Source organism: Lytechinus variegatus, chromosome 3, assembly GCF_018143015.1.
Source record: "Lytechinus variegatus isolate NC3 chromosome 3, Lvar_3.0, whole genome shotgun sequence".
NCBI lineage: Eukaryota > Metazoa > Echinodermata > Echinoidea > Temnopleuroida > Toxopneustidae > Lytechinus > Lytechinus variegatus.
Window position 1 is genome coordinate 64,864,355 of NC_054742.1, and position 117,541 is coordinate 64,981,895.

The 117,541-nt window shown below is 35.4% G+C and overlaps 3 protein-coding genes across 3 annotated transcripts; all 3 read right to left on the reverse strand.

Annotated features, from left to right (window-relative positions):
• Positions 1–2,251: 2,251 nt before the first annotated feature.
• On the reverse strand, positions 2,252–59,885 carry LOC121412118 (plexin-B-like). Its single transcript, XM_041605024.1, is given in 37 exon segments — positions 2,252–6,009; positions 6,889–6,966; positions 8,569–8,709; positions 9,058–9,205; positions 9,812–9,975; positions 10,454–10,543; positions 10,807–10,895; positions 11,432–11,537; positions 12,031–12,140; positions 12,517–12,670; positions 13,074–13,220; positions 16,818–16,884; positions 17,852–17,929; positions 18,799–18,817; positions 18,820–18,863; positions 19,619–19,740; positions 20,246–20,388; positions 22,786–23,014; positions 34,111–34,299; positions 35,317–35,553; positions 36,082–36,181; positions 36,821–36,997; positions 37,791–37,924; positions 39,594–39,708; positions 40,167–40,321; positions 41,503–41,693; positions 42,619–42,712; positions 44,271–44,372; positions 45,677–45,814; positions 46,331–46,448; positions 47,369–47,468; positions 49,203–49,356; positions 50,668–50,797; positions 52,897–53,012; positions 56,880–57,029; positions 58,527–58,742; positions 59,841–59,885. Coding segments are annotated over 37 exon segments (4,617 nt in total). The 3' UTR covers positions 2,252–5,982.
• Positions 59,886–60,548: 663 nt separating this feature from the next.
• Positions 60,549–87,475, reverse strand: LOC121412119 (plexin-B2-like). Its single transcript, XM_041605025.1, has 3 exons — positions 87,000–87,475; positions 66,797–66,849; positions 60,549–61,667 (listed from the first exon to the last, which is right to left on the reverse strand). The coding sequence occupies exon 3, from the start codon at positions 61,635–61,637 to the stop codon at positions 60,549–60,551; it is 1,089 nt and encodes a 362-aa protein (XP_041460959.1). The 5' UTR covers positions 61,638–61,667; positions 66,797–66,849; positions 87,000–87,475.
• A 4,980-nt stretch (positions 87,476–92,455) lies between these two features.
• LOC121411673 (translocon-associated protein subunit delta-like) lies at positions 92,456–114,434 on the reverse strand. The gene is made up of 6 exons (XM_041604495.1): positions 114,281–114,434; positions 102,916–103,034; positions 101,563–101,634; positions 100,052–100,141; positions 97,664–97,726; positions 92,456–94,355 (listed from the first exon to the last, which is right to left on the reverse strand). Exons 1-6 carry the CDS (start codon positions 114,363–114,365, stop codon positions 94,251–94,253), a joined length of 534 nt encoding a protein of 177 aa, XP_041460429.1. The 5' UTR covers positions 114,366–114,434; the 3' UTR covers positions 92,456–94,250.
• Between the last annotated feature and the right edge of the window lie 3,107 nt (positions 114,435–117,541).

Sequence of the window (117,541 nt, forward strand, 5' to 3'; positions counted from 1 at the left end):
GCACATCTTGGCTGGTATGCAAATGAGGAGACTATGACGTCATCAATTCACTATTTCTTTTGTATTTTATATAAAATATGAAATATTCTAATTTTTTTCCCAATTGTCAAGTGATACAATGATTAATTCTTCCCTGAACATGTGGAATTAGCATTGTTTAATTAATACTATATGGTTCAGTCAAGTTGGTCCTTATTGTCAAATCTATAAAAAATGAAAAAATGTTTAATTCAAACAACAAAAAACAAAAGAAATAGTGAGTGATGGACATCATTGACTGACTCACCAAGTTGCGAATATCACTGTTTCGTGAAAAATAAGCGAAACTTTAAAATATCATAACTTTCTTATTTTACATCCGATTTTGATCAAATTTTCAGCAATATGCCAGTTTGATTTTTCGCCCTTTATTCAAGACAGCATTTTTCTGGGGTGAACTTGACCTTTAATTTTACATCCAATCATTTATATAATCATAGAATGCCTTTAAATAGAATACATTTGAATGGAATCAATCGAATGATGATCAATGGATTCAAACAAGGCAAAAGCGATTTTGTGTCTCGCCCACTTATGAAAATAACCAGAAATATCGTAATTTGCGAGGGCACGCAACATGACCTGAAAATGACGATTGAACTTACCATGTGACCTACGACTGCAGCATAACATGCATGTCGCCTAAGTACATCTACCATCCAAGTTTTGTTCAAAAGTGACTTACGGTTGCGGAGTTAGGTGTCATAAGAGAGTCTTGCATGTAAACTTTAACGTTGACCTGAAAATGACCTTTGACCTTACCATGTGACCTCCAACTGCAAGCATAACATGCAGGTCCCCCAGAGTCCATCTACCATCCAAGTTTGGTTGAAAAGTGACTAATGGTTGCGGAGTTAGGTGTCGTAAGAGAGTCTTGCATGTAAACTTTAATGTTGACCTGAAAATTACCTTTGACCTTACCATGTGACCTCTGACTGCAGCATAACATGCAGGTCCCCCGAGTCCATCTACCATCCAAGTTGGGTTGAAAAGTGACTTACGGTTGCGGAGTTAGGTGTCATAAGAGAGTCTTGCATGTAAACTTTAACGTTGACCTGAAAATGACCTTTGACCTTACCATGTGACCTCCGACTGCAGCCTAACATGCAGGTCCCCAAGTCCATCCACCATCCAGGTTTGGTTGAAAAGTGACTTACGGTTGCGGAGTTAGGTGTCATAAGAGAGTCTTGCATGTAAACTTTTACGTTGACCTGAAAACACATTTGACCTTACCATGTGACCTCCGACTGCAGCATAACATGCAGGTCCCCCCAAGTCCATCTACCATCCAAGTTTGGTTGAAAAGTGACTTACGGTTGCGGAGTTAGGTGTCATAAGAGAGTCTTGCATGTAAACTTTAACGTTGACCTGAAAATGACCTTTGACCTTACCATGTGACCTCCGACTGCAGCCTAACATGCAGGTCCCCAAGTCCATCCACCATCCAGGTTTGGTTGAAAAGTGACTTACGGTTGCGGAGTTAGGTGTCATAAGAGAGTCTTGCATGTAAACTTTAACGTTGACCTGAAAACACATTTGACCTTACCATGTGACCTCCGACTGCAGCATAACATGCAGGTCCCCCCAAGTCCATCTACCATCCAAGTTTGGATGAAAAGTGACTAATGGTTGCGGAGTTAGGTGTCGTAAGAGAGTCTTGCATGTAAACTTTAACGTTGACCTGAAAATGACCTTTGACCTTACCATGTGACCTCTGACTGCAGCATAACATGCAGGTCCCACAAGTCCATCTACCATCCAACTTTGGTTGAAAAGTGACCTACGGTCGTGGAGTTATGTGTCATTAGATTTATGACGGACGGACGACATTTGGAACCCTAAGTCTCGCCTTCACCCCTGGTGGGCGAGACAATAAAATCATTCAAAAAAAAAATCTATTGTTTGAATGAGATCTATGGAAAAGCGAGAATTGAATTCAATCATTTACATAAAATAATTTGTATGTAGAAAATTGAATGATGATCACTGGATTGAATTCAGTCATGCAATCATTCAGTTGATATTATTAGGAATGAATGGATGAGATTCATTCAGATGGAATTTCTTCTTAAAAAGTAAAGATTTGTATTTAATTAATTTAATTGTATCTAATATTTTTGTCACAAAATGGTTTAGTTTGTTCAAATCCACAGTGTGAACATCTCATTCTTACAAATACATAATACTTCACACACAAAGAATGGTATGCGTCTGCGATTAGGAATAGCATTTATTCAATTGTAAAGTTTAAAGAAGCAACCTTCTTAAAAAATGCGTCAATGATAAAAATTTCTCACAATAGAAAAACAGAATATATACATGTTATTTGCATGGAAGATTATTTAGCAAGTACAAATCTGAGTAATGCATTTTTTTGGATCAACCAAAATATTACATATTAATATATTATCATGTTTTGAAAAATTCTTTACATGTAATGATCAACATATCTGTCCCATATGCATTCAAACTATAAAGAAATTATCAAAATAATAGAAATGTATACATCAGGAAGAACACTCTGTAATTACATCCAGATGAGTAAAACAACCCGAGATTCAATGAATTTTAATCCTGGGCTATTACGCAATAATGATATCTGATTTAATTACACTGCTTAAAAGTATGAAAGATAGATAATGCTGTCATAAGAAAATCATGACACTCTTGGTGATAACAAATTTTATCATCACCAACCCATTCATGTTTCCATTAATATAATGTTCATTTGTCCACTTTGCAAAAAACACACTTTATTATTCTTTTTTTTACACATGATCTTATATTTACAAATGCATTGCAGTTTAAGTCAACAATGTGTTATATTAAATTGCATAATTTATTTGAGGTTGTAAATAAAACAACAGACAAAATATTTAATCAAAATATTTTTTAGATAATGAAAATCTATTCAAACTGGTGGATAGCCCAAAATCTATCATGTCGAAGTAGTGAAAAGCCAGCAAAATGAGCAAATCATATTTTACTGTTACTATATTGGAGCTTGCTGATGTGTTATTTTCATATATCTGGCATTTCATCCCAAGTGCTCACTCAAGAACACTTTGGAAAGATCCTTGCTTGAAATTCACTTCTGGAAGTAAATCAAAAATTGTTTCTGTTTTTGAAGCACATTACTAATAACTCCAGAGGACTTACACATGATAGGAATGGGTGCAGATGAGATCTTCAATGGTTGGCTCTACAACTGGCATCAAACTTTCTTATAACCCATAGCCTACAGGATAAAAACGGTTTGTGAACAAAGTCTATGGGAATCAGAGAACTCCATAATGAACAGATATTTTTTTTTTCCAGTTGTATCATTCAACAGACACTGAATTACTACATGTACATCTGCTTAATATACATAGCTATCACATTGCCCTAATTTTTAATGTCATTACTTTTTGTTATTTTATTTATTCATCAACCACTTGTTTGACAGAACAATCAATCAACAAAATGCTGTTAACTGTAGGAGACCATTAGGGACTGCTCATTACCAATCTGCATCTGTTTGAGTGGTGTGCAAATGAAAAACGTAATGACTTATTCAAACAAATGTGATAGATAAAAGGTACGAGTTTGAATAGGTAATAGATTTGAACAAACTATCATTCTCAAAAGAATTTCATAAGTTTGTGTATGATGTTTCGAATATGCATGTATCGACAACAATAATCAAATTGAAATCAAACGAGTTTATGACTTTGTAGGGGTAATTTGGCAACACTTGTAAAGAAATTAAAACTTAACATATCTAACAAGAATAAAGGACACAAATGCATGATATATAATATCCAGGTTAAACAAAGTCATTGTCAATCTCTGGTCTGACTACATGAAGCCTTCGAACTGGAGATGTCTTAATGTATACCAGGGTTGATGCAATAGATAAGGTGCTCCCATTTGTTTAAAATGTAAACCCATCCAACCCAAAACAAACATCTACAATCAATTCATAGATCTTAATATCTGTAACTTGTTAAGACATGAAAAACTGCATAAAAGCACTAAAAGAAAATACAATCAAGATTAATATCCCAATACACACACAATGACATGAAAAGTAAAAAAAAATTGAGTTGTTTAAGAGTGTGATTGTATGACAGTTCATGATACAATATAGAGTAAACTCCTTGATAGGTCAACATACCATTCATTGACAAGAGCCGCAAGGAACACATTTGTTATAATCAAGGTTTTAATGTCAGTGTCACAATTTAACATAATTTCAAAATATCCATTCGTTTTCACAAATATCCAATTAATCACAATTAAAAGTTAAATGATAATTTCATACTTCCTAGGAATATGCACATGTGAAAAAATGGACAATATATGCATTTATATTATACATTTATAGAAAAAATAAGCAGCTGTGGCCTTCTACATGTTCAGTATAGTATGTCATTACTACATTAAGTACAAAAAAGGATATGTTGGCAATGAACATTAATGAAATAAAGATGCTTACGACATTAACAACTTTATATTTAACATCATTAAAATTTAGTACTGGAAAATTGTAGTTTATCAAACAAAATCATCATTAAAGCTTCAAAATGTATGTTATTGAGCTTTGAAATAATGTATATCTCATAAAGCATAAAAGAACAATAGTACAAAGTACACAAATTAGAAAAAAATTGTATTACATTGGAACATAGTCTGAATGGAATGAAATATAAAAAAAATAATGGAAGAAAATACTTAAAAGTAAAAATGATATAAGAGAATCATATTACATCTAAATATAGTCCCTGTGGACTTTGATATAAAATAACCACACCAAGAATTATCGGACATTTCAGTATATATCATTTTATAGCATTGCATAAAGAGACAATTGCATTTTTAACAATAAATTCATGAATTCATTATTTCAATATATTTGCAAAATTTTCATATTCCATTAAATCCATAACATACATCATTCAAATGTGGTTAAAACTTCGACAAACCTGATTTTTTTAAACAAATGGCCATAATTAAAAAATTGCTTAAACTTGATCATCAGATATCTTGCGATGCCATTTTTTAGGAGTGAACATATATATGTTTCTCTCTTTATTCAAACATCAGATCATTAGGCCAACAGACTTTCTGTCCATGTCTCTTTAAGTTGTATCATTACAAAAACAGTCCAAATTAAACTTTTCTTTCATGCAAAACAGATGCAGTTGCTGTTAAGAGGATTAATCAAATTAAATACATCCCAGCCAATCACGGCCCTTCTTTGGATGGAATACTCCTCAGGGTGTGGAGGATGAGCTTGAATTGTGAATGGATTAATCTTATTCATAATACCCGGGAGGCCTTTCACAAGATTAAGTATGACTTAGAGTTGCACTTAAATTTCAGTTGCGTGCGGAATATATCACATCGCATCATTGGTCAGATAATGCGCACGAGACACCCTATATTGCGCATCCATCAATCGGATTATGCTTTTAATAGCATATGCCCGTTGGATATGAAGCAAAACCGTAGGTCACACTTTACTCTTAGTGAAACACCCCAAGGACAATACTGCCATACTTTGCAAAGAGGAAGCAAGTTACAAAAGAATAATTTGTTATAAATGAGCAATGTGTGTTCGTCATCTACATGGGCATCAATGCAATTTAACAGCATATTTTCTTCGATATCTTTCCATAGAATGATAATTTCTTCCCCAAATTTTGCCTGAATGTGCAACAGACAGATGGCAATCCAGAAACAACAATAACTCAAATTTGACTAATGTGTCACTTGCTTCCTTTTGCCAAAGTCGGGCATAATGAAATATACATGTCAACATTTAGGAGTCATCACTTCTGAATGGAAGAAAGAAGAAATATTTGCGATTAACAGCAGAGGTGTTACTTTTCTTTCTTTAATAAACAAACAACGACCAACGGCAGCTGATAACTGGAAGGAAGCTGCATTTGGTCCGGCTCACAAAAGTTCTGTAATTGAATCAAGCTGTGAAAGGAGATAGAAGAAAAATCTTAACAATGGCATCATAAACAGCATAATATGGTGGCTTTTTTCAAAGAAAAATTTGAACATCATAGAGAAATTTAACATGATAAAAGGAAACTTTCTTCAAATATATGGAATCTGTAGATACTGAATTGAATCAGAAAAAATAATATGAAGACATATCAAAAACAAAACAAACAACGACTAGGAAAACCTATCAAGAGACATCATTAAAAGATTTGCCTCAATGTATCTGGTTAACAGAAAAGTCCTTACATTCGTGGATAGAAACTAATTTTGAACTGGGTATATATTAGAAATATATAAACTCTTGCATACAAATCTACTTTTGAATAGCTGCAATTCTTTGACAATATTTTGGCAAATACATGTACATGTATAAACGTAAATTGAAACAAAATAACAAAATACATTTGAAAATAATCTACGGTAATCATTGAAATCCAAACAAAATAAGATATGATTTTTATTGAACAAAATATGAAGGATGAGAAAAAAATTAGAGGGAAAGCTTATTTTGTGCTGATTGTGAAATTAGAAGTCAGAGAAAGTACATGACAAAGAAAATCTGCCCTAAAAATTTCAGATCTATAAAGAGCAGAAAACATTTCAGATCTAGTCATATAAGGCATTGCAGAAATACGGTATATTTTCTTCCAGTCGCATAATACAAAGTCACAAAATTTGGCACGTTTTATTAGCAGAGCACTATGCTTTCTTCTTCCAACTAACAAACACAGATACCATAAAGAGACATAGTTAGAAATATCATAAATTGTAGATATCAGTATGGTTAAAGAATTGCTGATCAACAAAAAAATGTGATTACTACTCATTTAAAACAATTTCATCACTCACTAAACCACCAGCATCGTTATGTGTGAAGTCATAGAGCAACTTTAGGGTTCCAACACGGCTGAAAAGGCCAGCGAATTCCTGAAGATAAAATGATAAAACAATTTTAGATATCTCCTGAGCAAAATAACACCCATCCGCTCCCCTGATATTGGAAGTAAACAAAATGCTATTTTTGTTGTAAAGTAATACAAACTAAACAAAAACAGCCTTATACTGCTCTTGACTATACTGTGCGTATCAAAAAAAAGTTTACACTTTGAAAAAGTCCTGGGAATTAAAAAATACACAACACGTGGGTAATTTTTTCACATATAATCTTGGGTTTGGGTCTCATCTATCAAATGAAAGTAAAAGTTTTGTCAAAATGTTACACTTGAGTGAGCACTGTCCATTTCTGTAAAGCTCGCAGAAATCTGTTTGCGCAGAAATGCTCGTTTTCATGCTGTGTCAAGTCGAAAGGACGAAATCAAACTGACACTAAAAAAGATTTATCATACATTTCCCTTGCACTTTTAGTCAATTGGAATAGAACGAATGCATTCAAGCATTTTGTGACAATTTTGCCACCCAAATTGAAATTTCAACACTCAATAAGCACAACCTTTACCCTATTTGTGCCAGCTGGATCTAAGGACATAACTGAATCTGAACAAAAGTTTATATCAGACATCTCCAGCATTTTTTCACTAAGTTTTTATCATTGAAAGTTGGTTTACATTTCATTTTTCATTTAATACTTGTTTCTCCACACTTTTCCCAAGCTTAGCAATGACTAACAAAATGAAAATCAAGCTTAAGCCATTCCATGTAAATCACAGCTCAGTGGCCTCGGTCTGTGGGGGAGTGGGGTGGGGCAAAATGCACTCTTCAAAGTGTTTTGTGCAAGGAAACAAGTCAAACAATGTAGAAGATATCTTCAAATCACTTTTACTAGCTAAATTCCATGTGTTCTTCATGATTAAGGACAACTTTTATTCGCATAACTATTTCAAATTTCTGCGCAAATCATTTTTCACTAACTTTTCAAAAGTAAGTGGTGCTCACTCAAGCGGAAATATTTTTCGACAGTTATATCGTCATTTGCTTTAATGGACCTGTACCAATGTTAAAATGTGGAACAATCTTCAGGATATTACAAATGTATAATACTACAGGATCTTTTCAAAGTGTAAACTTTTTTTGATACGCACTGTATAAAGATCTAATTGGAAATTTACATATTTAAAATCTCCCAAATTTCGGCATTTGTAATTAGCAGTCGATATTAACGGTTTTTGCTCAGAGATGTATGGAGGATGCAAGAGGAGAGTCAATTTATTATCAAATGCCCATAAAAAAAAAAGAACAATTTAAAAAATCTTCGTGTAAAATTGGTGAAACAGCAGTTTCATCCTAGTTTCCGAGATGATAAAAAATTGTGAAAGGATCATTTGTCAAAAATCAAGGGTTAAACTGCCGTTTTGATTCACCTGTTTTCGACAAAGACTTCTTTGCTGTTCTTTGTCATGGTAGGCATTCAAAAATACATCTACTCTGTCTCTGTTCTTGAATCCCAAGTACATCGCTGAGCAAAAAGTACCTCCTGTCTTGGACCCAACCAAATATCTCACTCAAGTAAAATGTCAGACATGATCAAAGAATTGAACTGAATAAAGGCCCTAGAATGTCACAAAGACGTACCTCTCCAAGTCTTCTGTATTCACCCTGCATCTCGGATGATGTAGGTACAGGAAGGGCAGCTAGGCTCACATAGTAATCACTGATAGTTTTGATGTACTTTGGTAGATCCTTAACAAACAGTACTCGGTTTAGGGAGGAGTCCTGGATGAGAGATCATGACAAAAAGAAAGATAATGATTACGAAGTGAAAAAAAAATCACATCATGAACATGTTCTCTCCTTCATTCTTTTTCAATATAGAAATATGGTAAAGACACAACTGTCACTCTATATGTTTTATTGACAACAGATGATAGAAATAATCATTATCAGTAAACCAAGTCTAAATATACAAATATTTAAATATAAAAAGAAAATAAATATTCAAATATCAAAATAAAATAATTAAGAATTAAAAGGACTCATAATATCACAATGAGAAAGAAAGATTATTTTTTTTTTACTAATAGAGGACAAAAATTAATTAAAGAAATGTATAGGCTATCTTACCTGATTCTTTTCTGGTATGATCTTCTTACATGCATTGTCTAGCATGTTAGCTAAGACCGAAACACTTTGATCGGCAGATCTGGATTGACGCATGTCAAAGATGTATGCCGGATGAGTCAGAGTAGTCACCCAGTAATGCTGAGGAAGGCTATAATACAAGTAATTATTACTCATAACTGGTTTGTGGACAAATCAAATACATTCCATAAATGGCAAAATCAAAACTCACATTACTTGCATTGAAAATCAAGCACACTTGCATGTTTTGTGGGTTGTGAAGCGTTTACTGTTCAAGGGATGCAGGGAACAATTGGAAGAAACTGAATTCTAAATTTCAGATACCAGTAATTATAAGCAACTGTAAAATTTCATCACAAATGATTCATATGACTAGCTTACAGTAATAGTGCTAAATACATTAAATAGTGGTAATTTGGTACTTGGAAAGTTGTAAAAATACTAATACTCGTGTGTTGGAAAGTTGTGATCATTACCATAAATTGAGATAATGAAAAAGGTAGAACTATTTTCATGCTTTAGGGAGGCTAAAGATTTGGAAGAAAAGAACTGGGTGAATTGTCAACTGCACTCGGCCTAGTTCTGAATCAGGAAACTTTCAAAATTTTCAAATAATGACCCATGTGACCTTCGACCTCATCTAAAAATTCAATCAATATATTCAATTGCGCCCAAAGGCATTCATGATCAAACAATGAAGTTAATCTTATTGAATAAGAAGTTTTGAACACCTCACCTGTTACTCTTCCAGGCTTCTGAATAGTCTTGAGGGTTATCGTTGCAGTAAGTAGAAGCCATTTTATCATAGAAAGCAAAGAGATTCCTGATGGTAACAGGCGTTTGTTCTGGTTTCTCAAATAATGTTTTCAAGAACTCGTTCAGGAATGGCTCAATAGTTTTCTATTATTTGAACAAAAATTGGAACATGATTATTCAATCATCGACATATCTACAAAAGATTACATTTTGACAATTTCTAGTTAATGTGTTACAATCATCCAAAGCATGTTTTTATTGTTAACAGCTCTGTCCGTGTCGCACAAGCTCCTTCAGTTCTAAGATTTCCTCTGTTTTTTGGAAGCCAATGTTCTGCAATTGTACACAGTGCACACGAATATTAGCTCATATGAGCTGTTTTGCACAGAACATTTCCTTCTCTCAACCTAACATGACACAGTCCAGGCTGTGGGTTTTAAACGATTCTTCAAGAATCATTCAATGCATTTCATCTCATTATTCATATATTAATCTTCAAGAATTATTCTATGCATATCATCACACTATTTATATAATGATCTTCAAGAATTATTCAATGCATTTCATCTCATTATTCATATATGCGTCAGAAATGAAGAAGAGTTGCGATAAAGATTCAAACCTTTGTCACAAGCAAATGAGGTGCAGAGAACTCCTTGTCTAGTTTGGTCTTGGATGGATTACCATTGGCCTGTAACTGATCTTCTGGTATCTATATTTAAAAAAAAATAAATAAACATACATCATATACAAGTATTACTTCTATAAAAATATACGGGAATAAAAATGAAATCTTGCAATACTTCATGAAAATATTTCTCATTGCACTATCAGACCAACTGAACTTCTCATAAACAGGAGAAATAAAAAATCCAAGAGGATTATGCAGTAAAGATATCAAGAAAATTGGGAAATCATGAAAAGAAGCTCAGAATTGGTAAAAACTTCATACTAATTCCCGACGTGAATATTTACCAGATGAGCGATTTGGAAACCTGTTTCTAACTGCGTCTGTACTCTGGTGTAGTCTCTGTTCCGCACATCACTGTTCTCTTTATGATCATCTAAAAATATCAAAGTTATATAAAGAAATAAAGGAAAGAGAGACAGGCTAATGACAAGACCACTCAAGAATAAACAAAATTATCAATGTACGACATGACAGAAAAAAAAATAGTACTATAAATGTTGAACTACACATATTACACACACATACACGATCTCATTGCTTGCACCAATAAGTACTCATTCTCAAGAGTAACATAGTCCAGACACAAAACTGCTGTAGAAAACCCTCTCCAGTAGAGTTTGGACATGTGACTAGGGCCAAGGCCAAGGCTGGCAGAATGTGGCAACGTGCAAATGGTGAGCCTTTCTTGTGCTGTATGAGATATCCCAAGTGTAACTGATTTAGCACCTTATAAAATGTTTCAGTCAGGCCAAAAGTGATACATAACTTAAGAACAGCTTTATGGAGCACCTGACTAAGCACAATGCCTTGGGTAGACCGTGAATACTATTGGATATAGTACTTCTTCAGAGTTTAAGGGGTTCCTGAGCAGTACACTGCATGGCACATTTTTTTTTAATTGCTACTCACAAATGTAAAATGACTTTGATCCAGGTGATACCGGTGTATAGTTTCCTTTGTCTTCTTCAAGGTTGGCAACTTTATTGATCAGTGCCATCCGACAATCATTGGTCACCTGTGTCCATAAGAATATAGTCAAATGCAATTTGTTGATTAGAATGGGTCAGCAGTGTGAATTTAAAGTAGGAAAATCTGCAAGAAGTCAATGAATACAACTTTGTGAATTTTTATTCATAACATATATTGTAAGGTTACAATCTACCATCTCTTCTGAAATCATTAGCTGAGAAATGAAGTACAACATGATACATGCCTCAGATAAGGGAGCACATCCTTTGTCTTCTTTTTGAAAGAATTTGCATTTTAACATGTTTTAATATTTTTTACACCCATAACAAAATCCAAAATTATAAATGCAGTGCTAACTTAATTTATCCAAAATGTAGTAATTGAGGGATGTTTAACATTGCAGCATCAGGACAAAATTTGCATGCAAATTCCATTATATACATTCCTGATGGTGTTATGTTGCTCATAAACTCTACCTGCTCATAAATAACAAAAATAAAGAAAAATTGCAAATGCTGATTTCCCTTGGATGCGCTTACCCCAACACTCTGGAGCGTATTGACTTGTACAATCACAGATCTATCTCTGGGTGTGTTGTATTCATCCTGATCACGTAAGATTCTCTGTTCTCCACCAGGATGGTACCACACTGAGGAAAAAAAAGAAGAAAAATTTTACCAACTCCTTCCTTTTGAATTTTTAGTATTGATATCTAATCATTAACAAAATCTTCATATATTTTCAGTTTGAGATACTTAAAATTACACACTGAATTTTTTTCCAAAATAGTAATCTCTTTTGCAAATTACCCATTCCCAATTTACTACATCTTCCAAAATATAGTAATTCACTTATCCAAATAAAAAACTGATTGTTTAAAATTGACTTTAAACTCACTTAGAATGAATTCATGGGCTCTACTCTCTATTGCAACTTATCCATCCTCACTTTACTACATCTTCATAAATATGGCAATTCATTGATCCGAATAAAAAACTGATTGCTTAAATTGATTTTAAACTCACTTAGATCCAATTCATGGGCTCTACTCTGCTTGACAAAGTGTTGTCTTCTGTAAGCTGCATCCAGTATCTTCTGTTTGGTTTGAGTGATGCAGTCTGTGCTCAGAACCTTCACATAGTACTCATGCTGCCCATTGGCTCCAAGAACAGACAGTGTCTGGGTAAAAATACATAACAAAATCTTTGTTAAATTTTTGTGAAAGAAAAAGCTAAAATAGGAGAAAACCAATGAAATAGTGTACCTAACAGTTCACATATCACAGTGAATGGATATTTTACAATATACCTGTAGTCTAATACAAATGATCATTAAGGTTTGTGAAGCATAAATTTTTTAATTTTATCGTCCCCAACCAATGAAAGTTGTCTGTATTAGTCTAATACTATTGAAATAATTGTTAATGATCACTTTTAATAATGAATAATTCTGTAAATAATAATAATGAAACATAGACTATTGAGCTTTGTAAACACGACACAATGCTACCTGGATCCTCTTTTCTCACTCCAACCCTTCCCAATATACAAAGAGTTCATCAAATGAAGTAAATTTAAATTACCATTTCTTCAAACGGAACGTCTTCTTCAAGGAGGCGGTCAAAGTTGAGAGAGAAATATGACTGCCCAGTGATGATGTCGATGGGCCCTTTCTCTACTTGGATCTTGATCGACTGGTACAACAGGTACAGTTCCTTAGCAACATTTTTCTAGAATAAAAATACAGAAGAAATAGAAATCATATAAAAAAAACAACTTAAGACATGTATGTAACAAGGACGTGGATTTTCAGTACAATTTTAACTGAATGAGTATAAAATAGAATCTTTATCCAACTTCCACTGTGTGAGTTTACATTATAGTTTGGAAATGATTACCGATAACTGCACACACATCCACATGCATACTCTTACCAAGCACCAAAACTTCAACTACACACACTCAAGCTATCCCTACACACTCCCTCAAAACACATACTCGTACCAAGGTTCTCAGCTTGCACCCATCTACAGTCATATTAACAAACCTCATAGCTTGACCCATACCCACACACTCAAATAATCCCCATGCAAGCACCCACAAACCCATACACATAAGTAGTTGCAATGCTTGCATCTACACCCACAAACTAATGCCAATCCTCAGCAAACAAAACCCTTGCAAGCACCCACAAAACCCACACTCATATGAACGAGCCCAACAGCTTGCACCTACACCCACACACTCAAACAAAACCCTCACAAGCACCCACAAAACCCACACTCATATAAACAAGCCTCACAGCTTGCACCTACACCCACACACTCAAACAAAACCCTCACAAGCACCCACAAAACCCACACTCATATAAACAAGACTCACAGCTTGCACCTACACCCACACACCCACACTCATAAAACAAGCCTCAATTCTTGCATCTACACCCACACACTCAGACGAAACCTTTGCTACCAACCATAAAACCCACACTCATAAAAAATGGCTCTCAGCTTGCACCTACACCCACACACTCAAACAAAACCCTCGCAAGCACCCACAAAACCCACACTCATACAAACAAGCCTCAATGCTTGCATCTACACCCACACACGCAAACAAAACCCTTGCTACCAACCATGAAACCCACTCACATAAAAATGCCTCACAGCTTGCACCTACACCCACATACTCAAACAGTAGCCTTGCAAGCACCCACAAACCCACACTTATATAAACAAGCCTCACAGCTTGCACCTACACCCACACACTCAACCAAAACCCTTCCAAGCACCCACAAACCCACACTCATACAAAAAGCCTCAATGCTTGCATCTACACCCACACACTCAAATGAAACCCTTGCTACCAACCATAAAACCAACACTCACATAAAAATGCCTCACACCTTGCACACTCAAACCGTAGCCTTGCAAGCACCCACAAACCCACACTTATATAAACAAGCCTCACAGCTTCCACCCACACCCACACACTCAAACAAAACCCTTGCAAGCACCCACAAACCCACACTCATACAAAAAGCCTCAATGATTGCATCTACACCCACACACTCAAATGAAACCCTTGCTACCAACCATAAAACCCAGTCACATAAAAATGCCTCACACCTTGCACCTACACCACACACTCAAACCGTAGCCTTGCAACATCCCACAAACCCACACTTATATAAACAAGCCTCACAGCTTGCACCTACAAACACACACTCAGAAATCCTTGCTTTCACACACAAAACCCAAACTCATATAAACAAGCTTAACAGCCTGCCCCTACAACTACCTATATACTGAAATCATCCCCTTGCAAGAGCCCACAAACCCACACTTATATAAACAAGGCTCACAGCTTGTAGCTTCACACAATCACTTCACAATCACCTGCAAACCCACACTAATAAGCCTTACAGCTTGCACTTACAAACACACACTCAGAAATCCTTGCTTTCACACACAAAACCCAAACTCATACAAACAAGCCTCAATGCTTGCATCTACACCCACACACGCAAACAAAACCCTTGCTACCAACCATGAAACCCACTCACATAAAAATGCCTCACAGCTTGCACCTACACCCACATACTCAAACAGTAGCCTTGCAAGTACCCACAAACCCACACTTATATAAACAAGCCTCACAGCTTGCACCTACACCCACACACTCAAACAAAACCCTTCCAAGCACCCACAAACCCACACTCATACAAACAAGCCTCAATGCTTGCATCTACACCCACACACTCAAATGAAACCCTTGCTACCAACCATAAAACCTGCACTCACATAAAAATGCCTCACACCTTGCACACTCAAACCGTAGCCTTGCAAGCACCCACAAACCCACACTTATATAAACAAGCCTCACAGCTTCCACCCACACCCACACACTCAACCAAAACCCTTGCAAGCATCAACAAACCCACACTCATTCAAAAAGCCTCAATGCTTACATCTACACCCACACACTCAAATGAAACCCTTGCAACCAACCATAAAACCAACACTCACATAAAATTGCCTCACAGCTTGCACCTACACCACACACTCAAACCGTAGCCTTGCAACATCCCACAAACCCACACTTATATAAACAAGCCTCACAGCTTGCACCTACAAACACACACTCAGAAATCCTTGCTTTCACACACAAAACCCAAACTCATATAAACAAGCTTAACAGCCTGCCCCTACAACTACCTATATACTGAAATCATCCCCTTGCAAGAGCCCACAAACCCACACTTATATAAACAAGACTCACAGCTTGTAGCTTCACACAATCACTTCACAATCACCTGCAAACCCACACTAATAAGCCTTACAGCTTGCACTTACAAACACACACTCAGAAATCCTTGCTTTCACACACAAAACCCAAACTCATATAAACAAGCCTCACAGTTTGCACCTGCACCCACACACTCAAACAATCCCCATTCAAGCACCCACAAACCCACACTTATACAAAGAAGCCTTACAGCTTGTAGCTTCACACAATCACTTCACAATCACCTGCAAAACCACACTAATAAGCCTTACAGCTTGCACTTACACCTGCACACTCAAACAATCCACTTTTAAGCACCCACTAACCCACACTCATAACAAGCAAGCACAGCTTGACCTACACCCACATGCTTACAAAATCACCTCACAATCACCACGAACCCACACTCTTAATTAAACTCAATGCTTGCATCTACACCCACTCACTCAAACAAAACCCTGGCAAACACAAACAAATACAACCCTCAAATAAACAAGCATCACAGATTGCACCTATGCACACACACTCAAACAATCGCCCCGCAAGCACCCAAAAAACCCATACAAACCCAACAGCTTGACCTTCACCGACACACTCAAAAATCCCCTTGCAAGCACCCACAAACCCACACTAATACAAAGAAGCCTTACAGCTTGTAGCTACACACACACAAACACGCCCAATCAATTACTTCACAATCACCCGCAAACCCACACAAATAAGCCTTACAGCTTGCACTTACACCCACACACTCAAAAAATCCCCTTTTAAGCACCCACAAACCCACACTCATAACAAGCAAGCTTTGCAGCTTGTATCTACACCCTCACACTCAAACAATCACCTCAGCTCACCCACACACCTAGACTAATACCAATCATCATAGCTTGTACCTACACCCACACAATCAATCACCTGACAAATACACACTCATAACATAATACTCCTTACAGCTTGTACCTACACACACACACAAATATTCAAACAATCACAGGCTAGTCCACACTAATAAACCTTACAGCTTGCACATGCTTACATACCTTCAGATAGTGGTACATACAGAGAGAAAGCCAGTTGGCAAGTAGCTTCTCGACAATCGTTTCAGTCCTGTGACCAAAATATAAAGAAACGATTAACAAAATAGTGACTACTGTATGCAAATGCATATCTATAGATGTTTGAAACAGAAATATGGCACAATATCATTGCTGTGGATCATCATCATCAAAATGATAAGTATTTCTTTTATCTTATATCTAAAGCAGATTATTAATAAAATGAGCTGAGTTCTTGAAAGCTAATTACATAACCCAAAACTGGAAAGATGCTATTGCCTCAACAAAGCACAGAGAGGACCAAGAGCTATAATTTCTATGGAAGCTTTCTTACTTGGTCAAGTAGAGGCCATCGCACACCTTATGACCTGATCGGTCTATGACTCGTTTGCGACTGAGTGAAGGGAAATGTGATGCCACAGCTCTTGTCAGCTTATAAATTGCAGACAGGTCATAGACAAATCTCAAGGAAAATTGTAAGGATTTGACATGTTGATTCTTATAACTGGATTGCAAGCTCATTCTTACTTCCAGCCAATCAGACAGCACAGTTGCACTTAAATACTGAAGCATACATGATATGCAACACGCATACGCAGTAGTAAGCATCATTTTCTCAGTTGCTATGGCAAAAATAAAAAAGTACATGCATGATTCGCAGACCAGTCGGGTCGTAAGGTGTGCGGCGGCCTTTAAATGAACCACTATGAGCACAGGTACAAAAAATTTTTACCAGTTCATGATAACACTAAGCATAGGAGGCTTTGCATATAGTAAATAGATATCAAAATCCATGATCTATAGAGTTCATCAGTCCAAAAGATGTTAATTACACCCATCATATACTTCCCCCAACTACAAAAGTCCTGTTACTAACTAGCCTGTACCGACATGGCTAGAATTAACTATTACAAATGAAGCAAATTAAATATTTCTTTGTCCTTATTGGAACTTTACTAATAAAATAGCCCAATGCTCAAGGAGAAATCATTCACAATATGATATAACTCTTTATTTACCTCCGGAAGAGAGACTTAAGTTGTCTGCCAGCATCTGCTGCCTCACTGATTTGACTTTCTAACAATTTCTTGAGGATCCTTCAAAGTAAAACAATTTAGAAGTAAAAATACTTTTATATTATCACACTTAGGTCAAAGTAAATGAGTCAAGAAATCTTTCACATTTTAATTTTTCAATAAGCTTAAATGTTGAGTACCAGTGGACACACTTACACCAGGTATCAAAATCAAACAAACAGAATGCTCAGCTTTTTAAAAAAAACAAGCCAAAGTAAAAGTACTTTTATATTATCACACTTAAGTCAAAGTAGATGAGTGAAGAAATCTTTCATTTTTTTTATTTTTCAATAAGCTTAAATGTTGAGCACCACTTGAAACACTTGGGCTATGTATCAATGTTCTCATTACAGATGGTTAGTGTGGTGATGGAAGATTTCTTGTAAATTCTGCATCCATTTTTCCTCTCTGTATCAGTGAAAATAACATGTGTAGCCATGTTTTACTGAAACCAATGTATACATGAGGTGGAAAATATAAATATATTTTGTTAGCTAGTTCAGCATACAAATGGAATTTTGGAGGTGAATCAAAATTAAGAAAAAATGGAAGGATGGTATCTTCATAATTATATGATGTTTCAGTTAACCTACTCATAATGGTTTATTTGTATTATTCATAATATTCAAAGATACGTCTATGATAAAGTGATTTTATACATTTTAGAACAAGTGGGTCTGTTTTAATATTCACTGTAATAAAGGCAAAAAGTGCAATTTTATATTTAATAGTAGTCCATATTATTATTATTTTTTATGTGTAGCTAAACAAGTAGTAGTAATGTTCAATACTGTCATAGAATACAGAATAATTTTCATTATCTTAAAAGGTTTCTATTTCACTGAAATTCCACACTGAAATTAGATCCATTGACTTTCAAGAGTACTTACATGGTGAAGTAGTCAAATTTCCTTCAGACACCAGAACAACTGTAATCAATGATGCAATGTTGACTCTAAAAATAACAAGAATGTTAACAAGTTTATTTAATTTCTATGTTTTATTCTTACTCATTGGTTTATCCTTTCTGTGTTCATAATCTCTTCCCAATTTATTTTACCTTTATTGAATAAGATACATGGATAGAATAACATATCTGTTTACCAGGGTAATAGATTTTAAGAAAGTAGTTACTTTTGCTCTGATTCAAGCAATACACATTACTTTAGGAGTAATGCCGAAAATTTGTTAAACAAACAATACACATTACATTATCCAAATATAAACATAGAAAATGTTGTTTTTATCAAAAACATAACAAACGGTTATTCGACAAACAACATGAAAGCTCCAATAATTAGATAACCTTGACAACCTACAGTACAATGTATTCAATTTTCTCCTCTTTGACATAACAGGGCAAACACAAGAACCAGCTAACAAAAATACAGTGTATTCTATTTCAAATACTCTGTTGAAATGTATATGTCTAAAGCATCTTCCTTGTAGGAAGCTGACACTTACGAATCTATCAAAATGCATTATTAAATATATCAAAATGAAAGGTTCGCAGTTGCGGATTCACTCTGTTAAAGTCACTTATACAACCATAGTACATTTATTGAATTTCAAAAGTTCTATTTCCTCAAGCTACACAGCCTCTTTTAGTTTTCAGCTAAAGAAAAATGAAAAATTACTTATATAGTCACATAGTCACTAAAAGTATGTATTTAAAAATACCAATATATTGGAAATGAGTTGCATATCTACCTGTCTCTTCTATGCGATTTCCTCCTTTCTTCTAACTCTTCAATATATTTGATAAGGAAATCAGGGTTGTTTAGCTGCCTAGAGAATGTAATCATAGCTCGTTCAAGATCTTGATCCATGTACTATATACAAAAATAAAGATATTTGTTTAAAGAAATATCATAATATTTGTACAGTCAAACTGTCTTAGTTTTGTCTGCCTTTTTTTCAAATTCCTTGCCTTATTATTGCTGGACTTGTTATTACTATGGGGTTGTTTTTGCTATTTATTGGAACTGAAAAATAATGAAATAGAAATGATAGTTAAATACTGTATAACTCTTTAGACAAACTCATCAAATTCATGAACAACACATGATATTGAAAAGTTTATCCGGTAGCTTTAACAATATTGCTATGACTATTTCCTATAGATTTGCTGAATGGGGTGCTTTCCTGTTAATTTCACACTTCTTCTGAACTTCAATTCTTTTTGTAAAATGTCTGTATTTATTATACATCAGTGAATGGCACGTTGCCTATATAGGGATAATAGATTTTCCAATTTCAAATTTAATCTTTCGTTTCCTAATAGCAAAAATTTTGATTTGATAACAAAAAGGAAAGATGATTAACACCCAGACTGACCTCTGGATCAGATGTAGCAGGTAGGATGTCTAGACCAGCAAAAAGCATGTTTCTGGCATAATCTTGGGTGTTCACAAATGGGATACCTAGATCTCGAACCTGATCTTCAACTTCTGTCATATCAACCTGCAAGTTGTGGTACGCTGAAATATAGTTATGAAAAAGAACATTTCAAATAAGTGAAAGAAATTGAGACTCTCTATACCATGGATTCTCAATTGGTGGCGCGCGCGCCACTTGTGGCGCACCGAGCCTTGCGGAGTGGCGCTTGGGAGCCGGTATGAAAAAAAGTCAAAATAAGGAAAAATTGGTTAGAAAAAATCTACCAGTAACCTGGAAATAAGGATTTGGTGATCATTTTAATACAAAGAGAAAACAAAAACTCTTTTCTTGACACTTAAATGCTCATTGATTTCCTCAAATTTTGTCCAATTTAGTACTCGATAACCCCTATTATGGAGGATCGAGGGTTTTCTCTTTTTTATTTATTCTATGCTGTACAAAGTTTATGTGCCACACGAGCCCGGCACACAAGTAATTTGAAAACCCCGTTTGTAGGATTTCTATTTCAACGGCGAGAAATTTTACATTTCCAGAGTATATGTTTTGGTTAAGAGTTAAACATCAAATAATATGATATCCAACGAATATCCTGATCATAAAGATTATGAATTTGGGACATAACAAGCAGAAACTTTTTTTCCGGAGCCGATTAAAATCCGAAGTTGTAAAAGTGAAATACATATATGCTCCCGGGGGGGGGGGGCACTCGACCAAAAAAGTGGTAGGGGTGTGCCGCGGGCGAGACAAAAAACGGGGGCCTTGGAGCGGGCTTATTGTAAAAAGGAGGGTCCTCGGAACGGGCTTCTGAACTACAATTTTGTGAAAACGGGGGTCCTTGGAACGGATCGCCAGCGTGTGAGTACGTGCATATGCACCCCTATGGAACGGGCATCTGTGTATGATGCAGCCGCAGCGCGGCCTCCACCGGCTGCGCTCGGAGAGACGATGGTCGGACAGCGCTCGGCGGCCGCTTTTCACCAAAATTGCAGATCAATGCAACCGGAACGGCGTAACGAAAAATATGCGAAGCTTTGGAGCGGATTTCTTTCTTCTTTTTTCTCGATAAGAACAAAATGCTATGCCTTGGAGCGGCTTTCTTTGTTTTTTTTCTCAATAAGACAAAAATGCTATGCCTTGGAACGGAAATTTGGGTGTAAAAATGGGGGTCCCCTCCGCGGCACATACCCACTATGCATTATATACTGAGTGCCCCCCCCCGGGTATGTGCTCAGATGTATTGCCTGCATGCACTCTTGCTTAACACGAACTGAGTGAATGATACCGCACGTGAGTTGTAGAGAGAGGGGGCAGTTTGGGGCGTTAGTGCAGTGCAACGCCTAATTTTCAGCCCTTGCAAAATCGGGGAACGTAACTTCAACCACTGGCGTACAGATGGGGGCCCCCCAAGTGTTTAACGGCCAAGAAAAAAAAGGAGAAAAGGAACATTGTATTGTTTTCTTATTATTATGTCAAAATATAGATTTTTGTATCGAAAAAATCAATATTTTTGCTTTAGCTGCCATATCTAGCCCCCTCATTTTTTTTTTTTACTCAAAACGCCACTTGCTTCAGCCAATAGATCAGAACAGCCTGAACTAGTTGATATGTTGTGAACAGGTCACTGGTCATTTTTCTTTTAATGTTAATATTGTGTACTTTGTTGGCATTTGTATTTCTTCTGTTGATATTAATTAGAGCCCCTCTTATAAGGCCTTAGATTCCACAACTTCTGGGGGCTCTGGCCCCTCGACCCCCACCATGGGGCCTCTGGACCCCCTCCGCTGATACATTGCTGGTTTGTGTAATGGATAGTGGAGCATTACAGATTCTCAACAAGAAATGTGGCGCTTCAAAAAAAGTAATTGAGAAAGGCTGCTCTATACCATGAGCTATGCCAAGCTTCAAATCTGTGCAAACCTTGCATTTTCCATGGTACTTCAGACCCTGACATGTTCACAAACAAAAACTCAGTGCACTACATTACAACTCATGTGTATCTAGTTATAAATAATAAGCAACCATAGCATATGATCACTTCTTATGATGTAACCTGATAAAATGAACTTGGAAAATGACTCTTGAAGTTTAATTGTGGATAAAATAACTGCTAACGTATGCAAGACCAAAAAGGTCAAAATAAGGTTCACCTACAAAGTTGGTCAATATGTGTAGAAACATTAAAAATATATCACCCAGAACTTATTAGATAAAAAGTTATGTCATTTTCATCTTGACGAACTTAGATTTTTTTGTGTAAGTTGAGATAAAAGACATTCCTAATATCAAATTGCCTGAAGCTTACTCTACCATGGAGTCACCATGCCCACTTTCCCAATAAAATTACTGTATATGGGTTGTTCTTAACCTGTTGAATACTGATTCCCCCCACCCCTAATTTCCATTGCTTGTTACAGACCTTTTGATTTCCATGAAGTGACTGGTTCATAATGCCCACATGGCCCTGATATACTATTTACCTTCTTCTGCACGATTCTGAATCTTTTTCTCAAGAAGTTCCAACTCTTCGACTTGTTCATCAATAGCTCTTTGTCTTCGTTTGACCAAGATCTTTCCAACGACACCCATGACAATGAGGATTAGCACCAGAGACCCAACAGAAGCTCCAACTATGATTCCAATTGGGGCTCCAGGACTTGATGTGTATCTTACAAAGCCAGGGTAAAATATAAGATTCCCATGCCTCACCTGAATAAAAGAAATTTAAATGATAAACATTATATTTAGGTTACTAATCTTCATTTCAAAGGTTCATGATGAAAGAAAAAAGATATTTTGAAAGTGGCAACTAGATGACCAATAATTTTTGTTTGCTGAGTGAGCAAGATTTGGACATTGAAAATTAAGTTAACTGAAATTATAGTTTTATTTATAAGAATAAGCAAATTCATTAAAATCATGTTTATTGTCATTGAAAGGGATGCTACTAGATGTCCTCCAAAAACCCTGAAATTTTTAGCAGGGGACATCGCATGGTAGGCAGTGGAGAGGCAGCGGTGATTCTAACCCGTCCTGAGACCAGACAGATCGCCCGGACAATCACACTGTTTTGGTTCTTCATTTTTGCTTTTGTTTGTGTGTCTTTCAAAAGTGGCTTCTTACCTTGTTGTGATCAATGAATTTAAAAACAAGGTTTAAAAGACTGACCGTAGTTGTTGGGTGCTGCTTCTAGCACGCCTAATTTTCAAATGAACATCTTTTGTTGCATGTTCATGCAAACACTTTCTTGCCAGCTGAAGCATACTTCAGTTGCTTGATGCATCAAATACACAAAGCAACACCGGGTTGGTTTACATGTATCTTGCGAACATATTCCGAGATAAAATATGAAAATTAAACGAGAACTTACCGTTTGAAGTTTAATAAGAGGAGGAGATTACGTGTATGAGAGAGCCTGTTACTGTGCATGCGCCAATTTTCGTAGAGTAGAAGGCGATTGTGAATAAATTTTTGGAGAACTGATTTAGTGTTTGAAGTACATGGGAGGGTGAGGAGGGACGTAATCTCCTCTTATTTCTAATAAAATATCAATTAAACTTCAAACGGTTAGTTCTCGTTTAATTTTCATATTTTACTACGTAATATCGTATGAGATTACGTGTATGAGATTTTAAAGCAACACTGTCGCCTTCTAGTAAAACAGGAGTCATATTCATGACACATACCACTCTTAAGGAATAAAGCAGGACTATCTTGTAGACTACTGGCTTAGGATGGCCTGAGAGAAGGTCCTTCCACTATCCACTGGTTTATCATAGAAAGTCTTGAAAGTCCTTTCATTTGACCAGCCTGCTTGGCTTAGTATAGCTGATACTGGCAAGTCATTGTTCTTTGCTGCCGACGTTGAAGCCGCTCTAGTAGAGTGGGCCTTGTACCTGGCTGTATCAATGCCTGCTGAACTCAGTACATATTTTAACCATCTGGAAATTGTCTGAGCTGAAACCCTTTTGTGTGGCTTCTTAAAACTGATGAACAATCTCTGTTCATTTTTTCTGATTGGTCTAGTCAGCTTCAAGTAGTACTTTAAGTATCTTACAACACAAAGTCTCTTATCTTGGGGATAAGCTTCCAGAGTTACAGATGTATCTAGATTACCTGGTTTCGACTGTTTGAACAGTTCCTCAAAGTGGAAAGAGACTGCGCTGTTAGACAAACTCATTTTGTCCAGTTTCATGAAGTGGAGTGTTTGAACACGTTGCGCAGAGGTCAGCGCAATAATCATACACAGTTTCAGCGTTAACATTTTAAGAGTCAATGAACTCGCTGGTGAAAGAGAACGTAGGTAATTAAGGACATGGCTGACATCCCAAATCTCTTTATATCTTGCTGTGGGAGGACGAAGATGAAACACGCCTCTCATGAAACGCTTGATGAGCGGGTGAGTTCCAACTGAATAAGGGGTGTCCAGTAAATTAAGAAAGGAAGATAGAGCACTCCGTGCACAGTTCAAAACATTATATCCAGCATTGTCCTTGTAATAAAGTTTGCTCAAGAAGTCTAACACAACAGTCACGTCTGCATTCAAATGATCCGAGCTTAATGTTTCACAGAAACTTTTCCACTTCTTCATGTATATTGCATACTGTTTCTTTGTTGACTTGCGCCATGAAGAAATAATAATCTTTACAGTTCCAGGTTTTAGGCCTTTATTTTCAAAGGGTTTGGTGATAACCTGCAACAGACAAGATCAAGGCGAGAATGTAAGGGGTGAGGTTCATTAGTAATAGGTTGTGTAAGTAGTGATTCACTTCTTGAGAGGAACATGGGTTTCCCAACTATCATTTTCTTGAAGAGGGGGAACCATGCTTGAGTGGGCCAATTTGGGACTACTAAAATGCCTGATGCATTATCCTCATTTATTTTTTGGAGGCATTTAGCAACAAGACAAAAGGGTGGAAAAGCATAGAAATCCAGCCCCTTCCAATTGAGGGTGAAAGCATCTACTGCTACTGCTTCTGGGTCAGGCAACCATGAAACATAACTCTCTGTTTGTTGAGTCTAGAAGCAAACAGATCAATTTTGGGCAAACCAAAATGATGCACAATTTGAAGGAATTTATCTTTATTTAGCATCCATTCTGTTCTGTCATTAAAGGATCTTGACATTTTATCAGCTTGGGTATTGAGTTTTCCAGGGAGGTAGGCTGCCGTGACCCAGATATTCCTTTCTTTGCACCACATCCACAAATCTCTTGCGGCCTTATTACACTCATTTGATTTAGTGCCACCCATGGAATTGATATAGGACACTGCTGTGACATTGTCTACACGCACCAAAATATGTGTATCGCATAACTCTGAGCACAGAGATTTGAGTCCCAGCAGAGCTGCCCTAGTCTCAAGATAGTTTATTCTATTATTCTGGTATATAAAAGTTCGATGCTGTTCCATCTGCCACCAGTATTACATTTTAGATCTGTGGCCCCCCAACCGATACCAACTGCCATCCGTACAAATTTCATGTTGTGGTGTGGACCGTCTCAAAGGTGAGAAAGTTAATTGCACATTGTCTATCTACCACCACAATTCTTTCCTGGCTTCTGGTGACAAAGTCATCTTTCTATTAAAATGACCCCTATTCATTTTTAATGAGACAATCTTGTCGTTTTCTAGTGCCCTGTAAAATATTGGACCATATCTCGTGGCAGGTAGAGCAGCAACGATTTTCCCAATAATTTTGGCTACGTGTCTTATGGAAGGATTGAAAGTTTGTAGCAATTCAAAGCACAAGCTGATAATGTTTTGGGCCTTTTCCTCTGGCAAGGTCATTATCATTTTCTCTGTGTTGAGAACGAAGCCGAAGATAGTGTTTTCTGTCACCGAAGTGAATACCAACTTTTCTGGATTGATTAAGAAACCAAGTTTTGAGAAACTTTCAACAACAGCCTCTAGGGCTTTCTCATTATCCTGCTTTGAGTCAGCAATAATGAGAAGATCATCTAGGTAGCTCACAATCACATGTCCTTGTTTCCTCAAATCAGCCAACAATGGTTTGAGTAGCTTTGTGAACAATCTAGGGGCTGAACATAGCCCGTTTGGCAAAGCTTTGAATTGCCAAAATTGGCCTTGCCAGAGGAATTTCAGGTACTTCCTATGTTCTTTATGAATAGGGACTGAATAATAGGCGTCTTGGAGGTCGACTGAAGAAAGAAATGAATTTTGCGTGATAAGTTGCACCGCAGTATAAATATTTTCCATCTTAAAATACTGGTAAGGTAGATACTTGTTAAGATCTGATAGATCTAGAATAAGACGAAGACCACCATTCTTTTTTGGCCTAGAGAAGATATTTGATACATATTCCTCTTTCTCACTTTGGCAGGGTTCAATAACATCTTTCTCCTGAAGCTTTTGTGTCTCATTTGACAAAGCTTTTTCTTCCTCTCCACTACACTTGAAAGTGAAGGGGGATAACTTTGTGAAGTTGGTGGTTTCGCAAATTCAATTTTAAAACCTTGCGCAGCATTTAGAATGGAAGGATCAGAGGTGATTTCACGCCAAGTTTTATGAAATTTTTTTCAGTCGGCCTCCAACAGTGGGCCTAAAAGTAGATCTAAGGTAAGCAAATGTGTAATTTTTTACCTCGTCAGGTACTTGGTTCTGTGACCTTGTTTGTGGTGTGCACGTGGCACTTGGGCAGGCTGTTTCTGCTTCCTCTGAGGGTTGTCGTAAGGTGGGGACTGTCGGTCCTTCCACCTGGGTCGTTGGTCTAAAAAATGCAGATCTTCACTATCTGGTGGTGGACGAGTTGCAGTGGCTGGTGCTGCACTTCTTTTCCATCCAGCCTTAGCATACTGTGAGTGTGCACCCCGTCCTGATCCCCGACTATAGGGGTGATAGTTATGCTGATGGGATGATTGGGGTTTGCGATTGGGGCCCTTAATAACCCCTGCAGTAACCTTCTGTTCCTCGTTGAGCTCTCTAACTTGTTTGCTCAAGTTTCCAAACAGCAAGTCAGTGACTGGTGTGGTAGGCTTACAAAGGTGCCTAAAGCGAGGGTTCATGGCAGGTTTTATCAACTCCTTCCTCATGCAATTTATCTCAAAGTTGGCATTGCACAAAAGTGCTAACGCATCTTGCTGGCTTTCAGTAATGTCAGTAGAGGAAAGCGTGTGTACAAAGGCATTTAGCCCTCGTGTCAGTGATTTCTGAATTTTTTGAAGTCTCAAGTCATTAGACTTAGAGTAAGTTGGAAGGTATGTAGTTGACTCCGCTATACCATCATCGACTGGTTCCCCAATGTCTGTAGAAAGGGCAAATTTTGCCGCTATAGGCGGGACAAAAGTTTCATCCGCCAGGCCTGCTCCTCTATCATGATCGACATCAATCTGACCAGACTCTAATTCGTCTGGACTTAAGTCCGGTGAGTCATATAAAATTGGGAGGTCTGGTTGAGCACCGATCCCAGTGGGACCCGTAGGTGCAACGTCAACACGTGGTTGGGATGAGCTTGACTTTGAAGCTGATTCTCGCCCGTGGCGATTAGCCCTGATGTTTGGCCTGACTCCAACTTGGGAATTGTCCACCGGTGGTGGTAGAGCTTGTAGGATTTTAGACATCATGTCCTCAAGTTTATTCATCCTCGTAAGGACCTCGGGAGAGTCTGTGGTATTTGCCGATTTCTGCTTTGCTTTGTTGACGGACCCATTCGAGCGGGCCTGCTTCGGCTTGGTAGACTTCCCGCTCCGCTCCCCCGCAGGGGTAGCAGGCTGCGACACTGTCTGTCCCCCGCCCGTGGCGGCCTGGGAAGCGGTCGAGGTACCACTCGTGGTGGGTTTGTCATTAGCAGATTTAAGTGAAGATTTTTCCATGATGAAAAGCCCTTCTGTCCACAAAAGTGTGTTTGACAAAGGCTACATCAAAAACTAGTTGAATAAAAAAAAAAGAAATCGTTGAAAACGATGAGGACTTCGCCGATATAGGAGGAAATATTCCGAGAAAAAATGGGGCTCAGCAAGCCGCCATTTGCATGCAGTAACGAATTGACGCATGCGCAGTAACAGGCTCTCTCATACACATAATCTCATACGATATTACGTAGTAAAATCTCCATTGTTATTTTTATCCTCCATCCATGACCAGTTCCATTTGTTCTTAATGTATAGTTCCAATGCCTTGATATTGTCCGTCCTCTTTATCACTTTTTTATTCATCTTGGCTGTTTATATCCAGTGCAGTGGCAGAGAATCATAATCAAAAGACTGTGGTGATTATGGTCACAAGCATATTCCCACAAATATGTCAAATTCAATAAAAATTCACAAAAAATATCCAGTTAGAAAAATTAGGCCAAGCCCCATACACCTTGCGCTTGCGACGTACCAAATACGGTCGCAAGTCACATGGCCAGCACAGCAAGTGAGCGCGATGCTGAGCACAGTCTATATCACTGCCCCCGCCGCGGCAGGGATGGCAGACAGTGACGGTCGATGCATGATGGTTTGGAGAGGTAATTGGAAAGCATGCGTACGTTCGTTGATCAGAGAGCGCGTGTATACATGTACATCTCTCATTCGGTCAATCGACATACAGAGCGATTGAGAGAGAAAGGGGGATAGAAAGAAGGGATATTCCGACTTTATTTTCTACAGAAAACAGGAAAAGTCTGAAACCTGGAAATAAGGCCGATAAAGGGAAAAAAAACAGAAAAGTGGCATCCCTGCATTCAGAAGTTGCATCTATATCATAAAACTATCAATTGCTGCAATACAAAAAAAAATTCACGGGACTTGGCAAACTTAATGCTTAATTCAAAGTACGAAGAGAAAAAATGAAATCTGAATCCCAATGAAAATGTTAACAAAAATCAAAGATTTACCCCAGAGATGCCAAGTTCAAAGACCAGCTATGCGTGAGATTTTCTGTGAATCTGAGTGAGATCACAGACATTGTGTAGGGGAAGGCGGGGTAAGTTGAGCATAGGGGCAAGTTGAGCCACCAGCCCCAGGCAAATAATGAATGAGTAAGACATTGTGGTGGTGTCATGTACTGATGACCCATAGCATAACCCCTAACCCCACCACATTATTTTCAACTTTGAAACAAAGAGTAGTTTTTTAGAGGGAAAAATATAAATTTCAGCCCAAAAAGTAAAAAAGAGTGTGAAATAGATAAGTGCTTTATACACACACAAATCTTTAAATATAATAAAGACATGATAACATTATTAGTCCAGGTATGGATCTTCATTCTTGTCATAGTCTTTTATATGATGCATAATAAATGTGTGGATACAAAATTATCGCACTAAGTTCGGAATGGGGTAAGTTGAGCCAAACAACATGGGGCAAGTTGAGCCATGGTAATTCCTATGGTAATGTATCTTAAAAAACAAGCAAACCATAAAAATCAATTGAAATGCAGGCTCAAAGGAGCAAATTTACATGACTGCTCTTTTCATTTTAAAGGATGTTAGTATTTATAGAGATTAGCAAGAGAAAAGACTTTAAACAAAAAACTGACACACTGGTTCGCCCCCATACATTTTGTACATAGGTTTTGTGGCTCAACTTACCCCAGAAGGTGGCTCAAACTCACCCCACAGATGGGGCAAGTTGAGCCATTTGACACCTCTTTTATCAAAGGTGACAATGACTTTCAGTGTGGGGGTAGAAAGTTATATAGCCTATAGGTGAAAAATATTTCAGAAGAATTAAATTTCAAGGCAAGGTACTTATTTCGACAAGATTATTAATCATATCAATTTTAACATGCAAAAAGCAAAAACTGTCACAACTTACCCCGCCTTCCCCTACAATGTATATGGGGATATGCTGTGATAGTGGCGTGAGACAGTGATTTGAGGGGATGAACAAGAGTCCAAAATGCTTGAGTCTCATGCTTAATGTGTGAGACTTGGTAGCTCTGTTACCCTTTTTCGAAATAGATATTTTTTATTACCTCTAGTTTATCATAGTTTGCTGCATGCCACTAAATAACAATTAGCATGTGAAATGGGAAAATACATATGATACAAAATGCAATGTTATTAATGACAATAACAATATAATCATTGAGAAATAAAGTGGATGCCTCTGGCTGTCTCACCTGCATCAAGCGGTTCAATATAGCAGCAGTGCTGACTTTGAATACTACTCTAAATCGCACAAGATGTTCAGTGATACATGGTTACTCTTATGTCCACTTTTTATGAAAGAGACCAATAAACTTACAGAGATATGATGGTTATTCAACAAAAAAACCCAACATGGCCAAAGTTCATTGACCTTACATGACCTTTGACCTTGATCATGTGACCTGAAACTCGCACAGGATGTTCAGTGATACTTGATTACTCTTATGTACAAGTTTCATGAATCAGATCCATAAACTTTCAAAGTTATGATGGTAATTCAACAGATACACCCAATTCGGCCAAAGTTCATTGACCTTTGACCTTGGTCATGTGACCTGAAACGCGCACAGGATGTTCAGTGATACTTAATTACTCTAATGTCCAAGTTTAATGAACTAGACCAATAAACTTTCAAAGTTATGATGGTAATTCAACAGATACCCCCGATTCGGCCAAAGTTCATTGACCCTAAATGACCTTTGACCTTAATCATGAGACCTGAAACTTGCACAAAATTTTCAGTGATGCTTGATTACTATTATGCTCAAGTTTCATGAATCAGATCCATAAACTTTCAAAGTTATGTTGGGAATTCAACAGATATCCCCAATTCGGCCAAAGTTCATTGACCCTAAATGACCTTTGACCTTGGTCATGTGACGTGAAACTCATGCAGGATGTTCAGTCATACTTGATTAACCTTATGTCCAAGTTTCATGAACTAGGTCCATATATTTTCTAAGTTATGATGACATTTCAAAAACTTAACCTCAGGTTAAGATTTCGATGTTGATTCCTCCAACATGGTCTAAGTTCATTGACCCTAAATGACCTTTGACCTTGGTCATGTGACATGAAACTCTAATAGGATGTTCAGTAATACTAAGACAAAAGAAAAGGAAAGAGGAAAGGAAAAATGAACTGAAGGGGAAAATGAAAAGAAAAACATTAAAGAAAATTAGAATAAAAGAAGGATGAAAGAAAGAATAAAAGAGAGAAAAAAGGTTTCCGTCATTCTTTGAAATGAATATAGAAAGACAAAAAAAGAAAGGAAGGGAAGATGAATAGATGTGTGAAAGACAAAATAAAGAAGAGAAAGGAAAAAAAGAAAGTGAGAAAAAGGGGAGGAAAGAAAGAATGAAGGAAAGAAATATTTTCCTTCATTCTTTGGAAGAAAGAAACAAACAAAGAAAGAAGAAAATAGGAAGGGAGGAAGGAAGGGAAAGAAATAATAAGGGAAAAGAATTGGAGGGAAAATAAAATAAAGAATGAAAGAAAGAGAGGGAGGAAAGAATGAAGAGATGAGAGAATGACAAAAAGAGAAAATAATGGAAGGAGAGAACGAAAAAGGGGAGAGGAAGTGAGAAGGAAGCAAAGAAAAGTTTAAGGAAAGAAAGAATTAATGAATTCAGGAAATAAGGAATGGAAATTTGATAAAGAAAAGTAACAGAAAGAAGGAAAGAAAGACAAATGAACAGAGAGAGAGAGAAAGGTTCAGGAAAAAAAGATCGGAAATAAAGATAGATGGAACAAAAAAGGGCAAGCAGGAAGGATATAAGGATGAACAAAGAATGATACAAAAGAAAAAGGAAAAAAGTTCAAACTTCAAGCAAACAAAAAAATCAAGTCATCTAACAAAAATCATAATGAAGTTTGGTGTTTTTTAATATATTTTCAGAATTTTGAAAAACTAACATTATTTAGAAATGAGTAAAATTTTAAAGTGAAACATTGTCAAACTTAAAAATTAGATGAAACGGCGGCATCATACACAACAAGACTCAAAACGAAAGCTGAAACAACAAGATCTAGTTATGAAAAGTAAATAATTTGTTTCACCGATTACATCTCCAAATTAGTTTCATTGTTATCTCTGCTTCGTCATCTGTTGGTTATTTGATGAAAAAAAATCACCACTTCTAAATGCATTAACTACATTTTGTTCAATATTCTTAAATACGGGACAAAAAGGCGTCCCGGGAAGGGTTTGTCGGGACGCCGGGACAAAGGAGCAAAATACGGGACAATCCCGGGAAATACGGGACGTCTGGTCACCCTGGGAGGGAGGGAAATAAAGAAAAAAAGGACACAAATTAGAAGAAAAAATATAATAAAGAATGAAAGAAAGGATGAAAGAGAGGGAGGAAAAAATTAAGGAGAGAATTTAAAAAAAGAAAATAATGGAAGGATCGAGAAAGAATGAAAAGAAAAGGGAGAAGGAAGCAAAGAAAAGTGGAAAGAAAAAATGAAGGAAAAAAGGAAATTTAAAATAGGACGGAGAGTAAGACAAACAAGGAAAGAAAGAAAAATGAACAGAGAGAGAAGATCAGGAAAGAAAGATAGGATGGAATAAAAAAAAGGGCAAAGAGGAAGGATAGAATGATGCCAGAAAAAGGATATGAAAGAAAGAAAAAAGTACAATCTTAAACAAACAAAAAATCTCCTAATCTAACAAAAATCATAATGATATTCGGTGTTTCTAAATATATCTAGAACAGAAATAGAATGTTTTAGAAATGAGGGGGGGGGTCAGGTGTCCGGACACTTTATATTTTGGAAGCCTTTTTTTTTCTTTAGATTAAACTAAAGATATGAATTCAATAGTTGTAATCATCTTTTATTTTGTTCTCTAAAATAATTTTAAATCATGATTATTTTTGGTCCTAAAAATTGTAAAATTTCGCTTGTAATTTTTTCCAAATGACTTTGTAACTTAAAATGAATCGTCCTGACATAGAACTGGGTATACTTCTTTGTGGTCCCAAACATGTTGTTTTTAATTTCTTTATTATGTAGAATAACAATTTTTATACTTTGTTCTCCATTTTACTGGTTTGTAAATTAAATCTGTTCGCTCCGCGGCCCCTGCTATTTTCCAAAAACGATACAGAGACAAGAGCTGAGCGAGCACGGCTCCCGTCATTCATTACACTCACTTTCAACTTACACAAATAGGAATGCGTGGGGCACCGGAGGGTACTCCACGATGCGACAATCGCCAGAGAAATGCCCCGCAGATTCGTCGTTATATTATCGATTCTATTGTACTCTCCCAAATGATCTTGGCATGAAAATTTAGCTCAAAATATGCTCTTTCATCTTATTATAATTTCTAAAACAGGTACGGGTAGGAAAAGATTCAACCATGGAAGAAAAACAGACATACTTAAAATGACCAATCTCCAACTTCCTCCGTTTGTAATTTTGTTGAGTCAATTCAGATTGCAACGTATTTGGTATGTATGCAAAGGGGATCATCTCAGAAGTTCAACCATACATAAAAGACGTACATCAGGAATCCGTACGAAGAGATATGGATGTTAGAAGAACAGCAAGTCGTGTTTCAATTTTGAAAAAAAAAACTGAGCTCGGGGGAAGTTATGTGGGAGAACGTTGTTTACGGCGGTGCCTCGCAGGGTCCTTCAAAAAATCTCTGACCTCAGATTTTACGAGGGGGCTTATCGCGTTATGTAAGCGTGCTCTAACTTTGGCCTGGCGGCTCGCCGATTGATGTTAGATATCGTTCCTTCGCCCGAAGGAAGCAATAACAAAGGATTAACAGAGGAATTGGAAGATGGTTCTCCTTCTCTGTTAGCTCCATGGTTTAACATTCAGTTGCATGTGATTTTCAGAGGTGAATTTTGTCATGCCTTTCTTATAATTCAGATTTCTCTAATGTAAAGAACTCTGAATAGCAGAAAACAACTTACTGTTACAGCTGGAAGATCCCTGGCACTTCCCCTACCCAGCGTTCCATTGATGTATCCTGGTTTAGGCTGGGTTTCTGGTAGCTGACAACGCAGGATATCAACTTCAAGATCATCAACGTCACACTCCCCGTCAGGTCCTAGGAAAACTCGCACATCATCTTCTGTACTTGCCAAGTTTAAATTCGTGCCCTTTAATGCAAAATAAAGATGAGTGCAACTTCATACTTGTTCTTTTATGAAATCTTTGAGCTAATGTATGGTACCCAACTTAGAATTACATCCCCCCAACCTTAAAAAAAAAGCATTTTACATCACTGCTTTTGACAGTGTATTCTGATGCTTTTGCTGTTAATAACAAAATTTATTCAAAATGCTCTCATATCTCACAAGCAAGTAAAAGTTTATCGTGCTACCGATGAATATAATCACTGAGGAATAATTATTGAACTCAAATAAGTAAATCTAACTGCCATTCATCAATATAACTACCAAAACCTTTCTCTTTTTGCCCACTGTTCATTACATACTCTAAAGCATCCAAGTTTTTAATAATAAAGAGTCAATAAAAATATTTAAGTTGTAAAACAATTATAAATGTGCATATGTACATTTTAAAGGGGAAGTTCACCCTGAAGAAAACTTTGTTGTAAAAATAGCAAGAAAAATTATAAAAAATATTGGTGAAGGTTTGAGGAAAATCCGTTCAAGAGTATGAAAGTTATTAGAGTTTAAAGTTTTGGATTTGTGACGTCATAAACGAGCAGCTGCCCCATGTGTTATGTAATATAAAATGCATGAATTTCAAATTTTGTATTGTTCCTGATGACTTAAGTTTGTTTTCTATTCATGATCGGGTGTGAAATGATTTGTCTATTGATATACAAAAGGTACAGTGAAAACCATTTTCAATTTTTTGAGAAAATGACATTTCATTGATTTTTTACCATTCGCTATGTAGGAATGCTGCTCGCATATGACGTCACAAATCAAATAATTGAAATTCTAATAACTTTTGAATTATTTGATGAATTTTCCTCAAACCTTCGGCAATATTTTTAATTATTTTTTCTGCTATTTTTACAATAAACTTTTTGTCAGGGTGAACTTCCCCTTTAAAAGAAAATTTAAATTTTCGATCCATGGAAAGCAAAAAAACCATATCACAAATGTATGTCATTGGAACTGAAGAAAAGATGTGACACTCACATTAATTTCAAGTCGCTGGTTTTTACTGCTAAATATTTCACCGTCTGCACTGAAGTTGTAATACACAGGATCTGGGTAGTATTCTATTGTCCCACCATCGATGATGTAACCATCAAAGTCAAAGGTTAGGCTGGCTGTCATTGAATCTGGTGCTCTTCTCTTTCTGGTCGAACTAGAATCGTTATCAGGAAAACTTGGTGTGGGACATAATAGAATAGTGGCAGTTCCGTTGCACAGCTTTAAGGATAAAGAAAAAATAATGAAATTTTCATTTTAATGACCACGTGTTTGAACTAAAAAAATTATCACTTCTACGAGAATTGAAGGGAGATTAATGTTTGTTTTCATAGGGAATTATAAAACCCCATTTGGATATTAATCACCTAGAATAGAATGAGATTAATGACCAGCAGACATGTTTCAATACCAGTGGAAAATACATTATGGGTAAGTCATCTCACTGTCCATGGCCTGACAGTTGCCCATGTTAAGCAGACTTGGCCAAAGGATTTCTTGTAGTACATTGAGCTCACCATCCCCCCTCCCCACCCCACTCGGTGTATCTGTTACAAGTATTCCAATAATGATAGAAGTAGCCAAAATATCAATGCCTTCATTACTTTCAGGGAGGAGGCAGGTAACATAAAATGGAAAACAAGAAACATAATAATACATCATAACGTACTAAAATTACTCATACATGTTCTAAAATCTATCAAAGTCAAAGGTTAGATTGGCTGTCATTGAATCTAAAATCTATCATACCTCGTTATTGCTAGCATTGGTAGCAAGAGATGTGACTACTATCAGGGGTTCTTGGATGAGATCAAATCTGTCTCCAGTTAGTATGATATCAAGACCTCCTCTGATTGAAAAAAATAAATAAAATTAACATTTAAAATGATAAAAAAAAGATATGAACAGGACAGGTAACTATATATTTTGTGATTGTTCAGTCATTCAATTATGAATACACATAATAGAGCATATCAATTAATTGATTACCACACTTACAAGGATTAATACATGTACATCGACTCTCAAATGAATGTGATATGATCCATAGCTGCAGAAAAAAATTCATGACACTGTATCTACATGTATTTATTATTCATTATACATCAATTTTTTTTTTGCAGCAACATGGTAAAGAGACATCTACCAGCTCAGCAACTATTTTTCAATGCCTTCCAAACCAAATGACATGTATAGCATGCTCACTTTTTTTGGATTAATATTAACCCATGATATACATTTAGTTACAATGAAAATAATCCCAAGTCAAATAAATGATTTACACTTTCGAAACACATATCATATAAATAAGAATATATAAATGGCATCATTAGCTCACTCATGATATATCCTGCTTATGAAAAACTTCAAATAATTAAAATGCCATGAATCTTGTTTCATTTTAATCTATTTCTTCAATCCAACTTGGCAGCAAACTGAAAAATATGAAATGCAGATGAATACCAGATAAGAATCCTGTCATACTTACGCCATGATTGTTGCTGTGGTATCAATGTCATCAATTCTCGGATTTGGCATGTACGTGAACTGGTAACCATCGAATTCTCTGTCTACTCCATCAAACGCCATCGTTAACATTACAGAAATTTGGTTATTCTCAGATATTTCACTTGTCATGCAGATTGCAGAAGTCCCTTCCACATTGCTGAAAAAGAAAATTCACAAGGCATATTACATATTTTCTCTGTGACTTAAGTTCTTAACATGTCTTATATTTTTTTGCACTCTCTTATGCTTGATCTCTCTTTCTCTCTCTCCTATATTCTTCTCCTCTTTCTGCCTCTTGTCTTTCCTTTGTTCTTATTCTCTCCCACTCTCTCCCTTACTTCTCTATCTCTTTCTCTTATTCATTATCTTTTTTGGTGTTACATATATGTATGTACATCTTTTTAAAAAAGAAATTGAAAGATTCATTTAAACTAACTTTATTATTATTTATATTTCACCCATAAGAAACCAAAGCAATATTCTCTATTCCTTTTCTAAAGAGGAAGGCACTAACATTTAAATGTGGATTTAAAAACATTCTGCATCCCCTCACCATTTCAAAAATATTTTTGTCCGAAACTAATTGTGATTGATGACTCTTTTCTTTTAAGTCCTGCATCTTTTGAGTACTTAGGGTTATTGAAAGCTTTGAAAACCTGAAGTAAATGAAGATCCTTAGCTGATTGAGTTTGTACTGTTCAAATTTTTATCAAATTAGTCTGACAGGCTCTCATAAGGGACAGATTATAACATGGAAGTTAAAAAGTATCTCTGAAATTTCTATACGGCTTCCATTCCCCCATGATTTGTGACTTCACTCTCCCTTTAATATTTCTTTATCCAAAATTAAAATAGCATTGAAGCTTATTTATGCAGACTAAAGCAACTAATGAGTATGAGGTGGATTTAAAAATGAAATGAAACACCCTCTTTAAAAAGGATTTACTTACATTACTTTGCAATCTGCATCACCGAATCTTGCAGTAATATCCCTTCCAGTGTCCAAGTTCTCCCCACTTATTGTGACTTCTGTACCCCCTGCCACTGGACCTTCTATAGGGTCAAACCCTGTTAATGCAGGATCCTTAAAACAGCAACCATACGATATGATATTGTAGAGTTTTGATTAGTTAATTAAGAAAAAAATAATATGTTTACATACATCATATAAATGCATCTCTTGACACAATGACTTCTTATATTCTTTTATGAAGCAATGTGATGTAGCAGTTCTGACTCTCGCCTTGTAATCAGAGGGTCACGTGTTCAAATCCAACAATGACTAGCGTCCTTTGGCAAGGTGTCAGTCCACACTTTGCCACTCTCTTCCCAGGTGTTAAATTGGTACCTGGATGAGGAAGCCTATACAGTGCGTCCCAGAATAAACGAAACCGAGATTTAGCGATCATTTATCATTACTTAATCATAAATAGAATAGACAAATGACCTACCAATTTAAAGCTTAGAATCTCCTCTTTCATCTGATATTACTTAGGTTATTTCTTATTCACGCATGAGTGAGCAAAAACAATTTGAAGAAAGGATACCAAAAACTCATTTGGCGGGGGTATCTGGGTTTCAAAAAGAAAACCACATTTCTGAAAAGTTCAATATCTGCTCTTTAATTTGGTACCTCATTTACAGAAAATGGTCAAGAAATAAAAAAGTTCTGGTCATTTGAAATAGGGCTTGTATTTCCATAATTTCATGAGATAAACGTGTTTTCACCGGTTTCCTACAGAAGCTTTCGCATGGTGAACAAAAGATTTAATGCATGGCTGATCGTCAACAAAACGGAGTGTCGAGTGAGTTTGAAAGCCAGCCTGGAGAACCTCTTCATTTTATGAAATTATTGAAATTCAAGCCTTATTTAAAATGACCAGAACTTTGTTATTTCTTGACCATTTTCTGTAATTTAGGTATCAAATTAAAGAAGAGATATTGAACTTTTCAAAAATGTGGTTTTCTTTTCGAAACCCAGATACCCCTGCGAAATGAGTTTTTGATATCCTTTCTTCAAATTGTATTTGCTCACTCATGCGTGAATGAAAAATAATCTAAGTAATATCAGATGAAAGAGGAGATTCTAAGCTTTAAATTGGTAGGTCATTTGTCTATTTTATTTATGATTAAGTAATGATAAATGATCGCTAAATCTCGGTTTCGTTTTTTCTGGGATGCACTGTATGTAGTATACCTAGCAATGAGTCTTGGAACTCTTGTTGGAATGCTCCCCAGGGAGTGGAGAAGGTGCATACATTGCATGCGGGCATGGAAGAATCTGATGACCGAGGTAATAATATATCTGTAAAATGCTTAGAGACGTTATTCCATAGTATTAAGTGCTTTATAAATGCAGAATACTATTATTATTTATTTAAAAATTTCCATGACAGACATCCCTGTCTATTATGAATAAGTAATTCACTCATGAGAAGTATTACTCAGAAGATTAGTTAAAAGTATCCACCATACATGTAGATTGTTCTGCATTACATCAACATCAGATTTACCAATATAATAAGTTAATTAGGCTGTAATTAGAGCATGATAGAGGTTTTGCTTTTGATGTTTCATATGAAGTGATAATAGATGATCGGATAGTAACTTCGGCAATGCATCCAGTAATTAGAAATGCCATATACGTGCTTATCCTGTCTACAATTTCATTGTCATTTAGCGGCTGTATACTAAATTAAATCTCCCTTGAATATTAGGGTGACAATATAAAAATAAGAAGAAATCCAACTTACCCTATACTGAAAATCTTGAGTGCTTTGACCGATCTTATTTCCGTTACCTGACATCACAGTGATTCCAATGAGTCCTGATACTACTTCAGTCGATATACTTGTCATACAACTCACACTAAGGAAAAGCAAGAGAATATTAACATATGACATAGAGGTACATGTATATATCAAGAAGGGTATTGAGGCAAATAAAGCTCTCTCTCATCCAACATCCAAGCTATGGAATTCAACACAGGATGGCTGGAAATACCACTGTTTCCAAGAAATAAACTCAAAGTATTGCAGGTGGCATTTTATCTTGTTTCATCTCAAGACAGTCCCTCCCCTACCCTCTTCCCCCACCAATTTCTTTAAAAAAATGTGGCATTTTCCATCATTGCCATTGTTGGTCAATTTAGCTGTATTAAATCTGGTTGACATACCACAATAAAATGCGATAGAAGATTCAAGAACAATATTACAATCCTAACTCTAACCCTACGCCCTCTGAGACATAAAAACAAAGGCAATTGTCGCAGGAGCTCATGCCATGTCACCACTCAAAACACCCATATTAATGGTAAAGAGATTTACCTCTGTCCTGCCTGGTAATATTCATCCATGCCAGTCTTATCACATTCTAAGTCTTGAATATGAATTTGAAGAATGTCCTCAAATACTACTCCTAAATCAGTTCCGATGACTTCTAACCTGGTACGCCCACCAATTGGACCTGACATTGGGTTGAACTTGAAGGAAAAAAAATAAATATGATGATCTCATTTGTTTTATCTTATCCCCATCATAGAGTTGAAAAATATGATTAAAAACTGAGAAGTAAGTTTGTTTAAAGTGTCAAAATGATGTATTCTCTAAGTGAGTCTATGAAGATAACAATTATACACCTGTGTCCGTATTCCATAAACAAGATTTTTGCTTACGTTTGAGCAATTTGTCCTAGCATTTTGCTGGTCTAAGAAATCTTCCCTAATGATATTCTGTAAATTTTAAGACATTTGTCTCAAGTCAGAGGATATGGCTAAGCCAAAGTCTCAAATTCTATGACGTCATACGAAAATTGCAACGTCGAGCAACTTTTGTCGCTAACCTAACAGCTGCTCTGCGGTGAAATGTCTGCGTTTTATGTGTTAAAGCAAAAATCACATCATAACAAATATCAAGATGGAGGCTGAAAAACAAGGAAGGTAAATTTCACTGAAGGACAGAAAATTATGCTAATAGCATAAATGAGAGAAAGGGAAGAAATCTTGAGACCCACGCTTAATTCACGTATCACTTTTCAGGAGAAAGAATCGGAATGGGCCGACATTGCCTTGAAAATAATTAAGACAGCTCACAACTGTCTTATAAGTAAGGGCAAAATTCTTAGCCATGTTGGATCTATGGAATACAGACTGCAGTTATAAGACAAGTTGCTTAGCCATTTCTCTTATGTCTGTCTTAGTCGCGCAAAAACTCTTACCCAAACTCTAAGACAAATTCTTTACGGAATAAGCGTCTAGGCTCAAAATTTTGTCTTAGACAGAAAATAAGCCAAAATGCTTAGATTTTTTACACAATAATTAAGACAGCTCACAACTGTCTTATAAGTAAGGGCAAAATTCTTAGCCATGTTGGATCTATGGAATACAGACTCTGCAGTTATAAGAAAAGTTGCTTAGCCATTCCTCTTATGTCTGTCTTAGTCGCGCAAAAACTCTTAGCCAAACTCTAAGACAAAATTCTTTACGGAATAAGCGTCTAGGCTGAGAATTTTGTCTTAGACAGAAAATAAGCCAAAATGCTTAGATTTTTTACTTAATCGTGCTTATCTCGTTTATGGAATACGGGCTCAGGCATCTCTATTGGGTATCACCAGTAAGCCATTTTCTATTTCATCAAATATTTTGTATGAAGAAAATTCTCTTACTTCAGTTATAACTGGCGCTGAACATTGCTGCGTCTCATTCTGATGTAGAAACCCATTATTTTGGCAAACATCACTCTGAATGACATTGCAGTCATCACCACACCAACCACAGTTCAAGATAGACGGAGTAGCTTCTTGGGATAGGCAACGACTGCAACTCCCACCATTAACTGAACACTTATAAAGGGTGACTGCAAACAAAAGAAATTAACAAGTATGCTGAAATCTATCATAGGTCTTTCTTCAGACAAAGAGTTTTATTTTTGAAAAATAAATGCCACATAAAAATGGATTCCAGGGTAGAGTCATCTGCATTTCTTTTTTATCACAACATAACAAATATTTATACATGTACCTTTATATAGCATTTACACAGTTGAGAGTAATAAAATGAGCCCTACCTGCATCACTTTTTCCCCCATTTTAAAAATAACTTGGACAGATATTGAATGTGGCTACATGCACATTGAATGTCTTTCACAGTTTTCAGTAATAAATAATAAACTGTGAAATGATTTCAAATCGTTATTTTTGTTATAATTTTTTTATCCTTTAAAACGCCCTTATGCTAAAAGCACAAAAATGGTTTATCCTAATGCTGGAAATTTGAAACAGCAGGCAAAGTTCTCAAAGGCTCAAGGGATTCATTCACCAAGGGGAGGGGTTCTGAATAGAGATGAAATATAAACTATTATTAGCATTGTTACGTAATATCCCATTCTGGTAGCAATGGGAAGAGAGGCTTCTCAACAACACTAAGAGGGTGGTTTCCAAAATATCAAAGAACTGAATCCCATCTTGTGTTGTTGAAAAACCTTAAATGCATTCTGGAAGCCATTGAAATGGGAGATGAGGTGACCATAACAATCTGATGACCCTATTCCACCTGCATCTAGAGCCCCAGTCAGGTGTTTCATAAAAATGTTCATAAGCTACGAGCGACTTTACGAATGACTTGTGATCCTTACAGGCAAAACATCAATGAAAATTTGGTGCACGTATCATTCACCACAAGAAAGGATCACCAGTTGATTTTTTAAATTACTTGTAACTTACGAACAGCTTTATGAAACACCCACCTGGTGGGCCTACATGTGCATACCTATCATAACTTACCATATGAATCTGAATGGTCGTCTATCATGTTCTGACCGTTCCACTGTACAGAGACACTGATGTTCTTCTGGAGAATATTTTCACCGTACATGTACTGAAAACGAACAATAAAATATATTTCACATAATGCAAACAGATACAATTCTTGAGAGTTGGGACATAATAATTAAATTTTACAATATATCATATTACCCAAACAAGTACAAGACCCAGGCTGAAAAATTGTTCCAAAGGAAATAAAGAATTCACATAATTCATAATATTATTATATCTAAAAATACTCTACTTAAATCAGAATGGCCTCAAATTTTGAATACTTTTTACTAGAAATATAAGGTTGCTTTTGGTGAAGAATTGCAATGTCATATATTCTGTGCCCTTCAGATTAAAAACCCCAAGCTCATGAATACTCTTTGAAATATATCCCACACATAATCATTTTCCTCTTTTTTATCATTCAATGGCTTGTGTAATAAAATTACATTTTGCCATAATGAAACATTTACAATTAAACACCACATTACTTAACCATGCTGAAGATGCTAAGGCCAGGGTAATTTATGCTGCATTACTGTAGAACACTTAGAGACTGCTTACAATATAAGTGTAATACAAACCACTATATAAGCAAGTATAATTATGCTTATCATTATTTTCTAGTCTAAAACATATTCTAAATCTGTGGTTTGACTATCGATCTAATGTCATTTTGGCATCCAGTATTTCAGTTCATTCCTGTGAACAGCTGAACACACATACATGTACATCATATTTCAGCTACAACATCTACAAGGAATATGAAGCATTAAAACAAGTGCTTCCAATCCAAACTCTTTAGATTCTATATTCTCAAGTTTTATGAACTACTGTAGATCCATAAACTTTCAAAGTTACGCTGGTACATGTAATTCAACAAATATCCCAAACATGGCCAAAGTTCATTGACCCGAAATTACCTTTGACCTTGATCGCGTGACCTGAAACTCAAGCAGGATGTTCAGTAATACTTCATTACCTATATGTGTAGGTTTCATGAACTAGGTAAGTTATGATGACATTTCAAAAACTTAACCTTAGGTAAAGATTTCAATATTGATTCCCCCAGCATGGTCTAAAGTCATTGACCCTAAATGACCTTTGACCAGAGTCATGTAACCTGAAACCATTGCAGGATGTTCAGGAATACTTGATTAACCTTATGGCAAAGTTTCATGAACTATACTTTCTAAGTTATGATAACATTTCAAAAATTTAACCTTAGGTTAAGATTTGATGTTGATGAGGCAGCCACCACCTTGGGAAAAGTGGCGCCTATAGTCTTGCTTTGCTATGCAGGCGAGACAAAAAACAAAGTTTAGATATTTAGTGGCTGCCAAAAACACTATTAAAGCCTGTCTTTCCCTTGATAAATTTCCTCAAAGGCAACTAACAGTGTTTCAATTTGTTTTTTATCTTATGTGATTATGCTACTATGGAGGTGGAACAAAATGAAAAACTGCTTTATGCTTTAGACAAGCTTTAATGTACACTAAGGTAAGTTCAGTCAGAGTTGAGAATAACAACCATTTCAGTGAATGAACACTGATGTTCTATTACATCTTGAGTTATGATCAAATCTATGATAATGCCAAGTTTAAGCAAAGAGATTTTACCTCCCTATCATTGCAGAGAATGTAGGTTTCATTAAATTCAGTACTGGCAACCCTCGCTTCTACTCCTTCAATGTCAAGGATGCACTCATATGTTTGTAGGCCCTGGAAAAATAAAATTGACAATATGTCATTGAACATGGTAAGTATATCCAATTCAATTCAATTTAATTCATTTCATTCAATCATTTGAAAATAAATACATATAGACAAATCATACATGAATGCACAATTATAGAAAATATAGTTTAAACAACTACGGTGCTCCTAAAAGAAGAAGCCTGATGAGTGGGACACCCAATAAATAATAAATATATTGCACATAAGTGAAAAGGAGACATACATAAATCTAATTTACATTTGAGCCAATGACACATATCACACAACAAAGACATCCTGAATTCACAAACAATAAAGAGAAGTACTTCCAGACAGAATCCCCCTCAATAGGAAACTCTTCAACCTAGGATCATAATGACAAATAACTTTTACAACCGAGGACATCTGATCTCATGGTCTAGTGGTTACAAATCTTGTCTTTCAATGAGAGGGATGTGGGTTCGAATCTCAACCAATGTTTTCCTTCAGCAAGAAAGTGCATTGTGCTGCACTCAGCCCAGGTGAGGTGAATGGTTACCCAAAGGATTAATTTCTTGAATGCATCAAGCACCTTTAGCAGCTGGAGCTACAGCCAGAGCAACAGCCAGAACTACAGCTGGGGTAATATTTAGTGCGCCATTCAATAGGAGACTAGATGAATCAGCGACTCATAAATGCTATATATTATTTATAAAATGGAAGCATGCCATTTGCATTGTTTGTGTATTCAGGATGTCTTTGTTGTGTGTTTTATGTCCTTGGCTCAAATTTAAATTAGATTTGTGTGTGTGTGTCCTCATTTTCCAACATGGGTAGGTGCAGACATGCATACACATACACCCATCTAAACATGCACAAATGCATGCATATTATCTCTATTCCAGGGCCAGTATTCAATTGAAAGTATTTCAAAAACTATTATAAAAAAATATTTTAAAAACTACACACATTGCAAATGCAAGAGGATATTTACATCAAATATTAAAATGCACAAGAAAGCAAACTACAACTTATTAAGGAAAAAAACAGATCAATCAAATGTACATTCTTTTATAAATTATTAATATCATTTCTTAAAGAAGACCATTCAGAATCAAAATGCACACACAAAAAATAAGACTCGCCATTCTCAACTGTGCACACCCTCTGTTTTTTTTAATTCAGTTTTAGTGAAGAAGGCAACAGATTTTCATTAACCCAAACTAAATGACATGTTTCTGTATTGGCTTGGATATCAACGTTCTATGCATCTCACGTACATGCAAACTATCCAGCATACAGACGTACATGTACATGCTTGACACAATTACCTGAGACCGATCTGTAGGAAGATTCTTTGCAGACAGTGAGAAACCAGAAGGAATGTTGACTGGGATCAGAAAGGATTGAGTTGTTCCAAGCAACTGGGGACAAAATTCTTGTCCTCGATTTCCAGTACCAACAGGATTCTATGCAAATACAAATAACAAATGAAAATAATGAAGAAAAAAAAGAAGAAATTTAGCGTAATACTAGAGTAAAAGAATGTTGGCCATGGATGTGTGTGATAAATAAGACCTTAATATCATTAAATGTGAGAGGACATGTAGTACTGGAACAAGAAAGAAAGAAACATTGTCAATAACTTTATTTTGAGTAGGTTAAAAGCTTCTAAAGACTATCTATACTAAATGGAGTGGTCCAAATTTCAGAAGAAATTACACAAGATTTACTGGTAGGTTTGCAGGAATTTTGGCGGCTCCTGGTGCAAAATTTCATAGTAAGTTTTTACGTAGATGACATACGTCTCCTTAAATTATGTTTTCAGAGCAACTGATATACCTACAACTGAAATTCCTTGAGATAAATCATCAGATAAGAAGTCCACAATCATCCAACCTAACTGATCTTCCCCTTGTAATATCACCGTAAATAATAAATACAGGATTTTGCTTCTAACTTGTATCCATGCAGGGAGTGCTTACATTGTCTCCAATGATGACTGTATCTCTTGCCTGGCATTCTGAGCTGCTATCATCTGTACATTTGTTGTCATACACACACCAGTCACATGGAAAGTCAACTGTGACACAGGCTGAACATCTGCATGTTTTGGGGAATTAATATGGGAAGAATAAACATCAATTAACAACTTCACAATATGTTCTCCTTCATATTATCAGAAGAAAGGAAAATAATTAATGCTAGTTATTTGATCTTTAGATATTTTACTTTGGATGTGGCATTCCCTGTTGCATCCTTTTTTTTACTATGCTATAGATTAAAACATATATTTTTTACTTCTAAAGAACAATTGTAAAGCATGCATAGTTTGCTTTAATTAGTAATAATAATAATAATAATATGCATTTATACTCTGCCATCTATCAATAAATTATCTATTCCAGGGCACACCATCATTATTACTACCCCCATTTTAGCTTGAGCTGCCTTCCAGGAATTCAAGGAATTCGTCCTGCTGGGTACCCATTCACCTCACCTGGGTTGAGTGCAGCACAATGTGGGTAAATTTCTTCCTAAAGTAAAACACACCATGGCCCGGAGTTGAACCCACATCCCACTCATTGAGAGACAAGAGCCGTAACCACCAGACCACAACGCCCCCACATCATTAGTCATGAATAAAGTACATTGAATCAAGGCGTAACTCACCTATATTGATTGGTTTCTTTGGATGATCTTGTGAAATTCACTTTTGTCTTAATACAGGAGTGATGACAATTTCCCAATGAGGGGCCAGTTACATCAAAAGTAACAACTATGATAATATTGCAATTGTGGCTACTACCATGGTAACAGGGCTCAGCAGCCAATCACAATCAAGGATTCCATGGCAGATATGATAAGGGCAAAGCTACAATAGTTGTAAGTCTGTATGAAATAGGTCCCTGGTAACTAGTTGTACTTTAACTCTAAGGGAGTATCAGTACATTTTTGCCGAGTCATGCTATAACAAGATTCATCACATTGATTGTAAAGTATGACAAGCCCAAAGAACTTACGATCTGATGTGACTGCAGTCAAAAAAGGAGAAATCTGTGGTCACAAATTTGGCTTTCGTTTCAGTTGACACAATTGATAGATCCACTGACACAAAGTATGCTGGCAACAATGAAAGGTAACATTGCAATCAATTTAGTAAAAGCAAATATCCTCAATTCAATTCAATAATGTTATTTATTTGACAAGTTCAATTGCATACATGGCAGCCAAATGGCTGAAATTTTAGCATGCTTACATATACAATAATTGTCTAACATATTGCATTTCAAGTTGAAAGACAGTATACAGATAATAATTATAGCATGATACCCTTATATACATACAAACATTATGAGGAAAATAATTATAATTCATTATAAATTCTAAAAATCAAAGTAATTCATTAATAAAAATTGCATATAATACTTATTAAATTTACCAATCCTAAAATTTAACACATTAAAAAAACATCTCAAGGAAAAGCATAGATAACATTAAAATAATGAGGCAAAGTAAGAGTAAAGGTGAAAGACTGGTAAAAGATATTGCACAGACATATTGAGAATGAATGTGAATTTAAAACATTAATCATAAAAGGTATTGCACTATTTTGAAATCTCGTTGTTTTGCACCTAACTTGTTCATATTTCACTTCTTTCCTCAGCATGTATCTACTTTGTTTTCTTTTCTTGAACCAATCATTGTGTTGATATTTTTTTACTTGGATAGTGCAAAAACACGACATAATTGATTTCTTCTATCTTCCAAAGATTGCATGTGTAAAGAGGCAAGAGCAGGTAAATACGAATCATATCCAAGACCTAGAATAACCTTCAAAGCTCTCTTCTGCTCGATTTTAAATATTTGGTCTCTTGTAAGTGAGCAAGTGAAAACTGGCACACCATATTCCAGAACAGGCCGGATGTATCCGCAGAACATTGTTGTTTATTCGTGTTTAGTGAGATTAAACTTCTTAAGCATACGTAGCATGTATAATTTCCTGTTGCATCTTTTGATCAAATCGACAATATGAGAGTCCCACTTCAAGTTACTTTGGATCCTGCATCGAATATATTATCTTATGATTTTACTTGGCACTTACAACATCTTCCAGTCACAGGAATTTCATGCAACAAGTGAGGGAGGGGGAGGGAACTTTGTGATTTCCTATTGCACATCTTGACATCAACCAAGTATGTACTTAACAGCAAATAACTTCTTGTAGATTTCAGGATAGTGATTGACAGGTACAAGTCATGCGTCATTTTTAATTTATAATGGTAAATTGGTCATTTATGCATGAAATCAGAATTTTGCTCAAAATCAAGAAGTTAAGGTCTGTAAAATATGATCACTATGATTTTTTTTGTACAAACACTAACACTGGCTTTCTTGGCAATCTGACTATGACAAAATTTATTTTTTTATATCAAAATAAATTCCTTATATTGACTTGTGTTAATTTAGTATTTATATTTTACTTAGTACTTATTTTAGCTCAATGTGAGTTACACCCCCCCCCCCCTTTGCCACTCCAATCATATCAGAGAGCTGTCATTGAAACAAGATGTCACAATTCAAGATAACACTACTTTATATTATAAGATTAACACTACATTATATTATAACTAAAACTATTTCAAAAGCAATGGTGTAATTTTCCACGCATTTCAGTCTATCCCCTTAATCTCAGATGCTTTTAAAACAGCTGCAAGGATATTAAAAATGGATTAACAATCAAGACAATAACCGTGTCAGAACACTTGTTAAAACAGGAATGTTGATTCACATTCACACACGTACATTAAAATAACACATCTTCAAAAGAAATATAGTCAGACTACATGAACTTACATCCAGCAGGAATTGTAGGTACTTCATTTGCAGGAGGAGATGTGCAGGTGAGAGTATCACCAGAAGTAGCAGCAGCGACCTCATAGGTACCAAAGGTACAGTTATATTGGAAGGGGTCCCTAAGATCTGGGAGCTGTTGTACTGTTATGGTAATCTTAACAATCAAAAAAGAAAACCAAGTGAATATTTCTCAGCAAAAGTGCAACATTTTATATGTACAGGAATTAATTAAACACAATCTTCACCAAGTCCACAAATCTTCATTTCCAAATATACTGCATGCAAACATATCAAAGTAAACTGAATAATTTCACTCAGATTACAACAATTTCAAAGAAAATCATTCAATACTGTTTATTATCTGTAAGAACTAGACATGCAATATGTCCAAAATATGTTGCCTAGTATGCCTTTGAAAATCTATGACTTCTGCTTTGTAAGACTCTCACTGTCTCAACAATACCCCCTGGCTCATATAGATTATCAACAATGCAGTCATATGAAAACTTCAAAAAGCAGGTTTAAATTGCAGAAATTTGTGCGATCTGAAACATGTTTGAGCCAGAAACACATACATGTATCAGCATGATAGTTTAAAACTGAGCAAAGCTGATTTTAAATGTATTTTTGCTTTTATCACTTCCACTTGTTTCCGGTGTTAGGGAAAGTTTGTGTACCAAACGGCCACAAGCAAGAACAAAATAGTGCACGTCTTACATGACCCCTCCTCACCGGGTCAAATGGCACTAATCCTGCATTGTGGAGGCCTTCGTTCTGACTGTGCAATGAGCATGTGCAATGAGCAGAAATGCCAAGTTTAAAGACATTCGCCCGTATTCTGAAGTCGGGTTTAACTTAAACTCAGGTTTAAAGTATGGGAAGCCAAACGTATCAAAATTTTTATTAAGTGGTATGTTTCTTATGTTTAGTGTGCTCTTTCCTGATTCATCTATGGTGAAAACAATCATCTATTTATACTTCCTACACAATCATAAATGATTTGAGAACCGATTGAGCTGAGTATGATATCTCTACTGTTAGTGATTATGTAACAATTGGCTGTCCATACTTAAACCACAACTTTAAACCCGAGTTTAAGTTAAACCTGACTTCAGAATACGGGCCAATGTGTGAGATTTTCTGCGTATCAGTGTGAGATCCAGCGATAATGTGAATTGCTTATGGGGATATGCTGTGATACATGCATGAGAAAGAAATTTCAGTGGATGAGCAAGTCCCTAAAGTGGGAGTCTCACGCATAATGCCTGGGACTTGCCAGATGTCTGAATGAGATAAAAAAAAAATGGCAGTTTAAGAAATGTGTTTGCAAAGGCCTAGGGAAAGTACTTTGATAAAGTGGGTACATGTATCTATAGACAAATATATATAATTGGAGGAGGTGATAGACAGAGTCAAGTTCATCCTTCTATTCTGAGCGATTGGATGAGAAAAAAAAGTAAAATACCTGCTGGTCCGTTAGATCGTAAGGAAGACTATCTGGCTGTACATCAGAGATGGAAACACATTGTAAAGCATTGTATGATAACCATCGTGATGGTTCCTCAGGCAGATCGCATGCCTCATATCGTGTGCACCTTGAGAACGAAAACAAAGAATATCAATTATTTTCCATAAAAATTGCTGTGAGAGAAACAGTTTACAGTTTATATGGACCGTACACTGGGTATATCCTGGAACATTCTGAACATTGTCCTTCCTCAGTATTTTGTCTTTTCTAAGGGATATGACAAGATCAATAATCTGGTGGATGTCACAACTTTCGTCATACATGTAGCTACTTGTCTTTTCTTTTTAGCATGCTCTAACTTGCTATTATTACTCTGTTACATGAAAAAACCTATGATAAAAGTTAAGACAAGAGCTGGCAGTCAAAACTTTATCTTTTCTTTTAGGAAGATTTAACATCCTTTGCCAAGGCAAATTTAATTCAAGCATAAGAAGACATTATTCAGATTACATTATTAGTTTCCCTCATCATCGATAACTAGTTAAAAAAACGTTCTTTCATGTTACATTAAGTTAGGCCCCACATTTTGATTCATGTCATTTTTTCTCAATCTTTCCTCTTTTTTCTCTCTTACAATAACCACTCTTACATGTAGCTCTTTCTCTCTCTTAACAATTAAGCCCACAGTTTAAAGTACGGTTACACAATGCCAGCTATGCTTACTGAGGAAACTTCCCTGAATTTCAATGGGCCCATTGGTTACAAACAAAGCTTTTTCACTGGGAATTAACAGTGGTTTTGATTGGCTTTCTGTGAAAAGGAGGGAGGGTACTTAGACAGAGATCACTGGCGGATCGGGGGGGGGGGGGCACAGTCGGCCCCTACATTTGTAATGTAAACATGCTGTTATAACAGAAGTGTGTCTCCCCCCCCCCCTTTTTCAAGTGAAGATGTTTTTTTTTCTTTTTATCCTTTTTTTTTGCTTGTCAAATTTTTCTCGGGAAAATGTGCCCCTCCTTCCAAAAATCCTGGATCCGCCAAAGACAGAGAAAAGACAATCTTCAGAATCCCAATTTACAACAAAGATAGTGGTCTCTTATCTCACAGATTTATGAAAAAAAGTTTGACAAAGGATACAATACATGTAGCTCTCCAGAATAACACCCTGGATTCATTTTGCATGGAGAGCCAGAAAATTTTGAAAAAAGAAAATCCTCAAGTCATTGAGTAAATAAAGATGTTAAAAGCTGACAGTGGTATTAAATTTTAAGCTGCCATTAAAGGTAAAAAAAAAAGGTACATACAATTACTGTATTTTAGACAACAAAAAAAAGGGGGATATCTTTCGATGGCCTCACAGTTATTCTACAAAAATTCACAATGAGTAAAAGTACACTCTACATTAAGTATGTACATGTAGGCCCACAGCTCACATTAACAGGCAGCTCATACATACATATGAACTTTATATAGCATATCTATACTGCACTACACATAGTTGTAACATAGTAAATAAAATACTGATAAAAAGAATGACCTTTGTTATTTTTTTATACTTCCTCAAACATATAAAGTTTCCATCAATATCCAAAGTCCAATAGAAGGAAAGCATTTAGCCATGAGAAAAATACAATGAATAAATGGTACTTAGTTATCATTTCCTGCATTTTTTTTTACAAATGAGTAAGGTTTTTTCAGAATAGAATGCATGGCTGGATGCCTACATGTAGGCCCTACAGAGTTACCGAAGTGTGACATCATCAATAATACTTAATTAGCCCCCATTGAAGTCAATGATGTCATATCTCAGTCCCCCATGGACCAATTCTCACCAAATTTTGGTAGTGGGGATTTATCATCAAGTGCTAACAAAATATGGTATGAAAAATGATGGAATGCAAAAAAAGGTTTTGTGACATCATCCTTTCGCTACTCTATAGGGTTACACCCATCAGGTGGTGACAGGGAATACTGATTGGGGGGGGAGTAGGGGGAAAGATGACATTTTTTTACTGAATGAATTAAAATAAAGGGGTAATAATATGTAGTTACAGGAACAAGAAGGACATTTGATCTCTTCTTTGCATCCTATTTTTGTTGCAAATGCATGGTCAACGACTAAGATCTTAGCAGGGCTGAATCACTCGTCTTGCCGGGGGCGGAAACCAATAGCCCAATCTTTTTAGGGTAAGGCAATTTACAATTTAATTCAAACAAACTTCTCACCTTTTTTGTAAAGTACACCATCCACAGTAAGGGTCTCCATCGTTTCCTCCATTGCCGCCAATGCACTCATCACAGGTTTGGTATTGGCCACAGTTTGCCAAATTCAGTTTAAGTACCTGTATAACATAATGATTAATTGAAATAATTAAATTTCATCTAACCAAAGCTCTTTCTGACACTTCTTTCCATTTGGGCAAATGAAAATTTAAACACAGGCAGACCTGAAAATTGTTTATTTATAAACACAAAGTGATCCCATATACAATAGGTGATATACAAAAAATTACTAAAGTATTATGTAAAGTAAAATAATAAAAAGAACTCATTTAAGGAAAGATAAAATACCTATATATATGCAATTTGAATTTGACATTGAATCATTCACTTGCACTATCAACTTTTTGCTCTCAGTATGTGTTTTAACACTGCATCTAAGTTCTAAAGTAATGTATACTACATGTATTAAATTAAAATTCTTTATATGCATTCCAAAATTATAAGAAAAAGATTCTGAGCATGCAATGTCAGCCCATTTTTGTAAATGGCTCAGTTTTATATAAAAAAGGGGGAATCCTGAAAGTATTTATGACTAAAAAGATTTTATATGACTATAATGTACCATCTATTTCTTTACATGTATTTTATTTGCTTTGTTTCTTTGTCTATGTTTTGCTCTTATTATACCCATGGAAAGCAAATTTCTAAGTAATTAAAGGGGAAGTTCACCCTGAAGAAAATTTTGTTGTAAAAATAGCAGAGAAAAAAATATTGGTCATGGTTTGAGGAAAATCTGTTAAAGATTAGGACAGTCATTAGAACTTTTGGATTTGTTTTGGAGGTCTTGGATTTGTGACTAATTTGTGATAATTTAAAGGTCAAGTCCACCTCAGAAAAATGTTGATTTGAATCAATAGAGAAAAATCAGACGAGTACAATGCTAAAAATTTTATTAAAAATCGGATGTAAAATAAGAAAGTTATGACATTTCAAAGTTTCGCTTATTTTCAACAAAATATTTATATGAACAAGCCAGTTGCACCCAAATGAGAGAGTCGATGATGTCACTCACTCCCTATTTCTTTTGTTTTCTATTGTTTGAATTATACAATATTTCAATTTTTACGAATTTGACGATTACAACCTCCTTGCCTGAAGCACAAAATGTTAAAATAATGTAATTCCAGGTGTTCAGGGAGGAATGAAACTTCATTTCACAGGACAATGACTAGAAAATAACGATATTTAATATTTCATATAACAAAATACAAAAGAAATAGTGAGTGAGTGAGTGAGTGATGTCATCAACTCTCTCATTTGGATGTAACTGGCTCGTTCATATAACTATTTTGTTGAAAATGAGTGAAACTTTAAAATGCGATAACTTTCTTATTTTACACCCGATTTTGATGAAATTTTCAGTGTTATGCTTGTTGATTTTTTCTCTTTTTATTTAAATCAAGTTTTTATTGGGGTGGAGTTGTCCTTTAATGGTTCCTGAAGACTTATTTTTGTTTTCCTTTCATGATCAGGTGTGAATTGTTTGATGATTTGTGTATTGATATTCAAGAAGTACAGTGGATATAATTTTTCCCATTCGCTATGTAGGAACACTGCTCGCATATGACGTCAAAATCAAATAATTATATTTCTAATAACTTTTAAATTGTCAGATAGATATATCTCAAACCTTCTGCAATATTTTTTTTTATAGTTTGTTGCTATTTTTACAATAAATTTTTGTCAGGGTGAACTTCCCCTTTAAGTTGCAAAGACAAAATAAAATCTCTTGTATTGTATCTTATCATTTTCAAAACACTGAATCAACTTTGTAATTTATCTTATTTTACTTTAATCTAGAAATTTGATGTGTCCAAAGGACACAGATGCCCCTGCTTAATGCAATCAGAAATTCATATGATTCAACTTAATCGTGCAGAAATCAATATGCATATAATGAACAAATTTAGACCTTTTATCTTCTAAAGACTCACCCTTTCCATAATAATCTCTGACAGAAGATATGACAGTCAGGTCATTTTATGTGACCTGACTGCATTTTATACTCCTTTCATACTGCCCTCTTCATTTTTCACCAGCAAACTTCGCAGGCGAACTTCTCCGCCTTGCATTCCTCACTTCCCCGGCGAAGAAAAAAATGTACCCTTTGGCAATGACATTTCTTCCCCGGCGAAAGTCAACAAGCAATTGCAGAACAAACTAAAGAAAATTGTAAACATTACTTCTTACCTATTACAAAAGGTATTACAACATATTTTGGAAGTATTAAGAGAAAAACAAACAATATTACCTTGTTTTTATATTTTAGCACATTTTATAATGTAAAACTTGCTTTTAATAAATATTGTTAGTAAAAAAAAATTATGTTCCAGGGATCTATTTGGCCATAGTATTCAGCTGAGCTTGCAACTATCATGCGTGGAATCTCGGTAAAGGGGACTTTGGGAGAGAAAAAAATTGACCTCTGACGTCATTAAAGAGAAGTTCTCCGGTTTACTTTCATACTGGCATTTTCATCAGCGAACTTCACCGGTGAAGTTCTCCTGTGTAATGTACCTTTCATACTGGACACTTTTCCCTTTGCCGGTGAAAGAGCAATATGAAAGGGGTATTAGTGTCATCTACCCATGCAGACACCAAACAATTTATTTTTCTGGGGAATATTTCCAAAGTTATCATGCAGAAACCAACTCGCACATATAATGAGCTGTGACCTTTGACCTGCGGACTCTGAATTCAAACTTAGCCTGTATTTTGGTGTCATCTACCTACACACCCAAATTTTTTTTAATTTGTTGAATATTTCATAAGTTATCATGATGAATATGGAAACCAACTTGCACATTCAATGAGCTGTGACCTTAGACCTGCGCACTCTGGTTTCAAATTTAGCCTGTATTGTGGTGTCATCTACCTACACACCAAAATTGTTTTAAATCCATTAAATCTTTTAGAGTTATTGTGTGGAAACCAAGTAGGGGGACGGACGGACAGGGGCAATGCTAGGGACAGTGATTTTCCGCGATTGCGGAAAACGGACGGAATTCACGGAAAAGGCCTTTTGAAACGGAAAGTGGCATTTCAAACGGAAAATCACGGAAAACGTATTTTCCCTCAAAATACACAGAATAGCAACAGAAATTACTCCAAAATAACAACAAAATGAGAATATTAAATGGCCACAAAACCCCAGAAAACACGATCTCACTTCGCTACAATCATGACAATTCACACATCGTGATTGCTCTCGACATCAGCACACTCGATAATACCCCGCGATCGTACTCGGCCGGCCGGGTTGAGCTTCACATCGCTTCAGATCGCTCAACTGCACGGTCGTGTGTTGCTGCCCTCTACGTTTGAAGATGTAACAGCACGATATCGTGGTCTTAAAATCCAAGATGGCGGATTGGCGAAAGTTGTTGACTGATGATAACGATGTCCAAAAAACCCCAAAATTATCGATGAAATTTAATTTCACCGTAAAATAATGCTAATTATGTGAAAGGTGAGGATGTATGCATGCTAAATCAGTTTGAAAAATCATTAAATACACCAGCATAGATCCGATTAGAACGGATTCTATTGTGTTGTTGGTACAGTAGCAGATACAAATTTTGGAAATTTGGCCAGAGCGAGTGTATGCGCTTTGATTTTGCTATTCACTGTGTAAACGGAATTGTCACTTTTCCGTGTGTACAACGTCTATGGGAAACGGAATTTCCGTTTTCTGACGAGCTGAAACGGAATTTGTGATTTTCTGAAACGGAAAAGGCCATTTTTTGAAACGGAAAATCACTGTCCCAACAACGCTTAATGCCCCATCAAGACTGTCTGCAGGGTCATAAAAAAGAATAATGTGGAAATAGGAAACCCATTGTCCTGAAGTTGCCCGATTAATATTTCTTGTGAACTAAGTCAGGCATTGCAATTATTTGCAGGTCTTTTTTTATTGATATACTCACCTGTGAGCTTTGATCTGAAGTTCTTGTTGTTGTTGTGGCTAATGTTATCTGCTCTGTAGATTCATCAAGAAACAGCTCTCGTAAAACAGACCCACTTCCAAGAGGGATTGTCTCGTAGACATAGCCAAAAGTGCTGTTAACAATATTCACCTGATGAAACAAACCATGATATGAAAACATCAATCAATTCAATATTTTACAGGTGTGTGGGAACATTTAAAATTGCCGGCCATATGTGCTGGCAAGCCAGAATCTGTTGATGTGGGTTATACTTCACTGGGACATTGTGGTCTAGTAGTTTGACTCATCATTCAATCTGAGAGTCATGGGTTCAAATCCCAGCCATATCTTTTGACAAGGAATTTACCCACCTTCTGCTGCATGCAACCAAGGTGAGGTGAATGAGTTCGTGCTGTCTGGATAATTCATTGAATGTACAGAATAGTAAATTACGGCAGCTCAAGCTAAAGCCAGGGTAATAATTACAGTTACAAATTTATAGATAGATAATGCAATATAAATGCATTATTATTATCATATCTACAAAGCACTAAGAGCCATTATTCCACTGCATTGAGTACTCCATAAATTTACACATACTAATTTCATTGTCATGATACCAATTACACAATTAAATTGAAGTCCATTCTGATGGCAAGTTGGTTAAATGAAAGCAGGAATATGTGAGAAACATTCTCTATGAATATTGACAAAAATCCATCAAAAATAACAAGAGGCCAGACAAGAGTTATTACTGCTTATCTTGCTTTTCTGATGTGATATATGGAAAAGCATCTACATATCCATTCATCACTTCATCACTAATAATTCAATACGTTTCCACTCGTATGTGTCTTTCCAAATAAAGATTCTGGAACAGCGTGTCGGAGGAATATTGATTGCCCAAATAAAAGTTGTTAAAGAGAACTTCATAGACTTTCAATATGGCATAGCTGCTCTAATGTGAAGTAACAAATGAAAGTATTGAAAATATATGATCACTGTTTTATTCTCTGATCGATTTTCACCAACTTTATTGACATGTTTTTTTAATATATTTTTTTTTATTCAAACCAACATGACATTGGGAGGCCTTCCCCCTATCAGCATCGCTTTTCCTCTGGATAAAAACAGGGACAGACATTTGTCATCTAAAAATGAATCACACTGTAAACATAAAACAAAATCAGAGGCAAAAATAAACAACATAGCAATAAGGTAGGTTTTCTAAACTCTTTTCACTTTCACTGTAAATAATAAAATTGCATGCAACATACACATACAAAAAGAAAGTAGATGTATATGTCCAGATATAATACAGAAATGGATAGTTTTTTGTCTGGAATGATTATCATCTTTGTTGTCACTTCAACATGTAAAGAAACCCCATTCAACTTGTTCCATGAGATGTGAATTTTTTTAATTTTATTTTCAATAGGTAGTTCTCACATCCACATGTTTCATTATCAGTAAGTATTCAGCAATCTGTTTTATTCAGATACCAAACATTGTTCCAAGCTATATTCTGTTTTCCCCCTAAAAACGAATTTTTCTTTGATAAAAAAGATGAAGATTAGTTATCGGTCTGAACTTTCAATTTTCGTACAGTAGAAATTATCCTTTCTCTTTATCAGAACACTAACTAACCTTTTGAAGGTTTCCTTGAGTATCTCCTATGAATGCTATAGTGTGTTGTCTCTCTATGGTTGTTACAATGGAGGTGGGAGATGCAGCACCAAGAGGGATGACAAGTGATGCAGGGAGGGGATTCGCTCCACTGGCATAACGGTAGTACAGAAACGCAGTACCATCCTCTATTAGATAAGCAGTACATAGAACTGAATCGGGTGGTTCTGTGTTAATCTGCAAAGAAAGAGAGGAAGAAAATGGAACCACAATAAGAAAGACAGATGCATCTTCTGATGTACATGTATATATTCTTGGACCTCTTTCATAAATACATGTACTATGGAATAAAAAATACAATCTCTTCACGAATGTGTGGAAGAGCCATAGTGTAGTGGTTCTGTTTCTTGCCTTGAAAACAGAGGGTCGTGTGTCAAATCCCACCAAAGTCTAGCGTCCTTGGCAAAGCGTTAATCCAAACTTTGCCACTTCGACCCAGGTGCTAAACGAGTACCCGGTAGGATGCAAAAGTTATAGTATGTTTGAATTTGCCAGCACCATTATGAGGCTGCGATGAATGCAAGGAATGCTCCCAAGGAGTGGAAATTTTGTACTTTTCGTGTGGGATGGAAATGAGTCCAATGACGGGGGTAATAATATGCTGTAAAGTGCTTTGAGATGTTCTGGGAAAAGTGCTATATAAAATCTAGATATTAATATGTATCATTATTACTATTAATGTGATGATGGATATAGGAGTAACAAAAACAAATTGAAATATGAAAATAAATAAATTGAAATTGAATAAATGGATTGAAATCGAATTATTGGAATTGAAAAAACAATGGGAATGGTGAATTAATCAGAGGGGCCATTACTACATTGGCATAGTACCAGTAGTACTGAAACTAAAAACCTTTCACTACGGTACTAAAAAGCTGTTCACAGAATTGAATGGGTTACTCTGAATTAAATTGAAGAGAAAAAGTAAGAAAAATAGGCACCAAAACCAAATACAGTACAGTATGCTGTACATCAAGCAACCAAAAATTACTTGTATACTCTATAAATGTGAAATCAATTGCTCTTCAGAAAATCACTTGAAAATATGTTATTACAAAGTCAGACTTTGTGAGACAGCCTCAGATTTCCTCCAGAGGCAAAGTAGTAGTAAAATACTTCATTTTCTTTTTTGTATTAAGCTAGATGAGAATCAGGTAAAATAGATGAAAATGAAAAGATGTGCAATAAAGCAAACATTTTCTGAAGGAACTCATGCATTTTTTCCAATAAACAGATGGACGATGGACAATATAGCTGGGTATGACGACAAACCACAGATGAGTTATCAAGATAGAAAAGAGACCAATCCAAATGCATTTAGACAGTTTCACTACCATCCTTACATGTCTTTGAAAACATCTATCAATTGGCTGATCAAATATTTATATCCATGTGGATGCTGCTTTATACATGTAGATGAGGTTGTGATATTTTTATTTTAAGAATACAAGGCTTCAGTCTTGATTCAATTTATTACAATGGTGTACTTAAATCTATCATTCTGATCAGTGGTGGGCCGTGACCCGAGGGAGACAATGATTGGAGGGGCCCTGTATTATTTGTGAACAATGTTGTGCCCCTCCAATGCTTTGTCTCCTCTAGGTCATGGTCCGCCACTTGTAACATCTGGGAGAAGTATGGCAAGCTGTGATGCATTTCTGTTTGAATTAGTTACTTTTGTTGGGATATATATCCCTTGACAGCATCACCAAAGCTTTGCTGTACATCACTCATTCTAGATGCATAGATCAGGGGAGAGTTTCATGAATGGACTTGTTGGATGTTTTATCTGACAGTTATAATAGGAACTCTGTTTCATAGCCTATCAAAATCAAGGAATTTTTTAGGATCCGACAACTTGTCGAACAAAATTGTTTATGAAATGCTCCCTGGATGAACTACATGTGCATTATAATTGACTGGGTCATTGGTCAAATCAAGCCTACCCACAAGAATTATGGTAAAAATCATTAATAGATTTTAGGCTGTATTACTGGACAGTTGATACTTCAGTGAACTTACTGTGTTACATGAGCTATCTTGAAGATAGTTGTTCTGCTTTCCTCTGTTATCTCCTGTTCGGCTACATCCCTTGGCAGCATCGTCAAAGCTCTGCTCTACATCACTCATCTTATAGATGCATAGAGCAGATGAAATATCACTTCCAAATACAGCATACAGAAGATCATCAGTACTCTCCAAGCTGAATGAATCAGCTAGCTGGGATCCTGCTGCTCCTATATGACCTGACTGGATCTCATTGTGAGATCCACACTGTAGTTGTATCTCTGTGTAGGATGCAAATTGTTCATCTAATGAATTACGGCACAGTCGCCCCAAGTATGCACTCTTCTGATTGTTTCCCCTAGACATGAAATAGTAGAGGTTTTCCATGTAAGGGATCAAGTGTTTAAAAATATTTTGTGGGGCAGATTGTTTAGGTAACGCTACTGCTTGTCTGATGTGCAGGTTATCAAGACCACGCTTTGATACAAATGGATTTGAAGCTCCGGTGTCACTGATCCCAGTAAATAAGTACAATCCATCATCTGCAGTACCAACACCATCACTTTGATAGTCAGCACCCAACAACACAGCTCCAACAATAGGTGCATCTGTTGTGGTCACCACAAACTGCTCACTCGATTGATCATATCTCACAACTTCATGTGATATATTAGTCAAGCTCCTTGTCTCACAGAAACCATCACAACCACCACACGTGATGAGTTTATCCTCAGGTGATGGAGCTACCACCAGAAGTCTATTATTATTGGTATTAATGATATCATTTTCATCTGGTGGACATAATCCAGTATCTACAGTGTGTTTGAGAGTCAGGTCTGAGTTGAGTTGATAGAGTCTCTCCCTTGCTCCGATGTATACATCTCCAGTGATGTTGTTGATGGTGATGTGGTTGAATGGTAGGTTGGAGTCAGCATCAGGAGGAGTAAAGGATGATACCAGGTAGGAGGAGAGTGGAGCTGAGTAGATGGTCTGGGTCAGGAAGACAAGAATAGTGAGAACGGGCAGCATCCAATTGATCCTGAAGAAATGTATCTTGGCCATTGTTGAAAGATGGATCCAGGCTTAAAAGATCTGTAAAAGAATAACAGAAATATACCAAGAAGGTATAATAGTAGTAAAAGTAATAATAATGATTAAAGAAATACAACAATAATGATAATAATAATAATAACAATAACAACAAGAACAATAGTAGGGTAAATATAGAGCTGAGCAAATATACTTAATCAAGATTGTAAACCCACATTTACATTGTTCTCCAGCTACATTTGAAGTACATGTACATGTATTACACACTGCAGAAGTTGAGAGAAGAGTATATCAATAAAAAGAAAATATGGGTAAAATTCATGAATAAAAGAAAATATTGGAAAAATACACTTTGGCCACTGTAATATTTTGCAAGATGTATGTAAAATTGAAAATGAAACCCTGAACACAAAAGCAGGTCAGATAATTTCTATGTCTTTGTACATTCATTGCAAAATATGTAGTGAGAGCTGTTGAAGAATGTACATGTAATTAGGATCACCAAATTCCCATACAGCAAGAATGAAACTCTCGGGAAAAGTCAGTTTTGCTTAAAAGAGGTAAAATAGACAGAAACAGATCAAACTAAAGATAACTTTTCATTTTCAAATAAAAAATGACAATTTTTTTCATTTTGAGGTAGATCATTCTTATATGATTGCACACAATCCTTTTTCTCCAATTACCTCTATAGAAAAGCTTGTCTACTTACCACTGGGAAAATGGCCCGTATTCTGAAGTCAGGTTAAATTTAAACTCAGGTTTAAAGTTGTGGTTGAAGTGTGGAAGCCATTTTTAGGGATTTTTCTTTGGAGTTGTATGTTTCTTTACTGTGCTCTTTCCTGATTCATCGATACAATCATATATTTATACTTCCTAGACAATTATGAATGATTTGAAAGCCAAATGAGCTGAAGTATGATATCTACATGTATACTGTTAGTGATTTATGTAACAATTGGCTATCCATATTAAAACCACAACTTTAAACCTGAGTTTACGTTAAACCTGCTATCTGAATACAGTCCAACGTGTGTAACTTAACATAGTATAGGCCACCATACACCTTACAACTGGTCTGATTTTGAACAAATCATATTTAGCTCATTTTCTGAAAATGTTAATAAAAAGTATATGTATCTTTTTCTTTGAGGTTCAAATTATCTGATAAAATACTATAGTCCAGGATAGAAGAGGCATAACCTTGTTTTTTTTTATATATACCATATTTTTTTATGGTTTCTTGTCAATTCGAGGGTGCTGATTACGAATCTGGATGATGCCACTCATGTAACCTTGAGCATTTTCCGCAAATTGGCAAAATCCAATATGGCCGCCAAAATATGCAAATTACCCATGAAAATCATAAAATTGTCCGCACATTGGCTGTGAAATGCATGAAATTGTGTGGCAGGAGTGAAATACAATCTTAAAAAATAATTTTTGACAAAATATTTATTTTCCTGATATGCAAAATGGCCGCCATAGGCCATTGTATACACTATCATGTACAATATGAATAGGGAAAACTAATTTTCACAAAAATGAGCACTAAACTGCAAAAATCGCGATGTATGAACGAATTATTAAAGAGATGTATCATTTATAGTGTCAAATATGGGAACATTACTGTATTTTGATATCTAAAATAGCCGCCACTTGCCTTGTGTACATTGGCAATGGGGGCCAAAAAAATCACAAGAGTGATCACTAAAATGCTTATTATGAAGATTAAACAGGTGGAATACTGACTATAAACATAATTATTAACGAAATATTATCAATATGCCATGTATGTGGTGAATGTTGTATTTTTATATTCAAAATGGCTGCCAAATACCCTAAAAGTATTATGCACAAAGAGAAATGGGAGGAGGGAAATCACAAGAGTGAGTCCTAAAATGCATATATATGTGATAAATTAATTGGATACTGTCTAAAAACGTATTTTCTAACGAAATATATCATTCAGGTTTCAAGTTTGTGTTAAATACTGTATTTCGACTTTCAAAATGGCCGCCATCGACATTAACTGTATTATGTACAATGCAAAGTAGGAAACCAATATTCACAGGAGTGAGCACCATAAATGCACGTAATAGTGATCTATTAGTAAAATATTGTCTGAAAGCATAATTTCTATTAAGATATATCATTTATTCTGCCAGTTAGGTGAGAAATACGGTTATTTTAAAGTCAAAATGGCCGCTACAGTCCCTTACGGTATTATGCACAATATGAATGGGAACAAATCATTTCAACAGAATTTGGATTTGCTTGGTCAAATGGTGATGTATGAGTGGAATGTTGTTTGAAAACATGATTTATAACAAAATATGTCACATTTTATGTAATTTAGGTGATAAATACTGTATTTCAATATTCAAAATGACTGCCATATGCCCATTTTGTGAACATTATTTGTCTCTACCCAAATTGTATATTATACGATAAGTGCCTATGGTGGCCATTTTAAATTAAAAATTGTAGCATTTATCACTTTAATTACACAACATTGTGATAATATCTCGTTAGAAACCATGGTCTTAGACAATAATTCACACTTACATCACAATTCACAATTATATGCAATATTTAAAGTCAAGCAAAACCAAATTCTGTCAAAATTATATGTCCCATGTTACAATGTACACAATAATTTTAGGACCTATGGCAGCCAATTTGGATTTCAAAGTACAGAATTGATTACCTCCACCATGTCCACGACCAATATGTGATGTATTTATTTAGAAATAATGTTTAAGACTCGTACATCACAGTTACATGCATTTTATGATTCTCACTCTTGTGAAAATTGGTTTCCCTGTTTGCATGTTACATAATTTAGTTAGGGCTTGTAGAGGTTATTTTGAATGTCAAAATACAGTATTTATCACCTTTTTGGAAGAAGAAATGTGATGATTAAAAAAAATGTTTTCAAATAACGTACAACAGGATTATATGGATGTCATAGTCAAGCATATCCAAATTCTTACAAAATTAAATGTCCCAATTCACCTTGTAGATAATACTGTTAGGGCCTATAGGGGCCATTTCGAATTTCGTAATACAGTATTTGTCTCACGCATGACAAAAGAAATTATATGTGTTGCTATAAAACATGTTGTCAGACAATATTTTACTCATAGATCACAATTACATGCATTTTATGTTTCTTACTCGTGTGAAAATTGGTTTCTCCTTTTGCATTATACATGATGAATGTAGGGGCTTTGGCGGCCATTTTGAATTTCAAAATACAGCGTTTATCACATAAAATGGCATATATACAATGATGTTTTGAGTCATTATTTCACTTGTTTATCTTAATAATATGCATTTTAATGCTCAATCTTGTCATTTTTTTGGGCCCCGGCAATTGCCATTGTACATAATACTCTTTGGGTCAGTGGCGGCTATTTTAGATATCAAAATACAGCAATGTTCCCATATTTGACATAATAAATAATACATCTCATTATTAATGATGATTTGCATATATTACTTCGTTCATACATCGCGATTTTTGCAGTTTAGTGCTCATTTTTGTGAAAATAAGTTTTTCCTGTTCACCCACCGGCACTGTACATGATAGTGTATACAATGGCCTATGGCGGCCATTTTGCATATCAGGAAAATAAATAATTTGTCAAAAATTATTTTTCAAGATTGTATTTCACTCCTGCCACACAATTTCATGCATTTCACAGCCAATGTGCGGACAATTTTATGATTTTCATGGGTAATTTGCATATTTTGGCGGCCATATTGGATTTTGCCAATTTGCGGAAAACGCTCAAGGTTACACGAGTGGCATCATCCAGATTCGTAATCAGCACCCTCGAATTGACAAGAAACCATAAAAAAATATTGTATATATAAAAAAACAAGGTTTGGTCAATTTTCTATGGGGCCTATCCTGGAATACTATAATAACCATTTTAACTTATTGCAAGCCCGGAGAATGTATTTTTATATTGCTACTTGCTTGCTCTTTTCAGTCTAACAGCACTCTCAATTCTTTAAAATGGTGTGAAAGATATAACAAAAACCAAATCTAAAAAGTGAGAATTTCAATAAAAAATTGAGAAGTACAATAAATGCTGCACTTTATTCAAAATCCATGTCATTTTCACCAAACTTTGCAAAGTTGTAGAATCAGGCATACCTATAAAAGAGGTGCAAACATTGAAAAATAGGGGTTCATGTACTTGTTTTCAGACTATCAGCACTTTTATTAGAGCAAATGTGCTTTTTAAAACACACAAAAAAAATGTGCGAAATGCTTTGTATCTACATGTATGTGAGGAAATTCCAAACCACTCTACCATTTATTAAAACTTGTGGTCATATTCGTCATACTTTGCAGCACTGCAAAGTAAAGTATTTTGAAATTGTAAAGGCATTTTTTTTAATGGTCCTTGGAATAATTCCAGTTTGCTTCATAAAACAACACATTGGATTTGCACTAGAGTGCAGGTAATGAAAAAAATCAGCTGAAACCTTAAGCTGATAAATCACTTGTTCATCCATTGTGACATCAGCGCGCAGATTGTAAAAAAGGATGCGCATAAACATAACTGGGGAATGTCCTTTACAGATCTCACTTATTATCTATTGGCCCAGCAGACATAAGCCTTTAAAATGAGTTTTCTTCTGACCTGAGAATCTACTCCCCCCCAAAAAAAAAAAAAATTAATTAATTAATAAATAAATAAATAAAATAAAACATTAATGGTCCCCCGGGTATGTGGGGGGTATCCTGGTCAAGTGGTTATGACTCTGAGAGACATTGGTTCAATTTCCAGCCATGATATGTTTTCCTTTAGCAAACAAATTTACCCACAATCGGGCCACATTGTGCTGCACTCAACCGAGGTGAGGTAAAAGGGTACCCATTGGGAAGAAACCCGAGGTAATATTTTACATTATCATGTTTATCAGGGCCCAATGGTAGAACAGGTTTGAAGAACTGAAGGCTATCTTGAATAAATGTGATGTTATTACTATTAATGTGTCCACATACATGTAACAGTATCAACAATTCCCTCAAGAAAACACATTTTTATAGGAGTTTACATACACTGTATTGTTAACCACTATTTATACCACATGTAGTATATACCATGGACCTATAGGTCCATGTTTATACGAACAAAATTATGACTCACCAATCTGATTTCAATCACTTTCTATGGATCCCATGGAAGTTTATACAAGTCACCTGGAGAAGAAATGACAGGAAACAGAGTGGATATATTTCTGAAATTTCTTCATTCAACAACTTATGAACTTCATAGAATAACATGCAACAACTTGAGGAAATGAATAATTGTAATGCAGATCATGTAGAGCATACAGGTCATGGGGACATGTAGAGTAAATATACAATACCAACTCTGATCAAAGAAATTTCTGAATAGATATATGATATGCATGATATCACAATGATTGCCATTTGCCGACATAGAGAATGAGGAACTTCTCAAATTTAATCAGTTGGGATATGTGTTTTATGAAGCACAGGTACAATGTACATTAGCTGGACTTCCCTTTTCAATACAATTTGTATTAGCGGTCTATTGCACAGGGTCACTGGTGGACAAGTGGTTCAGGATGTTCCATCTTGATGAACTAAATATAGATCAGATAATCACATTCAATTTATTATATCAAATTTCATTCAGTTTTCCTGTTTAATATACAAGTTTGTATATTCCCCTTTTTAAAACAATATTGATATCAGAGTTACATTGTAGTTAGAAGACACACCTATATAAATACTTTGGAAATTCAAACTTTTTCAATAGTTACACTTACCGTACCCTCTTTCATTCTATTACTCATTACAACACTGAGCATAACAATAGATTGGGTCCACTGAACACATTATTCTACTATGCTTTTATACACTGCAATGAGTCACAGGATTATCAAACAATTCAGTAAATGTAGAATTCAAATTATACAATTGAACATTGACCAAACCAATGTTCACTAAAAAATAAAGTTTGGTAACTTAAACAACTGTCTATCATTCATATTTTTTCCCCATTTCCTTTTTTTCCCCTTATTATCTACTTTACCTTGTATATTGTATAAATTTACGTCTTTCCAGCTTTTTCAGTAGAGTGGGCCATCTTCCCTTTGATGTACGCAGGGGCCACGGAATGGTTTTCATAACTTCAGGAGCAAAAAGTAGGGGGGGTAGGCTGACCATGCAAAAAAAATCACAATCGTATGGTAATTTTTACGTTTTGTACATGGTTTTGCAGAAAAGCTGGGGGGGGGGGGGCTGAAGCCTGGCCCAAGGCCCCTCCCCCCCCACTTCCGCGGCCCCTGGCATCTATCTTGGACTCGCTACAAGCTTTGCTTTATACAGAGATTCACCTCCAGTACATTTTAACTACATGTAATACGAATGTGATTTTAAATGCTTCAGATATGAATATTAAATTTTGAATCAAGACTGACTCTTTAAAAACATATCCTATAGAAATAATTTCAATTTGTTTCACAGAGACTTTCCAGACAAAAAGAATATAAGGACCATTTGTGACAGTTGTCAGCACAGTTATTATAATAACAGTCAGATTGCTTCTCAGCAAAACAAATGTAGACAAAATACAACCCTGGAAGTTTCTATAAGATCGAACCAACAAGATCTATATTCAAGAGGTTTCTAGTGGACCACATAAAAATCCTACAGGTCTCTGTGAAGCTGATAAGAAATTATGAATTACAAAAATATTGTAATTCATAAAGTGGTAAGTGCTTTACAATGATATAAATTTCTCATTTTATTTCAAACTTTTATGGAATTTTCAGTGATAGGCTGTTTTTATTCAAATCAAATCATTGTTGGGGTAGACTTCAACTCAACACTGCCCGATGTTTAATACCACTTTGAAAAATTAGTTAGAAATCATAAATATTTTCAGTTTTTCACCTAAATGTAGGGTGGTCCGACGAGTGCTGTTCTCTAAAATATCTTTCGTGTGAATACAATTTGAACCATATACCTGTATGCACAGTTAAATGAACACTCCTCATTTTATGTGATGTCATGTGATTCCTCTTTCCTCCCAATAATTATACATCTTTACTAATTCAATATCACAAGTTCCGCAGCTAATAAAGGGACAAAATCATATTAGTGATTGCATATTACAGTACTATAATGATAAATCAATGCTCAGACATTATTCTATTACCTGAACGTTTTACTAAATCTTTCTTCTGATTTCACATCAAATTTTGATGAAATTTCAGTGTTTGACCTCTATGATTTTCTCTCTTAATTTCTGTTGTTGGGATGAAGTTGACATTTATTTATAATGCCAACTTCATCCCGATGCCCTACAGGGACACTGTTTTATATGTGCTAATCAATCAAACTATCCTCCTTAATAGTTCCATATAGAACTATATGGATCAATTAAGGTACTATAATTTTATTAGTATAATTTGGAATTGAAACCAATTGAAACCAATACAGGAAAACCCCATAAGACCTCTACAACATTGTGGACTCACTTGGTTTGTTTACAGATTCTGAACTACTGAAGGAAAACAACAGGAATTAATGAAATCATCACTCTTTTCCATGGATCATAATGGTGAACAGAAGGAGGGGGAGGGCTTGGGGGGCATGAACCCCCAGAATTTTCACAATGAAGGAACATATGAGGAAAAAAAAGAATAATGGTGAAGTATAGGACGTACTGTTTTCTGAAAAATATTATGATTTTTATTTCTATGATGATTTTTTTATCATTATTATGATTTTCATGTACATGTATGTATGTTTTTCAACAGGACATTGTTGAAAAACAGCCTTGTTGAATCAAATGTTTCTTTATATTCCTGTGTAAATAGATCTATGTTGAATAAATAAATAAATAAGTAAATAAATAAATAAATAAATTAAATATGTAAGTACTGTAAGTATTAAAAAACTTGTTACAATTATAAACTCATCTGTAGTAGCCGCTCTATTTCATATTTATTAAATTGATTTGACGCTACAGGAATGGTAATGACCCATGAGGACTTTGGTGCCCATCTCAATTGCATTGCTAGTTGCTACCCTTGAAATTCCCTTTTATGGATATGGGTATAATGTAAGACCATTTTTCTTCAAAACAAAATCCTTGCCTTCCCTAGGGCCAAAGATGGGGGCTGACACACTTTCTAAACTTGGATGTCGAGAAGAGAGTGGAAAATGTTTTTCTCATTCTCCAACTGTACAAACTTTAATTTATCAATAAGACTAATGATGGAAGTACATGTAATATCAATACACTCTAGTATTAGGGGTACCGGTACAGTTTAATAAAGGTACATACATGTACTAGCCTACAATGTAGGGCTATGAACTGCATACATGTACATGTATGCTACACAATCACATGAATGATGGTATTTTATAACAAATACAAAAAGAACACTGAACAAAGAAAGAAAATGTGATAACACAATAGGATCTCAACTTTCAAAACTATGAGGATTGAATAAATGTAAGAAGACATGTAAGTTTTGAGATATTTCTTTATTGTAATGTGACAGTGAGGAATTCTTTAATGTAGGCTAGTATAAGTTGGGGAGTTCTGGTACAGGTGTGGGAGGGGGTTCTTCCTTCTTTGCTTGTCTCTCTTTTAGTCAATCTAAATCAGTTTATTCTTATTATTTCTTGATCACGTAAAACCTCTCTCTCTGTCTTTACTTAACAGGTCAAATATAGCCCAGAAGATATATCCCGGTATCTTAGGCCTACTGAGATTATTGGAATTGTAACTTATCTCAATCAAAAATTTTAAAAAAGAGGAAAAATATGCTGTGTGTATCACAAATCTTGTATTAATGAAGATAAGTGATAAAAAGTAATGAATTTAAAATTAAAATTATCCTACTTTACATACAGTGTGTGGCAAAAATCGTCAATCATGAAAAAATCGAAAACTATTCAATTTTATCCTTTTTAGTTTGCGGTTTATCTTTGTTATTTACACAAACTGTTAGATGTAGCAAAAAGTGTAAATAATGCCTCGTTCTTAATCACCAGATTTATTCATTTCTTTATTCATTCATTTAATTATTTATATTCCGAAAAATTCTATAAGTACATTTCATAATGCAACCGTAAACCATATTTCCAGCATAATATACATCATCTGCATGTGCAGGTTTGAAATGTGACAATAAAATGAAAAAAAGGTGGAGGGGCCTCACTGGCATACATAAGGGGGAGGGCAGACTGCCCCCCTGACGAGACATAACTCATGCAAGGGACGTATCCCTACCCCCCTGACGAGTCACAACTGATCCCTGACGAGCCACTAGTGGCCCCTCCTTTGAACTTGAAGACCTTTTTTTTTTGCTTGTCAATTTTTATTCTGGTGCGAAATGTCCTTTACTTGCGATTGAAGACCTTTTTTTTTTGCTTGTCAAATGTTTCGCGGACGAATTTACCCCCCCTTTGGAAAATCAAAAGTACGCCACTGAGGGGCCTACTAAAAAGCAAAGCTTGTACAATGTACACCCCCTATCGAAATTATATACAAGGGTAATATATGATATGAATATATATACATGTAGTACAATAATCAGCAAAATTCTATATAAAGAACATATCCAAAAACAGTTCACACTTTGAAAAAGCCCTCGGAATTATACGATATGCAGGTAATTTTTTTCACATACATCTTGGGTTTGGGTCTCATCTAAAAGAATATTACACTTGAGTGAGCACTGTCCATTTTTGTGAAGCTCGTAGAATTCTGTTTGTGCAGAAATGCTCATTTTCACACTGTGTCAAAGGGATAAGGCGAAATCAAACTTGCCCTGCAAAACATTGCTCATACATTTCCCTTGCACTTTTAGTCAAATGAAATCAAATGGAAACATTCAAGCATTTCGTAACAATTTTGCCACTAAAATTTTGACACTTAGTAAGCACAACCTTTACCCTTTTTGTGCCAGCTGGATCCATCTCCAGCATTTTTCACTAAAGTTTTTATAAGTTAAAGTAGGTTTACATTTCATTTTTCATTTAATACTTGCTTCTCCACACTTTTCTCAAGCTTGATAATGATTGACAAAAAGAAAATCAAGCCTTAGTGGCCATTTCATGTACACTGTAAATCACAGCTCAGTGTAATGGCCTCGGTGGATGGGGGAGTGGGGTGGGGCACAATCACAATGGCACTCTTCAAAGTGTTTTGGGCAAGGAAACAAGTTAAAAAAAGGTAAAAGATATCTTAAAATCAATTTTACTAGCTAAATTCCATGTATTGTTCATGATTAAAGTCTACTTTTATAACTACTTCAAAGTTCTGCGCAAATTATTTTACACTAACTTTTCAAAAGTAAGTGGTGCTCACTCAAGCGGAAATATTTGACAGTTATATCATCATTTGCTTAAATGGATCTGTACCAATGCTGAAATGTGGAAAAATCTTCTGGATATTACAAATGTAAAGGATTACAGGTTGTTTTCTAAGTGTAAACTTTTTTGATACGCACTGTAGATAGAAACACTGTAACACTAATGTACATGTATGTACACTATATACAAAATCATATATTAACTTTGAAATAATCAACAATTACCATGGATATGATTAAATCAGTATGAATTCAGAAGAAATTTTTTATGAGTAATTTATAACGATTCAGAGTAGATGCCTCTTTTATTACTCTGTCAAGAGAATGCCAGATTTTGGGTCCTGTGAAAAATATGGTTTTGCTTGAAAACACTGATCTTGCTTTAGGTAAGTCTGGTATTATTAATATGCAAGGTATTTAATATTTTTCATGAATTTATTTTGTAGGAAACTGGGTCCACTATTTCTATCTAGCTGATACATGAACTGGAATAGTTGTACATGTAAGTGGTACAAGTCAATGACTTTAAGGATATTTTTTGTGATGAAACATTATGTTATTAAAGGTCAAGTCCACCTCAGAAATATGTTGATTTGAATCAATAGAGAAAATCAGAGAAGCATAATGCTGAAAATTTCATCAAAATCAGATGAAAAATAAGAAAGTTATGAAAGTTTTAAAGTTTTGCTTATTTTTTCACAAAAAAAAGTTATATACACAATTTAGTCACATGCAAATAAGAGAATTGATGATGTCCCTCACTCACTATTTCTATTGTTTTCTATTGTTTGAATTATACAATATTTCAATTTTTACAGATTTGACAGCAAGGACAAACTTGACTGAACCATAAAATGTTAAAGTGAAAACAATAGTAGTGCCTCATGTTCAGGGCAAAACTTTGTTTCACAGGACAATGAGGAGAAAATGAGAACATTTCATATCTCATATAATAGAATACAAAAGAAATAGTGAGTGATGTCATCACTTTCCTCATTTCCATACCGAGCAGGATGTGCATGTAACTATTTTGTGAAATTAAGCTAAGAAAGTTATAACTTAAAACTGTTATAACTTTCTTATTTTACATTCGATTTTGATGAAATTTTCAGTGTTGTGCTTGTTGGATTCTTCTCTTTTTATTCAAATCAACTTTTTGTTTGGATGTACTTGTCCTTTACATATTATGTTTAAACATTTAAACATTAACTGAATAATAAGGAAAATAGCGGCGCGTTTCGTGCGGATGTGATTTCCGTAGCGAGCAATTTCAAACAGGAATTATAACCGGTGACGAATCAAAGTGACGTTAAAATTGTTGATTTTTAGCGATCTTTTTCTTCTGTGACACTCTGCTATACATCTATTTATTTACTGGAGCTATTTTTACGTACAATCATGTCCATGTATAGGTAGAGTTACATGTAATAGCCCACATAGAGAACCATCTAAGACTGTTCATATCAAGTTCAGTAAATGTAGGATTTTATATAATTCCAACTCATCGGCAACGTTTCAACTGAGATTATTGACATCGGGGGATATCAACCCTAATCCTGGTCCAACATATAAACTATCGTCAAGCATCTATCGTGTTCCACGTCAACACATTAGACGGCCAATTTGTGAGCGAACTGTTTACGACAAGTCTTTTCTTCTACAATGCAACCCTGCATGGCAACATCTCAAGCCTGAAAAATTGCATTTGGACTTGGACAATATTGTAAACAGAACTAATAAGAACAGAGGAAGAGTCAGTGAGGAAACATGGAAAACAATCAAGGATCTTGGTATTCTGAAGTCACTACGTGCAAGGAGGGGAAGGAAAGAGAGCACCCATGAACAGAGAACAATCATCTAAAATATCAGTTGTCATCACGTCTGCAAGGAAGAAAAGTCATAAGGTTCCCGTGGGTATAAATTCTCACAATCTGAAATCTCTGGTTAAATGTAACTGTTCTGTAGCATCTGGTAGTAAAGTAAATTTATGTCTCTGGAATGCCCATTCCATTCGCAACAAAACAACTCAGTTAGTTGAGTTCATATTGTATAAGGATATTGATGTTATGATTTTAACAGAAAGTTGGTTAAATAAGGAAGATGATGTTGTAATAGGGGAGTGCACTCCACCAGGTTACACTTTAATCAATGCACCACGAAATTCTGCCAATCGTGGTGGGGGAATTGCGGTTGTGTTCAAAACACCCCTTAAATTAGTGGTCAAAAAGCTAGAAAATTCAGCACAGTATTCTACATTTGAATGTCTGCATCTTGTAGATAACTCTGGTTCCATACACTTTGTGGTTGTATACAGACCACCACCCTCTGCTGCTAATGGGTTCACTGTACAACAATTCCTAGAAGAATTTGATGAATTGACATATGAAATATCATCATTTCCTGGTAAACTTATGTTGTTAGGAGATTTTAATCTACATTGGAAAACCCTCTTAGGGGTGATGTACAACATGTCATGAAGACAACCAATGGGGTTGGCTTAGTCCAGCATGTACATGGTTCCACTCATGAATTAGGTCATACTCTAGATTTGGTATTTTGTCGTGAAGAGTGTGGGCTTAATGATTTTCAAGTACATGATACCCACCTATCTGACCATAACATGATATTATTTACCCTTGAAGCAGCGAAACCTGCAGTTATGTATCATACTTTTACTCTTCGAAACTATCGAAAATTAAACAAAGATAAATTTACCAAGTCTCTGCAAGAGTTGGTATCCTCTACACCCAATGATGCAGATTGTGATTCAATGTTTGAATATTACAACACGGGGGTCAGGAAATTGATCGATATGTATGTTCCATCTGAAACTAAATCAAAGCCTGTAAAACCCCGAATGCCATGGTTCAATGAGTCTATTTTTGAAGCTCGCCAAGAGCGTCGAAGATTGGAACGCAAGTGGCATAAAACAAGGGAAGAGTCTGATCGGAAACTTTATATCAAAGCAAATAATCATGTAACAGATGTTGTTCAGTCTGCCAAAGAAGGCTACCTCAAAGACAAGTTAAGCACTAGTTCAGTTAAAGGTGTTTTTACAGTCATTCAGTTTCTTCTAAATAGGAAGGTGGCTCATCTTCCAGTTTATGATTCGGCACAATTATTGTGCTCCCAATTTTCCTCTTTCTTTGTGGAAAAAATCAAAATGATTAGAACAGAAATTGACTCCCTGGATTCTATTCCTGATCCAAGGTTTGAGGATATAGAAGTTGAGGGAATCAATTTGTTTACTTCGTTTACTTTACTCACACCATCAGAATTGCTCAAAGTGATTAAGTCATGCTCGAGTTCTACTTGCCGGTTTGACCCAATCCCAACTTGGCTCCTGAAAGATAACATTGAAAATCTGCTTCCCTTACTTACAGATGTCGTCAATAGTTCACTAGCTACTGGCGTTTTTCCTACAGGGGCTCACACAGCTATCATCAAACCATCCTTGAAAATGTCTACTTTAGATAAAAACGAGCTAAAAAGCTATAGACCAATTTCAAATTTAACTTTTGTTGGTAAGCTCATTGAAAAGGTTGTTTGTAATCAAATAATCCAGCATATGGAATCTAACAGTTTACTTGATCCATTCCAGTCAGCATACAGGCCCAAACACAGTGTAGAATCCGCACTTGTTAAAGTAAAGAATGATATTATGTTTGCACTTAATTCTAACAAAGTTGTATTGATGGTCCTTTTGGACCTTTCTGCTGCTTTTGATACCATAGATCATGATACTTTTTTATCACGCTTGTCCAGTAGAATTGGAGTCAGATCTGTTGCTTTGACCTGGTTTAAGTCATATCTAAGTGGTTGGTCCTCTCAAGTTGAAATATCGGGTGAATTATCCGAACCCCAAATGTCTAACTTTGGACTACCACAAGGCTCGGTTATTGGACCTGTAGGTTATTCTGTATATACACTTCCGGTGGGAGACATAGCAAGACATCATGCTATTAATTATCATCTCTACGCAGATGATACTCAGTTATATATATCTTTTGACCCTAAAACTGCAGGAGATCTTGAAAATGCCCTTGATAAACTGCAGAGATGCATACTTGACATCAAACAGTGGATGACCGTAAACAAATTAAAGCTGAACGACACAAAAACTGAATTTTTCATAGCTACCTCTCCACACAATTTGAAGAAATTACCTGATATTCAACTTGAAATTGGTGATCTTCGCATTACTCCTTCGGAAAAAATTAAGAACCTAGGAGTATATTTTGATAAACATATGACTATGAATGATCATATTTCCACTGTATGTTGTATTGTCACATATCATTTGAGGAACATAACTAGAATTCGTAGGTTTATTGATCAGTCAACTGCTAACCATGCCATACGCTCCCTTATCCTTTCTCGTCTTGATTTTTGTAATGGCCTTCTGTCTTCAATACCATTGTCTCACATTAATCGTCTCCAACACCTCCAGAATTGGGCTGCCCGTATTATTTTTGAAGTCCGCCGTGACACACCTCCTGAACCCCTGTTAAATAATTTACACTGGCTCCCGATTAGACAACGTATTATTTTCAAGTTACTACTCCTTGTATACAAATCACTCTATAACCAAGCCCCAGAATACTTATCTGATTGTTTAGAAATTTATGTCCCAGGTAGAAGAACTAGATCCTCTGAAGACCCACTTAAATTAACATATCCAACAAAAAGAAAACAGACTGGAGATAGAACATTCACTGTTGCATCCTCAATGGAATGGAACAAGCTCCGTCTTGCAATAAGACAATCCCCAACAATCAAGTCTTTTAAGAAGTCACTCAAAACTCTCTTGTTCTAAGCAATTGCCTTTATTTAATATGTCATTCTGATTTTCGTTTGTATCTTTTATATGTTAATTGAAATTGTGAGCGCTTTGGGCCATTTGGGAAAAGCGCGTTACAAATGTTGAGTATTATTATTATTATTATTATAATCTGCTTCACCTCTTTCGAAGAAGTTTAAGTTAAACGACAAGCATGTGGACGTAGTGAAACCTCTTCGTGACTCCCCCGGGATTGCCGGGGACACTGCAGTCAACATCTCCTCAGCCAAGAGGGGCATTTTGCCATGAAGCTCGCCAACGCCCGCACGGCCCAGTGAGTTATCAACGAGTGAGCAGGCACCACAGTGGTTTATTTAAGTTTTTTCTCAGACTTTGAGGATAGACAGGATGCACGCATAGAGTCTATTCTCGATAGAAAGTTAGGAGATCTTACCTCAAAGGTCACCGAACACGAGGAGAAGATCGAAGGTCTGGGTTTTGAGGTTGACAATCTGAAAGCGTCTCTCAATTCATTGAAAGAAGAGAATGGGAAACTGGAGCAGAAGATTGACGATCTGGAGAACCGCTCCCTGGTGATCTGGTGATTTTTGGTATTCAGGAATCCAACAAGGAGAACTGCAAACAGAAGGTAGCAGATTTCCTGAGGTTCGCAAATGTGCCGGAAGGAGTCATCCAAGACATCCAGAGATGTCATCGTACGCCTACTTACCTCCCACAGCCCCAGGGAAATGTCAATTCATCAAGACATCCTAGGAGGATCCACCTAGGTTTTGCTTCTTACATGCTTAAAAAGAATGCACGGAAAGCTTGCATCGACAAGTTAAAGATGACCAAGTCAGTCTACAAGGAGCAGAAGGTTTTCGTCGCAGAGGACCTGTCACAACGTGTGCTCCAGCTGAGGAAGAATAAGGCAGTTTCATTCAAGCGGCTGAAAGACGAAGGCAAAAAGCCATTCTTTGTTTTTCCTGATAAACTCTGCTACAGGGATGCGGACGGGAAGTTGATCAACGTATAACTGAACATTAAACACTACACACACTATAAGATTCCAGTTGTATTATCCAGTTTTTGTCACATTTGTTATGAAGAACTTCAACGCTGATATGAATTATTTACATGTAAACATGTATTGTGGGCAGTTTTGGCCTTACAATTTTTTGGTACTGTAGGCCTAATACTATTTCGCTTATAAATATTTTTGTTTGTTGGTCATTTTTACAGTAAATTTTTTGGTTAGGTTTATCTGTTTGGATTGGTCTAGAAATTTTTCTTCCTTTTGTGAAGTGAATGTTTGAAATGATTTAGATTCTATCAGATGGTCATCTGTTATACAGTATTGATTCGAAAGCTTCAGAGGTATTTTTTATGCTTGCATATGTATATACTATTGCGGTTCGAATGTCACAGTATGCATTGCTGTTCAAATGTTACAGAATACAGTATACAGTTGGTAAGTCAGGTATTTTTTAAAAGAAAATCTATTTCCTGTTTGGGATTGCTATATCCCTGTTGTTTGCATTTTTGGTTTTGGCTGTGATGTGATTGAGGCCATCTCCTTCAATTTAGTGCGACCCATTTTTTTTTTTTTTTGGTACTGTAATTATCTTTATTCATGTTAATTTTTCCAATTTATTTTATGTTGTGGCAGAATGTTTTTTTCATTAGGAGTAGTGTGCTCAATGCAGTTTTCTTGTCAATTTGTTTTCACAGTGGAGTTCAACATACATGTACATGTAGTATTCAAATATCTGGCTTTTAGTATTTGTGTTTAATCCAGATCCTACACCATGGCTTTAAAGTTGCATACTTTTAATTGTCGTGGATTGCAAGATTTTCATAAAAGAAAGAAGATTTTCCACTATTTGAAAAGTTTGGGTTCAGATATTATCTTCCTACAAGAAACACATTCAGATAAAAAAGATGATATCTTATGGAAAACTCAGTGGGGCGAACTGGCTTTTTTTTCAAGTTTTAATTCTGCCAGTGGGGGAGTAGCAATCCTTATTAGAAAAACTGTCTCTGTTCAGGTTCATTCTGTATTCTGTGACCCTGATGGGAGATTTATTGTATTAAAGGCATGTTTAAATGAATTACAATTGACTTTAGTTAACATATATGCACCAAATAAGGATGACCCAGACTTCTTGTTAAAAGTTTTTGCTGAAATAGATAAATTAAGCAGTCCCTTCCTAATTATAGGTGGAGACTTCAACTTAGTAACTAGTCCACTTGACTACCAGGGTACAAGACCACAGCATTCAAACAAAAATTCTAGTGAAATGCTGTCTATTTTAATGGAAGATATTGGACTAATTGATGTGTGGAGACACTTTCATCCTAACTTACGACATTATACTCGTCACCAAAAATCCCCGAGGGCTTTATCCAGACTTGATTTTATTTTAGTTTCTAGTAACTTTATAGACAATTGTGTCAGTTCTAAAATAATTCCTGGAATACAATCTGATCATTCTATGGTACAAATTTTATTTAATGACAATCAATCCAAAAGGGGCAGAGGTTTTTGGAAAATGAATTGTCACTACCTTCATCATGATGATGATTTTGTTAAATTAATCAAGGATACAATCAATGATTTCAAAGAAAATCATAACAATTCTGACTGTAATCCAAACATATTGTGGGACTCCCTGAAGTGTGGTATTACAGGTGTTAGTATGGAAAATTCATCTAGGAAGAAGAAAGAAAGAAATAATGAAAAAAATAAGTTACTGCTTGACATTGATAAGATTAGACTTCAAATTTCCAATAATGTTCCATCTCCCAATGATGATTTTCTTTTGACAAAGTTAGAACTTGAAGAAAAATTGAATAAAATTTATGATTTTGAGACAAAAGGGTTAATTACACGTTCCAGGGCTAGATGGGTAGAGGAAGGAGAGAAAAGCACAAAATATTTCTGTAATCTAGAGAACAGGGGCTGGCATAAGAAAAATATTTCTAGGCTTAAAGACTCTAATGGTAGCCTAGTAACTGACCCAGTTGGGATTTTATCAGAAATCCAAAATTTTTATAGTAAGCTATACTCTTTTCAGGATGATGCTAGAGGATTAATTGATGAAAAGGAAATTAATGATTCTCTCTTTGATAAAATCAATATTCCACAATTATCTGAAGACCAGAAATCATTTTTAGACACCCCTCTTACAATACAAGAACTGTATAGTGTCATTAAGTCCATGAGTATGAATAAAACCCCTGGTTTTGATGGTATACCTGTTGAGTTTTACATGGTATTTTGGCCTGACATAAGCTTTTACTTCTAAAATCTCTGAATTTCTCTTTAAAAAATGGTATTTTGTCCCTTCACAAAGGAATGGAATAATCACTCTCCTCCCTCAAAAGGATAAGGACCCTCTCCTCATAAATAATTATCGACCTATTACGCTATTGACAACTGACTATAAAATTGTGGCGAAATGCTTTGCAAACCGTCTTAAGCATTGTTTACAAGATCTTATCCACATCGATCAGTCAGGTTTTTTGAAAGGTAGGAATGTTGGTCACAACATTCGATTAATTTTAGACATAATTGAGTACACTGAAACAAATAGTATTCCTGGTTCTATACTGTTACTAGATATTGAGAAAGCTTTTGATAGTGTCTCCCACAATTTTTATTTCTAACCCTAGAAAAGTTCAATTTTAGCAAAGATTTTATAGACTCAATAAAGACATTATATGCTGGTCGCCAGTCATATGTTTTGAATAATGGTTTCCTTACAGAACGCATCCCTATGGAAAGAGGAATTTTTCAGGGGTGTCCTATCTCTCCATATTTATTTTTACTTGTTATAGAGATCATGTCCCTTTCCGTTCGACAAAATAATTTGATTAAGGGTATCCTGGTGAAAAATCAAGAAGTCAAGATCTCCCTGTTTGCTGATGACTCTGTTTGTTTTTTGGATGGCACAGACAGTTCGTTTTCTCAACTTTTTGAAACCTTACGTAAATTGGTAAATTTTCAGGGTGTAAAATAAATTTTAGCAAAACTGAAGCTGTTTGGATAGGTTCAAAAAAGGGAAATCAAGTTTTCCCTTATGCAGATCGTGGTATTTCGTGGAAGAACTCTCAATTTAAGTGTCTTGGAATTACTTTTTGTCTGAATGTTTCCTTAATTTATGATCTGAACTACAAGGAGAAATTGAAAAAATTGGAGCAAACTTTAGACTGCTGGAGAGTGAGAAACCTTTCATTAATTGGCAGAGTTTGTGTTATCAAAACCCTCGTGTTACCACAATTAATATATCTATTTTCGGTTCTCTCTATTAAATTACCCTGTTCTTTTTTAAAACATTGAATAAATTGTTTTTTAAGTTTATTTGGAATGGAGGTAAAGATAGAATACAGAGAAAGATAATGTGTAATGATTATATTCAAGGAGGTCTCAAGATGGTTGACCCCCTTTCCTTTGCAACTGCTCAAAAACTTGTTTGGGTGAAATTATTACTAGATGATGATTTTGATGCTCCATGGAAACATATTGAAGTGTCGTGTTTGGAAAAGTTTACCCAAATGTTCAATTTCTGTGGAAAACTCATGCTCCTGAGAGTGTATTAAATACCTTGGGTAATATTCAACTAGCTGAATCTTTAAGAAGTTGGTACATTTTTAGAGAAGAAGCTACTTTTGAATTTTATGACAAAAAGTTTTCTGAATTAGGCGCTTGTCAAATTCTGTGGTATATTAGATCAATTCGGTCTAAATCTAAATCTCATTTATTCTATCCATGTTGGTATAGTAAAAATGTTTTGACAGTATCTGATTTATTTGATCCACCTCTACCTGGCCATAAATTATTTGAAGAACTTATATTAGATTTTGATATCCCTGCTACAGACAGGAGGAAATTTAATTTTTTAATTAAAAATATACCAGAAGAGTGGATGAAGAATTTTGATCCTGTTATGGTTGGTGTCCATGAAACAATTGTCCATAAGCTAGTAAACAGTAAAAAAGTCCCCAGAAATACTTACAAATTATTGCTTGGTTCTCACACTCCAAACAAAAGATATGCTTTTTGGAATGAAAATTTACCTGTACCAGTTGGTATTGACTGGGGAAAGGTCCACAATACTAATTTCTTGTGCACTATTGATACCAAATTAAGGTCATTTTACTTCAAGATTTTCCACAAAGCAATTGCATTAAACGATTTTCTTTATAAGATTAAACGAAAAGATTCACCTAATTGCTCCCTATGTAATAAAAAGGAGAAAACAATGGTCCACCTTTTTTGTGAATGTGAAATGGTTACCCCAGTTTGGCAGAACCTTCTTGCTATAATTTCTCAGAAAAACAAATCTGTCATTATTGTAACCAACTTTGAAAAACTATTTGGAATCTGTAATGACAAATTCATTTCATATTTATTTTGTTATTGAAATACCACATTTTCATTTGCAAATTCAAGAACCATCTTCCAATTCATCAGCTTTCAGGTCCCTTGTTAAAAAACAGAAAGAAGTTGAATTTTACTTGGCAAAGAAGAAAAACAAACTAACTGCTCACTTTAAGAAATGGCACTTTGAGATTTAATTTTTCCCTTGCAATCCCCTGTGTAAACCTAAAATTAATACGTATTCTGCTTAAAAGTGTCTTTTTATTTCAGTTTTTGTATAAAATGCCACATCTAATGTTTGCCTATTCCCATGATACTGATAGTGCTGCATGTATATGTTCATTTACAATGTGATACTTGTATGTACTGCTATTATGTAAACTCTCGTTTACCTCAAGGCCGAACTCTGAGCGTTTGCGCGTGACCTCCTGACCTACAATTCCCACCATTGTTTTCGGTCGGTGAACATTTTTTAGAATGTACACAAATGTATTTGTAGACTTCGCATATTGAATGGGCTGGACTGAACGGGGTCGAGTGGTGGAGCGATTTTTTGGTTTACTGTATGTTGTTGGTGCGGTGTACTTAGAAGTGATGAAAAATTGTAATGCCTGGGGGGGGGGTTGAAAGGAGAAAGTGCGAGAGAGAGAGAGAGACAGTGGGGGGGGGTGCCTGGGTGTTGGCGGTGGAAGGCAATTTGTATTTTTACATGAATCGCCTGCCGTTCGACTTTGTTTATTCCGGCCATAGCTGCGCGTTGTTTACCTGTTTTTTTGTAGGTCTTCGATGTCAGTGAAATAGTGACTTTCTGGAGGTTTGTAAACTAAGGTCTGTACACTGGCCATCCTTTTCTGTCTCGGAACTTCGCTTTTGATCAATGCACCATTTTGCTATTATTCTGCCTTGATTTTGTTTTCTAATCATGTAAAAATTGTTTGTATATATTGTGATCCTCGGTGATTTTCCAATAAAACTATAATTAAAAAAAAAAAAAAAAAAAAAAAACATTAACTGAATAACACATGAAATGGAATTATGTCAGTGTATTGTCTCTACTCTCTACAGATGTTTATTTAAACAATCAAAAGATACCAACTAACATACATGTACAGAGAAGGAAATAGCAGAAAGGTCATTTAGCTGCTGAAACGATTTATCATTACCATGAGTATGATATAATTTACAATGCGAGTGTATATACATTCAATATCTTTTATACTAACTCTACAGCTACAAGTCCACAAGTCCAAATGTTGGTCCCAGGGTTCAAGCTTCAAGCCATATTCACTATTTTAAGGCTCACTCCTCATCTCATCCTAAATTGCTTTCATTTTATACTCACAATTATGTGCGATCCACTTTAATTTCCTACAATTGTTACCCCACCATCTATCTTCTTCAATTCTAGAAATATAGGCCTAAGAGACATATATACATATATATATTTAAATATGTGAGGTTATAGTATACATGCCAATTCCCGGCAGAGACATTTTGTTCGGCATCACCAAATTTTCCAAAGGGTAGATAGCTCTGGGGAACCTTGATTTAAGCTACGCCTACCATTGTTCTCTTCATCCATTTCTTTACAATATATATATATAGGCTATATATATATATATATATATATATATATATATATATATATATATATATATATAGAGGAAAAAATGACTACGAAGTGGTCGTTGCTCCTTGCTTCTCCATTTAATCAAGCTTTCGATCAATGCATGATCTTCCTCAGGACTATAAATATATAAACAAAGTACAAATACAATACAATAATATAATAATACAATATGATGGCCTCTAAAATAATCTAAACATGCTTCACGGTTACTTATAATTATTAATTATTTTACACTATATAAACAAGAGAACATATATATATATATATATATACAGAGATTTATTATAAATGTATACATGTGTAGGAGTCAACATATCTGAGGAATTATAAACAAGATAAGGCACACCTCGTTACAACCGACTATCACTTGCTCTGTTATAATATGTTCTATTGTTAGATATGTTGACTCCTATACACATACAATCTTTTATTATAAATATTTCTCTCTGTATATATATACAATTATAAGGCAAAATGTCAAAATAAGTCTCTTATCATATAACATGTTTTCTGTCTGCATTTCCTTAGATATGTTGGCACATTTATAACAAATCTATATATAATTACATAATATCTCTTTCTATAAATATATATCTTTATCTGGTATTTGTCAAAATAAGTCCTTTTACATCATATAATATGTTCTCTTGTTTATAATTCCTCAGATATGTTGACTCCTACACATGTATACATTTATAATAAATCTCTGTATATATATATATATATATATATATATATATTATATATATTATTATATATATTATATATTATATATATATGTTCTCTTGTTTATATAGTGTAAAATAATTAATAATTATAAGTAACCGTGAAGCATGTTTAGATTATTTTAGAGGCCATCATATTGTATTATTATATTATTGTATTGTATTTGTACTTTGTTTATATATTTATAGTCCTGAGGAAGATCATGCATTGATCGAAAGCTTGATTAAATGGAGAAGCAAGGAGCAACGACCACTTCGTAGTCATTTTTTCCTCTATATTGACCCTCACCACTATGAATGACCGCCAGTGTTACGAGGCTTTTGGAAAATTTCTTCCACTATATATATATATATATATATATTATACAGGGTGACCAGACGTCCCATATTTCCCGGGATTGTCCCGTATTTTGCTCCTCTGTCCCGGCGTCCCGACAAACCCTTCCCGGGACGCCTATTTGTCCCGCATTTCAGAATATTGAACAAAATGTAGTTAATGCATTTAAAAGTGACGAATTTTCATTAAATAACCAACAGCTGACGAAGCAGGGACAGCAATTAAATCGATACCTGTAAACTATTGCAAGTTCTGCGGTGATTCTTGCTAAGCCAATATATTGCAAACGAACTGCCTGTCTGTGGCAGGCTATACTAGCCATGTAGGATCGAAGCAAATTCTCAATGGTGCAAACAATCTCACATGATAAACAGTTTTCCACCAAAATAATCACAAAATCGGCGGGAAATTCGTATAATTATACTATGGATTCTCAGACTAATGATTTGGAGATGTAATCGGAGGAATAAGTAATTGACTTTTCATACATGTAGATCTAGTTGTTTCAGCTTTCGTTTTGAGTCTTGGTGTGTACGATGCCGCGATGTTTCATCTAATTTTTAAGTTTGAAAATATGTTTCACTTTGAAATTTTATTCATTTCTAAAACATTTTATTTTAAAAAACACCAAATAAAATCATGATTTTTATTAGATGATTACATTTTTTTGTTTACTTGTAGTTTGAACTTTTCCCTTTTTCTTTTATATATACCATATCCTTTCTGCTTGCCCTTTTTGTTCCATCTATCTTTATTTCCTATCTTCCTTTCCTAGACATTTTCTTTTTTCTCTCTCTGTTCATTTTCTTTCTTTCCTTCTTTCTCTTACTTTTTTTTTTTAATCAAATATCTTTTTTATTTCCTTCATTCTTTCTTTCCTTATAATTACCTTGGCTTAATTCTCTCTTCATCTCCTGTTTCTTTTCGTTCTATCTCTCCTTCCATTTTCTTTTTTTCGTTCTCTCCTCCCTTCATTCTTCCCTTCCACTCTTTCTTCCTTTATTTTCCCCTTCTTATTCTTTTCCCTCATTCTTTCTTTCCCTTCCTTCCTTTCTTCTTATTTCTTTCTTTCTTTCAAAGAATGAAGGAAACATGTTTATTTCCTTCATTATTTCTTTCCTCCTTCTTTTATTCTAACTTTCTGTTATTTTTTCTGTTTTCCTTTATTTTCTTTCCTTCTCAACCATCTCTTTTCTTTCTCTCCTTCATTCTTTCGTTCACTCTCCCTTCCAATTCTATATATTTTTTTCACAGGTCTAAAGGCCTGGTCACACCGCCCGAGCGTTGTTGGAGCGGTGGTGGAGCGTTAGGGAAAGAGGGTCGAATTTCGCTCTCAAAATTGGGGAATATATCGATAACAAAAAAAAAAAAAAAAAAAAAAAAAACAATCGAAATCGAAAATGGTGAACGGTAGCGAGCGGTGATGATTTTTTTCTCTCCGCTCCACCATTGGCTCGGGCGGTGTGACCAGCCTTTGTGTGGGCTTCTTTGTTGATCTTCGTTTGTCAACTGTCCCGTATTTCATTTTGTGAAATCTGGTCACCCTGATTATATATCAAACACCTCCATGCAAATAACATAACAAAAACTTAGGATTGCATTCCAATGTTCTTTTCTTCTATTTTACAATTGGTAAATGTACAGTGTACAACACTCAGCTGAGTTACTGAGTACAGGGGTCCGTTGCAGAAAGAATTGCCTTTCACAAGTCCAAAATGCACGCTGTTGATTGGTAGAAAATCAAGTTGCGCATTACTTTTAGAGTTGCGATTGATTGCAACTCTCTCTCTGCAATGGGTCCCAGATGCATATCCAAGAAATTGGACTTGATCAAACAAGTAAAAAAATACTGCCAGTAAATACAGTTCAAAACTTCAATGTAAATTAAATGACTTATTGCAAACAACTACAGTACATGCATGATTACAATACATACTCCTGTATCAAAACGTCAGTCTCTGTCCGGGTGGCTGAGGCAGTAGCAGTACTGAGCTGACGGCGGCGAAACAACCAGCTGACTGAACGCCCTAACCCAAGGCATTCCGGCGCAAAACTCCAATAGACATTGTAAGTCGAACGTGATCAAAATTGTCGTTTGTCAATTCATTTATATTAAAATCATGTCTAACTTACCTATTCAAATTTGGGCCTAGGCTATAGGCTCTGGAAGTTCCGAAAATGCATCTATTCACCAAGACTACGCATACCGTTTAATAAGGTTCAGGCATTTTATCATTATTATAGAGTTCAAAACTTTAACTTCGTCTTTGCGGAAGTAACTCGGAAGGAAGAGAAAATGCAACGCGTCGTCGCAACCAAACTGGTAGTAAAAACGGGGCTTTCCCCGCATGATCGAGTTATGTCAGACCTCTTTTGGCCCTATGATAGGCTAGATTTTCTACACTATTTGCCTTTTCGTTTTGGGCAGTTGTCTTAAAATGCTGCATGGGTGCTCCGACTGGGAAATGTGTATTGAAGACTTCCAAAAGACTCTTAAGATATGTTGTCAGTATTTTTATTGGCCCGACTCAAGCGTTGTTTTCGAATTTCGGACTTCTTGTGTCAAATCAGGGTCTGTGCTTAAAGAATAGTCAAAAGCAAGGGGGCGTTGAATTTAACACACGCTGAACAAAATTAAGAGCGGATTAACATCCAATCGTTGGTGTCTAGATTGTTGGGACGGAGGGCTGGGGGACCATGGGCGCCTCTAGCATTTTTCCTCCCAAGGAAGGGGGGGGGGTGACCGAGAGATTGACAATCAAAAAAAAGGGAAAAAAAGAAAAAGGACAATAAAGAGCTTCACTACAAATTGGTTATTTTGATACAGAGTAATTTTGTTACAAGCAAAAAAAGAGAAGTTCACTATAACTATTAATGAAGGTAAAGTGGGGTTGGCTCCAAAATTTTTACATTAATTTCTTTACCTGGCAGCCCTAGGGGGTAAGGAGTTTAACCCCCCCCCATATCTCCACCATTGCTGTAGGCCTACTTAAACTGACATTTTTTTAAGCCAGATATACAGGGGATGAGAGTTTCTAAACCATCATTGATTTTCAGAGAAACTTGTAAATCACGATTCGGAGCCGATCGAGGTTATCATAACATAATAATGTCAAGTCATGGTTTGGAAACTCTCCGGATATGACTTGTATGGGCCTATTACTGATAAATTCTAGGTGATCAATTTACTCACAATGACGGTAAATAGCCGATACACAGGCCTACGACCAACACAAACATCATGCATCAGAAATATAACCGAAACCGTGAGAAACAGTATTGTTTACTCCGTGAACTTATTTTGTTTTTGGTCAAACTTGATAAGTGCAGGAGTCATGCACAGTAAAAACAAAATCATAATAAAAATCATAAAATAAATAGCACATAGTTTAAAGAGATGCTCCAGGCTGGAGATATTTATATCTGGACATATTTATATCTCAATAAGCAAAATGAACAAAATGAAATGAACAAATGAAGCAAAATGAAGCAAAATAAACAAAGCAAAATGCTGAAAATCGGATCAAAATCGGATAACAAATAACAAAGTTATTGCATTTTCCCGGTAAAACAATTCTAGGCATGTCTTAATGAATATTCATTAGGTGGGCTGATGATGCCATATCCCCTATTGTTCTTTTGTATTTAACTAAATAAAATTAGGTTTATTAAAAAAAATCTACTAAGAACTATTACAATTGGACTGACATCTGATTAAGTTATTTACTGCCGCAACTTATACACATGTATAAAAAAAATATATGATTTCATGTACATGTGATAACATATGAAAAAGGAAGGTGAGGATGTCATCAGCCCACCTAATGAATATTTATGACGATGTGCAACCGTTTTCGCAAAAATATTGATAATGTTTAACATTCAATAACTTCGTTATTTGTTATCCGATTTTGATGAAATTTTCAGCATTTTGCTTTGTGAATTTCACTCTATTTATTTAGATATAAATATTTTCACCCGGACCATTCTTTTAAGCCTGCCACTCTAACAACAAGTTGTTTAAACTTTTTTGTAATTGGTTAATATTTTCTGAACAACTTGTTCAAAACGTTTAAACAGTGGTTTAAAAGTTTAAACAGTTGGTTAAAAGTTTAAACAATTCTTAAATAAGTTTAAATTGTTAAAGTGACGTTTTTTAATAACAACGTGCTTAAAATTTTAAGCAGTGTTCTTACTGTGCGTTCACCGTCGTCGAACTCGTTGTATTTCCCTTTCTTTTTCCTTCATCCATATTTTTCTCTATCGTACTTAACTATTGCCCCCAATAATTAAGCCACACGACCGAGAAAAAATGGACACCCCCCACAAAATATACATAATAAGTGTTTCAATATGGGTAAAGAACCTGACCAGATATTGAGTATTTTTTGCAAAAATATCCCTTTATTTCTAATATTATCTTTGAGTGCATAAATTCAATAGCTAAGTTTACTCCAAGATCAGAGAGAGAAGACGATTTTATCGCCTTTGTCCCTTTAAAAACTCCAAATTAGTTTTCAATCAGAATTTAACTCAAATGATGTTTGTTGGTCTTTATTCATTCATCCATTATCTCCTCCCTTTCCCCCTTTAACCCCGCTATTTTTGTCACGGTCTCCTTTTGCATCATTCTGATAGCACCCGGGGTCAGAGGCGTAGCTAAGAATTTTTTCTGGGGGGGGGGGGGCAACAATTTTTGTGTGTGTATGTGATAGGGCCGGATCCAGTTTTCGCCAATACGGGGCGTGCGAAGGGAGGGCCCAAAAGTGTTTTCACTCATATTTTCTCTCGATCGGCCGCTCAAAGATGATTTTTATTGGTTTCTTTGAAGGGGTATAGTCCTCACAGTCATTTATTCTTATAAAACAACATAAATATGAAATAGTCTTATAAGCCCTACTTATCTTTTTTTTCAATTTCATGTATTTTGTCTTGAAAAGTATTCTGTGCCGAATATTTTTTATCCCGAACTGCGTATGTAACTAAATAATTACCGCGAGCGCCATGCGCGAGCAGAAATTTTTAATAAACGTTCTGGTCTGATCGAAAAGGGATATGTGGACTGTTTGCATGCAGTTACCCATGAAAATGATACATATTTTAACATTTTTTTAACAATGCGAGCGCGAAGCGCGAGCTGAAAAGTTTTGACATTCCGACCTAAAAAAAATTGTCATTTTTTTAAATCATGAAAGGGATATAATGTGAGCGCGAATCGCGAGAGGAAGAAAATTGAAATTTTTAACCTAAAAACAAAAATGCGAGCTCGAAGTGCGAGCTGAAAACAGTTGATATTCCGATCTGAAAAAGAGTTAAATTTAAGAACGATTCAAGCACTGTGTAGGAAAATTGTTAATTGAATTTGGATCACACTGTCTTAATTGATGCGAGCGCGGAGCACAAGCTGATACTATTTTTGTCATCATATATGCAAATGACGACTCTCTTCCTAAGCGCGAGATGTCGATATTCATTCCGAATAACTTGTCGAAGATATTCATTCCGAAAAAGGGCCGATTAAGTTAGTAGGAATTCATAAAAATATTTTTTTCTTATTAATTAATCTCATATGCTTAATGAGAGCGTGGAATTAGTTGACATTAAGGTCTGAAAACTGGACCTTTTAAGCATTTTAATTATATATAGGACGCATGGGTTAATAACAATCAATGCGAGCGCAAATCGAGTCATTTTTTTTATAAACTAATGAAAAGGGGAATTGTTATAGCTGAGCTGACAGGCGTACGTTTTGTCAATCACACCTGAAAAAGGATAATTTGAGACCGTTTATGGAATACACGGAGACAATAGGACCGCCCCCCCCCCCCCCCTGGATCCGTCTAAGTGTGAAAAACAAATAGGCATAGTGATTATTATGCGCCATTTTCCTGTTCAAATCTATGCTCTTATTGTCAGAGAAATAATTATGTCTAACAATATTAAGCAAGAAATATAAATGATACTGTAACTCAGGCCTTATACCATTTTTTTAATTTCTAGCAGAATATTTTTTTTCAGGGGGGGGGGGGGGGGTAGGGGGCACGTACCCCACTCATACCCTTCATTCATAATTTTATTTAAAAAAGTGAGGGAATTTTTTTATGTGCAAGTCGAAGAATAAAGTACTTTAAACCCGAAGCGGTGAATCGGCGGCGATAAGCATAAATAATGTAGCAAGCGAAATATCCATGTATATAGGTTCCACATAAGATTATAGGATCTATTAAAATTGAATACAAATGCATTTTACTTTGAACTCACCTACAATCGTTTATTGCATGTTGCTTTTTATATTTCAATAAGAGAACAAAAACGTTTTCAATCTCGTCACGAAATCCTACATGAATCCAAATTACGAAGTTAAATCAGGACACTAAGTTTGAAAGTATATCCTCCCAGCTGTGGCACTCCTATTTCCCTGGTATAATCAATGACGTGCGGGAAATATATTATTAATTCGAAAGCTCTTATATTGAGTGAATGGGGTGTACATGTAGTTTATTTAGTTAGAACTTTGTTTATCTATCGAACGCTTTCTTACTTCCTCCTTCCTTCAGGTTATTTCTTTAACCCTACTGCGGTCAATTTTCTCGCCTTTCTTGTGACCTCCGTTGAATTCAACTGTTATTCGTTCTTTTCAACAATGAATATAACTTTGTGAAATATATGTATTTAATGTTATTAAGCAGAACAATTTATGTTAATTTTTTATTTGAAACCCAATCTAATTGCTAGATATAGTAAAATTCAACTCGGTACTGGATGTTAAAGGACTCTCAGTGCCCCCCCCCCTTATCTTTACATGCCTCTCTGCCGTTTCTCACCTATTACCACCCCCTCCCCCTCTCTCTTAGTAACAACACTTCCTTCATGATTCTTTCCTGTTCTCTTAAATTGGTTTATTATTGTTTTTTTTAGGAGTGTTTCACTTATTACAAAGTCATTCTCTTTATAAGATTGCATTTACTCAACATGTATTTCAATATTATCTTTCGTTCTCTTCCTCCCCGCTCCTTTTATCCTTCAAGCTCCACCACCTCTCCCTCTCTCACACCCACTCTTAAACTCTCTTGTACAGATTAAATTTCCTATACATGTATTCAAAATTCCCTTTCCCTCCTGTCAACCCAACTCCTCTCCTTATCTCTCTCTCACCCATCCCCTCTCTCTGCCTCTCTCACACACACCCACACAAACCCACACTCATTCTCTCCATGTACAGATACATATTTCAGATTTTATAGAATTAGATGTTTCGGGCAGGTTGACTGTCTTGAAGACGGACAGTCAACCTGCCCGAAACGTCGAGTAACCTCTCTTCACTTCGTCCTGCTACTACTCAAACCATCGCTACTCAAGCCATATATTCAGCTCAACTCACGTGGTTTACAGTCCTTTTTCAGGACTTCACTCACTCTCAAGAAATAATACTTCTAATTTTCTCTTTTCATCCTATCTCGTCTTTCCATTTCAATCTTTCTGCCTGTATTTCCTTCCCTTCTTCATATTACACATGGTGAACCGTAAACCTCTTCCACGTTTCAAAAGTTATATAGAAGATATGAATAACACAAGTCTCACATATTATATAGTTTAAATCCTGAAAATTTTAATTCTGACATAGATTGGTCCAAATACCAACTGACATAACACGAGGACAAAATTCTAGAATGACATTCTTGCCTCTCTATAATTTAAATAAAGTTCTAAAAATGAATGAGAAAGACACAAAATGTTCTCATATACCAGTGATCAAGATTTTTATTTGGGAGGACTTTAAGTCATCATTGAATAGCCATTTTTTAAACCAAAAAGTTTATAATTATTAGCACTATACATGTTTCATATCAAGTTATTAACCAAACCATAAACCAAGAAAATGCTTTGACATTACCAGTATTAAAGCATACAAGAACTGTCCACAAGTAATTGTCTTATAAATTGGGAAAGCCTGACATTTGAGATTTCTGAACTAGCGACTATGAACGCAAAAGGCGCCACTCTCAATGCATGGGCAGTGCAAGCTATCAACATCATCATATCAATAGAGAACATACTGAGATATTCATTGGAGTCCATATCATGATATGAATTATGAAATATCAAAGGTCAATCCAAAGTGTCACAAGCACTTTCCAGCCAGAAATGTATAAATAACTGCACATAATTATTATCTCTTCTATTTGCCATAATCTTATTTTACAGAAGGAACACATTTCTCATTAGGACCATGCCCCCACCCCTCTCCCTGAATGCATTAGGATAACAGTGGGAGAAAATAAAGTATTCATAGAATTTTTACACAATATATCTATAATCATGTCACTAATATTTTATTTTCTATCTTCATGCTTTAGAAATCAGGGGGCGTTTAATGAAAGGACTTCCATTTTATCACACATTTACCATAGGAAGAGTGCCTCTCAGCCAATCAAAATCATGGAAAGATGTCAAATCTGACAACTTGTCAGATGAAAATATTGATGAAACGCTCTCAAGACGTAAAAGTGTACTTCTGACATGCCTAGTTTCTACATTAATTACATTTCGTTCATAGGGGACAAAGTACATGCATTCTCTTAATCTATGAACATGATACCTTTACTAAATATTCACATATGTTCTTTTCAATTAATACAAACTTCAAAGATTTTTAATTTAAAAACATATTAACATGGTGACATGATACACACAAAATTGCGTTGATAACTCAAACTCATAAATTTGTGGGTTTTTTAAATTAATCTGAAGAAGCTTTAATATGCTTTTTTATCTTAGACCATTTATATACCTTTTCCAACAATTTAAATCAGAAAGCTGAATTGCAAAATGAACCTTATCTCAAAAACTGTGTTCATTTCAATAGAATGAACCTGAATTATTGACAAGTTGGCACACAAGACTTGTGCTATCTCTACTGACTACCTATAACAAGAACATTTACTTTGTTTTTAAATATCACAAGTATATCGATTCATTAGATAGAAATATTTCATTCCCACTCCCCAGGCACTGTACTTGGGATCTTCATAACTTTATAATTAGACTATAATTCAGTAATGCATGGAACGCTGGTACCCAGCATGTTTTGCATTTAAATTGTAAGGTAGCTTAACAAAAGCCACGACCATTGTCTTTCAGCAACTTACCTACAACACATGCCTTCCTATTTAGAAGAATAGAGAGGATTAAGCAGGAAAAGATTCTGAAGGGGACTCTGGCTCTTGGCTCGACTTTTGTTAAGATGTCTAAAACCGTTTTACCTTTTTGCCCAACTGAAACAGGTACAATGAGTACAGAGTTTCAGACTACATGCTATTGTGTTTCTATATAGGCTCATGAACTAATCTAAACTATGACGACACTTTATTTTAAGGAAGATCATTATGACTGAATATTCTTTTTTGTAGCGAATGCTGCATACCATACAAGGCCAGCTATTCCTGTAGCAATGATCTCTGTACTAACCCATGGTCCTTTTGAAACACCCTGGTAAATAAAGAGAAAATAAAAATAATAAATCAATTAATCCACTCCAATAGTCATTTGCAACAGCATCTTTCCTTTCGGTTACAAAGTACTACACATACATACACTACTCCATGTTTGGGCCACTGAGAATAAAAATACAACACTTCAGAATGATCAGCTTAGTCAATGCAATCCACTGTACACTTAGTAAAATAAATGGGATTTCATGACTTTCTTGAACTCAACACTACCATGATATTACAGGATCTAATTTGTAAGAGAATATAACTGTGTTGCATTCTCTCCTTTGGTTGAATTCTAGATGTATTTTAATTTCATGACAACATGTGCATCACTATTTTTCTCAATTATGACAAAGATAATAATTCACATCATAATATTACAAATAGCATGTGAATTACGACAACATGAAATTGACAGCTGCACAACAATAATACTCCAATTATGTAGTGTGCACACAGACATTTTTAAGGAGTCCCTCACCCTGGACTATTCAAAGAAAAATAAGTTCTCCAAACAAAACTATGAAAAGAATTTGAAAAGCTCATGTTATTATTTTTTAAAACTGGATTTCCACATTTTGAAAATCATTTCAAATGATTTCATCTACATTATTTACAATTTACCTGTGTCTTTAAGGCTAAAGTCACAATCCCCCAAATCAGCCTGCTCGGCGACCGGGCGGCAAGTTTTGAGCTAATTTCACCCGGGCACCACTGGTTTTTGGGGCATTGCTAAGTCACTGCTCAAGATTAAGCGTGGAGTTAAAATTCTAGCGGCGCCTGCTCTCTTTTCACTCGCCGCCCTAAATAAGCTCGGAGCCCAGGTGGTCGCCGTCCGGGCGCTGACGTAATAAAATGTTCAGTTAGAACAATTTAGGTAAAAAATTGAACATGTTGGATCAAAGGCTGTTGAGCTGTCATCAGCTGGTTGCTGGCCGCTGAGAGATCGCAGCGAATTCAAATCGCGGTTTAAAAATAGGCCGGTGGGAGACCGCCCGGGAATCGATGGGTCGTCAGCTAATCACTCAGACGCCAAATAAAAAAGTTCCACGATTTGACCCTGAGTAATGGGTGATCAACAGGGCACTGCTCGGCCACCGAGGAGTCTTATTTACAGCCCGCTTGACTTGGTGATCGCTTGCTGATGCCTACATTCCAGCTGCGCGGCAGGCTATTATCAGTTGGTCGTCACTCTGAGTTGTGACTGAAGCCTAATATACATGTACACAATAAATCTCGACATCAATTCCAGGGAAATGTTCAATGAAGCAACTTGTCAGTGGTTTTCAAAGTCAAATTTGCCCTGAGACTATCAGATACAAGGATTTCAGTAGCTTGTAAAAAATAGGCAGTGAAAATCACCAACAATTCATGTCATGAGAATGAATCCTGCAAGCTGTGTATCAAAGTAATTATATCATTGTAAATTTCTCATAGCGATTGTTTCTATTTCTATTCAGTTTGTGTTATGATATTTGAATATCAAACATAAAATATATAAAGTCAATTCTTTGCTAACACCCTACACTCTGAGCATTCTATATCCCCTATCCAAATATGCCTACCATTCCCTCACCATCTTCAAGTATTAAAATACACAAGGTTGTTTTCTCTCAACTCTACAGTACAGTATATTATTAAAAGCAATTCACTCATAAGCTGATATGTTTTTCCTCACTCGTATGCTATTATGTGACACAACTCCTAACTTTATTTCCTGGATATATTTGCCTGTATGTTTGTCATTAATAAACTCAAGTAATCCTTCATCAATTGATGCTAAGTGTCTTCTAAACACTTCACCAGGTACATTGTCAGTATAAAAGATTTCACAACCACTTCAAGTGTCTGCTAGACAAGATGATTGAGACCAAAACACAATTTCTCAATAATTGCTGATTGTAAACACGAGTTCTGTGCCAAGTAAGAGATACAGAAATAATTACTATTTGAATAGAATAGAAACTCCTTAATCATACAAGGCTTGCAGTAGACTTGTGGGTGTTTCAATAAGCTGTTTATGAGTTACGACCAACATTACGAATGACGGATGATCCTCTCATAGAACTGAATCAACACCTGTGAAATTTTGGTGCACATGATTTACCACAAGATAGGATCATCAGTTTTTTTCACAAAGTCGCTGGTAACTTTTGAACAGCTTCGTTTTCCAGTTCCATGACATTTGCTCCAGTGACAGTTGGAAAATCTGCACATTAAGCCAAGTATAAACCTAATCTCCAAAACTAGATAAACCTAATCTCTAAAACTAGATAACCCTAATCATAATCTTTACATTATTCTGAACAAAAAAAAAGGCAATGCTAACTCTAACCCTATGTCCTCTGAATATCACAGGAGCAAATGACGTGACACCTTGTGAAAAATCCCACCTGGAATTGATATTAAGATCAACTGCGTCTGAACTCTGAAGGAACTGATAGGCTAGCTTCACTATTTTTTACAAAGCAAACATCAATAATTAAGATATTGGTTAAATCACAGAGAGGTTAGAGCCCCTCACATTAATTGGTTTCAGAATCCAGTCAGAAAATGGCAAAAGAAAGACCAATGAAAATGAGATGGGATTACACAAACTTCCAATTTTTTCACAAATGTCCTTCCTAACGATTGGCTTGTTCACTAAGAAGCTAAAGGAAGTATACATCAAAGTTTTAAATGAATGGAGCAATCATAAAGCCACACACAGATCCTTGGGTGATAACCCGGTAAGCTGGGGATAATCTGAACATGGTGTTATCTATGTGTGGCTGAGTGAGATAAAACACTGACACACACACACCATGTTCAGATAATCCCCCCCCCCCCTTGCCTGGACATCTCCAGTGGGGTTTGTGTGTGGCTGTGTGATTGGTCCAGCCATTTCAAATCTTGATGTTAATTTCCTGTAGCTTCTTTGTGACTGAGCCAATCATTAAACATGCCCATGAAGGCCATGTGTAACAAGCTGGGAATCTTGTTTATTCCCATCACATTTTCATTGATCATTCTTTTGCCATTTTGCGACTTTGGCTTCCGGAACCAATTGTTTTGACGGGCTATAGCCTCTCCGTGAACAAATCTCTTAATTATTGCTCACTAAATATTATTGAAGCTACATGTGGTCTGTGTAAAAATATTGATTATTTTGACTGAGTGGAATTGGTGCAGTGCCCTTGTAAACTTTGATCATTTTCTTTTGGAACAAAAGGAGAAATGAAACTCATTTAAGAAATAAATATGCACATTTAAATAAATGTAAAGTGCCTGAAATGTTGATGTAATTCATTTTTTTTTACTTACTGGATGATCAATGGGAATAGTTATCAAAGGTTTCACTTTAGATTCTTCTCCTGCTCTCAGGGCCTGAAATAATAAGATAATAAAGTAAGAGCATATGGTAATGGTATAACATATAAATCTTAAAATGCCACCAACTTTTTTACCAGGGGTATGAGTGACATCAAATCAAAAGTTGCAAAAGCTCCACAAAAAGCTGACAATAAAAAGAATAACAAAACTGACATCAGCTTAAAAGCTGATATCTCACACCCTGCTATATAAAAACAACAAAAGAAACACCACATCCTTTAAAATCAAAATTGAACAAAAACTAATTTGGAAACACCCTCCTCATCCTGATGAAAAGATGATCATTGAATAAACAGGGTAATTATCTTTCTGTCCATTTTACAAATAAATCAGTTTACCATCTACGTCTTCATGTACACACATGTAGTTTTGTGATGGTAAGCAAAATGTACTACATGACATTGTACATCAAAATGGTGTGTGATATGACTTATCAACATCATTCATCAAAATGTTACTGGAAAACAAGAACATTCAACATGCTGATATACAAGTAAATGAACGTAATCTGACTAAACTTGAAGGAAGGAAATCGTCAACCCTAAACTCAAAGGCCATAGGCCTACTTGTAACCAAATAGCATGTAAACGTGAGCAGCATTATCCCTCTAACGAATACTTGATCACAATTATTTGTCATTACATCAGAGCTGCCAACCTGAACAAGCACATTTCAGTATTTTCAAGGCTGAAAATCAGTATTTGGGTGAGGAAATAATTATTTTCACAGGAATACCATAGGACAACACATAAACTTAAGAAATCAGTATTTTGCATGAAACCATCAGTATTATTCTCTATTTTCAGTACTAAATACGGAAAATCAGTACTACTTGGCAGCTCTGCTACATTGTTGTAAAAGAGAAGTAACTAGAGAGTCTTCTGTCCTGTTCTGTTTTTGTGTGTGCCGTTTTTGTTTTTGTCTTTGTTTTGTTCTTAGTATTCGTCCTCTCTTGTCCAAGTGATTGTCTGTTCAAACACTCCTGAACTTAGGGGTTTTTTTTATTTATACAGCAGGGGCACGATATAACATTTTTTCTGTTAATTGTAACTTAGTTAGTAAACATAAAAAGCTTGACCCCACTGGTATTTTTTCATTGTACAAACCTTCTTAATTTACGAATTGAATTTCATTGATCAAAGATATACTTTAACTATTTATTGCAGGGAACCCATACTAACAAGCTTTGCTTTCCAGTGGGTTCCCTTTTTTCATTTCTGTATATGATATTTTTGTGTTATGCTTTACATTGTAACTTTTGTTAAAATTTGGAATGAAAAAGAATAAATGCAATCAATCAATCAATCTTGTAAAATATTTCCCTGTTTCGATATATTTTCATCTCTTTTTTCAAGACTTGGTATTGCCATTCACCACTTAGGTTTCACTTTCATGTTTAACACTCGCCACACAAAATAGGACATTTTTTCAAATTGACTAACTTTTGAGGAAATAATCGAAATTGCCAGCTCAACTTGCATGTTATTTTGAATATTAGCTGAACAAACATAATGGCATATTTTTAGCTCAAAGGTACCATTGATGCACACAACTCTCATTATAAAAGTGAATGGTGGGGAATTATCAAACTTGAATGAGAAATAATAATAGGTAACAGGATGTGCCACTTTGATGACTCACCTTTTTTCTTTTCTATTCTACACAACAAAAAGTATCTATTATGCTTTATTTTTGGGGAGAGGGGCACATGATTATGCTAATTAATGGTGTCTTTTTCTATAAAAATTGTCCTTTACAAACACTCCCACCTACATGAAAATCGAATCTGAGCATTCACAGAGCTGCACAAAATTGTGAAATTTGAGTATGCACTCACAATGGTGCGACATTTTGCCCCCCCCCCCCCCTCCCCCATGGCAAATAATTGTTAACGTTCAATTGTCAAAAAATGAAGCTCCTCCTCTTGCAAGAATTTGAAATAAAATCATAACTTGATCCTTTTTGTCACATACTGGCTGCAAACATTTTTCAATTTTAAGTCACAAGTGTACATGAACAGATCCTAGGGAGAGGAAAATGGGCATCTGCCCCCTCCCAACATTGAGTTAGCTGGAAATGAGTGAATTAGAAAGAATTTTCTTCTTTTTTTTAGGGGGGGGGGGCTACATGTATGCCCAAGTGAAGGAAGATCACTTGTCGAATAGAATTTCACATGAAAATGCTTTCTGTTTTTTTTTTTTCTTTTGGGGGGGGGAGCTTGTTACAAATACAAACATCTTTATTTAAAAAAAGCCCAAACTCCTCACCTTTTGGGATACACTTGATCATACATGTAAATACTCATTCAATTGTTCTTACCTTTCGGAGTGCACTAAAACCTTCTTCATCATAGATACCAACATTGTAAGTGCCTGCTGGGGCGTCCTTATGATCTGCTGTCCAGCTCACCTAATCAAGAAAACACACGAAATGGAAACAGCCAAAAAAGGAAATATTGAGTGATGACTGATTCATAAATATTCTTTTAATTTTTTACTACAGAAAACAGTCATTATTGAATAATTTGTTTCAGGAATGAAATATGCTTTTTATCATATCTTAACTTTTAGCTTTTGCTTTGAAAAAACATAAAATAAAATTGAATTTCCTCTTTCCATTTTTTTCCTCGCTTTGACGAAAAAGAAAATTAACCTCGACAAATTTCATCACTACGCCGCCGCACAATTTTTTTTTTACCACGCCAATCGCTGACTTTTTACTTTCAAGTCTTGGGAATCTTTTTAGACCAAATTTGCGACACCCGGGTACGCACTTTCAAAATTAGGCAAGTACTATACCAGTATATACTGGTCTATAATAGACCAGTTAAGATAGGTTTAATACTGTTTCAAAATCAGAAAAACAAATAACAGTATCTTGATTTTATACATATAAGTTTATCAATTGTGTCCCACATTGCTCAAGATCAGACATACCTGTACAGTTTTGGAAATAATTCATAAGACCCCTTTCCTACTATTCCCCATTTGATATGGTCTGATACTTATTGCACAAGCTGTATTTACCAGCACTTGCAAGTTTAATATTAAATTACAAATAGAAAACAAGAAGATGCAATACATTTGAACACGTTCAATATGACATTTGAATTTCAGAAAAAAAAAATCATAAATGCAAGGGCCAGCTTATTTGCAGGAATGCTAGAATACAGTATCAAATTTGATAAAACACAAGCCCTATGACACAACTGCTTACTATACTATGACCAAGTAAAGCCATTTTATATTTGTATGTCGATGTTGTTTTTGTACAGGTATGTTTTTAATGGAAAGATGTAAGACACGTATACTTCAATGGAAGCTTTAAAGAACATTCAAATGTTCTTAATTTCTTATCCCTGCCCTGCAACTGGTATGTTTGTGGCATATTTCAGTCAGGAGGACATTGCTACAAATTTAAAATATGTATGTCCTAAAAATAAGACATATTATGGAATGTGATGTCTTACATTTGTTTGAACCCCAGATGCAAACAGTGCCACTTATGATTTCTTCAAAATATCTTCAAAACCCTTATTGGTCTGGCGCTATCGGTCGGTAGCTTCAAGGCAATAATATCTCACCAAGTTGATATTCAAATATTCCTGTTGACTTGGCATATCTTGCCAAGCTCACATAAACACCTTTTTGTTATGTCCTCTTGGAGAGATAACATCCATGTATCATGCCAAATTAAACATACAATTTTCTGTATGTCAATAGCAAGATAGCATATCTCAATATCTCTACAAGTTTATGGCACTTTTAAGCTCCCATAATTTCAATTTTTTTAAAATCAATTAAAAAAAATAAAGAGCTTGACAATATTACCTGATATTGATTATCTCCTGAACGTGAAACTGGGATCTGCTTTCCGTCCACTTCAGCATTCAAGAAAATATTCTGGAATAAGAAATTCAGAGAAAAGGAGATGCTTACTTCAGGGCAAACTAGTTTTTAAGGCATGATTAATAATTGAACACTTTAACATTATGCCTTCCAAAATATATATAAATTTTATAATTCAAAATATAGAATTAGCAGTTTCATATTTTATGCGATTTGAAATGGTACATTTAATTTTATTATCAATTAAAACCAAAAATTAGAATAGATTTATGTCCCGTTCTACATATGACACAGCATATGTGGCAATAACTTCATATATGTATATATGATGTTGCTTTTCCCCTTTCAGTATAAAGCTAAAGCATAAATCGATTGATCCGCACTTACTTTCGTCTAAGATGTAGGGTTTGGGTTAGAGTTGCAATAGGTTCTTTTTTAATGTTAGGTTTAGGGTAGGGTATAAAGTTTTTAAACCCAGAGTTGAAGTTGGTCATTCGAAAAGTGTGTGGTGTGTCATCGAGCCAATGTCATGAAAATATTTTACATGTAATTAACATTTTAATTAACCCGTGCTTTGGACTGCAATCATGACAAAATAGAACAAGACAAGGATGCAGCTAATGGAAACAAATTCAGCAACCATCCAATATGACTTGCAATAATCCTGGATTGATAATAGCAATATTGATGGTCTTCTGCTTACCCTGACCTATAACTCCACTGCTTTAAAGGGGTGATCCAGGCTGAAAGTATTTTATAGCTTAATAATAGAGTAGAATTCACTGAGCAAAATGCTGAAAATTTCGTCAAAATCGAACAACAAATAGCAAAGTTATTGAATTTTAAAGTTAAGTAATATTTTGTAAAAACAGTCGTCATGAATATTCATTAGGTGGACTGATGATGTCACGTCTCCACTTGTTCTTTTGTATTTTATTATATGAAATTAGGTTTATTCAAATTTTTTCCTCCAAGAACTAGAAAAAATTGATTGACAACTGATTTAGTGCATTAGATATTTATTGCTGCAACTTATTTCATTATAAGGGAGACATATTATTCACACAAGTATGAAATAATGAAAAAAATATGATTTTATGTAATAACATAAGAAAACGGAAAGTGGAGATGTGACATCATCAGCTAGCCTAATGAATATTCATGACGACTGTTTTCACAAAATATTGCTAAACTTTAAACTTCAATAACTTTATTATTTGTTATCCGATTTTGATGAAATTTTCGGCGTTTTGCTCAGTGAATTTTACTCTGTGTATTAAGATATAAATATTTTCAGCCTGGACCACCCCTTTAACAACAATTATTTGTACTCACTGAGATTTTATTCTTGCAAGACAGCTGAAATTCTACCAGAAACACGGTCTCTGTTGATAGGGCCCCATCTGTGGTCGTGTATACTTTGCTTGTGAAACTTGCACCAATGCAGCTCTCAGCTGACAGAACAAAAGAAAATTAATTCAAAATGACAGGCATAAGAAAGAATTCATGTTTTTATGATCACATTTTCTCAACATGCTTGTAAAATACAAACACTACTAGTATCTAGAATAGTATTTCATTTATTCAGCAACTTTGCAAGCTTGGTACAGTACATTAACCTCTCATGTACAGATATACTGTAGCCTGGAATTCAGCTCATACATGTACGCAGTTAGAATAATTACCAGCAAAATGATTTCTGGGTAATGTTAATTGTTGCTACTGCTAGGTTGTTAAAACTTTTGAAAGCATCTCAAATTATAACGTTTGAGATCCACTCAGAAAAAGCTCAAGATTAAAGTTATGACAGACATGTAAGCAGGTACCATCTTTTGCCTTGAAATAGATATCTTCGGAACTTTAGGAGACTGTTTTCAGACAATACTAGATATGAAGTTGCGACCGTTGCCATATTCTGAGCTGACCTCAAAATTTTAACAGCACAGTGATAAAATATAGCTTGCTGATATCTAATAAAGCAAGCATGCTCAAGTTTTTTGTACTAATGTAAATGAAATCTTGCCAATTGCAACAGGTCTGCTCTGCAAATTGATTTGTCCAGTAGATACATGTATGATGTACAGTTTGTGATGTTTTATTATCATTATTATCATTACTATGATTCATTCATTCATAGTTTGATTTTATTTTATTTATTTCTGCATTCACATCAATATCAGAATTACAAAATACATACATGTATGTACAATATTTACAAAGGTAATACATGATTATAACAAAATAATAATAGTCGCATAGTATAAATATTGTAAATAAATATTAACAAAAAAAGATGTGTTATATATTTTTTTCAAAACAAGATTATAAATGAATGCAGGAGACCGCCATCGTTATAATGGCAAGGAATTATTGTCACAATGTGACACTTCTGGTCAATTCCATTGTGACTTATGGGACATTTGATAGTTTTTTCCACATAACTAAAGTACATATCTGAAATAGTAGCTGCACAAACATGGATTTTCTTTGTTAATCTCTAAGAAGAATACTGAAACTTACTACATACAAAAATGTATGCTTGCAGCTTGGTTTCATAGGGTGCTATATCTTCAGAAGTGTCATTGTGACTTATGGGACATCGATGGACCACACAAATTGAGCTCTTTTGTTCAAAGTGCCATATCTATCTCAGTTTTATGACAATGTTTTTAAATTTGGACTTGGAGACTCACCAGTGATAGTGCTCACAAACAGTACTTGAATTGGACTAGATTCATTTCATTTGTTTCAGTAGTTGTGTGCAATCATGTGTGACTTATGGGACAAGTGAATGTGACTGATGGGACCCTATCTCATTTCATGGAATTTACATTTCCTCTCAATAACTTTTTAAGTCAAACTTAATTTCAGCATGAAGAAATATTCCCTAATAACATGACACCTTTAATAATTCATGCCATGGTGTCAGAAATACATTCAACAAAGGGCAGAAACATCTTTTCATGCACTTCATGAATATAAAGCGAACATTAACCCCCCCAAAAAAAAAAATACTTCCTAACTTGTCAGCAAGCTTTAAGAACTGTAATCAAATAAATACAAAATAATCAATAAACAATTACAATCATAAATATTTAGCAAACAGATGAAAAATGAACAATTAGAATAAGAATGTACACACTTTCCATTGTGACTGATGGGACAAAATGATAGGACATATTTGTTACAGATGGACAAATAAATGTTGCTTTTCTCTATCTGTCTCATACAGAATGGTAAGAAAATTACCTTTTCAGTGTATTGTATGTAAGCAAATTAAGACATTAATGCTGCCATGAAGTATATCAATATTCTTGTTAATATACATGTATTCTCTGTCATGTCGAAAGCTGATATTTTTCATTAGTTGTTGATGTTTATAATAAAACAAATAGATATCAGTGCACATGCAAATTTTTGACAAAAAACAAGAAAATTTTGGCATAAATTCTTTTTAAAAAAAATTATTCTACTATCTAAACTACATGTATACTTGTATAGTAAAAAGTGTATTCATTTACATGGAAGATTTTACCATTGTCTCTGCAAAAAAATATTAAAATAACTGATTTTCATGAAAAATCCAAGATAACCGCCAAGATGGCCGCCAAAAATTGCCAATTTTGAAACCTATGGGACACAATTTGGCAAAGGGTATCATCAAGATTCATTAAATATACACTTTAGGCTAAACAAAAAAGTTAGTTAAATAATATATCATGGGGTGCACCCTATCACAAATTCTTTATTTTGCCAGCTGCTTGGATTGTTATGTCATCTCTTTCATAGAAATTGACAATGCCTGTATAAAGGACATCACCATTTATAGAGTACCGAAGCGATGATGTCAGCTGCCATGGTGTCATGGCGGCGTGGCGGCCTGGTTCTAAACAAAATAACCAGGGGGGCCGTTTCATAAAGCTGTTTGTAAGTTAGGAACAACTTTAAGAATGACTGGTGATCCTTTCTTGTATGCTAAAACATTGCCAATTTATGATGACATTTACCACAAGGATCACCGGTCGTTCTTAAAGTCACTCTTAAGTTACGATTAGCTTTATGAACCAGTGCCCTTTTACAACTTTCAGAATTATGGTAACAACCAGGGACAACACACATCACCATTTTTGCAAATACAAATAGGTATTGACGATCATGCAGCTGCGACTCAGATTAGAACCGGCCGATTCGATGTCATGACATTGTGACGTCACACTTCGGTACTCTGCAAATTGCGCATGTTACTTTCTATTGGCAGGAGGCAGGAATGATTCTAAGAAAACTTGATTGCAAGCTTCTGAACAACTTTTTGGCATTCACAGGGGCTGGTAGAGAGTGCTGTATGTACCCTTTTAATATCTCTGCTCATGGTAGCCTTATGCATCTGAGGACTGTTGCTCTTATTTCGACAGGATCCATAGGATCGCTCAACTACAAAATTTGTGACTGATGGGACATTGCAATAAGTTTAGTTTCCATGGAACTATATACCAAGTTCACATCATATGTCAAACAGTAGATGCATACCCAAGGAGACAAGAAAACCAAGAGAGTGATCTGGACCTTAAAAAATGAATAAAAGCTGGGGTGAAACAAACCAATTCACCTGTACTCAAGCTTTGCATTTTAGCGATCATATTCAGTTTTCTCCTTTTGGGGGGATGGGCACACAATCCAAACTTTTTTTTTGTTCCATGCACTGCCTATGATATTCTGACTGTTTTTTCTGACAGTCAGCAATCGCAGCATACTGTTCTCCAGCTTTTAAGCATTCTCATCTCACTCTTTGATGTCATGGACAGCTTTAAGGTGGCATGGTTTACAAACTGTATGTGTGACTTATGGGACATGTGACTTATGGGACTTAAATGTATGTCCCCCAGAATAGCTATTTCAAGTCCAATACAGATGCAGCTTAAGTTGTTGAAGCAAGCATGTAATGTGGTAGATAAAAAAGTCCAATACTTGTCTGCAGGAGTCTATGGCAGCACATGAGGAAAACTTAATGCTTAAAACTGTGACTTATGGGACATCAAACAAACATACATTGAAATGTATTTTGTGCCTCACCGTTTCACTGCAGCATGTAAAACAATACAGCTAATGGTAAATTACTGCTTGGAAGTCACATGGACAGTAGAATTTTTCATCAGCACCCTTTGCATGCCAGGAGCCAGGGATGGGTCAAAGTTGTACAATTTCTATGAAATCTTAGTACCAAAGTGCAACAGAGTGCACACTGTGTATTTTATGAATGAATGAGGGTATAGTGAATATAATTGTGTTTTTGTAAACCTTAAACTGTATACTTTTAAACAGAATAAACAAAATTGCTCAGAAAAGAAATTTTTGAAAATGGAAAAATGCAACATTTGGCTGGAATTGACCTTCTACATAACATTGTAGGTACTCTTGTTACATAGAGCAAGTACATCCAAACAAAGAGCTCAGTTAAATAGAGAAAATCAAACAAGCATTAACACAGAAATTTAAATATCATCAAAGTTGGATGTAAAATGTTACCAATTATATATTTTTTTTCCTCCATACATATCTAGTAATTTATAGATGCAACTGAGGGAGTTGATATCTTTCAGGATTTATCATTCTATTATGACATTATTTACTCTGAATGAAATAAGACTCAGTTTTATCCCTCATATTAATTTTTTCTGGTGATCAATGAAGAGGTAATGTATAATCAAATTTTATGATATAAGCAAGGCTCGACATTAGCGGTGGCCCGGTGGCCCGGGGCCACCAAAAATTCATCTCGGGCAACCATTATTGAAAAAATGTTAAGTTTTGGTGGCCCGAATCGGGCAACCAATAATTTTCAAAGTAGCGCAATTTTTCTCCCGATTTTGCATGCATTTATCAACCTTCTACAGTTAAAATTGCAAGCCAATTCGTCATGCGCCTTTTTTGTTAATCTACACACAAATACACACACACAAAGAGTGCATAGTCATGACAGTATGTAGGCCTACCGCTAGCATACAGTAACTATTATTCAGCCAGCCGCGCAGCTGTCTGGCTGAGCTTTGCATGCATGAAACCAATGCAGCTAGCTGTGCACGAGCAGTCTATTCAGACCCAGGGAGCTGCGATACGAAATGTTACTGCTAAGAAATCTTCCCCAGAACTTTGGAAATCTACGTCAAAGTCACATTTTACACCAATGAAATGCCCTTCTACAGTCCATATTACTGAAACCTGATTAATTGCAAGCATTAAAAGGAGGAATTATGACCTCTCTTTTCACTCAAAAAGACCGATTTCCAAATGCATTAATACACATAGGTGAGTACATCACAGTCCCATATGTGCATTTGTATGTATGTTGATATTTGGTTTATTTCGAAGCTGTGTCTCTTTGAGCCAAAAATAAATAGGCCGCTCTTTCTTTCTTGTTTACAAATGACTTCTTAAACCACTCTTAAGGAAGTAAATACTTTGGGAAGGCATTTCATTGATATGACATGTGATTTTTTTCCATCATTTTGTCAAATATAGGGAAGGAATTGTCTCACTGTTTTTTCCAGATAACTTTTGCCATTTTATTTTTTTCTTTCATTTTTTTTCAGTGATTAAACCATTTATACCCCTTCCCATTGAAAATACCTGATTAAAGAACATGTTTCTACTAAATAATAATAATTTTCCATTTTTTGATAATTTTGTTTTATTTATTTTTCTTAAATGTCTTTTGTTTTTCTCAAATATTTTTTTATGACCTGTTCTGTTTTTTCTTTCTTCATTTTTTCTTTTGTTTTATGCAAAGTAAAATAACAGCAAGCACGATTTATATACAAGATGTACAAAGAATAGTGGTACATGTTAGTGATTGCAGAATATTTCAGTTTGTTTTATTCATTTTTAATTAATGTTTTTCTTTATATTTTTCGGGCCACCAAACTTTATTAGTGGGCCACCAAAAAAAATTATTTGAAGGTTTTGGTGGCCCGAACGGGCCACCACCAAAAAAAGTTAATGTGGAGCCTTGATATAAGATTTCACTGTTGGCTGCATTCATCTCTAGGCTAGGCTAAGAGATACTGGCATTTACATGTAGATCTAGTTCATGTCAGATGCAATTTCATTGAAGACCTGGACCCTTTTAGATTTGACTTTTTAAATCGACCGCATGAGGTCAGTGCACTTGCCGAAGGCTAGAAAACGTGAATGTTTTTCTTCGACGATACCAGAATAACCAATAAATTACCCCAAACTGAAGCAGTTAGAATGCCAAACAAGAAGTAAGTTTGCATAATTAATACTCATTGTATCTGTATATGTCTTAGAAAGAATAATATTTTGTTTAGTTAATGTAAAAAAAGGGAAATTATTTTTGCTTCATTTCATAGAAAGTCAAGGTCAATTTAGCGTAAGAGTGCTTACGTGTCAATGAAAGTAAATCAGGCAAATTATGCTAATGAGTATAGGAGCGTAAAGACGTAGAGGGCGTAAGAGATGTTTAACAAACCGTATTTGGTGAATGGATGTTGGTTTATTACAGATTCTGAGAATGAAGTTTAGAAAAAAAGTCTTATGACCTATCAGAAGAAATTCACGTTTAGCTTAAAGTGAGGAATGAATATATAAACATTTTGTATTAATTCATAAACCATGATGGTGGTGATGTAGCTGGTTTTTTAATTTGTGCAATAGCATGAGGGTGATTTTAGTTGTATCTTATCAGCTCTCATATTATAGGATTTGATAAAGACAAAACTATTTAGGACTATTGAGAATGGATTAGATAAGACTTTGAGAGCAAATGATATAAGGTGATACTTTACATAAAATAACCCCTATTAGAGGTACTGAAATCTTTTTAAGAATTTTTACATTAAATATTCAGACAAAAGGAACTATTTCTTTTAAGAAAGATTCTGTACACAAATAATTAGTCAATGAAGACTTGATTTCAGTTCAAACAAATTTATTTCTAAATGACAACATAGCACAGGAGTTATGATAATGTGTATAAACATAATTCAGTTTAAATACATAAAATAGCTGTCATAAAGACATGGATCAAGGCATGGATTTTGAACGATAATTAGATTCAGTTAATCGAACCATGTAACAAACGAGTCAAATAATGTCTTTTTGACAAAATAAGTTTATTTTGCACTTGCAGCATACTTATGGAGTTTTTTCATTTCTATTTCTGATTATGCAGATTGAATAAAATCTACCTATACACAAGGCTCGACATTAGCAGTGGCCCGGGGCCACCAGAAATTCACCTCGGGCAACCATTATTGGAAAAATGTAAGTTTTGGTGGCCCGAATCGGGCAACCAATAATTTTCAAAGTAGCGCAATTTTTCTCCCGTTTTTGCACGCATTTTATCAACTTTCTAAAGTTTAAATTGCAAGACAATTCGTCATGCGCCCTTTTTGTTAATCTACACACAAATACACACACAAAGATTGCATAGTCATGACATCGACAGTACATGTATGTAGGCCTACCGCTATAGCATACAGTAACTATTATCCAGCCGGCCGTCTAGTGTGAGTTTTGTAGGGATAGTAATTTTCGCGATCGCCGAAAACGGACGGAATTCACGGAATCGGCTGTTTGAAACGGAAAGTGGCATTTCAAACGGAAAATCACGGAAAACAGGTTTTGTCTCAAAATGCACAAAAAAGCAAGAGAAATTAATCCCAAATCCCCAACAAAATACTATTATCAACTGAAAAATACGATCTCACTTTGCAACAACAATCATGACAATCAACACATCCTAACTAGCCTCTCCATCACTTGATCGTATCCAAATTAGTTTACACTCACGTCCGCATAGAATGCAGAATCCGGCCGTGTATTGCTGCCCTCTGCGTTCGGTCATAATATGATCACGGTGATTCATCAAATCCAAAATGGCGGATATTCGGAAGTCGTCGACTGCTCAAAACGATGTCCGAAAAGTCCCCAAATCAGCGATAAAATCCCATTTAACAATAAAATAATGCTAATAATATGAAAGGTGAGAATATATTCATGTTGATTATGTTTCCATAAATATTTTTTGAGCTCGATTCTCTTCGATTAAAATGGATTTTAAAGCGACATTGGTAGATGCAAATTTTGAGCAGCGCTAGCATTTTGACATCGCTACTCGTTGCGTATTGGTTTTCTATGTAAACAGAATTGTCAATTTTTCTTGTACACAAAGTCTATGGGGAAACGGAATTTCCGTTTTCAGACATGCTGAAACGGAATTTGAGATTTTCTGAAACGGAAAAGGCAATTTTTCAAAATGGAAAATCACTGTCCCTAGCTTTGCATGCATGAAACCACTGCAGCTAGCTAGCTGTGCGCTAGCACTCCTAGCAGACCATTCAGACTCAGGGAGCTGCGATATGACATGTTGCTGCAAAGAAATCTTCCACAGAACTTTGAAAACTACGTCAAAGTCACATTTTACACCAATGAAATGCCCTTCTACAGTCCATATTACTAAAATCAGGTGTAACCTGATTATTTGCAATCATTAAAAAGAGGATTTATGACCTGTCTTTTGACCCAAAAAGACTGATTCTCAAATGCATTAATACACATAAAACACATAGGTGAGTAAATCACAGTCCCACGTGTGCATTTGTATGTATATTGATACTTGGTTTCTTTCGTAGAGCTCTGTGTCTTTTCCAGCCAAAAATAGACAGGCAGTTTCTTTCTTTCTTGTTCATAAATGACTTCTTAAACCACTCTTGAGGAAGTAAATACTTTGGGAAGGCATTTCATTGATATGAAATTTGAATTTTTCCAACATTTTGGCAAATATAGGGAAGGACTTGTCTCACAGTTTTTTCCAGATATAACTTGCTGTTTTCTTGTTTTTTTTTCTTTCATTTTTTTTTTGGGGGGGGGGGATTAAAACATTTATACCCCTTCACATTGAATATGCCTGATTAAATATGTTTCTACTGAAAAATAACAATAATTCCCCATTTTTTATTAATTTTGTTTTATGTATTTTTCTTTTGTTTTCTTTTTTTTCCCTATTTTTTTTTCTTTTTTCCTGTTCTTTGTTTTTTTTTCTTTCTCTTGTTTTATTTCACTTATTGGTTTTATTAGTTTTGTTTTCTTTTCTTAATATACTATTCTAAAAAAATATTTTTTTTTACCCCTTTTATGCATTGTTCTAATTTTGCAGAATATTTTTCTGTGATTTACTCATTTTCTCCTGCTATAATATGCTGGAAATGAGAAAATAAATTGGATTTAGGGCCTGCATAATCTAGGTTTTAGGATTAAAAAAGGAAGAAAGGAAAAATAATTGTTTTGTACATCTATCTGAGTTTGCTATGCACTATTTATTTACTGTAATATTATGAGTGTGTGTCTATACGGAGATTTTTAAAAAAGTCCACACAACCTGGGAACAATACAATTCTTTTATTCTCTTTCAATCATTTCATATTTTCAATGATAGAACAATTTATATTACCACAAATCAATTAGCAAAAGCAAACAATTAAGATTTACATGTAAAGTGAAAGTAACTTAGTGGTAGTGGCTGCAGAATTAATATTTCAGAAGTTTGTTTTATTCATTTTTAATTAATGTTTTTCTTTATATTTTCGGGCCACCAAAAAAAATTATTTGAAGGTTTTGGTGGCCCGAATGGGCCACCACCAAAAAAAGTTAATGTGGAGCCTTGCCATACAATTATCGGTACTTCTTCGGTGATCCAGTATGCATGCACTGCATGAGAAATTCAGTGCTAATGTGTGCAACCATGCCCCCCAAAACTAAGCTTGTAACCGATTTTGCAATCGGCAACCGATTCCATTCGATTTCACCACAATCGGCGATCACAACCTCAATGATATATTTGTCTTTGCAACTTCGTCGGGAGATGCTTCTTTTATATTTCTTCTTAGATATCAAAAGTTCATTTCTCAAGATACATGTAGTAATAAATTGATTTGAAAATGCTAGCTACCCAAAACATTTTAATAACATATTTCAAATCATCGTGCGTGCTTGCGTCTTCAAAACATGTTCCAAACGATCGCGCATATTGGCGATTTCCATTCCAATGCATTCGTCTTTGTGACTTTGTTAGGAAGATGCGCGCGACCGCGTACAAAATTTTGACGTATTCCTTTGTTTTTAAACATCGCCGATTCGATGTTCGATTCAATTTTGATTTTAGAAGCTTAACTGTCGATCCGATTTTTGATCCGATTTACAACATTACCCAAAACCCTCCACACACACAGGATCGACACATGCAACTCGCTTCTTGCACCCACCATGTACACAAGTTCAAACAGCAATTCAGCATCACCAGTCCTTCACGTTTATAATTTCGTGGAGCTCAATAAATCGCTCTCCTTATTTTTTCAAGGAGTTCAATTGAGCTCCTCATAATCGCTCTCCTTGAGCTTAATTTTACTAAATTTTTCTTAAAATTGTAAATGCAATACAAAAAGTGTGTAGGCCCTATCTATTATTTATTCTGTGGTGAAACTAGGCCTGGGTCATTACGCTTGCAAAATATTGCACTCCTGCTTAAAAAAAAAACTTTAAAAAATTGCTAAAAAAAAAAAACCTGCCAGAACCTAAGGCTAAGTCTAGAAATCGCGTCGATAAAAATAAAAAAAGCAACACAACACAACAGTAGATTCTACAGGAATACCTGACTGAACTTAAGTGAATTCTCTCCCATTCATTCTCAATCAAACTTCAAAGTTGCATTTCAAAGGCCCAAACTCCCAAAGCCAAATGCAATTTTGAATTTCCTCCACAAACAGCTTGACAATCAATACCGAAATTTCAAAAATAAATTCATGAAAAAAATGTGCAGTGTCCATGGACATGTCAAGAAACTGAAAGATCGGCATTCATAACTTTCGTCTTCGTCTCTTTTTAAAGTAACTTAACTTGAACATCAAGTAAAATCAAACTGTTAAACTAAAGTCAGTTTTTCGCCCAAACTTCGTCTTCAATTCAAATTCAAGCCACGCCAGCTTAGCCTGGGGCGTTTTGGGGAGTGAAAGTTATATACTGTACGTATGGAGTCACTCCCCACTAACGCCTGGGACTCCTTCCTATACTTCCCCACATACGGGTACAAAACCAGAAACTTTCGCCCCCGAGAATTCTACTTTCCCTCTAAAACTAAAAGATCTAGCCCGCGGGATTTGCGTGCTGTCGCCAAGCGGAAGACAAAGAAATCAAGATGGCGACGTAAACACGGAAGTAAGCTCTTTCCATCTTTTCAAAACAAATCTCTCGTTTTTTTAATGAATTCTTCTTTAAAAATGAAATCAATATCGCTGAAATGTTGGAAATGAAGTTGGACCCCATGTACATGTTTTAGGGCTAGATCTTTTAGAGGGAAAGTGGAATTCTCGGGGGCGAAAGTTTCTGGATTTGTACCCGTATGTGGGGAAGTAGGATAGGAAGGAGTCCCAGGCGTTAGTGGGGAGTGACTCCATACGTACAGTATAAAACTTTCACTCCCCAAAATGCCCCAGGCTACGCCAGCTAACGTTAGCCGGGCCGGAAACGCGAACTGTACGGTAGCGTTTGCTCGGCGCGGCCTGCGGCGAAGGTACCGCGGCGAAGCCTCAGCTCAGCTGCTAGCTGCTGCCTCACTTGCCATCAACGAGATCCCGTTTTACAAAATTACAATTAAGGAAATTCGGCTTATCGTGTCTTCAATAATTACCTGAACTGAGATGTGTTGCACATATAAAAAGAAAAATACAGACGACAGCTGCACGAAGTATAGATGCCATGTTGTTGCAGAACATTTTCACAAAAAGACGCCACGTTTCTCACAACTAGTTGACGTGTACTGTCGACTAGAGTATCTTCAGGAGAACAAAATGCAAATGAAAAGGGGAAAATGTAATTTTTTTTTTATAAATGTACTTGTGAATTTGATTTTATGTAAAATTTGTATTCATTTTACATAAAACTGGTTTAAAAAAGTTTAATACCCCCTTTTTCATTCTCCATCCATGTTTATCTCCTTTTCCTTTGAGTATTCGTATTCCTTTGCGTATTCGTGTTGCTCTTCATCTGAGTTCATCATAATTTAAACAAATCTTTATATATATTTTTTTGCTTCTTCTCTGTGGCCCTACCCCCGGCCCTACCCTTCTCACTTTTTGCTTCAAGCTCTTTCCTTGCCTTTTTGCCTTCTCTCTCTCTCTTACTCCTACTTCTTCCCTACTTTACTTCCTATTTGGATTTTTTTTTTTGGGGGGGGGCTATAGCCCTCTTTTACTTATTAGTCACCAAAATTGGAATATGGCAATTTTGAGATTAAAGTCACTGAGAAATCACAGTTAAACTCAAGTGATATATAAGTCAAACAAGTTATAGTTCAATATTAGTGAGATAACTAAAGAAAAAGAACATTAAATTCTTATCTGTAGTAAAACATAAATACAAGTATATCTGATAACTATGTTCAGTATACAGAGCTGTGCCCTACAGTATACTCCAACATTTTCCTGACATTCAAATCACATTTAATGTTGATGAAATATTAACAATTTTCTAAGTCTATTTCACTCTATTTGATCTATTCATTCTTCTCTCACCTTGTACTTGACAAAACCTGAAAGCAAAGCCTTGGGGGGCAGATTGTGCCCCCCTGTACATTTTTCACGACAAATCTGCCGCGCCAAATTTTTCAAATGCGCTGCTCGCTGACTTTTTACTTTCAAATCCTGCTCAACATTTGAGACCAAATTTGAGATGCCGGGTATGCGGTTACGAAATCACGCAACATTATGTAAATGTGCATGTCATGCCCAAAATGCACATAGAGTATGTAGCCAAAATTCATAAATGTATCATTATTTTGACTTTTACTATTACTTTTGTCTTGTTTATGATCAGAATTAAGTCTGCAACTACATGTATTTCAATCGAAAAAACATTAAAAAAACAAAAAAGAGAGAAATACATAAGAAATTTAAACAAGTGGAATGCCTCTGGCCGTCTCACCTGCATCACGCGGTTCAATATAGCAGCAGTGCTGACTTTGAAAACTACTCTAACTCGCACAAGATGTTCAGTGATACATGGTTACTCTTATGTTCACTTTTTATGAACTAGACCAATAAACTTACAGAGATATGATGGTTATTCAACAAAAAAACCCAACATGGCCAAAGTTCACTGGCCTTACATGACCTATGACCTTGATCATGTGTCTTGAAACGCGCACAGGATATTCAGTGCAGTGATACTTGATTATTCTTATGTCCAAGATTCATGAATCAGATCCATAAACTTTCAAAGTTATGATGGTAATTCAACAGATACACCCAATTCGGCCAAAGTTCATTGACCTTTGACCTTGGTCATGTGACCTGAAATGCGCACAGGATGTTCAGTGATACTTGATTACTCTAATGTCCAAGTTTAATGAACTAGACCAATAGACTTTCAAAGTTATGATGGTAATTCAACAGATACCCCAAATCGGCCAAAGTTCATTGACCCTAAATGACCTTTGACCTTAATCATGAGACCTGAAACTTGCACAAAATGTTCAGTGATGCTTGATTACTATTATGTCCATGTTTCATGAATCAGATCCATAAACTTTCAAAGTTATGATGGAATTCAACAGATACCCCCAATTCGGCCAAAGTTCATTGACCCTAAATGACCTTTGACCTTGGTCATGTGACATAAAACTCACGCAGGATGTTCAGTAATAATTGATTAACCTTATGTCCAAGTTTCATGAACTAGGTCCATATATTTTCTAAGTTATGACATTTCAAAAACTTAACCTCAGGTTAAGATTTCGATGTTGATTCCTCCAACATGGTCTAAGTTCATTGACCCTAAATGACCTTGGTCATGTGACATGAAACTCTAATAGGATGTTCAGTAATACTTGATTAACCTTATGGCCAAGTTTTATGAACTAGGTCCATATACTTTCTAAGTTATGATGTCATTTCAAAAACTTAACCACAGGTTAAGATTTGATGTTGACGCCGCCGCCGTCGGAAAAGCGGCGCCTATAGTTTCACTCTGCTATGCAGGTGAGACAAAAGCAATAAAACACATCAGAAAAAAATTGCGATACCAAATTTTTTTTGAAGTACATTTGATCAGGATCCTACAAAGAGTTTGTGAATAAAATATTAGCAGTTTTGAGGCAGTATGATAGTTGATTAGAGCAAATGTTTTATATCATGAAATTGATTCATTAAATGATAAATCTTATTAGTTAAAGAAAAATTAACCATACTGCCTTGTAGATTATATCGCACACTACCACTGTGAACATTTTTGTGGCACTCGCGTGATCGAAGGCTGAGATCTTGAGGGGGGGGGGGGGTGGGGCGGAATCCATCCCCCCAGCTGTGAAATGGGTCCAAAAAACCCGGCTCTTTTAGGGTCAATGTACTAATCCTCCTGATTTCTTAGATACCTCTATCATGATCACAAAATACACAAACAAAAGTTACATATCAAGGAGAATTTATGAATATTTATTCAATAACAACTGTACAGCTCTGAATTGCATCTGCAATTAAAAGTTGATTCACATCCAACCTGACATTGAGTGGTTGTGCAAATGAGACGTTTAAATACTAAAAAAAGACAAAGTAAAGAAGGTAAGAGAAACAGTAAGTATCTGTAAATATATATATTTTCAAATACAAAGATCTTAGAGTATGATCAATTGAGGATTTAGTCAGAAACTCTGGTGTCACTGCTCCCACAAACTAAGGCAATTCATGCACAAATTATATCATGTACCGGTAAATGAACCATTGTATTACATTTGAACAATATGAGGAATGTTGTTGGGCTTGTCGCATTATAATATTTGGATGAGCGATTTGTTTTCGATGAATATGTCAATATGCCCCTCATCACTAGCATAAATCTTCCAGTGCCATTTCAGAGACTCCAAATTTACTGCTGAAAAGCCATTCTACCCTGCCCT

Excerpts from the sequence above, each read along its gene's own strand:
- LOC121411673 (XM_041604495.1), bottom strand. The coding sequence starts at position 114,365 with ATGTTCTGCAACAACATGGCATCTATACTTCGTGCAGCTGTCGTCTGT. Across the intron at positions 101,635-102,915 it reads CTTGCAAGAATAAAATCTCA|AATATTTTCTTGAATGCTGA; the intron begins GTGAGTACAAAT and ends TTCTTATTCCAG. Across the intron at positions 97,727-100,051 it reads GTTTTAGTGCACTCCGAAAG|GCCCTGAGAGCAGGAGAAGA; the intron begins GTAAGAACAATT and ends TTATTATTTCAG.
- LOC121412119 (XM_041605025.1), bottom strand. The coding sequence starts at position 61,637 with ATGGCCAAGATACATTTCTTCAGGATCAATTGGATGCTGCCCGTTCTC.